Source organism: Myxocyprinus asiaticus, chromosome 20, assembly GCF_019703515.2.
Source record: "Myxocyprinus asiaticus isolate MX2 ecotype Aquarium Trade chromosome 20, UBuf_Myxa_2, whole genome shotgun sequence".
In the NCBI taxonomy this organism is placed as follows: Eukaryota; Metazoa; Chordata; class Actinopteri; order Cypriniformes; family Catostomidae; genus Myxocyprinus; species Myxocyprinus asiaticus.
This window is the reverse complement of record NC_059363.1, coordinates 13654582-13798760: the sequence shown is the minus strand read 5'-3', so window position 1 is coordinate 13798760 and position 144179 is coordinate 13654582. Positions and strand designations below refer to the sequence as shown.

The window sequence follows — 144179 nt, the reverse complement described above, 5'->3', positions numbered from 1 at the left end:
AAAATGACTCGTGTCATGCACAAAGTAGATGTACTAAACGGCTTGCCAAAGTTATAGTTTGCTAATATTAAATCCGTGGAGTGGTTAAAAAATGAGTTTTAATGACTAAGTGTATGTAAACTTCTGACTTCAACTGTATGTATATATATATATATATATATATATATATATATATATATATATATATATATATATATATATACACAGAGTTGGGGAGTAACTGAATACATGTAACGGGATTACGTATTTAAAATACAAAACATAAGTAACTGTATTCCACTACAGATACAATTTAAATCATTGTTAATTAGAATACAGTTACATTCAAAAAGTATTTTGATCACTGAAGAGATTACTTTGCATTTTATTGTAATTTGTTTAATTTAATATTTAGTCCTTTCAGATGGAAAACATTTATACATATAAATGATGCGATCCAAAGTGCATTTAAACAGCGGTGAAACACTTTCTTATGATGTGTTACATTCATACGAGCAGACAGAGAAGTAAGTTTGAAGTAAGTTTGGAGCAGAAGAAACTTGTGTAAATTGTCAGCTTTATGCTAAGCTAAAATGCTATTTCTAGCCATTTTACATGCACGTTACCAGGCACGATCATACTTTTTTATCAAGAAAATTCACGTTGGATCATAATTTCTTTTTTTCTAGTAAGACCTTTGATATTAGGGCAGAAATCATATTCTTTTGTGTATTTTGTCTTTCTGTACTGGCAGAGTTTTTATAGTCAAAACAAGTGAAAAAAAAATCTACCAGTGCTGAAGAAGTAATCCAAAGTATTTAAAATACCTTACTGACCTTGAGTAATCTAACGGAATATGTTACAAATTACATTTTACAGCATGTATTCCAGGGGTGTCAAACTCAGTTCCTGGAGGGCCACAGTCCTGCAGAGTTTAGTTCCAGCCTTGCTCCAAAATGCCTCCTTGTAATCTTCAAGCACTCCTGTTGACCTTGATTAGCTGCTTCAGGTGTGTTTAATTAGGGTTGGAGCTAAACTCTGCTGGACTGTGGCCCTCCAGGAACCGAGTTTGACACCCCTGATCTGTAATCTGTAGTGGAATACATTTCAAAAGTAACCCTCCCAACCCTATATATACACATATATATATACACTGGCTGCCAAAAGTTTGGAATAATGTACAGATTTTGCTCTTATGGAAAGAAATTGGCACTTTTATTCACCAAAGTGGCATTCAAATGATCACAATGTATAGTCAGGACATTAATAACGTGAAAAATTACTATTACAATAAAAAACAAAAAATAAAAAAAAAATGTTCAGAACTTCGTAAACTACTTCAAAGAGTTCTCATCAAAAAATCCTCCACGTGCAGCAATGACAGCTTTGCAGATCCTTGGCATTCTAGCTGTCAGTTTGTCCAGATACTCAGGTGACATTTCACCCCACACTTCCTGTAGCACTTGCCATAGATGTGGCTGTCTTGTAGGGCACTTCTCACGCACCTTACAGTCTAGCTGATCCCACAAAAGCTCAATGGGGTTAAGATCCATAAGACTCTTTTCCAATTATCTGTTGTCCAATGTCTGTGTTTCTTTGCCCACTCTAACCTTTTCTTTTTGTTTTTCTGTTTCAAAAGTGTCTTTTTCTTTGCAATTCTTCCCATAAGGCCTGCACCCCTGAGTCTTCTCTTTACTGTTGTACATGAAACTGGTGTTGAGTGGGTAGAATTCAATGCTGTCAGCTGAGGACATGTGAGGCATCTATTTCTCAAACTAGAGACTCTGATGTACTTATCCTCTTGTTTAGCTGTACATCTGGCCTTCCGTATCTCTTTCTGTCCTTGTTAGAGCCAGTTGCCCTTTGTCTTTGAAGACTGTAGTGTACACCTTTGTATGAAATCTTCAGTTTTTTGGCAATTTCAAGCATTGTGTAGCCTTATTTCCTCAAATCAATGATTGACTGATGAGTTTCTAGAGAAAGCTGTTTCTTTTTCGCCATTTTTGACCTAATATTGACCTTAAGACATGCCAGTCTATTGCATACTGTGGCAACTCAAAAACAAACACATTGTTAAGCTTCATTTAAAGAACCAAATAGCTTTCAACTGTGTTTGATATAATGCAAGTGATTTTCTAGTACCAAATTAGCAGTTTAGCATGATTGCTCAAGGATAAGGTGTTGAAGTGATGGCTGCTGGAAATGGGGCCTGTCTAGATTTGATCAAAAATGACTTTTTTGAAATAGTGATGGTGCTGTTTTTTAACATCAGTAATGTCCTGACTATACTTTGTGATCAGCTGAATGCCACTTTGGTGAATTAAAGTACCAATTTCCTTCCGAAACAGCAAAATCTGTACATTATTCCAAATTTTTGGCCACCAGTGTATGTATATATATATATTTATATAAATGTTCAACAATTTTTTATCTCAACAACTGTTTAACAGATGTATAGACATATATATATATATATATATATATATATATATATATATATATATATATATATATATATATTTTTTTTTTTTTTTTTTTTTTAAAGGTGCTATATGTAATATTTTTACTGTAATAAATCATAAAATGACCATAATATGTCATTAGAGAATTAGAGGAAACACGCTAACTTGAAATACTGGCTTCTCCGATAACAATGCTACAGCCAGTATATTCTACTTTGAAGTTTCCATTCCAGGCCGGAATTTATGTTTATGTTTTGGCCTGTGTGATCCTGCCCACTGCCCACTCACCAATAGTATTTCTACACTGCCGGGTTGCCAGATTTGAACAAGTTTGAAGTCTGCGTGCTGCAGCCATGGAAGCTAGCAAACGAACTGCATCAGAGATTCCACAGACAGTCTGGGGCGGGGCAGACAACTCTCCAATATTTTGAATTTGGTCTGCAGTACCCCTTTCAAATGCTTGTTGTCAATCTTACATATAGCACCTTTAATACTTCTCGACTACAAATTATTATAAAACATTTTTTGCAGACATGCAGTTAAAAAGAGGTAGTTTGATTATTCATTTCCACTGGTAAATGTCCTTTGCCCACATCATTATGAAATAAGGTTCTTGATGAAACTTGCTGTTAGGTGAAGGATCCAATTTACCGATTAAGTTCATCTTTTCTTCAAAACACATTAATGAAACATTATAATAATTATACCTTTTTGTGTTTTCACAGTGTTGACACAGTTGTTTAAAATTACATTTGAGCTGTTTCCATCGCTTTGCGATTGTCCATGAGAGAGATGGATTACATCGACGTTCGTTTGCTCTTCCTTGCATCTCAAATTTTGCCACCTGAATTTCTCAACCCGTATTCAACAACCTGAATATTGAGACCTGAATTTCACATACTGAAATCCACCACTTGAATAATAAAAACTTGAATTTCACATCCTGAATTTTTTTTTAGGTGAATTCACACAAAATATTTTCAAATATTTAAAATTAACGGCAAAAATTTTCAATAACATCAAATTACACCCCGTCTTTTTTTCAAGATCATGAATTCAGAGGCTTTTTCAAATTCAAGTTCTGGTGATATAAAAATGACGCCATACAGTTTACGGTGACTTCCTCTTCAAGCTTCAAAAGCACACAAAAATATAATTCAGAAGTCTAATAAATTATTCCATGAGACTCTTGATTGTTATAAAAGATATAATGAGGTTTGGTGAGAAAAAACAAAACAAAATCTAATGTATTATTTAGTGAAATGGTTGACTTTGATCTCCTCTGCGCGTTCATGAGACTGCACGAGAGCAGTATATATCGCAAGACAGGGCGTTCAAGCGAAACTCATATTGTTTATCTAAAAACAGGTCCGCCACAGTGATATTAACAACAGTACACAACACTGTGTGCAGCTGTGTTGTGTTCTGTTGTTTCTATCGCTGTGGTGGACTTGTTTTTAGATAAACAATACGTGTTGTTGCTTGAACGTCCCATTTCAAGAGTGGGGGCTGCTTGAACTTGCTTTCGTACAGTCTCATGAATGCGCAGAGAAGATCAGCGGTCGTTCAACAGTTTCACTAAATAATACATTCGATTTCGGTTTGTTTCTCACCAAACCTCATCGAATGCTTTCATAACAATCATGAGTCTCATGGAATAATTTATTAGACTGCTGAATTATACTTTTGCATCCTTTTGAAGCTTGAAGATGTGGCCACCATAAACTGCCATTGTATGACATCACTGAGCACAAAACGTTTTCACAATGTATCCCTTTTAGTTAAGAAAAAGAAAGTCATATGGGGTTATAACAACAAAGGGGTGAGAAAACAATGACTTTATGTTAATGGTTATGTTTATGCAACCGACCCCTGATTACAAGAATTTGAAATGTAATGTGCTACACTAGTTTTTGTATTAAAAAGTCATTATATATTTACACTCTAAACATGTTACAAATAAAATGCATTATAATATAGTCATATTTTTTATACAATATATAATAATACTGTACATAAAACCTGTATTTTTATATTTAAAATCTGAAACATTATGTGTCATACAATGTATTAAATGTAATTTGTTGAAATTTAAAAAGAATGTTTTTTCTCTGTTACATTGAAATTCATGCATGATTTAACCCGGGACCTTTAACTTCATTTATTATATTTCATATATAACATTGTAAAAGCTGACATCAAATATTAAATTATGATAAATAGTGGCTTTGATTATAGATCTGTGGTAGTTTTTAATGCAGAACATATTCGGAATGTTCTGGAGAACGAGGAGTTCAAAAGGGATTTTTTAAATCCCTTGTGTGGTCTAAGTGTGTGTGCGCATGTGGTCGCATGTCATGTCAGATAAGTGTCAGGCAGCACTTGAGCATTTTGTCATTTAAATGTGTGTAATTATATATGATGTGACTCAAGTGTCTCTGTGTATGGACTGCATGTTCTATCGTGTATTTGTGTGTGTGTAATTATGTATGATGTGACTCGTATGCCCCCTAAAAGCTTCTATACATCAATAATTCCTCTAAGAGACCCAAAACACACATTCACTCACTCCCTAACACATACATGTGAACTACACTGTCCAACAAAGGTGAAATGCAGTAACTGTGCTAACACTGAAACTGAGAAAATTGAGTTAAAATTTACTTGATTTTCATGTTGATTTTGTAGTTACTGCAATTTTCTCTGAATCTGAGCATAGTTGATTCATCCAGTAACTGCATTTTGCCTTTGCACAGCAGTACAGTTCAACTTGATACTCTACATGACAAAATGTCTGTTTTCACAGGCATATTAAATTCTGACCTGGCAATAGCCCTGCAGAACATGACACTTGGGGGTCACAGTAAACATAACAACAACATCAGCTGAAATAGAATCATAGTCCATGTAAAATAAATGACCCCACAGCACCCAAATAAAACACTCTAATTCACTTGTTACTGTATCAGTCTCATATTCACATTAGTGAGAGGAAAAACACACAAAATTAAAGAGGAGAATGAAAGAGAACTCTTTCATGCACAAGATAGTCTCTCATATAGCTGCTGTAATATTTCTTACATCCTCGAGCAGCAACATATCAATCTTCTTTCGCTGAGGGAGAGAGAGAGAGAGTGAAGGAAAGAGGAGGAGGTGTATGTGTAAAGAGAGAGAGCAGCATAGGATGTTTTGGGAATTTAGAAGAGAGAACATTACAGCACTCTGCTCCATCTGTTATTCATGTTACTGTCTAATGTTGTCTATCCGAGAATGCTATTACACATGACCTAAACTAACGCTGCATCTTGCCAGCAGTCAGCTTGTATAACACTGATTGTCCGCAGCAGAGAAGTTAAGAAGATCTGGCTGGGCTAAGGGACTGGGACATGGCCATTTGCAGCAAGGTGTTTTTTGCAGGATGTAATGTAGCAGTGCTACCACTTAGGCACACCTGCAGCACTGCAAAGAGCAACTTGCAAGAATTTCAGTCTCTTGGTTAAACTCTAGAACCCTAATCCAACGGGTGGTGGTAATATCATGGTTTGGGATCTGGGGCTACTTGCACCAAGAGTACTTAATGTTACATCCGTTGGACATGTTCTTGAATCAACATCCTTTGATCTTTATTGAACATTCATATCAACAAATCATTGTCCTTGATGGGCGTGTTGTTCCAGAAACAAAACATTGTAGCCTACCACAACCAGTGCAGGTCCCAAGAGGCATTGACCCTGTAAGGAAGGAGGGACTGCTGTCATGGTCAGGTTCAATCGACCTTGTCCTTGATTCTTACTTTTCAGGAATAAACATTTGGAATTAAGAAATGCAATTTGTATTGCATAAACTGTCCTCTGCAGTCTAGCCAGATTTTAACAGATAAGATGAAAAATCAGAGATATATTTAATACAATTCTTGAAAAAGGCGTGTTTATACAGACTTTTTAGAGGCATAAATGTAATCCAGTAACTGGTTCTACTCTAATTATATATTAAAATTTCTCGGAAGAGTCATTTGTTCTGCATTGTGTTTCGTGCTGTAGATTCAAATGCACCATGTCATAAGAGTTATCCATTCGGGAATTGGACTACACTGGTCACACTGTGTGTTTCGCACTACAGATTTAGGAGAGGGGCAGTGCTGTCGCTGAACTACACTGCAGGAAACATTGTCAGAGTATTTTCCTGCAGTGCTCTGTCCACAACAGAAAGGCATTTTCAAGAACAGCTAACGGAACCCAAGTCATGAAAATCATCCGGTTCCTTTTATTTTTTTGAACATGAAACCGATCCGAATTACAAAAAATGAACGAAGTTATAGGGTCCTAACCCTAACTGTAAGCATTGTTTTGATTACAGTAAATTGTTTTGGTTGAAATGTTTGTTACATGGAACTTTTGATCCATAGTGAGCAAACAGAGAAAGAAATTGCTTAACAAAAAAACTTTTTAATAGTGAATGATGGCAATTGAATGTGTGAAAAAAAGATGAGGAATAAGTATAAATAAAAAAATAAAAAATCAAGGACTTCCTGTTTATACTAAGCCTGTCCATTAAAAACAGCAATCTAGAGCTCTACAGTGTGTAGCCTGTGTAGATCTCACACATCATAACCTCACCTCTGCACAATACGCTAGCACTCTAATGGACCAGATGGCCGAGTTTTAGAATTAATTAGGTTGGCTTGAAAAAGCCAACCTACAGATATATTATTTAAGCTATTATTAAGTTGGCTTGAGAGAGCCAACATACTGATCTACTATTTAAGCTTATTATTATTATTATTATTATTATTATTAGGTTGGCTTGAAAAAGACAATCTACTGATATACACTTTAAACCTATTATTATTAGGTTGGCTTGAAAAAGACAATCTACTGATATACACTTTAAACTTATTATTAGGTTATTAGCAACCAAGTAACAAAACATATATTTCTGCACCAAAACATAGTAGAGACTTCCGGTTTCATTCATTTGACTCAGGGTAGCAAGGAGCCTTTAGAGTATTACGTTGGTAACTGCCAAGCAACCAAATGGGGTTACCCTAGCAACCAAGTAACAAATCACATATCTCTGCACAAAAACATTGTAGGGACTTCCGGATTTGTTTATTTGACTCAGGGTAGCAAGGAGCCTTTTGAGTATCACCTTGATAACTGCCTAGCAACCATATGGGGTTACCCTAGCAACCAAGTAACAAATCACATATCTCTGCACCAAAACATAGTAGAGACTTCCGGTTTTGTTCATTTGACTCAGGGTGGCAAGGAGCCTTTAGAGTATTACCTTGGTAACTGCCTAGCAACCATATGGGGTTACCCTAGCAATCAAGTATCAAATCACATATCTCTGCACAAAAACATTGTAGGGACTTCTGGATTTGTTCATTTGACTCAGGGTAACAAGGAGCCTTTTGAGTATAACTTTGGTAACTGCCTAGCAATCAGATGGGGTTACACTAGCAACCAAGTAACAAATCCCATATCTCTGCACCTGATTATTGTAGAGACTTCCGGTTTCATTCATTTGACTCAGGGTAGCAAGGAGCCTTTTGAGTATCACTGTGGTAACTGCCTACAACCAGATGGGGATAACCTAGCAACCAAGTCACAAAACATATATCTCTGCACCAGAACATCATAGAGACTTCCAGTTTTGTTCATTTAACTCAGGATAGCAAGTAGCCTTTTAAGTATCACCTTGGTAACTGCCTAGCAACCAAATGGGGTTACCCTTGCAACAAATTATCAAAATACATATCTCTGAACCAGAACATCGTAGAGACTTCCGGGTTGGGTCATTTGAATCAGGCTAGCAAGGAGCCTTTTGAGTATCACCCTGGTAACTGCCTAGCAACCAGATGGGGTTACCCTAGTAACTGGTTTGCAAAACACATATCTCTGCACCAGAACATTGTAGAGACTACCGGGGTTGGGTCATTTGACTCAGGCTAGCAAGGAGCCTTTTGTGTCTCACCCTGGTAACTGCCTAGAAACCAGATGGGGTTACCCTAGCACCCAATTATCAAAATGCATATCTCTGCACCAGAACATCATAGAGACTTCCGGACTGGGTCATTTGACACAGGCTAGCAAGAAATCTTTTGAGTATCACCCTGGTAAATGTCTAGTAAGCAGATGGGGTTGCCCTAGCGACAGAATAGAAAAACATATATCTCTGCATCAATATATCGTAGAGACTTCCGGGTTGGGTAATTTACTCAGGCTAGCAAGGAGCCTTTTGAGTATCACCCTGGTAACTACCTAGCAACCAAATTAGCTAACCTTAGCAACCAAGTTGAAAAGCACATCTATCTATCTATCTGTCTGTCTGTCTGTCTGTCTATAAACTGTCAGACTAGGCTTTTTCAAGCCAACCTAAAGTTTGTCACAAACTTTTCAATCTAGTTTCTTTGCTGTGATTTACAGAGAATATCCATATATGATTTTAAGTTTTATAGCTCACCTGTCTGTGACACCTCTTTTTAGACTAGCAGTAAAATTGTTTTGGACTCAAAAGCAGAACAAGTAGGCAAACTCATAATGGGAAATACTGGCAAAAGAAAGTACTGAAGCGCCACAAGAGAAGTTTCTGTCTATGACAACAGAGTCCACTTCCATGCAACTTCATTTTGTATGACCTGTCATAGCTATGACTGGAGTCTTTGATGTATCTGCTCTAAAAACTCTTCAACTCATTCTGGTTTTAAATGTGGATTACACTTATTATAACTCTGGATTACACTGATTAAAGACTGATGCCATGCAGAAGGGTCTGTCTTTTTATCAGTGTGTTCTTACTAGCCACTTGGGCCCTGTGAACTCAAAAGACTCTCTTCTATTTGTTTTGCACTCTGATATCTTCAGAGTGGAAAACAGGGAGAGCAAAAGACTGACATTTGTTCTGTCCTATCTCTCTCCCTCCATGCACTGGTTTAAACTGATCTGGACTCTAGGGCCTCAATCTATCGATTTGTTTTCTTCTTTTTACCAGGGCAGGTAGAGAGAGGACTTTTACCAGGACACATTACATTATGTAGCAAAGAGCTCTTCCAAAAGAACTGGTCTGGGAAAGTTTCTCTTGCAGTTATTCGCAGAGGCATATATAGGGGCTAAAACATCCAAACATTTTCACTGCTGCTTTGTGATCTTATCTTACCACTGAGCTGTTGGCAAATTATACATGCCTGCTTTTGAGTCTTTTACATAGATTAAAGAGATACCACTGAGGGATTACAGTGACAAGACAACTCATCACCAGAGCTTTCTGATCTGTCTGTTCAATGGGTTTCGAAGGATGGATTTATTTGTACATATACTGTACAGGTGAGAAATTGGTGCAAAATATGTGTGAGCACAGCAGAGCACCTGATAGAAAGATGACTTTTAACAGGACACATTACATCGCCAGGGGCTGTTTTAAAGAATTGGTCATGGTAGGGCTGGATTATCAACCAGTACCCCAAGATATATAACTGTCAGGGGCCTCCAAAACCTTAGGTTGCCTGGCCCGAGACTGTCAAAGGAAGCTGAAAACCAGGACCCTTGCCTCATTTAGTGCAAACTGATCACTAAGGCTTCCAGCTACCATTTTTAGCTGTCTAATATTTCCTACAAAAACACTCATTTTATAATGTTTTTTTTTTTTTTTCTTTGTTGCTCAAAGTAGGATGTTATCTGCAGTTTTCACTATTGATGTGTGAGCTTATCCATAAAGATATTGGCAAATTATACAGACATAGATTAAAGAGATACCACTGAGGGATTTCAGTGACAGGAAATCTCATCGGAGTCAGAACTTTCTTATTGGTCTGTTCAAATGAATTTTATTGGATTTATTAGATATATTTGCTGATCTACAGTGGAAGGACACCCCACAAAGGGACAAAATATGTGTGAGTTGGGGACCATGTGGGTGTTTAGGTCATGAGGACACAAAAGAGCACCTGGTCATGTACCTGGATGCATTATACCTGAATAAGTTGTTTTTGTAAAATTTTTGCTCTTTCGAGGGGTTTAGAGAGAGTTTTCAGTGTGAAAACAATGGAAAACAAGGGTTCAGGTGGCAGCTTTACTATGTTTGTGCACTTTATTTTTGTAGATAATATATAATGTTCCTTGTAGCTGTGCCCCCACTGATTTTACCACTTGAAGTGTTTGTTTAAATGTAATTATTTGAATGGATGATGATTGTGTGAATATTGTGCCATATTGTTTGTCTGTCAATAAAAGAGGTTCTCTTTATCTCTCTCTCTCTCTCTCTCTCTCTCTCTTTCTCTCTCTCTCTCAATCTATAGCACATCTCATAGTCTCTTCTTTTGATTAATGTCTATTAAAGTACTCATATATAAAACAACTTATTTATTGATTTGTTTTCCCAGACAGCCAAAGTCAATATGATAGTATTGATTCATGCTGGGCCTTGAAAAAAAACATTAGATGATACAAACTGATTCACTTTATTCCAGGTACTGTATCTAACGGATAGTATTCTTTTCTGTCCCAAAAGTCACACATATTCTATATCTCTGACTTTCTTGAGTGTGTAAGAGAGGGAGAGAGAGAGTGAATGAAACTAAGTGGGTCAGAGAGTTTGTCATTAACAGATGGTGTTTGCTTTCCAGGCGCAATAAACAAATGCACTCAGCAGAGCCATAAAGACCTGTGAATATTTTGAATGGCGTAAGCAGCTGTGGTAATTGGAGAGATAGTAAAGGAGTGAGCGAGAGAAGTAAACATTGAAACACAAGAGAGAATTATATCTAAACCCCATTAAAGACAAAACACATCTTCAGTGGTCTTCATTATTTATTAATAGTTAATTTGCCAGTGTAATTGTAACTGATAGTTTGATCTCAGACAGATTGTGCAGATTGCCCTCAAAATTTGTGAGACTGTTTTCATATTTGGTGAGTTTAACAGTGGGTTTATGTTATGAGGTAGCAATACATTACTCTAAATACCTATTCTGTTCATTCTAATTCTATAACATCATAAAATATATATAGAGGTAAAAATAGATAGAAATATTTCATATTTTGGTAAAAATCAGGATTCAAGTGTTTATGATGATAATGCCATGATGATAGGTTGATTTGGCAGATGCAGTCAGTGTCAGAAGATTGTGTAAATGGGAGCAACTTTAAATATCCAGAGACCTGATCTCTAACCATTAGGGAAACATCAGATTCAATTTGATCACATCATCAGAGTAATTTGTGCTGGGCTGGAATGTCTTTCATCTTACGCACTTCAGCTATAACACTAAATTGTGGCTTTGAATTTGTTGAGCATATGATCCTATCAGAGCTTTGGGAAGAACACAATCATACAAACAACCTCTAACGTTACTCTTTCCTACTATTTCACTGGCATTCTTCCTAGAACACAAATTTTCTCTATTCTCCATTTATGTCCAGGCAAAGAGCATAATAGTTTCACGTAGCCAGACTATTGACTCTCAGCATAAAGTCTGGTCCATTTTGCATCTGAAGATAATCTGACTGGCATGTAAATAGACCAACCACAGTGTGTTCTCTTTTGATATTTAGGGGACATTATAAAAGACTGGTCTGAGCCAGAGGATGAAATATCTGTGAAAGGCCTAGCCAGGTATAACTACATACAGTGACTATGTTTAAACGCACTTAAGAAAATGGTTTGTTCCAGGGTTTTTGCAGAAGCGGCGTTCTGATACGTCAGGTAAACAAGAACGCTGATTTCCTTATGCTGTTTAAGGGATTAAGAGAAAGCTGTTTAACACAACTAGGTTTCTCCAGAAGAACATGGCTTATGTGGTATTGTAAATGCAGATGCATTTTTCTAACCGGTTTTTGAGGAGTGCGCATCTGCATGAACAGGCCGGATATCAAACGACATACTGTAGCATGGAGCCCAACAACAAGTCAACATGGTGGAAAAAATTGAACATTTCTGGAAGTACAGTGGGAAAAGCACATACACTATAAACTATATCCATTTATAAACATCAATAGGGCTGGGCAATAGGACGATGTAATCGGATATCGATGATATCCTACAAAGATTCAGATACTGATTGCAACACTCAATTGATCGACGATGATCAACAATATCATGAAATGGCAAAACCATGGATGTGGGAAGTCAGCAAATATATTAAACTGTAGCCCAGGGTGTGAAACTAGCACCCGCCAACCACCAAATGCGACAAGGATTCAGTTCACGAGCTCCTTGTCCAAATGCAGGTGTTTCATGCACAGGTAATTTTGCTTATCAACCCGCAACAACGTGAACTTGAACATGTTGACACTGTAGGGCTTTACTGGTTGTTTAGATCAGTGTTACTATCAGAAATAGTAATTGATAATTATTTCTTTAGTTATTAATTAATATTTAAATTAATTAATTGAATCTAACTCATTAAAACCTCATATGGGGCTCCAGTAAATGTAGTGCGCTACGTTTAGGAGTTTGCTTTTTTAATCCTTTAAATCAACAATTATCAAAGATAATCGTTAATTGTTAACATCAGTGAAACATAAATTAAAATTACCACTAGCTTATTGATCATTCAAATTCAACAGTCATCAAATATAATTATCAATTATCAAAAATCAACAGAATATTAATAAGGATTAATACTGACGGGGCACCACCCTGGAATCAGGGACTAATAACCAGACAGTATAACAGTCTCAATATTAGATTGTTTTCTTAGGAAAATCGACATCCGAAGAATATCGATTTTTGGGAAAAAAACAATGAATGAAGGCTTGAATCCGAGAACAGACATCCTGTCAGCATGACACAGGTGTATGCAAAACAAACTAAAACACTTCTCTTTGTAATATAACAAAGTTTATTTATGCAGTAATATCAATTAATAATTAATACAATGCAGTCAATAAACTTCCGACATACAACTACAAACTAAACAGTGATATGATCAGATATGGAAACTAAAATAATCCTATAACACATAAGGTGTGTGTGAGAGTGTGTGTGTGTGTGTGTGTGTAAGGAGGGACACGCACAAAATGGCGGACGTGACTCTCATGGGGAGTATGTCACGCGAGACATCCGGCCAGGGAATATGGCCGCAAATGTGGGCGGAGAGAAACCAGTCAATGGTAGCTTAGGGACAAAGCTGAGCTTTATCACGAAGCTATCTACTAGCCAAAAATATGTGCCAGAATGTTTGTGAGGGGTAACGTGTGTGTGTGTGTGTGTGTGTGTGTGTGTGGTTAGTACGGGAGAGAGAGAGAATTAAGTGACGGCCCCCAAAGCCGATTTCGCGATCGTGGGAGAGAAAGCAGCTGTTAGTTTATCACTCAGAGATGAGGTGGACGGCTCGTAAACTGTCCTGCGGTCTTTGATTCTTTAATGGATAAACTCAGTTTGCCGGTCTCACCCGCGATGGCAGAAAAGCGCAACAGCCCAATGTGATTGGACTACAAACAGAAAATCAAATTTGTGATAATTAATACCCTGAGTATTAATAATGAACGGACATGGTGGTCCGTAAACTGTACAAGCAATAACCTTGATACACAAGAATAACACACTATAATATTCTATCTCTGCCCAGACGTAAACCTCTTACTTGAATCGCATGAGGATGCAGAATGTGTGTTCATCCGTCCTTTAACTCAGACTCGGTTCCTCGCTCTGTCGGCGGGCGGTACGGCTGCTGATTCTCGGCGGGCAAATCCCGGAAGCATTTCAGAGGTATTTCTACTCCTGATGATGTCATGGTTGAGGTGCGTTCAGTCATGTGCCTCATCCAATAGGAGTTGAGAGTTCGATCCTTTAGTGAGCAAGGCTTCATGGGATTTGTAGTCTGTTTTGGACTCCCTTTGTTTGATTTTGGCACGATTTTTATCAGTATAATTTATGACCTGGTATGTGGGGGCCTGAGTTAGGTTTTACGTGTTAGGCATGCCTTTGTCTTCTATCTGAATACATGAGGCCCAGCAACACAAAACTAAAATCTAGCCTATCAGATAGCGTGACTGAAGGAAGGGGCTTCTGAATGGCTTACTCATTTTGGTAAGCATACTTACCTTGGCCATTTGTAGTAGCCTGCATGATTAAATTTGAATGAATGTACCATGTTGAATGAAAGGGCGGTAAACAATGGAATCAGAGAAAGCATAACATAAACTGCTTATACCTGAGGGTGGTGCCAAAGTAAATAAATGAATAACTGTCTGTGCTGCTCAGCTGAGATGAAAGATGACGAATTTGAATGAAAACAGTACTTTATATTAACAATTATATTTAAATATTTCATAGTGTCATTTTTCTTTTCACCCTTCTGTTAGGTAAGCACTGTTTACCTTGCTTATATGGACGGCACGTTCCTGGTATAGCACGATATATTTTAAGGCGATTATCGATAAAATATTTTTTACATATCACCCAGCCCTATATATATATATATATATATATATATATATATATATATATATATATATATATATATATATATATATAATATATATATATATATAGTGTGTGTGTGTGTGTGTGTGTGTGTGTTTGTGTATAATATATATATAAGCAATATCACATGAGCAAGAGTGCGATATGGCTCTACATCAGTACTGCTGTGATTCAGCAGGCCGAGTGCCGTAGGAAATTACAGCAGTGCTGATTTAGGGCCCTATAGCACAATTGCGAGTGTGATATTGCTTATATACAACAGTTCAATGAACAAGTAAATAAAAAAATAAAAAATTAGGAAAAACCGAGTACGGTCATAAAAAACGCATTTGTGCATGGAACTACTTCTTATGCACCAGATCAGAATCTGCCGTTGCTGGTTCAAAACAAATGATGTGTCCAAGCCTCCGTTAGTAATTAAAAAATGTCACTTTAGAACTAGTATCACGGCTTGGGCTGTTTCTAACAAGTTATTGGAGAAACAAGGATGTATGTGTGTGTGTCTGTGTGTGTGTGTGTGTGTGTGTGTGTGTGTAGAGAGAGAGAGAGAGAGAGAGAGAGAGAGAGAGAGACAGAGAGAGAGAGAGAGCGTGTGCGATCACCTGTTGATGATGCTGTAGTCTGTTAGTCAGCTTTCTGAAGATAATGTAATTTTGGTGAAATTCATCTTATTTTCTCAGTGGAAAAATAGCCGTCCAAGTGGGTGTATTCCTCCCTATTGAACGGTATTTTCTCTCCAATGTGGAAACTCCGGTAAGAGGTAAGTGCCTTGAGTTTGTGTAATGAATCAGTCTGTTGTGTCTCTCAGCAGTGATGAGTCTTAATGCTGAAGCTATTATTTTAAAGCCGTTTAAAGCTATTTCCTAGCTTTAGTAGTGTAGTAGTAATACCAGCGATCACAGTGTGCTGTTGTATGTAAACGCTGACTGATGTTGACTCACTTCATGTCACCAACTGGCTCATATTAAACACAAAAATGGTCTTTTGCCTCCACCTGATGGCTAAAATATGTAATGACACAGTATTAAATATAAAGAGACAGATGGCTCTTAACACATCTGCACTGCTCTTACACTTTAGATTAGAATGGCACAAACACAAGCGGAGTGATACACACAGTGAAGCGTCTGAGTGCTGACGGTGTGAGACCATCAGGACTCATGGAACGTCTCTCGCCCAATTAGATTCAAGGACCGGAACTAACTGTTGTATATATACAGGTGCATCTCAATAAATTAGAATGTTGTGGAAAAGTTCATTTATTTCAGTAATTGAACTCAAATTGTGAAACTTGTGTATTAAATAAATTCAATGCACACAGACTGAAGTAGTTTAAGTCTTTGGTTCTTTTAATTGTGATGATTTTGGCTCACATTTAACAAAAACCCACCAATTCACTATCTCAAAAAATTAGAATATGGTGACATGTCAATCAGCTAATCAACTCAAAACACCTGCAAAGTTTTCCTGAGCCTTCAAAATGGTCTCTCAATTTGGTTCACTAGGCTACACAATCATGGGGAAGACTGCTGATCTGACAGTTGTCCAGAAGACAATCATTGACACCCTTCACAAGGAGGGTAAGCCACAAACATTCATTGCCAAAGAAGCTGGTTGTTCACAGAGTGCTGTATCCAAGCATGTTAACAGAAAGTTGAGTGGAAGGAAAAAGTGTGGAAGAAAAAGATGCACAACCAACCGAGAGAACCGCAGCCTTATGATTGTCAAGCAAAATCGATTCAAGAATTTGGGTGAACTTCACAAGGAATGGACTGAGGCTGGGGTCAAGGCATCAAGAGCCACCACACACAGACATGTCAAGGAATTTGGCTACAGTTGTCGTATTCCTCTTGTTAAGCCACTCCTGAACCACAGACAACGTCAGAGGCGTTTTACCTGGGCTAAGGAGAAGAAGAACTGGACTGTTGCCCAGTGGTCCAAAGTCCTCTTTTCAGATGAGAGCAAGTTTTGTATTTCATTTGGAAACCAAGGTCCTAGAGTCTGGAGGAAGGGTGGAGAAGCTCATAGCCCAAGTTGCTTGAAGTCCAGTGTTAAGTTTCCACAGTCTGTGATGATTTGGGGTGCAATGTCATCTGCTGGTGTTGGTCCATTGTGTTTTTTGAAAACCAAAGTCACTGCACCCGTTTACCAAGAAATGTTGGAGCACTTCATGCTTCCTTCTGCTGACCAGCTTTTTAAAGATGCTGATTTCATTTTCCAGCAGGATTTGGCACTTGCCCACACTGCCAAAAGCACCAAAAGTTGGTTAAATGACCATGGTGTTGGTGTGCTTGACTGGCCAGCAAACTCACCAGACCTGAACCCCATAGAGAATCTATGGGGTATTGTCAAGAGGAAAATGAGAAACAAGAGACTAAAAAATGCAGATGAGCTGAAGGCCACTGTCAAAGAAACCTGGGCTTCCATACCACCTTGGCAGTGCCACAAACTGATCACCTCCATGCCACGCCAAATTGAGGCAGTAATTAAAGCAAAAGGAGCCCCTATCAAGTATTGAGTACATATACAGTAAATGAACATACTTTCCAGAAGGCCAACAATTCACTAAAAATGTTTTTTTTTTGTTGGTCTTATGATGTATTCTAATTTTTTGAGATAGTGAATTGGTGGGTTTTTGTTAAATGTGAGCCAAAATCATCACAATTAAAAGAACCAAAGACTTAAACTACTTCAGTCTGTGTGCATTGAATTTATTTAATACACGAGTTTCACAATTTGAGTTGAATTACTGAAATAAATGAACTTTTCCACGACATTCTAATTTATTGAGATGCACCTGTATATATACACTGTATATTACTTTTCATATATATATATATCAATAAATATATTGATTTCATGCAATATAGTATGCAAGATTGTACATTTTATTTTCATATTTCGCTTTTGATCTTTTTAATCACATTTTAACTTGTGTACAAATATACAAATTTCACATTTTATCAATTTATATTATGTCATGAATTAGCATTTTTTTAAATGATACTGTCTGAAATTTCATACAAATTGAAAGGTTGGAAAAAAGTTGTAAACTAATGAAAATAGAATTAATAATTATATTATAAAAAATAATAATTTAAGTGCTACTATATCAAAACTACTAATGGAAAAAAACAAAAACAACAACAAAAAAAAAAAACGTTTTTACCAAACCCTTGCATAGATTTGTTAAAGATTTGTATTTGTGAAATTCTTTCATATTTACAGTGTTTTCTGAAGTTAAAATATTTCATATTGTATGACTGGACCTTTAAATATTCATGTATTTACACATTTATTACACTTACTACATTACTATATTTCGCTGAATGTTTTTATATGCACTTGTGCGATTTACATTGAGTTTACAGTATGTATAAAATTATTATTAAATTATTATTATATATATAAAAAATTATTTACACTTAGTGTAAATGGCATCTATCGCTATTTGCACTTAGTGCAAATAACTGCTGCCATATTATAATTAATATTTATGTATATTATTACATATTAAAATTGACCAATTCACATGGTAAAGGAAATACCTGTATTGGTAAGATGGATTCCAGAGAGATGGAGATGAGAGATGTAACAGATGTTTAAGTGTTTCATTTCACCATGCGGCTGAGTAATTCTGGTAGCATTACACAAAGCATTTTTGCTATTTCTGCCCTTCTTGTCAAATGTGCTGTTTTATGACTTATGAGGGAGTGCCACGATATGAAAGGTTTCAAAACTAGATTGCTCCAATGTTGTGTGCTTGCAACGTTGACAGCTCTGTTGATTATAAACAGGAGCAATAGTTTTAACACATCGCTCGCTTACAGAGATGTGGTAGAACGCCATTCCCACATTGAATTAACAGGTTTATACAGAAGATCTGTAACATCTTAAGTTCATTATATATGCTACAAAATGTGCTTCCTCACTGTGCATGCTCACACTAAATTCAACAAGCGTCCAATGAGCTCCTGAAAGCTGCATGAGAGAGAGAGAGAGAGAGAGAGAGAGAGAGAGAGAGAGATGTGGAAGAGCTGATTTACAGTATTTGTGCAGATTCTGGAAATACAGTTTTATACAAAGTCAGTTGAAATGATTTGTTCATCTGTTTGGATTGGTTTACTGATTCTCAGCTAAATGTTTAAGTTAATAAAAGTGTGTGGGAATTCCACACATTATGAACGCAGAACATGCGGGAACGATTAAAATTGTGCACATTACTCGCAATCCTGTGCCGAAGGCCCTGAAGATTATTTTTAACAGCAGAATAACAATTTACTTTGTAATAAGTGACACAGGCCTAGGCTATATTACAAATACAGCTGGTTATTTTTTAGTTATTAACATTTTAAAGTTTTTTTAACGTTCAAGGCATAGTTTACCCAAAATTTTTAATTCTCTCATCATTTACTCACCCTCATTCCTTCTACTCAGCTGTAAACAGCACTGCTCTTCCAGGTGTGTCGCACGTGCGTCAGTTCTCACGTGAACATGACAACACAATTATGTCACACACATACTGCTGCTGACCAAAAGCGATGCTATATTGTTAAAAAGTACTTGTACTTGTAATTGTACTTAAATATGGATCTTTTTCACACCAAAAGTGACCGTATCGCTTTAGAAGACATTTATTTAACCGCTGGAGTCGTATGGATGACGTTTATGCTGACTGTCTGTGATTTTTGGAACTTCAAAGATCTGATCACTATCCACTTGCATTTTAAGGACCTACTGAGCTAAGATATTTTTCTATTTTTCTTCAAATGTGTTCTGCTGAAGAAAGAAAGTCATATAATGTATGTCTGGGATGGCATGAGAGTAAATGGTGAGATAATATTTATTTTTGGGTGAACTAACTTTTTAAGGCTACTTGTCCTTTCAGGCAATTGACCCTTCGCTAAGCCCCGCCTTAATAGCGCTTCTGACCAATCCTGCCTTAGCAACTGTTGCCCTGCCGCCATTACTCTGACACGAGTTTGCTATTTTCCAATGAGAGCCTATGGAAGTAATGTGTGTTTGAGTACTTTTAAGTGGGATTTTATCCACAAAAAAAATAAAATAATTAAAACATGAGGATACACGCAGTGTTTTTCTTTCTTTCTTTCTTTCTTTTAAATAATCTTTAAATAAACCCGGAGAAGAGCATGTTATGGATTAAACTGTGTCAGCTCTCATTCCCAAATGAGCATGTAACATCTGCAATGACACCTTAATTTGCTCCAAGGTAAATTAAAGCTAAAAAACTGAATGTTAATTCATTTATGTATTGATTCAAGTCATAGTAAAAGAGATAGTAAATAAACAGTTCACAGCATCAAAATGAGTGTGTTATGAGATGTTATCAACAGCTCTGTTCACTTAGGCTAATGCTATTAGATGTGTAATCACTATTTAATGAAGTTTTTCTCTTTTTAAGTTACTTTAATTATCGTTTGCCTTGATTCTGATTCATAGTCTTCACAGTTTTTAATCAAATTACTGTGTAATTTAACAATTTATTTGACAAAAAACTTCACATAATATGCATTGCAATGTCACTCTTCATACCAGTCCATGTTAAAATATTATCCATTCCATTTATGAGAATATTTTGCCAAAAACCACGTTGTTCACGGCAGTCTCCCATTCATTCCAATGGGGAGTTCTGCAGAGCTTGTCAGAGCGAGCAATAGTAACTAAGGGGGGGGGGGGCGAGCTTAGCGAAGGGTCAATTAAATTCTCTTTCACTTGCCCCTTCAAATATCTCTCTTTGTGCACAACGACACCCTAAGTTGCATAAGAGCAGCCAATCAGATTGGAGCTGTTGATTTAAATCAGCTATTGCCATTTTTGTATGCATCAGACAGTCAGTGAACAAACTGTGGGTGTGCCATGAGCATGCCATTTGAGGCTGAGACTAGGAACTTGAATTTTCAGAACCTGTTTTCACCTGGTATTAAAGTATATTTTTCAATATCATAGTATATATATTTTTAGAACATAAGAAAAGTACTTATATAGAATAGCCTGGACTTTGTGTGACCCAGGAGAGAGCATATGAGGTTATTAAAAGTGTTTATGCTGCAAGAAACACACAGTGCACTCAGCTGTAGCAAAGACAATGGTACCATGACATGAGAAAGCACTGGGAAACACAGCTAAGTTAAAGATTAACACAGCCAATGGTCAAAGTGACCATATTATGCTCAGACTGTTATATTTTATTTACTCAAAATGTATACTTTTATAATAAAAGTTTTTTTTTTTAGGTTTCCAGCATTAAAAAGAAGTTAGAGGCTCTGTGAAATAATGGTGGCGGAAGGTATCCATTGACTACAAAAAATAATAAAGGGGCGTATACATGAGGTAATGTCAGATAACAAACTGTATAAAAGATGAGGGTCTGGACCAAGAGATTCAGATCTCAGCTGACATCTCAGCATTTGTTGGTCTGCTCAATAAATTATAACCTTTGACACCTGGAACTCCTGACTTCGAGAGTTTTCTTACTGAGAAGGAAGAAAAGTTTTCGATACTCCACGACAGTATCAAGATGCATTTTGGATGATCCGATTACATGTGGCCAGCACTAAATACATGTTGCATTCATGCTTAGATTCTTAGAGAAAGAGTGTGCCGGTTTTGTTCATGCTTTCCTTGTCTTTTCTGACTTTTTCGCTCTTTATTATGCAGTAACACAATGACATTGTGATTGATGTATGTCGTCATGAAATCAGAGACCCTCCCTTCAAAATCCAAACACAAGTGGTCATGCATTTGAGATGCATGATAATACTAGGTGTAAACGGCGATGTGTCTCGCTTGACCACATGTGATTGGATCTCCCAAGACGCATCTTAATATCGGGTGTAAACGGGGTCTCAGACTCTCATCTGAGCCCCCTCTTACAGACAGCAATTCAAACCTGTCTACCCATTGCTAAATTGTTCTTGTATGTTATATGAAAATGTGAAGTTGTGAAGTGCTCTTTAAGGTTTGATCTACTGTTGCCATTGACAGTTATCAGTTCTACAACAACAAAGGCTTTTGATGATCAGGGCAGACCTTTGCTGACCTCGATGGAGAGTCTCTCCATATTTACACATAAAAAGCCAAGCTCTGGGGTTTAAAGTGCATTATGTCAGTAGTTAGGCTGTCTTTGAATTGCTTTTGAAATCCAAGGATTTGTTCTGGCTGTGAACATTGCACAGATAATGAGCCGTAATGAACAGAAAAAACATTGTGCACATAATGAGCGATAATGGTCAAAAGAACAGTGTCTTCATAATAACAGTTAATCTGATATGGATTATTTCGTTGTAGGACAGTCAGGAATGTCATCACTCTTCTCTCCTTTTTCTTTGTTCTTTATTTTAATATATCCAACCAGTGTGAGTGTGGCTGCTTCATTATGTCTCTCTCTTTCTCTCAGTTTGACTGGCTCTGTACTATAGAAAAGCCCATCCACTAGGACCAATGAAAGTGCGCTTGTGTGTGAGTGCGTGTGCGTGTGTTTTCTTCTACACACAATGGCAACTGTAGTGATAAAAGCTCTACAGCGCTCTCTTTCACATGTCTGCATAAGTGTGTGTGTGTGTGTGTGTGTGTGTGTGTGTGTGTGTGTGTGTGTGTGTGTGTGTGTGTGTGTGTGTGTGTGCGTGCGCAAGAGGAAGCCATTTCAGTGTCTGTCAGATCTCATTCCAGAGTGTCAGAGCTAAAAAGCTCCTGCATGGACTGAGAACACTACAAAAGGGACACTGCCTTGAGGCTGTGAATCTTTGAACACATGTGTGTTTTAATGTGCATCAGTCTGAAGATTGTGACATTAAAATATTGTAGAGCAGTGTATCATAAAATGCAGAAAAGAATGTTTGTGTCTGTTGCTTTTTGTATACAATAGATAGCCTACATGAAAAAACATAGTGTGTTTGTGTGAGTGAGTGTGTGTGTGGGGGGGATGAGCCACATCCTGTATATATTTGTTTTTAAAAGTCATATCATTGCTGCAGGAGGACCTGTGGAGTATTCAAGTCTGCAGTCATAGGAAAATCCCTGACAGAGTCTACCCTATAGTAAAAATGTCACACAAGAAGTAGATATTGATTTATTTTCCTTGAAACTGTCAGAAAATCTGGCAAAGCACTGACACAACAATAAGTGATTAGTGAAATGTCAATTACCCAATACATGCAAAACATTCCTGTCAGTCACCTTTACACTGCAACTATACCAGGCATTCCGCCAAGAAAAAGGGCTTCCTTTCAAAACACAAACAAATGATTTATGAAGACACAGAAGGAAAAGGAACCCCATTAAAAAAGCTGAAGCTGCAATTATTCATGTAAAATGACACACATCTTGAGTTGGCCTCACATTTAAAAGTTGTGTTCTGTTGTAGACAGATGATTGTCTGTGTTGCGAGGTACACAGCCATAACAATTGCAATGAAATGGTAAAACAGGGTGGTAAACATTGTAGTGCAGTGTTTCCCAACCTTTTTTGCCTTAAGTACCCCCACAGCACCATCAGTAAGGCTCAAGTACCCTCAGTCTACACAAAACTAAAGATGTGTACCAAAGACTAAATATAATTTAATGTTATCATTAATACTGTAATATACCTAATGTACAAAATGAAAAGACGACGTTACCAGTTATGATGTTTATTCATCAAAAACAACAAAAACAAAACCAGGCCATATGAGCCATGAATATTGGTATGTTTTGGGTATCTTTCAGCTATAATGTCCATTTTTCTTACATATGAAAGAAATTCTCTGTCAGCTAATGCTGTTAATTATACAGGGACCTTCTAACTTGGTACGTTCCGAAGTATTAAAAGTGTTTCAGTTAAGCACATATTAATGCTTCTTTACCGCATCTGTGCTATGTGTAATTTGAATGCAATTGTATTTTTTGTTGTTTCTTTTTTTGAACAACTGAATGTAAAGAACGGAAAGGATATTAAAAAAAGACATTCATTGACAAATGGACTCCTTGTATCTCATCTTTGGACACACATTTCAAGGAACGAGTCTAACCAAACTTTTACTCTCAACACACAGTGAAAGAATCTCAGTGCTGAACTTTACATAGAGTAAAAATCAATCTTGGGATTGTAATAATCAAAATCAAGATTGTTAAAATGAAGATCGCAATTAAACTAATTTTTTTTTTTTTTTTTTTACCCAGCCCTATATCCCAATAATTGATTTTTATTATTAAATGTTTTTAATAGGTTCAACAAAGCAAAGTTCATTTTGCGGTATACGCAAGTTCCTACGTTGGAAATCACTGCCCTAGGGCACCAGAATCACCACTGGATCTTACGGTTACCCAAATTGTCAAACGGAACCCCTGTTTTACCACTGCAGTAATATGTATTGTCTAAAAACAACCCTGAAACTAACATCACACACAAACACACACACACACACGCACGCACACACACACACACACACACACACACACAGTACTCTGTCAGTCCTTTGCATGGAGTGTATTCAGCTTTGATGAGTTAAAAATTTTAAATTAAGTCAACAGAACTGGAAGGTTGGTCAGCTGATGAGTTAGGACAGTGACTGCAAAACAGTTCAATAAATCAATCTAACCATAAGTAAGGGTGAGAGTCCAGCTGAGGGTGCTGAAGAAAGAGGTTAGCTACATTGGTTCAATAGATCTTCTGGGTTTTTTGTGATGGACACAGTCAGGGTAACTTCCAGATCACCTTACTTGTGGAGGGGAAAAAAGACCAGATATTTCTATCCTTCTTAACAGATATACTGTGCCATGTCTGAGAACATGTGTTTGTGTCTCTGTGTGCAAATTTTCACACAGATACCTTGTTGTAATTGTGCATATATTAACTCACCTGCATAAGGAGCTTGCCTTACCCCCTCCTGCTTCAAACACCCGCCACTTCCTTCCCAAAGGAAAGAAAAGACATATTTCACTCTCTCTCCTTCCCTTGTGTGTTTCTCTCTCTAATCATGCTATCGACAGGTTGTTTTAAATTAATCATGAATGCAAATCTTCCTCAGGCTTTCTTTTTTTTTTTTTTTTATTCTTCCTCCATTTGCACTTCACCACAGACAAGTTTAGGTGTAGTGCAGATTAAGTATACAAAGCATCCATTTGATTTACATATATTGGCTGGCTACTGTGCATTGTGTGTCATGACAGTTCGATACTAATGCTGCATGGCGCCACACATGCAGACACATGCAGTCAACTCGATTTTGGCTGAGGGTGTCACATTTGCAGACCGTTTTACAGAGATCTTGCACTTTTAATTCTGAGATATGTCACACTCTCTCTGATTCCTGTCACGTGGAGCTCGCTGAAAGAACAACAGATGTACTACATGAGCACAAACAATTGCAATAGAGTGATTTAGGCCGTTTTTAGACATGTAGCTTGCTTGATTTGTGCCGAAATAGGCTAAAATTGTTACATTGTTGCATTTTCTTTATAGGTTTGGTTGGCTTTCACAAGGTTATATTTTAAAATGGACTAAAACTGGAAAGTTTACGTTGTGGTTATTTTTATCCATCATTAGTTGCATTTGCATTATTTCTGCATTGAAAAGTACCTGTTCTCACAGTCATGGAGCTCTCTCTCTCTCTCTCTCTCTCTCTCTCTCTCTCCCTTTGTCTGTTCTGCCGCTATACAAAAGAGAGAAGCGATCGTAAAGATGGAGTAACTTAACATTGTGAAAGTGCATGATTGTTTATTTATCCAATCAATGCTTGTCATAGAATGCATGTCAATATGCAGCTTTCAGTGAGTAAAGAATTACATCCAATAAAAACAGACTGTTGTGGCTTTTATGCAGGAAAGAAAGGCAGGAGAAAAGCTTGGTGACAGAATCTGAGTGCGATGAAAACATTCACATCAGCTTGACGTCTTGTCCGTTCTTCAGTAAAAGAAGGAGCTCACTGGTCACTTGAGGAGAACACAAGACCCCACCTCAGTGACAGAATGATTTTTTTCAAATAAGCTGGATGTGTTTTTTTAGTCTTTGAAGCCATAAACTCAGCAGGGTGTTCTGACATTCAAGTGATTAACACCTCCCGCTGAGAGACGCTAATGCACGCTGTCTCCCTCTGCCTGGCTGGTGATTATGTTTATGAAGCTAACACCTGAAAATCATTTGAAAAATCAGCTAGTGAGACAATGGCTTAAGCCATTATTTTAAGGAGTACTGAGTACTCAACCTCAGTATCCCTTTTGCCCTATGTTCTTCTTGGAGATATCTGAGTTACAGATTCCACCTCAAACGCCCCATTCCCGCAAGGGCAGTGAGAGTCCCCGCAGATGGCCTACCCTTACCGAGATCTGAGGGCAAGATGCATTTATCAGTATCTTTAACAATTGTAAAGATTGCTATATTCCTGAACTGGAGAGGAAGAGCAAACTTTTCCAGAACAGTCAAATAATTAAGTTCAAGAAATAAATCTAAAACATTCATCCAGGTTCAATACAAGTTAAGCTCAATCGACAGCATTTGTGGCATAATGTTTATTACCATAAAAATAAATTTTGACATGTCCCTCCATTTCTTACAAAAAAGCAAAAATCTAGGTTACAGTGAGTCACTTACAATGGAAGTGAATAGGGCCAGAAGATGTAAACAATATGCATGTTAACATAATTTTAGCATGATACAATCACTAAGGTTTTCTGTGCCATAAACCCCCTAAACCCGCAAAAACTTTGATTTAAACAATTTTACAGCTCAAATAATATGCAAGTTATTAGAATTAATGTAAGTGCTTTTATAAAATTAAGCTTAACATTTCTGCCTCAAAATCCTCAAAAAATTGGCCCCATTCCATTGTAAGTGCCTCACTTATTTTATTTTTTAAGAAAAGGAGGGATGAGTCAAAATACATCTTTGTGGTAATTAACATTATGCCACAAAAGCTGTTGATTAAACTTAACTTGTACTGAACCCTGGATATTCCTGAGCTAAATTTTTATGACTGTTGATTGAAAAAGACTTGTTACTTGTTACTGTATGCTACATCCTATATCCTACTGTTACATTATATATTATTTTTGTTTATAATGTATTAATAGATTTGATGTGAAGTCCTTGTATTGTTTTCTGTTCTAGTAGGCTACAGTCTTATGTCTTTTACGCCTTGAACTGTAATGTACTGTTTATCTTGAAAAATAAAAAAGACGTTTTTTTCTGTGTAAAGGTTCACTGTAAAACAAATAAAAAACTTTACAATTGATGTGTATTAGTGGTTATCATTTTGTAGATTCTATTTATAAACTGTGCCTCTCGTTAATGTGATGCAGACGGGATTATCAGTTTTCCTGCTTACATATTAATATGAAAACATGCAGGCACGACTCCTCCAGATGTCTCTGCTCGCGGATACCCTCGGGGCCATCGCTATACCCCGCGCGAGTGTGTCGCGCACCTGTCACACGTTCTGCTCTCGCGCTCGATCCAAGCAGGAGCGCGTGAGTGAGCGTGTGCCACTCAGCAGCTCCACCCCTCTGGTTCCTACTCCCCGAGTCGAACCGACAGAATCCGCACATCAGACACAGTCGCGGTTACACAGGTGAGAAAGTTGTTTTACGTCTATTTATGTTGTGATTTTGAGAGAACTTACGTGGACTTGGTATGGTGTGTAAGCTGAAGATGAGGAGGAGGATGATGAAGATGGAGGACGTCTGGGGGTTTAAGTCAAACCGGACTTACTGGACGTTGTTTTTTCTGTGCGCTCTCGTGCCGTTCCCCGCGCACGCAGATCTCACTTGCTCTTCGTGCTTCGCGCCAATTACAATGCCGCTGAAACGCGAGCCACAGGCGCACGCAAAGGAACAAGTGAAGCCAAAGGCTTTTATCAACCACCAATTTGCAAGTGTAACGGTCGACAGTAACGTGAAAAGCAGGATATGGGGGCTGGATGGAGCCCAACTTTCCCCTGAAGCGCACAGAGACTCTCCTTCGCCGTTCTGGAGACAGAAACTGGAGAAAGCGACCACATCCCAAGCGGAGAGGACCGGTCCAACTAAAGGAAAAGACGGAAAGGTTTATTCAACATCGTTTCCAGAGGAAACCAAAGTTAAGAGAAAGGAAAAGCGCAGTCTGTTTCCCTATGACCGCGAGAAAAGTGTTAACGGTTTCCAGGATGCGGCCTCTCCTCGGTTCGAGCTCAGGCGCACCGGAGTTGCTGACGGCACCGGCAGAGGTCCGAGGCAGGACGAGCCACACCTGGTCACGTCCACCTTCGCGCTGTCTGGAGATGCTGCTCATAATCAGGCCATGGTGCTATGGTCCGGATACAACAGCAGTGTGAGTGGAAACTTGCTCTCTAATGCGCATGACTTTAAGAGAGCAATACTTTGCCCATTATTGTAAAAACTTGTGGGGTTCAAATGGCACAAGTATACTGTGGTATTTTATATACTGTAGTGATCTTAAATGGTTTTGATAGTCTTTAAGTATTTTACAGAGAGCACAGCAGCTGCAAGCCCAGCGTGCTCGCGTAAGTGTGTGTGAGGCTCATCTTTCTCTTTTCTTATTTGCGAATACATTTTCTGTGTTGTGTATTTCTAGTCAGACGGTCGACAACTAATTCACATGGACTTCAAAATGTCAGGAAAAAAGCGCATTTGACAGCACATTAATGTATAGTCAGTTTCATGACGCAATAACACGATCCAAAAAAAAAAAAATATAAAAAATAAAAAATTCAACAACAGAAAAGACAAAAAAATAAAAAAATAAATAAAATAAAAAATCCCCCCCCCCCCCACACACACACATAAAGACAATTATAGTGATTATTGGAAGCAACCGTTCCTCATCTTACAGATATATTCATTCATATTTCTGATCCAAACATTCAAAGCTCTGACTGTTATGAGGATTTGTGTTTCTGTTTTCAATGGTGTTGCATCCTTGGTATTTTAAGATATAGTATATCTCTACTGTGCTGCATTTTAAATAGGCTATTTATTTATTTACTTATAAGCAGTAAGAAGAATTCCATACAAGATTCTTGCTTTGAGTCGTGCGAACCTCAAACCAGACATTTTGTCTGAAAAAATGTACTTATTTGTTTGATACCTACTGTATTAGGGCTTCAGTTCTGGGATGCAAAAGGAACCTGCTAGAAAGAAATGCAGGTTTAAAGGAATATTCCGGGTTCGATACAAGCTCAATCGACAGCATTTGTGACATAATGTTGATTACCACAAAAATGTTTTTAATTCATCCCTCCTTCTAAAAAAAAAAGAAAAAAGAAAAAAAAATCGAGGTAACAGCAAGGCACTATACAATGGAAGTGAATGGGGCCAACTTTTGGAGGGTTTAAAGGCACAAATGTGAAGCTTATAATTTAATAAAAGCACTTCCATTAATTAAGACTTGCTTATTACTTGAGCTCTAAAGTTGTTTTAATTGTTGTTTTTACAGTTGTTTTAGTGTTTATGCCATTACGTTATAATGGCAATGACTTGTAAAATTGGATATACCTTTAAACAGAAAAGTTTAGTAAGCAATTTTATCACACTAAAATTATGTTAACATCCTGTGGCTATATTTTGAAACAGTGAGTATTTTAAAGGAATAGTTCACCAAAAAATGAAAATTCTCTCATTATTTGCTTACCCTGATGCCATCCCAGATGTGTAAGATCTGTTTTTCTTCAGCAGAACACAAATTAAGATAAAAAAAAAAAAAAAATGATTAAAATTTTTTATTTTCTTCAACAAATTAAATAAACATAACAGAAAATACGGAATCAAATTATATAAAGTGAAACCCTTCCCCCAGAACATTCCCCCCACCCGACACAAACACGCACCCCAGTGGTCATAATTATTTAGAAACATAAAAAAACATAAATAGTATACTTTCAAAAAACAATAAGAATGCACACACACATTTAAAACTCAAATCCCTCTCCACTGCCCCTCCCCGTGAACAAATCTAAGTTTCCCAGCCTTCTACATGTCACCTCCTTGAATGCCGCCACCCCGCCCATCTCTGTGCACCACTCCTGAAATGAGGGTGATCCAGCCGACTTCCATCCCCTAAGAATAATCCGTCTGCCAATCATAACTCCGGCTAGAACCCAACTTTATATGTATCTATCCCCTATATTAATGACCGCCCAATTGCCTAAAATACAGAGTCTGGGCAAAATGAAATTTTAGTGTCCAATACGTCACACATAAAACTTTGAACCCTCAACCAAAATTCTTGGATCTTAACACACCACCAAAAAACATGGCTTGTGTCCCCATCTTCTGATTGGCATCACCAGCAGGTGGATGTGTCTTTAAGACCAAGCCTATACAATCTAGAGGGGGTCCAATAGAATCTATGTAAAATCTTATATTGCATAAGGCACACCCTTGCATCTCTAGATGTAGACTTGATGTTTTTTAGAATCCTAGCCCACACTCCCTCCTCCAATACCAAGTTTAAATCTTTCTCCCATAATCTCTTGAGAGAAGTTGAAGCTCCGTCCTCCAGACTCTGAATTAACACTGAGTAATACACTGATGCCTCATGACCTTTTCCAAAAGAAGTAATCACCACTCCCAGAGTATCTGCCACTTTAGGGGGGTGTATGCTACTTCCAAAAATAGTACAGAGCAGGTGGTGCAGCTGTAAATACCTAAAGAATTGAGACCTGGGAATCCCAAAATGTTGAACCATATTTTCAAAGGATCTCAGCACTCCACTCTCATATAGGTCACAGAGCGTATTAACCTCCCTCACAATCCACTCTGACCAGCAGAAAGGGGACTTATTAATACATAATTTTGGGTTCAGCCATATGCTCGAGGCAACATTTAAATAAACATCTGAATTAAACACTCTGGACACTTTTGTCCATACCGAGTGCAAATGCAAGAAAACGGGGTGTAACTTAACTTCTCCGGTTAGTTTGATAGAAAGGCTTTGCAAAGGCAAAATAGAGGCAAGAACATCCTGTTCAATACAAAACCAGGGAGGGGCTCTCTCAGGTGGAAGCAACCAATGAGCCAAATGTCTGAGACCGAATGCATAATAAAACTAAATCTTGGGTAGGCCTTGCCCACCTTTGTCAATCGGCCTGTGAAACTTACTGAAATGTAATCTGTGACGTTTACCGTTCCAAACAAAGGATTTCGCCATGCTATCAAATTGCTTGAAATACGAGAGGGGGACATCTATAGGGAGAGATTGTAGCAGGTAGTTGAATTTTAGAATACAATTCATTTTAATAACATTAACCTTCCCAGTCATAGATAAATGTAATGAAGCCCATCTACCCACATCGCACGAAAACCTTTTTATTAAAGGGTCAAAATTAACTCTAACTAAATCACACAAATTTGCTGGGAATAAAATACCCAAATACTTAATGCCCTGTTGGGGCCACTGGAAGGCGCCCAGCTGAAAAGCAGTTACTGAGCAGTACGCTGTCAGAGCCAAAGATTCGGATTTAGACCAATTCATTCTGTATCCTGAGAACTTAGAAAAGGAATTAATAATTCTGTGGAGGCAAGGAATAGATCTAGTAGGGTCGGAGACAAATAATAAAATATCATCTGTGTAAATCAAAAGCTTATGCGCCACGCCTCCCACCACCACCCCTGGAAAATCATCCTCTTTTCTTATCACGGCTGCTAATGGTTCCAGGGCAAGACAGACCAATAAGGGGGAAAGAGGGCAACCCTGCCGGGTGCCCCTATCCAGAGTAAAATAATCTGAAATTAATCCATTCGTTTGAACTGCCGCTACCGGGTGTCTATAAAGTAACTTAATCCACCCAATAAATGTATTCCCGAACCTGTACATTTCCAACATCTTAAAAAGGTAATCCCATTCTACCATATCAAAGCCTTTTTGGCGTCAAGTGAGATGGCAGCGACTGGAGCCTGATCGTTTGCCACTGCCCACATGACATTAAAGAAACACCTAATGTTATCAGATGAGTTATGGCCCTGAATAAACCCCACCTGATCTATATGTATAAGAGATGTCATAACTTTACTTAATCGGTTAGCCAAAATTTTTGACAATAAATTGGATGGTAATACTTACACTCACTTGGATCTTTGTCCTTTTTAAGAATCAGACTGATCTAGGCTTGCGTCATGGTTGGCGGAAGCTTTCCATTCTTTAATGATTCCGTGTAAACTTCTAGCAAAAGTGGAGTCAGTTCTGTAGCATAAGATCTAAAAAACTCAGCGGCAAAGCCATCTGGCCCCAGAGCCTTGCCTGTAGGCAAGGCCTTATTTACCTCGCCAAGCTCCTCCAAGTTTATCTCAGAATCAAGATAATTCCTTTGCTCAGTCGTCAGTTTAGGAAGTTCTAATGGTTTCACAAAGTTTCTAATATCTTCATCAGTAGACGAAGATGTGGAACTATAGAGATCAAGATAGAATTCTTTAAAAGCATTATTAATATCAATGGCTGAGTAAATATTTCACCATAAGCAGATTTCACTGAGGAAATGGTAGAAAAAGACTCTCTCTGTTTTATATATCTAGCCAGCAGCTTCCCTGCTTTGTCCCCCGACTCAAAGTATGACTGTCTTGCCCTAAATAGCCTAAACTCCACCTTCCGCGACAAAATAGAATTATATCTGTATTTCAATCGGGTCAATTCCCTGAGGCCATTAGATGACATTCAGCACTTCAGCTCTGCACTTTTAATATTCCCTTCCAATTCCACGAGTTCTTGTTCTTTGTATTTTTTGGTGAATAAGGCATACTGTATGATCCGACCCCTAAGACAAGTCTCCATATAGACATTGATTTCAGTCTTTAGCATTTGTTGGAATTCAGGATTTTGCAAAAGGGATACATTAAAGCGGCAACTATATGATTTCTTTTTCTCCGTATGTGACAACATCTCTAAACACACAAGGGCGTGATCTGAGACTAAAATGTTTCCAATTGAGCAATCAACAACAAATGAGGGACTTAGATGTATATATAAAAAAAATCTATTCTAGAGTAAATCTTATGGACCTTCCAGATGGGTTAAAAAGTCTCCAAATACCTGTAAGACGAAGATTTTTACACATAGAGTGTTGCTCTAGGGGGCTTGCACACTTTTGCTTCACTATGATCAAGGACTGAGTCCATCAAAAGATTAAAGTCTCCTCCCAATATTATATCATGAGGGGTGCCAGCGGCTTGCAACATCCCTTCAAGATCTATAAAAAAGCCCTGTTCATCAATGTTAGGTGCATAAATATTAGCCAGAATAAGACTTTCTCCCTGAATTTCAGCTAAAACTATAATGACTCTTCCTAATTTATCATTACTCTGTTTGAGACATTTGAATTGTAGATGTTTACTTATCAGCATAATGACTCCCCTGCTCTTACTCGAGCCAGCACTATAAAAAAATGCCCACCCCATATCTTTCCAAATTTTTCAGCTTCCTGCAGAGAAAGGTGCGTTTCTTGAAGAAACACTATATCATATTTCTTACACTTAAGAAGAGAAATAACCTTCCTTCTTTTTATGGGGTGCCCCAACCCATTCACATTCCACGTGGAGAGAGACAATCCACTCATATTAACATTTGACATTTTGACATATAAGAAAAAATAGATCATGTGTCAAAAACAAGATTATAAAGACAACTTTCCAACACTGGTGCAACCATCAAAACCCGAACTTCCCCTAGAACAAAACAAACAGAAAAAAGAAAAACATGTGCATTAACCCTGTGCATGACATTGCCAACTGGCGTCCATCCCTCCAAACTCAAAGTCCATGCATGCCTACGAGAGCCCCGCAACAACTTTGCCACCGGATTACTCAAGTACGGTGTTTCTTTACGAAATTTGTGAGACAGAATTACACAGCAAAAGATAATCTATAAAACAAACTCCAGCCAATAGGCAGAATAAACACAAAGAGTGTGTAGATTCATCCATAAAACTGTCCTGAAGGTGTGACACACTACAAAATAAGCTCCAGCCACTATGTGGAACCAGCACAAAAAAAAAAAAAAAAACGCACAGATTCTTCAAACTGTTAAGCAAATGTTCAGTGAGCCGGTCCACTCGGCTGCAATATGAGTGCAAGCAAATCACTCTAATGTCTTTTCAAGAAATACTCTGCAAAACAAACTCCAGCCAATAGTAGGAATAAGTGCAAAGAGCGTGTATAAAACTGTCCTGAAGGTGTGTTACTCTACAAAATAAACTCTAGCCGCTAGGCGGAACCAGCACAAAAAAAAGTGCTCAGTTTCCTCAAACAGAATGTTCAGTGAGCTCCACTCCACTCCACTCAGCTGCAAAGTGAGTACCACAAGATGACTTACTCCATTGACTTTATGAAGGACATCGCCTGCTGTGGGCATGTGAATGTTTTATGGTCCTACTTAGCATCTATTCTCAATTTGACCGGGAATATCAGTGCAAAAGCGAACTTCTGTTGATGTAAAAGTTTCTTGCATTCCTTGAATCGATCACGTTTCTCTCTTGTCAAATTCGCAAAGTCTGGGAACAAGAAAATGCTGTGATTTTTCCAAGAAAGCCTTCCTTTACTCCTCGCCTAGCGTAAAAAAAAAAATCTTTATCAGATGATCTCAGAAATTTGGCCAGAATTGATCGGGGCCTGCCTCTCTCCACGGCTCGCCAAGCAGGAACCCTGTGAGCTCGCTTGATTTCCAGCTTATGGCCTGCTATGTCGAGCAGATTCGAAGGAGCCCATCTAGGAATTTCACCATATTATGTTCTTCTTTGCCCTCAGGAATTCCTACGAAACAGAAGTTATTCCACTGGCTACGGTTCTCCATGTCCTTCAACTTCTCCCAGACACACTCCAAATCCACCTTGGTCGCTAGCGGTTTAGCAGATAATTCCCTCTCTGATGACTCCAGATAATTGATCCGTTTCTCGACATCCCACACTCTTGTAACCACCTCAGTGAACTTCGCCTCCATGGCAGTGATCGATCGACGTATCACAGCAAGATCCTCCAATTCAGCAACGACCTTCGTCAGCATTGCCGACATGTTCAGCATCTCTTGTCGCATTTCCTGCACTTCTCCGGCTAAATCGACTCCCAGGATCGCAGGCTGCTCAGGGTCGTCAACTTGAGCATGTAAGTGTCTTTTAATGTCTCCAGAACCAGAGGATTTTAAATTCTTTGACATATTGTCCTCCAACAGTTATGGAACAGAGTGTATTGAATCTCACCGGTTTATATCATTAAAAGTGTTAAAACTAGCAAAGTGCGCAGAGCTCGCCGTTCACACGTCCGATCCTCGCATGGCGTCGCATGACTCCCCATGTTATAGCTTTATTAAAGTTCAAATAATATGGAAGCAGATCATGTAAATAACTACAAACTCTGAAAGTGGCATTTCTCTGTGTAGTCAGCGCCTCTTCAATGAGTTGCATGAATGTCACAAATTAAGATTTTTTGAAAAATGTTGAAGCTCTGTAGAACCTTATAATGTAAGTAAACGGATGCCATCAGGCTGCTGGCTATTTAATGGTCCAAAAGGCATATTTAGGCATCATAAAAGTAATCAACATGACTCTAGTCAATCAATTAAGTCTTCCGAAGCAAATCGATAGGTTGGTGTAAGAAACAAATTGAGAATTAAAACGTTTTTAACTTTAAATCATTGCTTCCACCCAGCACTGTATTTCTGTTTGAAATGAACTAACTCTCACGTGACGTTCGGTCCTCTGTTGTATACAAAGCGCGCACTTCCGGCTTCTCGCGTGAACGCGCCATAGCGCTTATGTCACTAATGCATCAACTGCTGGCAGGAAGCGATTTAAGTTAATAAAGTTTTAATTATCGATTTGTTTCTTACACCAGCCTATCGATTTGCTTCAGAAGACATTAATTGATCGATTGGAGTCATGTGGATTACTTTAATGCTGCCTAAATATGCATTTGGACCTTCAAACAGCCATCAACCTGATGGCACCCGTTTACTTACACTATAAGGAACTACAGAGTTTCAACATTTTTCTAAAAATCTTAATTTGTGTTCTGCTGAAGAAAGACAGTCATACACATCTGGGATGGCATCAGGGTAAGTGAATAATGAGAGAATTTTCATTTTTGGGTGAACTATTCCTTTAATGTTTATATATTGTCCCCATTCACCTCAACTGTAAGTGCCTCATTGTAACCCAGATCTTTGCTTTTTTTTTTTTTTTTTTTTTAAGAAAAGAAGGGACAAGTCGAAATAAATGTTTGTGGTAATCAACATTATGCCACAACTGCTGTCGACTGAGCTTAAAGATGCTGTAAGCGATTTTAGCTTTCTGGAACTTTCACCAGACTTGTCGTGGAATTAGCCACACCCCCTCTTTCCAAAGCCCTGCACTCCAAAGTCATGCACACACACTAACAAATTAGAGACTGTTGTGTTGGAGCAGATGTAGGGTGGAGCATTTTTGCCATCCAACCATGAGAGTTTCACTGGAGCAGAGCACTGTACCAGCACTTATACGAGCATATATGGGCTGCCCTGTGAACGAGCACAATGATTGACAGGCAGAAAGTCTTCTGATTGGCTAAACAAACGATCTGACATCTTTTCCCCCACTATTTAACCAGCCAAGGGTTGTTATAGATCATTTATGGCACCAAGTTCAGTGACATATGACTGGGAATAGAGGTGTTTTCTGCATGTTATTTAATAAATAAATAACTTACAACACCTTTAAATTGTATCAAACCCAGAATAATCCTTTAGTGAAGTGAACACATTTATAACTACACAAGTTGATATGAAAGTTCTAATGAATCCATTAATATTACTTTAATTGTCAATTTTCTGCCTGCATCCATTTACTTTATCAATTATAATATTCCTTCATCAATGATCTACTTGCTACATCTTTTAGATACCTACTTCTCTAGTATGGAGCCGCCCTGGGTGTTCTGTCTGCTTGTATTTCTCCATATGCTGTTTTTCATTAATAAGTTCTTTTTTCTTAGCCCAAACTTCTTTTTTCTTCACAATCTCTGTGCTTCATCTGAAATATAAATGACTATACAGTATAGATTCAGACTGGCAGTGTAATACCTGCAGAATTTATGTGTGCGTGTGTCTGCAGTGCTGCTGATGCCATTGGTGTATCTTTTACCGAGCTGCATGAGTGAGGTTTTGAAATGGCACAGATGCAATCTGAACGTCACAGAACAGTTAAGATCCACACAAACCCTCTCTCTCTCTCTCTCTCTTTCTCTCTCTCTCTCTCTCTCTCTCTCTCAATGTCTCCCTGACATGCACACATTTACACAAGCATTGTACACAGAAATTCACTATATTGTTGTCACCGTCTGGCAACATGACACTGCTATGCCTACATAATGAACTACAAACCTGCTCAAACAAGGGATTTAGATAACACTATAAAAATATCATACACAATCAGGTTGTGGAATGACAAATGAGGCACATATGGTATTTTTTTACAGATCAGTTTAGGCAATTATGTTAGCACGAGAAGAGATGACACCGGTAGCCTCTCAGCAGCAAGCAGCAAATTAAGTCTTTTGTCATCCCTGCTTTCATCAAATGACTAACCTTTCCTGTCACTTTTTGTCTATGCTTTGTCTTATTACCAGATAAGCAATAAAGTTAATCTCTGGTCTTCTTTTTGGAGAGAGCACCTTTGTTGTACCTCACTTAATAATACACCAGCACTATTTACATGCAACAACAATGATACTACTCTTTCTGTTTCAACACACCCTACCTTAAATAATCCTACATACACACACACACACACACACACACACACATACACACACTCAAAGGTGTCATTGAAATTGTGTTGCAAGTGTGCATGTGTGTGTGATGACTTCACAGAAGAAAAGGAGACTATCTCCAGTTTATGATGATATTTGTTCGGCACCTATGTTTGGCTCATGCTGTGCCTTCAAGTGGAGTTGGAAATATAATAATTATGAGTTCTGGGCACATGAATGATCAATCAGTGTCAAATTGGGGAAAACATCGAATTCTAAATGAAACCCGATTTGCCAAGTTGTGATGTTGGAAGGGGCGTATTGACATGAAATATAATGAAAAGCAATGATTTTGCAAAGTTATTTCTATTTCAGTGCTAAATCATTTAGGTCATTTGTACAGGTGTACTCACTTATGCTTTATCCAGCGGTGCAACAGACAAAAGAGTTTTTGCCATCATTCATTGTGCATTTGTTTAAGTCTGACTTTTTCCTTATTTTGTTTCTGACTTGAATGTGTGACATGTCGTAATAACAAATGCCTAACTAAGCTTTCATGGTGCACTTCAAGGCAGTATAAGCCTTTCAGATGGAGTTCCGTTTGCATGTTTGAAGCATTTGCAACATTTAATTTTGATAGTGGCTTTCCAACTAGATTGTTCCATAGGGTTCAGCAGTTTTTCTAAAGCTGCTCTGAAGTGGAGAGAGAGAGAGAGAGAGAGAGAGAGACTGTGTGTTCTGCTGAAAGCATAGTCTTAGGCCTAATGTCACTGAAAGCTGAAAGCTTTCACTTTTGATTCACGGCAATGGAGAGGCTGTTAGACCGCTTTCTCAATTGTAAAAACAATCAATGAAAATCCATAAAGATGATGGAAATGCAAGAGAATCATTTTGTGGCCCCTGCTACGCCTGTTTTTGGGTCCTGATCCATAGTTTACCCTCCAAAGTCCATGTTGACGTTTTCTCTGAGAGGAGCCCCTGCAGAGTCAGAAATCATTGCAAAGATGGGGTTTGTGTATTTTGTTGTCTAGACAAAACAGATGCGAATGTGACTAAGGAAGCACATCTCCAGAGGAAGTCTCTCCATGGGAGTTTGATTGTGATCAAGCAGTGATTTTAGTGCTCTGAAAATCTCTCCAAACTGCTGTGAGAGAATCGCAGATTATGGCTGTACAATCATAGGTTGTGCAAAATAAATCAGGGCTTATTTTTTTGGACTATCTATTTGTGCTTGAGTTTGTGTTGATGCTCTGTTGAAGCCCTACAGGAAGATGACAGTCAACTACTGTATGTCTTTTTGCAATTCTGCTTTGTGAATTACACATTTCAGCTTTATACGTAACAATAACACAGATGACAAAATATTTGCAAGGCTTCAACAGACTATTCTCCCATGCTTTCATAAAAAAATAAACTGAGTTTTATCAGAAAAGTCAGGAGAAAGAGTTCCTATCAATCATTTCACAAAATTATACTGCAAAGGCCCAGGTATACTTTGTTTTTGTGTGTTCCGGATCGCCTTGCACCTGGTCGACCACGTTGCCTTTGTGAGTATACTTTTCTGACCGCAAACGAATAGGAACGTGTTCCACTCATGCGTACTACAACTGCTTTGTGACACTCTTTTAGTACAGTCAATGGCCAACGCATGCACAGATGACATGCAAAGCCGAGGACCGTGTGCGTGAGTCAAGAAAATCTAGGCTTGACTGTGCGGCTGTGTTGATGACGCAATTTGCATCACACATACTGTGTGCGGACCATTCCGCAACGTGCACACCCGAAGTATACTTTGGCCTTAAGTGTCTGCGTGCCTTACTCCTGTGACAGTTCTTCAGGCATTTCTCTACCATGACAACTCCTAATATATTTATCATGTATGAAATAACTTCCATTAATTAAGTAGTCCGGGAGGGGGTCTTGACTTAGAAGTCAAAATCTTGTGCTCGAGCCTATCCATTCAGGACAGCAAGCCAAATCCATTTTCTTGTATCACTCTAAAGGACTGTGTGAACAAGGGAACTTGTGAATCTATACTGTATATTCACATGCTGCTCGTTTAATTTGTTACCTATGAGCAGAGATGGTCAAAAAAGATCAGGATTTATTCTCTATAACCCTAAAATATCACACCACAATTTATATAAATAATTAGACTCCTATCATTGCAATTTTAATATATTTTGTTCAACAGCATAATGTTTTTAGATACATGAACAGTACGACTAAATAAAGCAAAAGTGTGATTTATGAATCACATCCATTTTATAAGAATATTTGGTACTTGTAGCCTATATGTTTAAAGCTGAAATCATTTGTAATGTGTTCAGCACAAAAATGTACAAAGCAAAGAGAAGGTGAAACAAAGAGTCTCATCATTTCCACAGCAGAAGATTGTAAATATCTTCAACAAAACATCTTGCTCTTTACATTGTAAAAGCTGTTCTTGCAAAGCCTAACAGTGATTCAGAATGTCAAGAATACATATGCAAATCTAGTAGAGATTCTTTAAAATTATCCTTAAACCTAAATCCTTTGACATTTTGTGATGCCCCTGACTTTCTTTCAGGTTATCTCGCCACATTTGCACTATTTTCATGATAATATGAATAGATGATATCACTCAAATATTTTTAAAACCCACATACTGTATGTGGTAGAGATGGTAAATTCTCTGGAGAGATAAAAAAAAATTCCGACTGTCACTTTTTTGCTACAATGCAAAACAGCACTTTTTTTTTTAACCTCTTAACATCCGGCCCCTTTTTGTGCATGAGCTTGAAAACAACATAAATTACGTGTTTACCTGTCCTTTTGTTCTCTCTTATTTACTTATTTATGTATTCTCTTTTTTTCTTTTCCCTCAATATGTTTGTAATTTTCTTCACTGTAGCAAATTTCTTGTTTGTATATCTGTATGTATAAATGCAATAAAAAAAATTAAAATTAAAATAAAAAAACAGGACATACCCAAAGTAAAACTCCTCTAGTTCTTGAACCATTTGGTCTACAAACACAGACTTGGGCTCGTTTGAAAGTAGACACTTAGACATTTGTTATTCATGAGTAAAAATTTATCATTGTAGTATAAAAAAATTTGTTAGAGCTATTCAAATAATTTGAATAGTGACCGCAAATATTATTTATAAAATATATATATATATATATATATATATATATATATATTTTTGTATGCAAGACTATGCACAGTGCCCCAAAAATCTGATACAAAGCCACATGTCTGATGAAGGTCTGACACAATTTTGAAGTCAATATGACCAAAACTCCTTGTTCCATAATGATTTTTGTAAATGCACTTGGAGGCACCAATAGACCACATGTAGTAACTCCGTAAACCAATTATCAAAGTGGTTCAAAACACACAATTTGTTTATATTTTAATGTAAAAAAATACCACACAAACCAAAATATACATGAAGATATCATTTTTTTTATTATTATTATTTGGGACTATATTATAATGCATTTCATATATATTTATGTATTTTATAAACAACGTGAAAAGAACATTGCAATTTGAAATGTTGCAATGGAAATAAACTTTTACTAAAAATAAAGATGCTTCTGTTCATTTTTCCCCATACAAATGCCAACTGACTTTTGAGAACTTTTGCTCTGCCGTTCACCCAGGGTCTTTTGCCACTGCCTCAAGCCGGGGATCCTCACTTTCCCACCTTCAGTAAAGCCTGGAGCACACCTGCTCCCAATGCAGACTGAACGAAAAGCAGTGGAAAAAAATCAATGCATTGGGAACATGTGTGTCTAACTCACGGTGAGCGAAGCCGGGGAGAGTGGCTCATCTCGGCTTGAATGACATGCAAGAGCTCCTGGATGTGCAGTTGAACAGGGGGTTTGATGAAAAAACGCAGTCAGGAGGAGTGGTTCCTCCAGGCCCTCGGTGATGGTGACTGAAGCCAAGGAGGGTGCCTCCCTTTGGGTTGAATGGCATGTATGAGCCCCCTGGATGTGCAGTTGAACAGGGGGTTTGAGTGAAAATGCAGTTGGGAGGAGCGGTTCTTCCAGGCCCTCAGTGATGGTGACTGAAGCCGAGGAGGGTGGCGCCACTCAGCTTGAGGCAGAGGCTAAAGGCTATGGGTGAACGGCACAGCAAAAGCAGTGAAAAAAATGTCAAAGCACTGGGAGCGCGTGTGCTCCGAGACCAAACTCACGGTGAGTGAACCTGGGGAGGGTGGCTCATCTCGGCTTGAATGACATGTCCAAGCCCCCTGGAAGTGCAGTTGAACATGGGGTTTAATGAAAAAATGCAGTTGGGAGCGTGTGTCCTCCAAACCATCAGTGATGGTGACTGAAGCCGAGGAGGGTGGATCAGATCGCGGGTCCAAAAGCCGAGTTCATTGTCGACAGTACGGCAGTAGCATGCTATAACAGCACATTGTGCATAAAAGCACAAACACAAACACAGTCCACGGTTTTCCACTCCGAACCTTCGCAAATCGGCATCAGGGATATATACAACCCTCATATCGTTGTTTCCATCTTTTCATTAGCTACACGACCCATCAGTCAAAAATGATATCGCTTTTCATTGGCCGGCTTTATCCAGAGACAAACACGGATGATGCAAATCTTTACTTCACTCGTGTTGACTGTCCTGTCATTTTGTTCATATGACCCTCCCAAATATCATGTTTGGGAGTTTTACTACTGAAACACTACACAGATGGCAAGATTTCACAAAGAATGGACATGAATTATAACATGTTGAATATGTAAAACCAGAACAAAGAGAGATTGATCAATATTTCTTTATATTTGTACATTTTTGGACTAAAATCTTTATTTATTGGACTCTTGCAATGAAAAGCATACTGAAGTTTGGAGGATTGTGCTCATTTGTGTTTGGCAGGAAGACAATAAATGTCAGAACTTCCGGTTTCATTTTCTGTGTTTTGATTTTCACTCTTGACACGTTTAATAAAATCTTATTGTTGTAGCTTTGCGATCATCAAAATCTCTTCAGAATATCAAATCTTGAGACCCGGATCTTTCAAATGATATATTGGATGTCAATATTAGTTTACTATTTCACAGTTTAAACATGCATTAAACATAAATTAAATTTAAATACAGTAAATACGCTTTTTGACATGGTGTCATCAACATAGTGTTCAGAATCACATCCCGCCCTCCGCCCTGCCACATTCCTCCCTTGTTCTTCCCCACCTTCCTAGATCTGGGAGGGGACAAGGGGAGGGAAATAACAACAACAACAAAAAACGCGGTACTTGTACACCGTAATGGTGATGATACCAATCTAAAACACAATACTAAATATTTAAAAAGAGAGGGAAAGGCCAATGCGGAGTGACAGTGGGAGAGAGAGAGGAGAGTGAGAGAAAAAAAAATGATTTACTCGCCGATTCTCCGATACGCCGTAGCCTGGTCCTCGGCCACTCTTCCACCCTCTAGTGGACGACATCCGCATCTCCCCGGGCGGATCGGAGGCAGTCCTATGGTCCCTGGCGGACGGAACGCCCCATCGTGTTTTCGGTGGACGGAAGGGGTCTCCCCCACCCTTGGCAGTGGTTCTCCCGCTCCAGGCGGTCGGCGGTCCTCTGACCCTGCCGCGTTTTAGCGGCTGGTAGGGGTCTCCTCCGCCCCTGGCAGCGGCCCTGACCGCTCTAGGCGGTCGGCTAGGAGCCCCTCCTCCCCTCGCGGTCGGCAGCCGTTCCTCCGCTCTCAGGCTGCCTGGCTCCTCCATCCCCCAGCGGATAGCCTAGTGGTGAGGACTCTACTAGGGTGCATCCCTCCTCCTTCCTGGGTTGTGGCACCAGTGTAGGACAGTTCAATGGAAAGGAGGAGGTGAGAACTGGCTTGACAATATAAATAATAGTTTAATGATTAACTTAAACAAAAAGACAAACACAAACACATGCCGGGCAGCTGCCCGTAACTCTCTCTCTATCGAACTGCCACCTCCGGTCGCCTTTATCCCTCTTAGGTTTGATCAGCCTGATTAGGAACCGGGTGTGCAGAATCACGGCCCGGCCCCACCCTCCGCCCTGCCACACACATACTATACTTTTCAGTGTCACACAATAGGACTTTTCAGTCATAACATTCAACACACAGACAGGTCCGGTTTGCTTTTTTGCGGTCCCCGACAGACACAAACACATCGACACGCACACACAGCTCTGTGCATCTCTGTCTCTCGTCTGCCGCTGTCTCCTCTCCTCAAATACGGCCCTCACTGGAATGCGAGATCGGTGTGGCACACAGGTGGAGCTAATTCACCACTTATCTTCCCGGCCTCGCTCTGCCCAGACGCCGCTCGGCCCCACCCTGCTCACCACAGTGTGTAATTAAAGTCTCACGTGGATTGTCAAGCCAGTCCCAGCTTTCTCCTTTGCCATCACTGAATCATGTTTTGAAACATGTAAGTAGCCTAATGTTAGCCACTTACATTTATTCATTTGGCAGGCACTTTTATCCAAAGTATTACTGTTACAAAACCATGGTTAATTGTATCAAAACCATGATTTTTGCTCAGAAAACCATGGTGACAGCAGTCGTGGTTACTACAATATTACTATAGTAAAACCATGGTTAATTTTCGTCGGGGTCCTTAAAAAAAATGTAAAAAAAATGTTTTCTCTAATTATTAAATCAACATTTTAACTAAATACCTGCACTATTCCGTTACATGCATCAACATAAAGTGCATTTCAAACTCATCTCAACATATATTCAATGTTCAGAAGCTGTACATCACTATAAAAGGAATAACCTTGCTATTAAAATGCATACAAGAAGGGATGTTGGGATAATGCTGCTTGAGTATTTTAATCATACGTGGAAATCCCACACGAACACCCCAAGCACATTAGTTATTGTTTCATTTCTGTCCGAATTAGCAGACAGGCAGAGTGCCTGATTAAAAATTGAAGGGAGTGTGTGCAGTTTCGGCTCACCTGAGGCTGTTTCCCTGGGTGATATTGGTGTAAATGATTAATCGTGTATCAATGTATTAAAATAACGGCATTTTAATACCATTCATCAAAGCGCATTATTGACGCTCGCAATAGATTACAGCCACGTGAGGAAACAGGAAGAACTTGCATGCGTGTTTAAAACCCTTGCGTGCATTATTGACATATGTTACCAGCACTCACGGTGAGCGATGTCTGCAAACAGTGCCTTTTTTGTTAAAATTTTTTGACCATCACTGTTGTAACTGACTGCAAAAAGAAAATGTTCCCAGAAAGGAGAAATGCAGGGGGCTTTTTTATCAGCGGCCATTTCTATTTTCAATTACACACAACGCGAGCAGAACTGTGATGTCATCAAGTTGACCCACGTGAAACACAGGCGGAGCGTCCATCTTCAGAGCAGTACAGGTGCATTAGCGGAGGTTGTAACTGTGCCTGTCTGTTTAACACTTTGTTTTCTTCACCAGACCTTGTGTGTAGTCGGGGCCATACGCACGTATACACGTATGCTTACTTTTTCCCAGGTCTGTTTGCGTATAATGACTTCTAAGCATCAATATTTGCCTATACCCTTGGTATACCCACTTGTTTTGCTGCTTCAGAAGTCCATAATCTACTGTCGTTAGTTTCCCTTTAACTGTATTGGATGCTGTTTTGTGAAACTGGAGATTCTTTGTTGTAATTGATGCATTATCACTTGAATTCTGCCATTCCCCACCCCTGACAACCGTTGTCATCACCATCATTGACTGAGGGAATTTATAACATTAAGTGGAGAGAGAGTCACACTCACGCTGAAGCAGTATCAGGTCAAATAAATTAACAAAATATGCCAAACGTCATGTAAAACAAGGAATCATCCAATAATTAAGGGAAAAAATTGCGTTCCGTATGAAATCCATACACGATGCCGCTTGTTCCATATTTTAGCATCAACCCAAACTGCTGAGAATGTTTCACAAATTGAGAGAAATTGACCTGAAACACACACACCTTTCACGTGAGCTGTGTGAGATATTGGCTGTTGCTTTACACGAACGATCAGTGACAATCAGCGTGTGTTTTCTGTCAGAAGCAAGATAATTCTGGCAAAATCATATAGCATTTGAGTGAATGTTAACTGTTTCCCACCTTTGGGATTTTAAAACACCAGTAAACACACCTATTCATGACAAGCCATTACATTTTATTGCATATGTCAGAGCTCATTCTGGTAGAGAGAGAGAGAGAGAGAGAGGTAAGAAAAACTGCATTACTTCATTAATTCAAAATAAAAATATAGTAGTAAAGGTGTAGTTAAAACACTTAATGTGATTTTCTTACATTTCCCTTTTGATAAACACTATTTACTGCCAAAACAATGACACTAATCCAAGGAGGAATACATCATGGTTACTTGTGTAACCTCCGTTCCCTGATGGAGGGAACGAGATGTTGTGTCGATGTAGTGACACTAGGGGTCACTCTTGGGAGCCCGAGACACCTCTGGTCTTTGATAAATGGCCAATGAAAATTGGTGAGTGGTATTTGAATGCCACTCCCCTGGACATACGGGTATAAAAGGAGCTGGTATGCAACCACTCATTCAGGTTTTATGCTGAGGAGCCGATATGAGGTCCGGCCATTTCAGCGGGTAATTCAGCGCTGTGGCAGGAGGGACACAACGTCTCATTCCCTCCATCAGGGAATGGAGGTTACACAAGTAACCATGACGTTCCCTATCTGTCATTCACTCGACGTTGTGTCGATGTAGTGACACTAGGGGTCCCTATACGAAACGCCACAACTGGCTGAACTGTGTTACATGAACTGGTGGTGTGTGGTGGGCAGACTGCTGTGTGCCTCATAGTCAGCACACCAGGTCGACACGTAACCTCCCCCAACATAGTTATGAGTGTCGAACAGCCCTTTTTGGGGACAAGTCGACTACCCAAAAGATAGAGACAGGCTTAACCCAGTCGTGGCCTCTTTTCTCCTTCTTTTTTTTCCACTCCCTAAAAAAGAAGGGGGATTATCCGACCGGGCCACCAGGTCTGGTCGGGGGGTGTCCCTCCCAAGGGGAAGACACAGCGGAGACCACACCTCGCCCAAAGAGAGGGGGGGATATTTAAGTGGAAGAATACGTCACATGGTCTTTCCAACCATGTGGAGAGTCTTCAAGGTAGATCCTGCCCAATGGGGGAGGAGTTACTGCAAACATGAAGACTGGGGCAGAGGGGCTCTGCCCAAGGAAGACGCAGTTTGCCAACAGGGAAACGAATTAGCGGAAGATATATAATCGCATGGGGTTAGCCTTACAGGGAACCGCCACATGCGGAGCACCTACCCCAGAATAGGACTCTTAATTAGCACGTGTACTGGGCCGGCAGCGAGTCTCTCCGAAAACTCGACTGCCACAGGGCTCGGAGGAAGTCAAGCAGGGAACAAAGTTTGTGAACACTACTGGGAATTAATGGCACACGTCTTCAGCTCCAAGGGAGGTGGAAGGCGCTATGTGCAAGCGATACACCCGGCCAGCTATCCCGGGCTTATCCGCTTGTGTTGTGTGCCACTACCTGGGACGAAACTGGTTCCACCCGGAGGTTGTAGAACCTTGCAAAGGTGTTGGGTGTTGCCCAGCCCGCTACTCTGCAAATGTCTGTTAGAGAGGCACCTCTGGCCAGGGCCCAGGAAGCCGCTACACCTCTGGTAGACTGGGCTTGTAGCCCTACCGGGGGCGGCATGTTCTGGGCGAGATATGCCATAGTTATGGCATCAATGAGCCAGTGGGTGATCCTCTGCTTGGAGAGACAGCGCTTCCTTTCCGCTGTGCACCAAAGCAGACAAAGAGCTGCTCAGAGATTCTAAAGCTCTGCGTGCAATCCAAATAGATGCGTAAAGCGCACACCGGACACAGCAACGACAGGGCTGGATCTGTCTCCTCCTGGGGCAGCGCTTGCAGGTTCACCACCTGGTCCCTAAAAGGGGTGGTGGGAACCTTGGGCACATAGCCCGGTCAGGGTCTCAGGATCACGTGAGAGTAACCCGGACCGAACTCCAGGCACGTTTTGCTGACAGAGAACGCTTGCAGGTCACCTACCCTCTTGATGGAAGTGAGCGCTGTCAGGAGGGCAGTCTTCAAGGAGAGTGCCTTAAACTCGGCTGACTGCAAAGGCTCAAAGGGGGCTCTCTGTAGACCCTGAAGAACTACGAAGAGATCCCATGAGGGAACGAGGCACGGTCTGTAGGGATTCAGCCTCCTGGTGCCTCTTAGGAACCTGATGATCAGGTCGTGCTTCCCTAAGGACTTACCGTCGACTGCATCGTGGTGTGCTGCTATGGCGGCAATGTACAACTTCAAGGTGGAAGGGGACAGCCTCCCTTCCAGCCTCTCCTGAAGGAAGGAAAGCACTGATCCGACCGCGCATCTCTGGGTGTCTTCGCGTCGGGAAGAACACCACTTAGCGAACAGACGCCACTTAAAGGCATACAGACGCCACGTAGAAGGGGCCCTAGCCTGAGTGATCGTGTCTACCACTGCGGGTGGTAGACCACTTAGGTCTTCTGCGTCCCATCCAGGGGCCAGACATGGAGATTCCAGAGGTTTGGGCGCTGGTGCCAGAGGGTGCCCCGTCCCTGAGAAAGAAGGTCCTTCCTCAGGGGAATTCACCAGGGGGGAGCTGTCGCGAGGAGCGTGAGGTCCGAGAACCACGTCTGGGTGGGTCAGTAGGGTGCTAGCAGGATGACCTGCTCCTCGTCCTCCCTGACCTTGCACAGGGTCTGTGCAAGCAGGCTCACTGGGGGAAACGCATATTTGCATAGGCCAGGGGGCCAGCTGTGTGCCAGCACATCTATGCTGAGGGGAGCCTCGGTGAGGGCGTACCAGAGCGGGCAGTGGTAGGATTCTTGGGAGGTGAACAGGTCCACCTGTGCCCGTCCGAATCGACTCCAAATCAGCTGGACCACCTGAGGGTGGAGTCTCCATTCTCCCCTGTCACCTGCCGTGACAGCGCGTCCGCTGTAGTGTTGAGGTTTGGCTAGGATGTGAGTGGCTCGCAGCGACTTGAAGTGCTGCTGACTCCAGAGGAGAGCGAGGTCGGTCGCCGATCGCAGTTCCTGCATCAAATCTGGGGCGGAACTACCCTCGTGTAGGTCTTTCAGTGCCTTGGCTTGGTGGACCTGCAGGAGAGTCATGGCGTGCAGGGCAGAGGCGGCTTGTCCAGCAGCACTGTAGGCTTTAGCCGTCAGGGACGACGTGAGCCCACAGGGCTTGGATGGGAGCTTAGGGTGTCCATGCCAGGTGGCGGTGCTCTGCGGGCATAGGTGCACTGCGAGTGCCTTATCCACCGGGGGAATCACCGTATAGCCCTTGGCCGCCCCGCCATCAAGGGTAGTGGGAGCAGGGGAACTGCGGAGTCTGGGCCGTGCAGTAAAAGGTGCCTCCCACGACTTCGTCAGCTCCTCATGCACTTCCGGGAAGAATGGCACTGGAGCGGGGCGCGGCTGCTTTGAGCGGCGCCGCGAGCCCAGAAACCAATCATCAAGCCTCGAGGGTTCAGGGGAGAGCGGAGGGTTCCACTCTAACCTGACGCTCGCGGCCGGCCGGGAAAGCATGTCCGTCATTTCGGCATCGGCCTATGACTGGGCGATCGTCCCCGAAGGGGGAAGCCCAGCTGAGGCTTCTGCGTCCGACTGGACAACCCCGCTTTCCGATGCCACGCTCGAGAGCTCAACATCTTCGCGGGCTCCGAACAAGAAGCCAGACTCGCTGTGAGACGAGCCGGTGAACTCATCCGGAAGCCCGATTGGGGCAGACAAGCGTGCTGGGGAATGGGAGATCCGCGGGGGATACCCGGTGGAGACGATCCCATTGGGGTCCCCAAATCGCCCCCAGTGCTAGCCGCGCTGGCCTCATACCCATAGGTAGAAGGACCGAGGCGGGGAGCCGCTGGGGTGGCTTGCTTTCTTATGAAAGCAAGCCGCGACCGTAACGTTGCCATGGTCATGTTCTCGCAGTGAGAGCATGAACCATTTACAAACGCTGCCTCCGTGTGGGTCGCGCCCAGACACAAAAGACAGCGATCATGACCGTCAGAAGTTGAGAGATAACGACCGCAACCAGGAATAACACACAATTGGAAAGGCATCTTTGAAAAGACGCGTCTTTAAAAAGACGTTCCGTGTGTGCGCTCTTTTAGAGAAATATATACTCTTTTAGAGGGGAAAAGGGCTCTTTCAGAAAATATACTCTCTAGTTTTTCTGCCGAAGCACCCAGGGGCGTTCTCTGCAGTGCACCAGTGCAGAGGAGGGAGAAGCCGCTGAAATGCACTGTCAGATCCAGCAGAGGTGAATGTACAGTAATTCAGCTCAATGAGCATGACCGTTCAGCTCCGAAGAGAAAATCTGAATGAGTGGTTGCATACCAGCTCCTTTTATACCCGTATGTCCAGGGGAGTGGCATGCAAATACCACTCGCCGATTTTCATTGGCCTTTTATCAAAGACCAGAGATGTCTCGGGCTCCCAAGAGTGACCCCTAGTTTCACTACATCGACACAATGTCGAGTGAGTGACAGATAGGGAACACTATTTTCATGTAAAGCCTATTTTCTCCCTTTCTCTCTTCTTCCTGGTCATTGTATTAAAGCTTTTTTCATTTTAAGTTTAGTAGGGGACGTTCGCACTGAACACGTTTTTGTGTCTGTTCAAGCTGTTTTTCAATGTAAAGCGGCGTCTCGCACAGGAACGCCTGTAAATATGGGTCATTCCTACAATTCTGTGTCATTTAAGTCCCCATTACAAGTGTGTGTGGTATTTATATTGTTTAATTTCACCCGATTACAATTTTGATAGCCTTGTTAAAAAGAATAAAGATTTTTTATAATGTTACACACTTCTGTGGGCTTAAAAGTTAAATTTTAAATAACTGAAATCCTTTTCTATTGCACTTTGTCATTTTCTCATGGCCCAAAAACTGCACGTCAAACATCTTTGACTAAAAAAAAATGAAAAAATTCATTGAATTTCTATTTCTCCCCTACATACAGATAAAGGGGCAATATGTAACACTGACATCAAGCATTTAAAATGGGCACTGCAGTACAAATTCAAAATATTGGAGAGAGTTGTCTCCCCCGCTCCCTCCTTCGCAGACTCGAAGCTCATGCATGTTGCCAGTTTGAGGACATGCAACAGGAACGAGCAAACTGACAATGGCAAGAGATGAGCCTTTCACTGTAAGTTGATCAGCTAATGTGTACGTTTACAATGTTTTTATTGTTTGCAAATTATAAACCAGCTCATATGGATTTTTTATAACTCTGTCAATGTTAGCTGATGTATTGCTGGCTTCCATGGCTGAAGCACGCTGTGTTTGCCCACTAACTAGTTTCAAATCTGGCAACCCGGGTTGTCGAAATACTATTAGGAAATGGGCAGTGGGCGGGATCACACAGGCCAAAACACATACAGAAATTCTGGCCTGGAACGGATATTTCAAAGTAGAATAAACTGGCATTGTATTCGGAGAAGCCAGTATTTCAACTATGTGGTCAAGCCTAACATGTCCACACTGTTATGGGAAGATATATGGGAAATTAATATAATTTAAAATTTCAGTATACATATTTATGTTAACAGAAATAAAATCGTAAATATTAGTTTACAAATATGTTTCCTAGATATCAATCAAAGACTATGTAGTAGCTAATTTATCCACTGAATGTCCACCCTGTTATTGTCCACCCTGATGCTACCTGATTAACCGGCGATCTGATTTTTTTTTTAGTAATTTAGCTTGACCAGCATGACTAAAACCAGTATGACTAAAACAATCTTTAATATGTCCCTGTAATGTTGAAACATGAAGAAACTTGTAAAATTATTTTTCAGAGGTTTCAAAGCCGGAATGTCACAGTATTGTAGGAATGACCTATTTACGATATGTAAAGAGTTGCAGTTCCACCGCTCTCTATACGCAGATTACGCAGTCTACGGTAACAGTAAAGTACAATCAATAGTAACAGACCCCCCCCAGTCAGACGAACAGGGACTGAGCAATAGTAAACCACTTTTTTTCGTAGGACTACACCACTGCTCTTGATGCATCATTAAACTTGAGGTGAACTGCAGTACCAGTGCTTACCGAATCGTGGGTGGTGAACCATTTTTTTACTGAGAACTGTTACACCCCTACTATTAACTGAATCGCGCTGTGCATACAGACTGTAAATTTACCTTTTAAACATCCTTTTGCGATTCACAAAACTATTGTTTGGCTTCAAGAGACTTTAAATATAATGCATGAGTCATATGGACTACTTTAATGGTGCTTTTATGCTTTTTTAAAGTCATATTGGAGCTCGACGGTAACGACCATGACACAACACACAATACCGCAGCACTGGAAAATGCGCTAATATGCTTATGACTTATGAAGTGATGGCTTCACTTCTAGGAATGTGAACTTTAAAGTTCAACATAAATGTTTTTTCCTGGATCTTGGAACTCTGGATTTTAACCTTTCCATGTTGTGGGTGACATCAAAGGAGTTCTGTTCTGTCTCTGCGGTAAAGCATAATAACTGCACCATCTAATGGACTGTTTTTGAAGTTATAGATCAATTAGGTAATAGAATGTTTTTTCCCCATGACCATAAAATGAATGCTGAAAATTTTAAATAATATAGATTTTTGGTGCGCCAATATCGATATTGTGAGGAAAAATACTGCAATACTTTAACAAATAGATTTTTTTACCCCACCTCGAAGTGATAGCTTACTTCAAGTCTGACATTTTGATACAAATCAGCTTTTTTGTCCCACAGTTTACACTTACTTGACATAACTACAGTACCTGTGTTTACATTAATACCTCACCAAGATTTTGTGAATTGTATTTGACTGTTAAGGCATGTATCCATTCGCACATGCATTAAGCGCACACACATTAGGAGCCTGTCAGTCAAACAGCGTGTGCCTTTTATCATTTCTATCTCTGTTCTCTTTCCCTTTTGGCCTGTTATAAAGCTTGACCAATGGTAGTCTTGCAGTCGATGTAATGAGCACATCTGGCTTAAAATAAAATGCAGTCAGCACAAGTAAACAAAGAAAACGAAACCAAACCCGGAGCACAGCTGTTACTCTGAGCACGAGATGAAGTTGTGAAGCACAGAACCACTATGAAAACACTGTAATAATAATTCACTAACATAATACAGACAGGACAGCTCATCACATATAAACGTTAAAGCGAGCAGTGCAAGCAGACTATTTATTTATTAATTAAATCACAGCCCTTTAATAATTGCACAAGGTCATATCACGATTTAGATTTTATTTCGATTAACCATGCAGCCCTAGTAGAAGTCATACTTTTTGTATGCGCCAACTCGTATGATTTCTTATGATTTCTCCATTTGGTCCTGTTATTACAACTTGTCATGAGATTGGGTTGGTTAAACCACAATAATTGGCTTTTGATCAGTTTTGATCAGTATTGTAAATTTTGGTCACTTCCTAGACAGCACATTGGTTTCTATATGGCAAGAGCTTTTTAATCCAGTGAGAGAGAGGGAGAGAGAGTGAGCGAGTGAGCGAGTTATTGCATGTGAATATGTCTTTGAGACCTGTGTGTGTCAGTGTGCGTGTGTCTAATTATTGGTCTGTAGACAGTCAGCTTGTCTCATTGTCTTTTTAATTAAAGGCAGAGGCAGAGGAGGTCAAGTGGGCATCTAGACTCTAGAGAGCATTGGTAAAAGACAGAGAGAGGAGCAGTGTAAGCCAGGGAAAAGGAAACAAAGGAAGTCAGAACAAAATAAAAAAGCATAACGTAGAGGTCAAGCAAAATTAGAGAGCAAACTATCATAACCCAGTTCTGCCACAGAAAGAAAGGGACATCACACAAGAGGGAGCAGGTTCATTGAAGTCTAAGTTAAAACCCTTGAGTGTCTTTAATGTTAATGATGCAACCTCTTTGTTTTAGTCTGACTCTCTTTGTTTTGACATTGTTCAGGTGAGAGCTCAGTACAGTCTATTTTTACTTGAATGGCACAACTTCAGCTGTTATTTCTAGCCCTTTAACCCCAGTGACAGTTTGTGCTAATGCTCTGTGACATGTTTGAAAGATAAAGCTCCTCTAAAAGGCTACATCCTTTTAAAGAAAAAAATTACTGACTGACTAACACCTCTGTTTAACATTGGAACATTGTTCCTCATTGGTCTGTCTTTCTAACTCTTTAGTCTTGTTTTTGTTTCAGATTAAGAAGCTAAAGTGTTGTAGACAGACATTACATTTAGGCTCTATTAGGTTTCTCAAGGTGGCGCCACAGATGGCTGTCTCAGTGTGGAGCTCTCCAATTCTTTTGTTGTTTTTGTTTGTTTGTCCTGTGTTTAGTAATTTTTCTCCAGTCAGTTTTACCAGGGACGAACTGCTGAACATTTGGCAGCACATACCAGACAATCTTTTCCTGGTTTCAGGGTACGTTTACACGACAACGATGTACTAAAAACGGAAACGTTTTCCTTTGCGTTTTTGAAAAGTTTCGCGTACAGACAACAAAGCTGTCAAAACGATCCCCGTTCACACGGATCCGCGAAAACGACTAAAAACACTGTATTATGCATGCCAGGCCAGTAGTTGGCAATGTCACTTTGTAAAGAAACACTACACGCCTGCACACATAAGCATTCTTCCACAGAGCGGTGAATACAAACAATGAAGATGGCGAAAGCATCGAGCAATTTTGTCTGGACGGATGGTGAGTTTGCTTTATTACTACAATTATTTTGCTGGAGAAGTGTCAATAAACTCAAAATCTTGAGCAGCACAAACACAGTCCTGTAGTCCGCCACTGTAGTTTTGAATGTCTCGCACGTTGTTTTGAAGTACTCATGCGCATGCCTATAGACTGATCTCTCAAGATTATTCAATAAATGCTCATTTTTACCATCACTTCGTCTCCTGCCTTCTTCTGTATTCCCCCTGCTGACTCTTGGGCTGGTAGGAGAGTAAGTTAACATAACAAGCTGTTGATGTTGACTGGTTTTGGATATCAGACAGAACTCTGATATATGGATATCTTCTGATGGAGAGAGAGGTCTTGTGTACACTGGACCTAACATGCATTTTCACTGCCTCATGTTTTCATATTCTAAGCATATCATTGAATACTGTACATGGCATCACATTTCTGTCTATAGGCTATATACATAAGCGGTGGGTGAATTAATTGCAGGGTAAAGGTACATCAGATAAAATTAAGTAAATAAATAACATTTAAAATACAAATACATTTTTCCCATCTGAATCCATACAGTAATTTCAAGATTTTCAAATTGCAGGTTCTGCCTACTGTACAATGTTCACACTCCATACAAAACACTCCAAATGAATAAATTGTTGATTATTGTTATTTGCACAAACACCAGTATTCATATTGATAATTATACATCTCAGATTGATGCCTGTCAATCCATCATTCTTTATATAACATGTAATACGCGTGCGCATGATGTCATCGTTTTCACAAATTCGTGTTTTTGTATGTTTACACGGAGATGATAACGGCATCGTTTTCAAAAACTTGCACTTTGAAACCCGTTTTCAAAAGTTTGCGTTTTCATGCCTCAAAATGCCGTTGTCATGTAAACGAACAGTCAAAACGGATAAAAAGTTTTTAGTTGAAAACTTTGTCGTTTAAACGGCCCATTAGACTACTCAGTGATTCAATGTACTCCAACGTGATTCAAATTGTATGGCAACCTGGTTAGAGAATTCCAAGTTATTTTCATTATTGGAAACAAAGGTTTGAAAGAAAAATATACAAATGCACCACAGGGGGAAGTTGTCAGCAGAGTGTAAATGTAAAATAAATTAAAATCGAATAAACTGAGATGTTCAGAAATAATAGAATAAGAAAACTGCAAAATAATTATTAGCCAGTGTAAGTATTAATTTTATCTAAACCAAGTCTATCTAGAAAGTTATCTAAAAATCAATATCTATAAATTATCAAGTTTATCTAGAAAGTACTCATTGTATATCAAACAATTTGTGTATATTCATAAACCCCTGTAGATAGAGACGCACCCTCTAGCTGTTCACGCTGAGCAGCGCAGCAATATGAAATAATTTATCATTACAATTCAACTAGCAAAGTTTGTCAAAATTGATCGCTTGTCAAATGTTGTCTATAGATGCAGTACACTTGAAACACATCACAGAACAAAGCAATAATTAGCAATCTATCTGAATCATCATGGCAAAAGGAGCGGCAGATGTTTGATTCTCCCATATAGAGCCTCTCCATGATTTGAAATGAAGCACCCATAACTGTCATGTAACTAACACTTTTTTATGGGTAAAAAGAAAAGAAAGGAGACCGTTCATCAACATGCGCACGCTGAGGCCAGTTATGATCATTAGCTGGTGTATACCTTCATGATGGATGAAGGTGAACTACAATCACACTGTGTACAATCGTACTGGGAATATTTCCGGTGTCTTTTATATCAGTCTCCATGTTGTTAACCTGTCAAGTTCATTTGGAGTGCGCAACACACGTGCAGCTGATCAGATAGGTAGCAGCATTAAGACTGGTGCAGTGAATTCTTTTTCTCTTCCTTATTCAACCTTTGGTGGATTTACAATATATCTAATTATAGAGTTTGTAATATTGTATTACAAATAAAAATTGTGTCAAAACGCAAATTCGAATTAGTCAGAAAAACCGCCCAGCCCTCTGTTGAGTATAATATTTAATATTTAAATATCTAAAAATCTTTAAAACAAGATATATTTGCCTCAGAAGCAACAAATAAGATATTTATACAAAATATACTTATATTCAAGATATATTCTCTGAAAGCAAGTCTAAATATCTTAGATATTGCTTATCTTATTTTAAAGATATTTAGATATTTTTAAATGGAAAACAAGACAAAACACTTGACAAAAATATGATTTTTTATTTTATTTTTATTTATTTTTTGCAGTGAATTCTTTACTGAATTAAATTTAATAAAAAAGTTTTTTTTTTTCCTGTAATTCAGTGAAGGTCATTTAAAGGTATTTTTAAAAGATGATTTTGTCCTTTTTATTGTTATTAAGCATGTTTAATACAACCTTTTAAATCGAGACACAAGCTAAACTGTCAGTTAAGTGCTAATGAATAATTATTGCAATAATCGCCCAAGTAGTCGTATAATTGTTCTAGTAATCATTAGATTAGTCAATTATCAAAATAAATGTTAGTTGCAGCCCTAGTTAGCAGCAGAGCTGCTCACCATAATTCAGTTACAGTCATGTATCTTTACTGGTGTCTAAAAAGCGCAGACATTTTTATTGAAAACAGCACCACCTACTTGTGTGGAGAACAACATTTACTTTCTTGGGAGAATAGTTGAGATCTACATCTCAAGGTTCTTCAGTAGTTTTATTGTCTTTGAGGCGACCTGGGCTCACAGAAATGGCAATCTTATTCTTATGGACAAAGAAACACTGAAAGCACATTGATTTTCTAAAGGAGAAAAGGCTTCTTTCTTTCTCTAAAGGCAGATTCAATTTACTGCCTTTTTTGATAAAGATGCAAACCCATACGTCACACAAACACACTCCCCTGGTGCCTTAGGGCTGTGGTTTGGGGATGTTTATTCTCTATTTTGTGAAACACCTAAAAAAAAAAAAAAAAAAAAAAAAAAAAAGCCTTGTGCAAATAAAACGTTGCAGGAATATTTAACACAACATCCAGCACAAAATCTGTGGCATTTTGTATTTTACCACAAAAATAATGTTTACTGATACCTCAGTTTATAAAAATAAAACACATTTAACATTATGCAGTTAGACTGGAAGTCTATGGGGTGATGGTAACTTTGCACAGTCAAGGCTGGTAATAGATTATATTACACCAGTGTCACGTTGATGAAATTATGGCTGTAATTTCAAAACTGTGAATGAATTGCATAATTTTGAGATTTATGGTGGATTCTTTTAAATTGTATTTAATCTGTAAACAGAAAGGGAGATGTTTTAACAACCTCCACTCAGAGTTGAAGTCATCAAGTACTGTAGAGTAGTGATCGACCAAAATGTGTTTTTTAATGGCTGATGCCAGTATCCAGAGAGCAGGGTGACCAATAGGCTGATACAATGCCGATATATCACACAATTTAATATAGTAAATAACATAAATATAAAATTGCAAAAAAATTAATAAACTCTGATTTAGCATTATATTTACTCAATTTCACACTTAACTTTAACTTTGTAAAAAATAATCTAAAAAAATAATATTGTATTTTAAATGGTAGACAACAGTTTCTTCTGATTTCTCATTAGTCATCAAATTTTAGTAATTTATTTGCACATGAAGAAATTGTAAATATACTAGGAAGAAGGAAATAACAGTACACACAGTAGTCCAGCAACCATGGATGGCATGTCCACGTTAGCAATCGCATTTTCTCCAAAAATACCAAATCAAACCAATTGTACATACATTGCATATTGAATAAGACATATACTCATAACACACGTGAAGTGCTTTTACTTTGAAGTTGCACTCACACGCTCGTGCGGATCCAGCGTAAGCAGCAATCTCCTGACAGTTTAAACAGCCTGGATTGCCTGCTTGGATTGTCATGGACTGATCGTCATGATTTGTGAATCAGAGGAACTTTTGATCCTGATCCTGAAGTTTTTTAATATGGCTGATGGAATACATGCTTCAGAGGAAGATATTAGATGAGCGCTTGATGGGAATAAATCTCTGGATTTTTGTGAGGTTCGTGAATTACATCTTTTAAACAAGATATCTTTATATTTGCAGGTGGTATATAATGGAAGTTTTATTGATATTTGCCTTTTATTATTAAAAAAGTTACAGGGAACTGTTGAGGACAGACTGTTAGAATACGTGCTTCAGAGGAAGATTTATGAGTGTTCCACAGGATGCTGAAGTTGTGTGCAGTTGGCTACATTTGTTTAAATGAGATATGCGTGTATTTGCAGACGGTATATGATATTAGTTTTATTGATATTTGCCTTTTTATCATTAGACAAGTCAGTTAAAAGGGAACTGTTGAGGAGAGAGAGGGAGAATGAAACAGGTGAGCACTTTAACATTATGAGCTCAAACACGTCTACCGCGGCTCTAAATAACACTGTGTTGCACACCGGTCTATTATTGTAGTAACACGATGGCACGTAACAACAAAACAAACCATAACTGGTCGTTTACATGTCTCAGTCGCTTCACATGCAACCAGGCAATTCTCAGCGCCCTCAAGAAACAAATCGGCCAAAGGGGATAATTAAAAACGTCCGAATATCGGCCGACTTATTGGCCTCTGCGATATATCGGTCGACCACTACTGTAGATATTCTGTCTTTTTATCGTTAAGCAAACTTGTTTTTGTGTGAAGATCTGTCACTGGCCTCTATTGTTCTTAAGCTAACTGTTATTACGACACCCTGACCTTATGGCTTTTTCAGATTCTAATGAAGAATCTGTTTGGCCAATTTATGTGATGGTTTTAAGTAGGGCTGTGCCAATACCTCACAATATCCTCACAATATTGTATCGATACTTTAGATCCCTGCATGAATATTTTTATTAAACTGTTTCTGTATTCACGTCATGTCCAATAGTTCAATAAAGACTATCGTTTAAATAAGTGCAAACTCAGTGCAATCAGAAACGCTTCTGTGAGGTATGAGAGAGACTGAAACTGAGCCCATTTTTTCTCACGGACACACTGGCCCTCTCTCACGTTTAACACCAGGGACGTGCAAAAATATTGGGGATCCAAACTCCTCACCTTTCGGAGAAATTCGCCGTTTTGAAACCATAATCGGTCACTTTTGTGATTGTGAAGAGCAATGATTAATGTGCAAAAGTGACTGATATTTATACGTGTTAAGGGTCTTTCATATGACTCACGTCAGCGCTGCAGAATACATTGAAGTCTATGAAGTGACGCCACTTTACACCAAAGTGTTTTTCACACACACGTTTTTGCTTCACCAATAATGTCTTTGAGAGTACTAAGCAACAAGAAATATTTAAAAACTGTCCAAATTTGTGAAGAGACATTGAATGTCTCATAATTTATTTTAATTAAATATTACCTTATCGTTTACGAATATCAGAGACCCCAGTTATTGAACTAATTTAAATTCACCAAGAAAACGCTTAGACCTAAACATAAAGGAGTCCTTTTATTACTTTCTGCTATCAAAGCAATTGCAAGCTTTTTTTTTCTCTGCCAAATACAATGTTTACTGTGCACACCTCCCGCTTTTTTATGTGGCAAACTCGTAAATTTGCTCCTCTGCAGTGCTGGAATTTTTGCAGGAGTGTTTCGGGGCTGCTTAATGTCTATGTTGTTACTATAGTGGCTGAACATGCAAGTGTGCATGGCATCCTCATGAGCTTTGGCTTGAGGTGCATCCTTGGAGAACATTTGTATGGCGGAAGGGTGGTCCTCTCCGCATACATTTGTTATATTTTATTTGGATGAGGGATTGACTCCTGCTTCCCAGGTTCTCTCTGTTGGAACAGGAGTAAATTCATAATTCCTTTTTATTCAGACACTTTAGCTCACTTGTGCACCGCTGTGTGCTTGCCATACGGGCTTAGACAGCTGGCAGCTACTGTTCGCATGGCATGAATGTGTTAGTTCCTACAGCAATCATATGCGGCTCGAGTTCCCTGAAAGGGAACGTCACGGTTACTTACGTAACCTTGGTTCCCTGAGGGGAACGAGATGCTGCATAGCTGGCCATATTCAACAAGTGTTCCTTGAGAATCTCTAGCAGCTGCATAGACTTGTGCCTTTTGCAGAAAATCTTACTTGATGGAGCCCGTGATGTAGCTCCCTAGGTGGGCGACGCTTAAGCGCCATCAGTCAATAAATTGGCGTGATTGTATAAGGGCTTCAGACCAAGTGACACTTGGACTGTGTCCCAAAGCGATCATATGCAGTGTCTCATTCCCCTCAGTGAACCAAGATTACGTACGTAACCGAGATGTTTTCCAGTGTTTCCCAAGGATTTTTTCAGCAGCAGTGCTGTTGTGCGTTCGTCAGTGGAGTATCATAAAATTACTTTAGAATCATTATAGCAGGGTTATTCATGTTCTCCTTGTCATGTGTGTGTTTATTTACTGGGGGGTGGGCGGAAGTGCAGTTAAATAAAATGTATTAAAACATCTGAATATATATCACATAATATCACAAAGTGCCTCATATATAGAAAGAAACTATATACATCCAGGGAATTGTTCGTTATGTCCGTATAGGTGTATAAATATAATTACAATCATACAACTTGTATTTGAAAAGGTAAATTATGTTTTATCCCAATTTTGCGTAGTTACCTTAGTTATCATACAGTCTGTCCCTACTTATTCATTAACAAAAACAATGTAACCCATTTTTCCCATTTTCCCATGAAGACATCTTTTTGCAAATTGACACAAAATAATTTTTTACATCAGATATATCTCTGCTGTTACATCAGTCCAGTCATTTCAAGTCGGTCATTCTTGTTGTAGCCATTTCCGTGTAATTGCTTTTTTACTAGATGCTAACAGTATGCCCATCAGATATTTGTCTACGGATATTAAATCGGGACCCAAAAAGCCGAAATAAAGTGTTTTGCTTTGTTTGGGGATGTCTGTTCTAAAAATATTCTCAAGGGCTATCTGTATGTCCTCCCAATATTTTTGAACATTTGGGCATTGCCAGAAAATATGGTAGTGGTGAGCCTCTAAACATCCACAGTTTCTCCAACATCTTGAGAGGGTTTTATTATATTTGGCGGTTTGTTGTGGTGTTGTAAAGAAACGTATTATGTATTTCCAACAAAATTCTCTCCATATTAGTGATTTAGTAGAGCTCCACTGAAATTTCCAAATGGTAGTCCATTCCTCATCTGTGATTTCCATTGCACTTTTATCCATCTTTTCAATAGATATGTTGTTGAATTTGTCTTAATATTCATGAGGCTTTTATATATTTGTGTAATGATCTTATATTTTACTCTAGATATATATGCTTTTATTAATAATTCTATCAATGGGTTTAGCGTGCTCTTCATTATATCTTTCAATTCCTGGACATAAAAATTTCTTATCTGGGGTACCTATAAAAGTCTTGTTTTTCAAGGGAAAATTTTTCATTTATTGATTGAAAGCATAAAATTTAACCCTGTTCTATTATAGCGCAATATGCAGTGAACCTGCTTCTTGCCCAAACTTTAAATCAATTATCCATTTTATTTGGGGGGAAATCCGAGTCATATGCTATCCACTTAAGTGTTTTAATCTGCCTTGATAGCTCATTTTCTTTTATCATCGTTTTCCATACTCGTAAGGTAGTTTTCATCCAGGGGGCAGATACTTTTAACAAATACATTAAAGGGCAGTTCACCCAAAAAATGAAATTTCTGTCATTACTCACCATCAAGCCTTTATACTCTCTACTGTGGAACAAAAAAGATGATTTTAGGCAGAATGTTAGTTCCAGTCACCATTCACTGTCACTTCATAATTATTTATTTTCTATACAATGAAAGTGAATGGTGACTGAAACTTACACCCTCCCTAACATCTCCTTTTGTGTTCCATGGAAGAAAGTCATAAAGGTTTTATTAGGAACTATCACTATCAAGTTACATTAAATGGCCTTTTAATGTTGACAAAATGCACTGAAAAAGTTATGATGAAATTCTGAGAGAGAACTTGCTTATAAAATATAATTATATATATCAGGGGTTGGCAAACTTTTTTGACATGGAGAGCCATTTTTTTATTTTCCTGGTCAATGGCTGTGCGAATTTTTCTGATTTTAATTGTTTATTTTTCATTACAAATGATATTATCAGCATAACAGTTTGAGTGTAATTAAGATATAATCATGATTCTGCATGTGAATTTTCACAGAGAATCTTGTGAAAGTTTTTAATGAAAGAAAACCTGTCCTTTTGTACAAAACGAGTTAACAGTTAATATCATAAATTTGCTTGTTGATTTCTGATCATGAATTTGTGTGGAATCTTAAATATTTCTTATATTCTGTCATACATTTTTCAAAACCACGCACAGGGGTAATCACTATTAAGCAAGCAACAGTGAGAGAGGAGTAGATTGTTTTATTTATATGAAGTTTTTCGCACCTGCATTCCAATCTACATCTTGATGTAATCCTTCCTCATGATCACACAGCATGTTTTCATGAGCTGAATGGGAGGCTAAACACTATTAAAATGTGACGAGACTCATGCTGCATGTGCAAGCTATTCGCACATCACAAGCCGATCAACTATTTAGCCCTTTTTGGTGAATCACACCTGCAAAATCCTAAAACTTTATTTACCAGTTTAATTTATATTTTGAGTCAGATTTCTGAACCCCACTATGTGGGTTTATGTTTTCTCTTTTAATATTTTAATGTAATTTTGAATGTGACCATGGTATATATAATATATAGGCCTATATATATTAAAGATAGATAACAATATATTTTCATATTATGTATATTATTAATATTATAGTATTTACATCACTATATTATTTATGCATAATTTTACATAATTAAAACATTTAAAATATTAATATTTACCAAACAGAGAAAATACCTGTACAGTTCAGATGGGGCTTCAGAGACATGGAGATGACAGATATAACAGGTTTTGTGTGTAAGTAAGTAAGTGTTTCTCTTCTCCCTGCAGTAGGTTCTCTTAACCCAGAGTAGCTCTAGTAGCATTTTACACAAAGCATTTTTGCTGTTTCTGCCTTTCTTGTCAAAGGTGCTATAATCTGTGGGAGCGATATGAAAATGCAGTGATATGAAAGGTGGAAAAACTAGATATAAGCACGCCACATCAGAGCTATGTTAACAGCTTTGCTTTGTTGATTATAAACAGTTGCAGTTATTACATTGCTTGCCGAGATGTGGTACAGCGCCATTTGCATGTCGAATCTTAAGTTCAGTAAATATGCAACAAACTTACTTGTGCCTTTCTCTCTGCAGGTTTACACTAAACTCAACAAGTGTTCATTGAGGTGTACAAGAGAGGGAGAGTTGGATGCAGTAGAGCTGATTGACTTGCGCAAATTCTGGAATTACAATTTGATACAAAAACAAGACTATTGAATTAATTTGTTCATCTGTATGGATTGGTTTACCAATTCTCAGCTAAATATTAAAGTAAATAAAGTGTGCGGGAATTCCCCTCATTATGAATGTGGAACATGCAGGGATAATTATATTTACTCACAATCCTGCACCGAATTTGTAGGTTATCCTGCTTCTCTGTTGTGCACAAACAGCCTTTGTTGGATTGCTAAACAGTAACGTCACTATGAGTATGTGCATGTATTTGTGTGTTTCCTTTCCTTTCATATCACCATTCAACAGCGTGCAGAGTAGAAAGCACGCAGCTGACTGGGCCTAGCCAGTGTTACATTGTGTAAAGAATATTAATGAACTATCTGAAATTTCAACAGCAGTGCTGATGATTTAGCTGAATGCATATAGGGGAAACACTGTTTTCCCAAGAGGTCTCCCATCCAAGTACAGACCAGGCTCAACCCTGCTTAGCTTCAAGTGTAACCAGGCAGGAGCTGCAGGGTGAAATGACTGCAGGCCCTTTCTGGGAATGTTTCTGAGAACATTTTCTGTTGCCCTATAAAAAATACAGTTTACAGTGTTAGTTTGATAGCAATATGATTGGTTACTGATTTGTTTGAAATTTGGCAGAATTTTACTTGCCAGTGATCTGGATCTGAAATTAGCATGTAACATGACTAAAGATTCAATGATTTCTGTAAGCAGAACATAAAAATATTTGCCAGTCATCTTGGCTGTAGAAAATATAGTGAACAACACAAAATAAACAAAATTAAAAGAAAAAAAAGATGCATAGGATAAGAAAACAACATAAAGCGGTTTAATAAAAAGAACAGCTCAACATGTGCAGAAAAAATCTAATCTTGGTAACACATTGGGATACACAGTATATGGCTGTGTTTACACTGTCACAAAAAAATCGGATTATTTTACTCATATCTGACACAGATCAGATTGTTGCACACGTGTAAACACAAAAATCCACACAAGATCAGATTTTTTCACATCCGATCTCAGCCACATACAAATGTGGTTTTAAATCAGATACATATACAATATCTGGACATGTGACCTATGTCTAAACACGCATATCCAATTCCCCTTGGCTTTTCTTAACTGCGTGTCCTTGAAGCAGAATTGCCTGTAGGCGCTTGCACAAAAAATTGTTGAGGCGTACGTTTTGTACCCACTCCCTGTAGCCAAACGTATGGACTTGGTCCCAGCACTACTGACTTCTAGCCCTATTCAGATGGAATTATTTTTACATGGGGAAGTGGGGTAATGTTATAATTACCAGAGCTTCTCAGTCATTTTAATCCCGTGCGAATTGGTCATGTAAATAATTTTCCCAGACTTTTCCGGACTGTGCGTTCCCGCGCCGGTAAAAATTACAGCGTGATTACCTACTATAAATCGATCTGTAAAAATAACCCCTGGTAATATTAATCCAGTGCAAATTAATAAAAAGCTTGTAAATCTGCACTTCCCAGCACTTGAGCCCTTTAAATAGTAAATATTTACCCATGTAAAAGAGAAACAAGCAGATTTTGATTATGATTTGAGCAGTGTGAGTGTGGGAAATTATGTTGAGCCCTGCGTTGTGGAACATAAAATTACATAATGTGAAGGGATTCTCCATATTTTTAATTCAAGAGTGAAATACAAGATTACAGGCATGATAATTTCACCAGTTCTGTTGTATTTAGCCAGATAGTCCTATCAATTTCTTCTTATAATCATAGATACATTGTATGATCATGTATAATATGTCCTGCATAATTAATAAGCACATTTTCTAAGTAGGTCAGTTACGCATGACAGCAGTGTGGAAATGCTGTAGACACACCCATCTATGTGATTTTTAAAGACACTACTTATCCCGTGCATGCAAATTGACAGTAAATATTACAGCTGTCCACAGTAATAATGACTTTACGAACATACGTATGTCAGGAAAACTAATCCCATCCGAACAGGGCTTTAGCCACACTCGTCTAACCGATGTTGAAATCATTAAAGTCATGCTTACCATGGCATCAGTGAAAAGTTGCTTTCGCCTTTTTTGCCTAATTAATTGCATGCAATTTTGCCTACTTTTGAAAATATTAAATAGCACAAGACCATTTAAAACCTGAGGGTGAACCGTGGCGCTCATAAGTGAAAGTTTTTGTGGGAGATTAATGTAAACACAGATATCAGATATGAGTTGTGTCTTCAGTGAATGTAAACAGACGGGACAAAAAATCGGATACGGTCAAAAGATCGGATCTGTTTATAAAGCCTTGCAGTGCAACACAGCCTATGTGTGTATGTTTGTGTTTTGTTTATGTGTTTGCTTACATGAAGGTTTCTTTTATATCATGCAGTAAAATAAACCTTCCAGCTGTTGCCAATGGTCGTGAAGGCTGCTGCCCTCAGCAAAAACTGTATGCTGTGTGTGTTTGTGAGTGTTGTGTATGAGTGTGTGTGCATATGTGCACTTGCTTGAGCTCTAAATGAGTATATCTTGTAGTAGTCAGCTCAAAACACACGGATCATCACAGAGTGATGCGTCTGAAGGTCATTTATATTCATAAATATATAGTATATGCATATGCAGATGTTTACTTGGGGATTGGCTTTAAGGCGCTGGATAATATATGTTTTTATTATGGCCCAGTGTGGCCTCCAGTCCTGTTGTTGAATAAACACAATATAAGATCCAAAAGCGCATAAAAATGATTGAAATTTCCAGCAAGGCAGAATCAAGCAATGCAATGATTTGTGGATTTTCCTAAGGCAAAGCAATGTGCATTAATAAAACATAAATATGAATAAGGATTCTGTTTTCTAGGTGCATGTTGGCGTTTGTATGTGTGCGAGACTGCACATCTTTGCTTATTTGACTGATGAGAATATGCCTCTCGCCCCAAAGCACAAACTCATTCTTGAAATTCATCTATTGTTTGTATTATCCACATAAACTCAATTTCATGCCATGAGTGTCAGAATTTCAAATGGTGCTGTGAGAACTCTGATACCCTCACCACACAAAAACGAGAGTCCTTTATTTACCTGGTTGGTTTATCATTAGAGTACACAGTAACATACCCTTCAGCTCCAAATAAAGCAAGTTCTGACACACACACACACACACACACACACACACACACACACACGTAGATGCGACTATCCTCATGAGGACTCTCCATAGACATAATGATTTTTATACTGTACGAACTATAGACTGTATCCCCTAACCCTAACCCTACCCCTAAACCTAACCCTCACAAAAAACTTCGTTTAGTATGTTTTTTTTAAGTGATTTTAATTATTTAGACACTAGAAATGTCCTCATAAACCACATTTATAGCATAACACCCTTGTAATTACCAGTGCTCGTAAACCACATAAACCCACCCACCCACCCACACACACACACACACACACACACACACACACACACACACACACACACACATACACACATAGACATAAAAGTACAGAGGTTTTACTTTTGATTACTTCTGCTGAAATGATAATACTGTCAGTGCTACTGTACCATTCCAGTCAACATCCTGAATTTCCAATGCTCCACTTCACATGTCTGTTAATAATATGACACAGAGGGGTAAAGAATGCACTAATACAGTCTTTTATTAAAATAAACCATTTTGAAAAATCTATTCTAGTTTTTTCTATGCTGTTCCTTCTTTTTAGTGCAGTATATTTTAAAGCCTGGACATTTATTGATTTTTACAGCATCGTCTAAATGTGATACTCATAAGAGAGTGCTAAAAGACAGATTGAGGAGGAAACACTATGAAAGGGAGTGGAAAATATGTAGTAAAGAATGTTGGGTTAATATTCTGCACACACCAAGCACACATTGAAACTGATTGTTTCAATTCCAATAAACTTAAACTGATAAATTACACCTAGTCTGTCCATCATCACGGATTTATGAGAGAATAAAGATTCCTTAGTCCTTTGTGTTTTATTCAAATTGTAAAGCATAAATTTCAGTTTGGTGCTAACTCGTTGGCTGTATTTCGGTACACAGAAACAAATTAGTGCCAAAAACACTGAGAAATGAGCTGTGAAGTCCACCAGAGAGACACAAAAGTCACAGAGTTTTACATGTCTTCTTTGAGAGCAGAATTGCAATTGTTTCTTTGCATTGCAAAGTAGAGGCGACCAATAGTGGATTTTATCGATACTGATAACTAAGTTGGGCAGTACCTGCCGATAACCAATTAATCAACCGATAGTTTTTATAATTGATACTGAATGAAAAAATAACACTCAAAATAAAATAGTGCTGAACTTTATTACAAAAATAAACAGTACTTACTGTGAATATATATGAACTAATATTCAAATGTTAAAGTCAGCTGATTTTTAAATTGACGTTGTTTCCTTAGTCCACAAGAGGACGCAATAAATATATAAAAAAATTCAGCACCATCATATTATTGCATAGAACATTCCTATCCTGGCTGTTAAAAAAGAGCATTTCATTTTCAACTAATGTGCATAAAATAAATAAATAAAAATTTTAGTTGGTCTATATTCTCAAATGTTAAGTCAAAAAATCGCTTCAATATACAGTTCACATGATGTTACACTTGCACTGATTCCTACTACGCTAGACTCAAGCTTCATAATAACAGCGAAATACCACATTGTTTTTTATTCAGTACAGTTGTATGTTGAGTAGCAATATTCATAGATAGCAGTGGTATTTGGCTGAACTCAGTGGAAAAGCGGCTCAGACTATGAGCCCAGGCCAGGGGCTGTTCAAACAGATGGAACACAACGGACTGGAACCAAACTTCGAGGATCTTGAGACACATTTTTCCAAGTTGAACATCTTTTCTGACATGTAAACAAGTCATTGCTTAATCTGAGAAATGCTTATAAGAGAGCAAGATGCAACGGCCAAATACCTCCCCCAACTGTAAGGGGCTGTTCACACCGAACGCTTTTGCAACCATCCATTTGTTTATCTATGTAAACACGCGCTAGACCAATGTCTTTGTTTCCCTTTGTTTTTGTTTATTCAGTGTCTCGTGCCGGAGCGCTGTTTTTTAGATGATGTGTCTAATTAAAAAGAACTTTAAAAGCATATTGAGACACCTGCTTTCTGTTAAACTATATTTGTTGTGCTGTGTCTAGCCTTTTTTTAGTGCAAGAATGTGATCGATCTGAAGTTATAGTATTACAGTGAGGATAATTTTTTTTTATTGAAATCAGATGCGTTTCTGATTTGTTTATATGTTTATCTCGGCTGCATGAAGATATTAATTTGCTTTCTCACATCACTAGCTTTAAATATGCAACTTATCTGGTTAATGAATGCATAAACGTGAGCAGCTGGATATAAACTAATGCAAATACAGTACTGTGCAAAATTATTGGGGACTTGTGAAAAACTTTCAAAGTGAAGATTTCTTAAAAAAAATAATGACATAACGGGGGTCTGGGTAGCTCAGTGGTAAAATACGCTGGCTACCACCCCTGGAGTTCGCTAGTTTGAATCCCAGGGCGTGCTGGGTGACTCCAGCCAGGTCTCCTAAGCAACCAAATTGGCCCAGTAGCTAGGGAGGTTAGAGTCACATGGGGTAACCTCCTCGTGATCGCTATAATGTGGTTCGTTCTCTGTGGGGTGCGTGGTGAGTTGAGCATAGATGTCGCAGTGGATGGCGTGAAGCCTCCACACGCGCTATGTCTCCGTGGCAATGCGCTCAACAAGCCACGTGATAAGATGCGTGGGTTGATGATCTCAGATGCGGAGGCAGCTGGGATTCGTCCTCCGCCACCTGGACTGAGGCAAAGCACTAAGCGACAACAAGGACTTAAAAAAGCACACTGGGAATTGGGCATTCCAAACTTGGAGAAAAAGGGGAGAAAATCCACACAAATTTTTTTTTAATAATAATAATAATGACATAAATTGTTTTCATTAATCAATTAACATCATATAAAGTCCAGTAAACAGAAAAAGAGCTAAATCAATATTTGGTGTGAACACTTTTGCCTTCAAAACAGCACCAATTCTCCTACTTACACCTGGACACAGTTTTTCTTAGTTGTTGGCAGACAGGATGTTTCAAGCTTCTTGGAGAATTCACCACAGTTCTTCTATCTATTTTGGCTGTCTCAGTTGCTTCTGTCTCTTCATGTAATCCCAGACTGACCCGATGTTCAGTTGGGGGCTCTGTGAGGGCCATGCCATATTCTACATTCTATTCTATCCCACATTCTATTCTATTCTATTTGCAAAAGGAATGTTTGGGAGTATAACATGTATATTTCCTATTGACATACTAAAGTAGAAGATATAAATAACCAGCTTAAGACAAAAGTTTTTGTGAAACATCTTATGTGCCTAAGACTTTTGCACAGTAATGTAGATGGTAATAGATGGTAACAATTGTGACATTTAAACATTTGGGTAGGACTTGCGTGTATTTTTGTCACATTGTTCTAACTGCTTGTGGTTAGCTTTAATGTTAGCGTTGTCTCAGCCTTGTCGGCAAACATACTGCTGTTCTCTACTAATGCAGCATCTAGTCAACAAATTAATTACTTTATAATGATATGACAACATGTACTGTAATGTACTGTATACATACCTTTTCGTTGTTGATGTTTTAAATCTGCATCTGAAGTGTTCTGCTCCATGCAGAATGTAGTCTCACGTGTCAAAACAAACACCACAAGGCATCAGTGAAGTTTTTATTTCACCTCTAGAGGCCGCTCTCATACTGTATATCGACAGCGGACCCATGCCAGCAGCTCCAGCACCAGACGCAATGGGGAAAAACTATCAGTGTGGATTTTTGCCGATAACCGATAGTTTCAGAAATCTGTTATCGGTGCCAATTAATTTGCAAAACCGATATATTGGTCGACCTCTACTGCAAAGTACAGTTATTGCTATGATTGTTTTTTTTTTTTTTTTGAGGGATCTGTTGAAGGCTGAGTACTTTATTCTGACAGCATTGTGCTGTAGGAATGCCGCTGAAACAATGAGCAGGTAGTTCCATTTCATTTCACCATTTTAATTGAATTCATCTGAGTGTTGGAAAACAAAGTGTCTCTGACCAAAAACTGACACTTCTCGATCACCTACCCATGTTAATGTGATTTTCTTGTTTAGGGTTTTGTAAACAGAGTTTTAATTATGGGTTTTGTCATTTGCAGTGGAAGTTCTGCTTAAAATGGCATTTTGTGTTTTCTTTATTGTTTATGTTCAGTCCCAGACTGCCGTTGTTTGCTATCAGGTTCGGGTTTGGTATTACTGGATAATTTTGGCCTCAAACAACCTGCTGGAGAATCATGAGCCTATAGTTTTTTACTCCACAGTCCACAGTTCAGGTCTGACAACATTACACTTGGTTAATCTTCATGTTCTGAAGGCAGTTCAGATGGTGTGGAACCATGGGAGCCAAGTTATGGGTAATGCTTTAGAATACTATTTCATACTTAATAGGTAACTATGCAGGAATTAATGCAGGACAAATTAATAGTACTACATTAACACTTCAGTCACTACTATTAACTAATAAAGAAACACAATTAACAAATCAGTAAGTAATACCGATCTGATGACTGTGGTATTTCAGTGTTAGCTCATCAGTATTTACTGAATTTTATTTGCCTCATTGAGAACTATTAACTAACTATGGTTAAATTAAAAGAACTACTAATTAATTACTCATCACAACATTAACTCCTCAAAATCCAGTGTCTAAAATGTGAACAATTATACTGTTATTGTCAACATGAAATTGCATCATCAGAGATGCATATATGCGTCATGTGTTCTTTAACCAGAAATCAGTTATGAACTTAACACCTCTCTGAATCACCTAGTCTCCAGTGCCTGGTGCATTATCATGACTAGTTGGCTTACCTTAAATAAAGGGATGTTGTACTGTATGTGTCCAAGCTCTGTATTATTTGGGGTATCTTTTGTAATCATTAATGAATAAGTTGTGCATGTTACATAGTAAATAATGAGTTCTTCTCAATAATTACTTAGAATAGAAAAGTGAAAATCTTGTTTAACCCTTAGTAATAAGTCAAGTGTTACCACATCCATATGAAGAAATTATTAATGATCTGGAACAGTATTCTAAAGTGAAAATCATGGTAATGCATTACTAATTAATGAGTGAGATCTTATTGTGTCCTTCCTTATGAGTTAATGGTTATCTTGAACAGTATTCTAAAGTGAAAATCATGGTAACTCACTGTTAATTAATGAGCTCTTATTGTGTCCTTCCTTATGAGCTAATGCTTATCTTGAACAGTATTATAAAGTGAAAACACATCATAAACTATTAATAGTAACTGAGGTGGTGCTGGTCAACTAATAGTGCATACTTAAGTATTTGGCTCTACATTTTATTAATGTAATCGAATACATACTGTACATACAAATCAATTATGTCTCACACATTTTCAAAACATTTTTGTGACATTAAAGTAATTGACCATATACTGCATAATAAACACTTGATGTCCAATATCTTTTATCAAACCTAGAGCAGGATATAATGCTTTTAAAGGCTCGTGCTCACAGTTGCAGTCGTGAACAAGTGCCGGTGGCCTTCCATAAGTTTAATACACAGCGGTTTGAATGAATATAATTTCCACAATCGACTTTAAAAGTGTAACATTACAAAGTAAAATAAAACAACCAATTAAGATAAATATGAAAATAAAGTGTCAGCAAACAAGTGCGCTGATCTCCAAAAGACTTAACCGGAAAACTGCGCTGCTCCAAGGCCAATTCCACCTGTCTGTGTACTTCTGCCCTGAACAGTTAGTTCACTCAATAATGTTTCAGAAATACTTTCGAATAGGCCTACTCATAAAATGTGTGTGCTCATCAAGAGGCTCAGCGGAGCAGCGCGAGCAGCCCAGCCCACCCCCTGAGCTCGAGCATCAAATATCACAAAGCCTGATTGGATTAGAGGCTTGATGGAAGTGTAGTTTTACAGTTTAGATTATTCAGTTTGATTACATTCATTAAGTTATTGAAATACATAAAAATGCAATTCATATGAAAACTTAAATACAGCTCTCCTGTGATGAACATATTTATGATTTTAAAAATAATTGTATATAAATACTAAATGGTGTATACTAAAAAAACTTTCCTAGCACCATGAAAAGTTGAATCATTATTCTCAAAAAAGGTTTCAAACATATTTTTCAAGGTAATTATATATATATATATATAATGTTTGAAACATAAATATGTTTATCATAGGAGAGGTGTATTCAAGTCATTTTTATACAAATTGCATTTTTCTGTATTTCAACAACTTAATTATTTTAATCAAAACCTCTAATCCAATCAGGCTTCTTGATATTCGATGTTCACGCTGAGGAGGTGGGCGGGGCTAAAACTTGACCGTTCTGCTCGTGCCACTCCATCTGAGCATCTCAAGGAGCACATAAACATGTCAGCATTTAATACATAATTTTATGAGTATTCAAAATTATTTCTAAAAAACCACTGAGTGCACTAACTGTTCAGGGAGGAAGTACACAGACAGGTGGAATCAGCCTTGGAGCAGCACAGTTTTCCGATTAAGTCTTTTGGAGATCAGCGCACCTGTTTGCTGACACTATTTATTTTTAAGAAATCGATTATGGAAATAATGTTTACACTAATCACTGTGTATTAAACTTATGGAAGGCCACCGGAACTCGTTCACGACTGCAACTGTGATCACCAGCATTTAAAAGCATTATATCCTGCTCTAGGTTTGATAAAAATATATTGTACACCAGTAAAGTGTGTATTATGCAGTATACGGTCAAATTAATTTAATGTCACAAGAATATGTTTTGAATATGTGCGAATGTTTTAGTGGCTGATTTGTATGTTTGTATCTGATTACATTCATAAAATGTAGAACCAAATACTTGAGTGTTTACCATTCACTGACCAGTAACACCTCTGTTACTATAAATGGTTTGTAATGTGTTTTCACTTTTTAATACTGTTCAAAATAACCATTAACTCTCATTAATTAATAGTAAGTACATATGGTGCCAAATTTCAATAAATAAAATAAAAACGCAACAAAAGGCCAATCTGCAGGGTGAGTTGGCAGGGCACTTGCTGGCTGTAAATTATCAGGGTCTGAACTGGTGCTGATGGTCTTACTGATGAACTTGAGAATTGTCTCAGAAGGCAGACAAAAACAACAACAACAATTTGATTCTTTATTTATAATGGCCTTACACAGTAACAGTACAAAGTAATGGCATCAGCTAAGTTTATAGTAATGCCAAAGTTTTTGCAAACAATAAAACAAAACAATGAACAACAGTAAATGAATGAAGATTGAAAGACAGATTAAAAATATTAAAATGACATTAAGACAAATTTACAATGAAATAAATGAAGTCAAATTTTGACCGACAGCAAAATACTGCTCTAGTGCCATCTAGCGTTCTGAAAAATTATCACCGTTAAATGCTTTTCCGATCACAAAATTTACCAGAAAATATGAAATTTAATTTTTCTCAAGTAATCTGAAATAAACATATGAGCATATTTCTCTAAATGTGAATACTTTGGACAAACATTTCTAATGGATATTGAGTATCGAAGCATTGCCATGACGTAGCTTATTCAGTAGAGCTTGCACGATTGAACAGGTAACTATAGGTACATTTCTTTATTACATTCTGAAACACATATGTCACCTTATGATTTTGCATGCTGTGATGTGTACTCCTGACACAAATTAAGAAATTACTTACGGTGTGGCATATCTGTCCTTTCTGACCGCCCCCCCCCTCCCCAAAAAATGCTGTCTAATATTGAAGCTGTAGATCGAAATTTTAAGCTTTCGAATGATAATTGAAAGATTAAATAAGAATTTTAAATATGATAAAAGTACATTACTTTTTCTTGCTAGATCGTTTCACTTTCCTGGTGCATTTTTTTCAAATTTTTTCTTCTATAAGTTACGCATCTCATTGCCTAGGGCATGTATGAAATGGAAACAAAACAATTAATTATGATAATTATAATATCCCCCCCAACCCCCTCCTCCTCCTCCTCCTCCTCCTCTTCAGATGACATTACATTTATATTTGCATGTTATATAAATTTTTTACCATTATGGTTATGTTTGCATCAAGGAGCTCTGCTGTTTGCATGGCAACATACCAGTGCTCGTCTGTTTTTAACTTCTTTGCAGTGTGGGGGCCACCTGGCGGATTGAGGGCCCTACACAACTTGTGTATATTGCGTATAGGGAGGACCGGCACTGTTTTTCAGGCTGGTCCATCTAATGTGCATGCACATTTTTTAGTTAACTGCCAGGTGATGTCTGTATCTAAAAGATGATTGGATATTTTACCTGTAAGGTGGGACTCTACATCTGCCATATTGGGCATTCCAATTTCTCGCATTTATTTTAATAGAAGTACTCTGTCTCTGGGTTATATAGTCTCTGCATACTTGCTCTCAATCTCACTTGAAAGTCATTATCACAGCACTAATCATACCCGTTTGAATAGCTCCATAGTGATATAGGCTATGCTCGTCACGAAAACAGTAATCATACCTGCAAACTAGTCACCTTTCGGCCTTTCGTCATTTACGTGATTCACACAGATCCGATAACTTTTTTTTCTTTTTTTTAAAAAGTGCACTCAGTAAGATTTTAGCTGGCTAATACTCATCCTATCGGTCCTAGTAGTACTTGTGGTTTTGTACTCTATACTGATACCCATCGTCATGGAGACTGGAAGTTTGTTTACCAAGTGCTGGCACTTTACACCAATTATGTTTGTTTATCTTCGGTTTTGTTACTTTTAGTCTGTTTTTTCCTCCATCTTATACTACATTCATCCCTATTATAGACATTCTTGGATAGTCCAAATGAATTTTTGCGCATTGTTGCGGGTTGGACTGTGACTGGGCAGCCATTACTCGCGAGCTCTCTGCCGGCTGAACAACGTCTTGTGTTTGCACTTGGTGTTTGATGACGTGCAGTTTATCCATGATCTGCGCTGTGAAAGCTGCAGATATTGGCGGTTTGTTTCAACACTCCAACAGGGACCTCTCGTTTGGGCATTTTATCTTTCCACTTGCACTCATTGTTTGGACTGTCTAGACTCTAGTGGATCACACTCCTGGTGATCAATACCACACCATCACTTTGGATTATACTGTTGACTTGGGCTCCATTGTTGTTTGTAGTAAGTATATTGTGTTTGTTGTTGGTTTTTGGTTTGCTTGCTTTGTTTACATTTATTTTTATGCTTGAGTATTGACTGAAAGCACTATATAAAGTAAACATGTTATTATTATTAGTGGTAGTAACTCAGTCAATTGTATGGCACAGTGTCATATGCTGTCAACATGGCAGTGCCCATGAGAGGGCGATTTTAATTAGCAAATACTAATTAAAATCTAGGGGTTGTTGATTAGCCTATACATCCATGAAAGCGATTTGGTAAACTTTAGCGATATGTGAACAAGCATTTTCCACGGCTGGTTGCGTCTGTAATTAGAGCAGCACAAGTGCAGGGACTCTGCGCATGCTTGTTTGACACACATGCCGTGTTTCTCTGAAGGACTACAAACAACAAGCTCTACTAGCACTTTGATATCCAAAAAGACAAAGAGATAACCATCATTCCATTTTAAAAGGCAGCATATGGGTGTTGCGAGCGCAGCACACAGACATGTGGAAGCCTGCACCTTTTTTTCCATAACAGTTGAAATCCACGGTGTGGGAATACTTTTGATTTGTCAAAGTCCCACAAGGTGGGGGGCCTGGGTAGCTCAGCGAGTATTGACGCTGACTACCAAACCTGGAGTCGCGAGTTCGAATCCAGGGCGTGCTGAGTGACTCCAGCCAGGTCTCCTAAGCAACCAAATTGGCTCGGTTGCTAGGGAGGGTAGAGTCACATGGGGTAACCTCCTCGTGGTCGCTATAATGTGTGGTTCTCACTCTCGGTGGGGCGCATGGTGAGTTGTGCATGGATGCCGCGGAGAATAGCGTGAAGCCTCCACACGCGCTACGTCTCTGCGGTAACGCGCTCAACAAGCCACATGATAAGATGCACGGATCGACGGCCTCAGAAGTGGAGGCAACTGAGATTTGTCCTCCGCCACTCGGATTGAGGCGAGTCACTACGTTACCACGAGGACTTAGAGTTCATTGGGAATTGGGCATTCCAAATTGAGGAGAAAAGGGGAGAAAAAATTAAAAGTCCCACAAGGCACTATCAATATTTCTCAGTTACCCAGTTTCTAAGGTTTGCCTCAAAAAAGTGTTAGCTTAAGCAGGAAACACTTTAAAGCTAAAGCACGATCTCCACTGAATCATACCAAAGAATTAAGCAAACAGATTTAAGCACTTAGATGCAGTGTTACAGTTAGCTGTAAGCTCGTTGTCACGGAGAGTAAAAGATGGACTTTATTTACTTTCTACCATTGTGTCTCACCAACTAGGCAACAGCAAAGCTTGAAATCAGTACTCACCAGACACAATCCACCACCGCACCATTGTCTGCTGAGCTGCCAAAAGATGTTCTGATGTTTACCTTTCAATCTGCCACATTACTGACTGCACTGACAAACTATAGCTGGCTAACATAGCAAACAGATGTGATAAACATGAGTGACATGGTTGTCAGGGACAGGGTTAACGTTATATTAGTTATATAAAATGATGGGGTAATTTTGTATTAACTTTCCAGTATGTATTTCACAAACTAGTTAGCAATTTAATAAGAAGAGATCACTCAAATCCACACTGTTTAACTCCGCCCTGTCTGCAGAGCCACCATCAACGCAGAGTCAGCTCTGTAAACAATGGAGTCGGAGCGCGCTCTGCTGGACAAACTACACTATGACACCAATTCTAAAGCATTGTTTTCTGCATTATATGTTCTGAAAAAACGTTTTCATAACGGCGTATATTTTACCGATATATCGGCGAAAGGCTAATATAATATCGGCCGATCGATATATCAGTCGGGCACTAGAAAATAGACAGTACTGGAAAAGCACCAAAAAATAAACTGCAAATAAATAGTAATATATTTTTCAGTAGATTCTTTTTATTTGAGTCAACTTTTATGACAGCTTTACATGCTATCATTTAGATTTTTAGATGATCACAGCATTTACGTTTATCTTAGCTAACGGCGCTCGCTTTTTTACGATAGAGTAACGCCTGTTTCCCAGACCAGCACATAAACTGCTTGTTAAAAACTAGAATTTAGGTGCTTCATTATGGGAGCTGTCCAGTCCAAAAGTGCTGATTGTTTTGGCCAATATGTCCAGGAGTTTGTCTTCTCAGCATAAAAATAATGCAGAAACACTGGCAAAAATGGAAATTGTTTGTAACCTTGTTGAGGCGCCTAAATTATTTACTACTATTGAATTTAATTAATGAAAATATGATGGTTTTGGCAAGACAGGTCTTCAGATGTATTGACTTCATAGAGATTAATGAAAGTGATGTAAGAAATTAATGTAATGTGAATGCACATGATGTGAATCATAAGGGGCTCTCACATAGCCTAAAGCTTTGTTTCTTTGGCTGGAAACTGAACAAATGCATACAGAACAGGATTAAAATATCAGGCATCAGTACTGAAGTATTCATAGACCTATCTAAATACTAATCATCTGGTTAAAGTTCTAGGCACTGTGTACTTGTAGCCTAACTGCCATTATTAAACATGCAATTTGTGACTGCCATGTAAACATTATGGCTACTGGAGCCGATTTTAACCAGCCATTGGAGGAAGGAGAGAGAGAGAGAGAGAGAGAGAGAGAGAGAGAGAGAGAGAGAGAGAGAGAGAGAGAGAGAGAGAGAGAGAGAGAGAGAGAGAGAGAGAGAGAGAGAGAGAGAGAGAGAGAGAGAGAGAGAGAGAGAGAGAAATGCTCATTGCGCACTCCCACTCTAATCTACTTTGTAAACCATATTTTAATTACTTTAGTTTTAAACTGTAGGGTCACTTTACTCACATATGTATTGTAAAGTGAGCAGTTTAATAAGAACATATCATATATTAACATAATAGGTATGCTTGTAAAAGAGCATAACTTTATACTGTCATGTAAATTTAGACCTTTCATTCGCATTGCATGAACAGAGTGCAGAGACTGCCAGGTGATTTCAAGGCAATTTTTTCGACACTTTTTATTCTCTGAAATAGTGTACAATGGCTTTACAATGACGAAAACATATTAATGCAATATATTAAATGCACCTTTGTCTCTGATAAACTGAAAGATGCAAGAAAGATACATTTAAGTTGCACTTGATGGACTAACAAGTGGTTCAAAGCTTTCGTTTATTTGTTAACGTTTTTACGTACTTCTTAAATAACAATGCTTTTGGGAAAGACGACGCAGATTTAAGTACTACCTATTGTAAGTGCTACTTACAGTATGTTCTACTAATGCTTCGGGAAACCCAGCCCTGAACTGTTAACCTGGCAGTAATCTTTACAATTTCTTCTTATGACTATTTTTTGTTAAATTAATTTTAGTAGATACATGTTAGATACACATTAAAAAGCACTAATATTACATTATAGTTCTGTTAAGTGCCACTTTCGCACTTATTGTTCAGAAATTTATTTAAAATGTCAACTTCTACACAATTGGTGGCTTTGTTTTTATAAACTTTCCACTTTAGAAATAGCCTTTAGTCTTCTTCAAAATGTCATGGTCTACAAGAACATAAATAAAACAAAATAACTCTATCTGGTCAGTCATTTGGAATCTCCAAATAATAATGATGGTCGGTTGTGCAGATGTTATTGTATTTAAAAAGCTCAAATAAATAGTAGTGCGATCAGTCGTTTTAAATATTTAATCACAATTAAGGATTTTCATAGTTAATCACGATTAATTCCAGGTTTTAAAAGGGCTAAATGTGACTCTATAAATACTTAATTTCCTGTCAAAATGCGTTTACATGTAGTTCATTCTTAGAAAACAAAAAGAAAACAGTATGTAACAAATGTTTTATTAAAATTTTCCAAACAAATCCTCCCACTGCATAAACAAAGTGATGCACTAAAATAGCACCAGTTCTTGGTGGACTAATTGCAAGACCTAATAACCAGTGCAAATTGGCTTTAAATCTCCCACAATATTAATCGGCACTGATAAATAAGGCTGAATGATCTGGGGGGGGAAAATGTCATTGTGAATTGTTTTTAAAATATTGCGCTTGTGATTTGAACTGTGAAATGATTGTTAACATTTAAAAAAAGGATTTCCTTCTGACATTGACATTTTATATATGAAAATAAGTATACACAAATAGAGTAGACACTTACACACTCCTACTACACATGTCTTTGAAAGACAAGAGTACCTAAAGTGATATCTTGCCATTTCATTTTTTACAATAGCAAGTGCTATACAAAGCATTGCCATCCTCCTTGAAAAAGAATCTATTATGTCAGATCTGTTCTTACTCTGGTTATTGTTATTGATTCCACTGTTACTTGTTGTCACTTTCAAGTGAGCAGCCTTCAGTAGATACTGATTGGTCTTAGCAAAAGTTGTTTCCATAATATCACATGGAGCACAACAAAACGAAGGCCATACACAGCACTGTTAGCTGCAGTTGCATATTTCATGAGTAAATATAATAAAGTAATGAAATAGATAGGGGAATTATGGAAATGGACATTTTCAGTTGTAAGGTTTAATGGTTAATTAGAATTTCATGACATATCAGCACAGCTAGGAAAGACATTCAGGAACGTTGAATCTTTAACAATGTTGACCTGTTTCACATGTATTAAACATTTATTTCAGAGAGTACAAAACATAAAGGAACAAAAAGATTTATGTAACGGTAAAGTTGTTTCATGTATTTGAGGTTGGAAGAATAAAGACTTTGAAGGGACCTCAGTGAATTTACTGTAATATGACAGTATGCCATTCGTGTTTAAACTGAATCTGATCTAAGCCTGAACATGAATTGATCAAACCTACCATTCATATGCAAATGTAATTAAATCTGCATAACATCCCTGTGCATATTATTGACCTTATAGATACAGACAATGAATACCTCAACTTTGATATTAACATTCATTTTCAGCCCTGGACACTGGTCTTTCTCGCTCTCCCTCCCTTTGCCTTTCAAGAGTGAGTTTGACTGGGGTCCTGCCCTTTCAGGTATGCTATATTTGGATATGCTAATAGCTTGTCCTTTTTTGATTGGTTAATTAACCTGAAATGAAGTTGTCCCGTCACAGATGGGGTGGTGAAAAGAGTGAATATTGCAAAAACACAGGTCCCTGTATACTGGTGCGAGTTAAGACATAGTTAACTGGTTACTAATAGGTTTTTCCATTACAGCTGTATTTGCGGCTTCTTTTATCTTGTGAATTATTGCTTGATTTTCTTTTAGGTTAATGACAATACTGCTGTTGACTGAACTCTCATTAGAGAATAATCATGAAGTGTGAAATGAAATATTGGACCTTTTCGACTAATATTCATTAGTGTGTGGACGTGATAGAGAAGACTGTGTTCTCTCACAAACATGGACGCTGTCTGATTTTGATTCAAAGTGTTCATCTTCCTTATTTGCCTAGTCTCTCTCTCTCTCTCTCTCTCTCTCTCTCACTCTCTCTCTCTCTCTCTCTCTCTCTCTCTCTCTCTCTCTCTCTCTATCCCTTTCTCTTTTTCTGATTTTCCTTTTTTTCCTGCCAGTAAAAACTCACAGTGGAAAGGCAGATGCTCATTTGTTCACTGTTGTTTATGAGTGTGTGCTCTGAATGTTTTGTCAGGTGGGAAGAGTGGAGCATTTTACCTGCCACGTTTCAGCGTGACATTTGACAGCTTGAGCATGTTCGTGTTTTTGCAAATGTGTGTACAGCATTGTTTTCCCTCAGATCATCATTACCTCTATCAGGCTGTCCTGGCTCTGAGTGCATTGCCTCTTATTCTGCTGTCATCTCCAGATAATAAAATTCACACCTGATATTTACTCTCATCCATCACTGTGAGGCTGCATGACAGACATTTGATCATTTAGTGTAGCACATTAAGAGCATTGTAGCTGGGGAAATGTGTAAATTAAGATTGCTTGGTGATGTTTTAAATGCCTTTATGTTTTCCTTTCAGGTGATCCTGATTCTGACTAAATTATTTGACTTTAACCTCGGAACTGTGACAGAGAGTTCGCTCTGGAGGTAAACCCACTTATGTGCACAGGAACACATTATTCACTTTGGGCATCCATGCCCTGGTGCTCCTCTGGTGGCATATTACAAAAAACTTCCTGTCTTAAGTCTTAAGTTAAAATCTGATCTGATAAGTTAGGATTTTTCATAAATTCATATTACAGAAGCAAATCCTAACCTTGATTTAGGATTCTTATCTTATCTTACAAAATCGTATCTTATCTCTAGTTAGGAAATCCTAAACCACTCCATCAAGTTTGATAAATAACTCTCATGTCTGTTACCAAGCAACAAATGACATGCAAACGGCTGCTGTGATTAAACATTAGATAAATGAAAATGGAGAAACAAAATCAACACACTTTTAATTTCAAGGCTGCAGAAATAAAAGTTTTTCATATTTTGTGGGAGTATAATTTTTTGTGGGAGTCTGTAATTATTTATCAGTGTTTAGTCATCAAAGTGCAGCACGTCATCTGGGTCTTCCAAAAGTTTTTCCACCATCAAACATCACTGTTCTTCATTTTGTAACACTAATAAATGTAGTGCCGTCCTCAGACAGTGCTGTAGTTAAGATACATGATATTGTAATGTGACTGTAACTGTTGGCTTTTAAATAAGATTTCAGGTAGGATGTCAGTGATTTTTGGCAAGTTAGGATGCTTCTGTAATACTCTTTTCCTATCTGTAGTTAAATTAGATCCTAACTGATATTGCCATGGTAACCAAGCAGATAAAAGTGGATTCTGAAGTTAGGATCTTTCTGTAAAATGCCCCCTGATAAACATCTTCATAAATGTACAAAAGTACAGAATCCCCTGGCCTACACCAAGGTAAAGTTTGGTGTACCTTTTTTCTCAATAGTTTGTAATGAAAGCACAGAGACATTTTTATGTCATACAAAACAACAGGGATATAAAAGAATCCCTGTTACCAGTTCTTAACTATTTCTGCACTGCTGGCCCAGAACAAAAATTAAATTAATCTGATAAGATGGCAGTGTTAGTATTAAGCTTCTAACCTGTTACAAATCAGATAAGTAAACACACAATCTTACATTTGCTAGTGGCAACAACACCGGTCTATGAATAGCTAAACCAGGTATGAAATTCTGCTCTGAAGCACTTTCACTGACCATGGCTGAAGCCTGGGTGAAGTACTTAATCTCTGTCTGCTCCTGGGACACTCTGTACCTTGACCTGACTCTCACTCTCTCTCTCTCTCTCTCTCTCTCTCTCTCTCTCTCTCTCACTCACCCCCCCCCCCCCCCCCCTCACTCCCCCCCTAATAGAGCTTTGCAAGCCAGGCTTATACCAAGAGAAAGAAAACACTGACTGTACATTCTGTCACCTTGTTTTTTATAAAAAAAAAAAAAAAATCCCCATTAATTTTGAGCTCACATCACAGAACAATCATTTTCTCATTTATAAACCTTCAGTATTCACAACACACTTTTTTTTCTAGCTTTTTACAAGTTGCTGTGAACCTCCTCCTTACTTTGTTATTCTTTTTTAACTTCTGATTTAGACTGCTGCAGTGCAGTTCTCTCTGGCAGTTTGAGAGGGACTGTTAGAAAATTCTGTGCTCAACTGGGGTGTCTCCCAATTGAGCATTTCCAAACTATTTTATCTATTACACTGGCTCCCAGTCAAATCAACAACTCACTCTGATTAAAATACCTTTAATTAAATTTAAAGACCCCAGTACTTTTTTAAATGACTAACTGGTTCCCACTGAACTAGTGTGCTCCTGCTTTTATGGTTCTATACAGTACCTTTAAGTCCTGTGAAGTTAAGACCTCAGTTTCCAACTTGGGGTTTCATAGATATGGAATTAGAATACTTTTTTAAATGGAACTAAAGTGATTAGGGTTTCATTTAAGTTTAATCAATCAATGTTATTTCATTACAAATATAATTCTGATGTCTCCTTTTAAAAGAACCACCTTCTTAATAATTTTGTGTTGATTTATTCAACCTTATGTCATTCCAAACCCCTATCTTTCGGTAATGCAACACAATAGAAGGAATTTTGAAGAATGTTCAAACTGCTTCCATATAAAGCATAAGGTGACCATGGGCTGTCAAAGTTGGAATATATGCATTTGTGAATCAGATTTGAGATCTACGGCAAAGGGAAGATTATTTGTGAATCACTGCTTAAATTTCGGTCTGTTTCTCACACAAAACTGTAAAATGGTTTCAGAAGACGTGGAATATATGCTGCAGGAGTCATGGGGAGTACTTTTATGGTGCTTTTTCACTTTGCTGTATGTCACTGGATGCTTTATTGTGTGCAGAGTGAACATTTAGCAGAACATGTGTTGTGTTCCACAGAAGAAAGAAACTCATACAGGTCTGATATGTACAGAGCCTCTTCGAGGACAGGGAGGGAATTTATTTTCTGAAATGGTTTTGCGTTCCCTCATAATAGCTTGTGTTCCCTCACAATATGTTTAGTTTCCCCACTCAAAAAGAATGATTATGATTTTTTTGACAATAGTTTTGGTTTTCCTTTATTATAACAATGGTTTCACTATGAATATCATGGTTTGTAGGAGTGGTTAATGGAAAGTAGAGTTACTGTTGTAAAACCATGGTAAATTTAGTGGTTACTGGGATTTTACTGCAAATACCATAGTTCAGCTATGGTTACTGTAGTAAAACCGTGGTTAACCAAGCTGTTGTGAGGGAATGGAAAACTTTGTGAATGAAAGCAAACTGTTACAACAGAACGCAAAACTATTTAAAAAATAATAATAATACAATCACTCCCTGTCTTTTTTTTTTTTTCCTACTTTGAAATAAATAAGGCTGTTTAAATATAGTGACAGATTTGCAAAAAAGAAAAAAACAGTGTTCCTATTTTTTTTTTTTCAACAGTTAAAACAAACAACACTAAACCCTCTGTATATAACAAATACTAGAATGTGAATTCAATTAAATAAGAGTCATTTTACCACAAACATGCAAGCAAAAATACTATTGTCATCATCAATATAATTGGTGAATAAAATTTTTTAGATGGGCATTTGTCCATTTTAATGAAAAGAATAATGAGGACAAAACATGTGATATGTTTTGGGGAGATATGAATTGTTCAGTCTAGAGCAATGTTAAAAGACATCATCCTTTATCAACATGCCATCACTGCAAACATGAAGGCACACAAACACTCTCACACACGCCCACACACACACACACACACTGCAATCACCTTGAAGGAAGGCTTTGTTTAATTTCTTTTTGGCTGCAAGCCCTGATGAGATTTCCTCTCCTGGTGTGTGTCACTCAGAGGGGGGGTGAGGTGGGGAGGGGGGTTACAGAGAAAGCCATTATCAAACTTCCTCAAACAGAAATGGCATAAACAGGAAATGAGGAAGAGGAAAGTGGTTGAATGGGAGAGTTGATGAGAGTGAGTGAGGGAGAGAGATTGATATGGGAGAGCAAGAGGAGAGAGGGAGATAGAAAGACAAGCAGAGAGATAGTGACAATCAGAGAGATAGTGAGTGTTATTAAAAGAGGTGAATGTTAAAGCTCCGCTTGCAGGCTGTAGTAAATGATGTCGGTAATAACAGTATGAATGATTAATGAATGTTGCTGTTGGCGGCATAAAGGGTGGGAAATATAAAGACAAATCACGGCTCATTCATAAGAGCTAGTTAATCACACTCTCCTGTGTTTTAAAATAACGATACATGCTCTAGAAAGGATCCAGCCTGACCATGCAATTGTTAAATTTCACATATACTCTGGTGTATTTGTCCTGAGAGCAGGAGTAATATCCTCTCAAGTGCAGTGCTGGAGGAGAGAGGGGCTGACCACACCAAAAACGTCATAGGAGCTTTTTAGGGCACTCATCATCGTACGAGGGTGCTCAGAGAGCCATATTTCTCTTCACCTGTGCTGCTACGGCTTACACAATCCAAATAACCTCAACCGTTTAGAATGACAGAGGCATGGTTTAGAGACATATAATTGTATGCCATGCTTCTAGATGGTAAAAGTGTCAAGAGTATGAGCACTCTCAATGTACACAAAGATGAGCACTCGACACACATGTGTGCATCTCTAGCACCACAGCACATGCTGTAACTCTATGCCATAAAATCATTAGGGTTATTATACTTGTAAGAGTTCGGCAGACACCTCTGTCTATGGTCGTACCTGCCTGAGAAGAGATTGTTAATGAGTTCTGATGCAATAGAGACACACACAGGCAGAGAGAGATTTCAGCTACAGGTAATTACAACTTCTGAAAATCTCAGCTGTTGTCAGGGCCATGGTGTAGTAGTTAGAGTATGTGTGGTACCGTGTGAGTAATTCTGGTTTGAGTGTGGCCTGTGACAATTCCTGATCCCATTTCCCCTATCCAAAACATTTCTGTCATTCTCTACTGCACCTGTCTAATAAAGAGGCAAAAGCAAAAGAATAACACTGCCTTAACCAGGCATGACGGGACAAGACTCATGTTAACATATATAATGTTTACATCTTGTTGATATACTTTTGACAATGTGTATTTAAATGTTTATGGACTAGCCCCATTCACTTCCATTGTAAGTGCCTTTTTTGGAACCACAAGATGTTATTTTTTTTATTTTCTTTAGTAACTAGGTAGAGTCTAAATACATTTTTGTTGTAATCATCATTATTTCACAAATGCTGTTGATTTAGTTTAACTTGTATTGAACCTGGACCATTCCTTTAAACTCTTGGTTTGTGCCTTTACACTTTCTGACAGTATCTGTTTTGGCTTAAACTTTAATCAAATGTATGTCTGTGTACTGTTATTTAGGTCTGTAGATTTTGGGACGACTTACGAGAAGCTAACTGACAAAGTGATGGGCCGAACGATGCTGAGCTATTTGTATGTCTGTCCGACCAATAAGAGGAAGGTGGGTGTGTCCAAATATATCAAAAGTATTAAACTGTAAGAAAGAAAATATAAAGCTAATATAAATCTTGTTGTCTCTCTTTCTTAGATTCTGATTTTATCTGATCCGGAGGTGGAGAGTAGTTTACTTATCAGTTCTGATGAAGGAGCGACTTTTCAAAAGTTTAATATTAACTTCTATATCATGAGTCTTCTGTTTCACCCTACGCAGGAGAATTGGATACTAGCCTATAGCCACGATCAGAGGGTACACACACACACAAGCACACACATTTCCACAGCCTCAAGAGGCTCTAATTCAAAGAAACAATTAAAAGCAGATAATGTGGATAATTAAGTGAGTGCAAGATAATTACCTTTGTTGGCTGTAGTTAGGGATCTTACAGTGAATGTGTTTATTTTTCATCTGGCTGTAGCTGTACAGCTCGGTGGACTTCGGAAAAAAGTGGATTCTTGTTCATGAGAGAGTAACTCCGGGGCGATTCTACTGGTATGACTCACACACGTGCCACTGATTTTTAAAAAAAAAAAATTTTTACTGATAATAAATCTCATATAACATGCCTCCAGCGCAGTTTCACACTGAAATTTAATCTGACCGCAAGAATATACCTGCACACACACACAAACACACACTGAAAATTAATCCAGTATTAAACCTACTCTTAACCTCTACATCTGACACTATTACACTTACATACACATACACATAAACATACTTGTACACTATCACTCTCTATGTCTCTCTCCCTCCCTCTCTCTATCTCTCTATCTAACTCTATCCATCTCACTGTCATGTCACCAGCGCTTCTCTCTCCCCTGTGCTTCATATCATCATGTGTGTGGAATTTAGATCAGGTTTTATATTTTAATCCTATCTGTGTGTGTGTGTGTGTGTGTGTGTGTGTGTGTGTGTGTGTGTGTGTGTGTGTGTGTGGGCAGGTTTAAGTGGTTTACGAGGACTTTTTTTTAGGTTACAAACTGGTAATTACAAGGGTATTATGCTATAAATGTGGTTTATGAGGACATTTCTAGTGTCCCCATAATTCAAATTGCTTAAAAAACATACTAAACAATGTGTTATTGAAAATGTAAAAATGCAGAATGTTTTTTGTGAGGGTTAGGTTTAGGGGTAGGGTCAGGGGATAGAATCTATAGTTCGTACAGTATAAAAATCATTATGTCTATGGAGAGTCCTCATAATGATAGCTAAACCAACGTGTGTGTGTGTGTGTGTGTGTGTGTGTGAGAGAGAGAGAGAGAGTGTGTGAGAGAGTGTGTGAATGTGTGTATGTGGGTAGTCAAAGTCACTGGTTGCATGTCGCTGTAGAGACAGCCAACAACATGACTTCACACCTGGGTTTACCATCCCTGTGCACACTCACACACGCAGCACCTTTTCTGCATTCCTCAAAAATACATTATATCTTTCTTTTGCTGCTTCTCTCTGCAGCACAAAAAAACACACACTATTCTGCTTGTGTTTGTGTCAGTAAAGCTTTGCTGTGTCATGTTTGGTTGCTGCAGAATGACTGGAAACTGGAAAAGTTTAACTTCAGACCAAGACTAAAAGGAACTTTAATGTCATAGTTGAACTGAGTGAGATGTTTAAATTTAGGCTGATTCTATGAGAGAGGGTTTAATCTGAGACTGAGGAAGATGTCTAAACTTGGAAATGAAAATTTTAGAGGGGGTTAATAACAGATGGGGTCTGGGAGATATGTTTAAACTCAGACTGTTATCATGAGACAAGGTTTAATCTTCGACTGGGTCTAAGAGAGATGTTTGAACTCAGACTGGGATAATGACCATGTTTACATACACTTATGAAATTTTAGAGGGGGTTAATAACAGATGGGGTCTGGGAGATATGTTTAAACTCAGACTGTGATCATGAGACAAGGTTTAATCTTCGACTGGGTCTAAGAGAGATGTTTGAACTCAGACTGGGATAATGACCATGTTTACATGCACTTATGAAAGTTCTGAAACGTCATATAAACAAGAATGCTAATTTCCGTACACTGTTTAAGGGATTAAGAGAAAGCAGGTTAACACACCTAGGTTTCTCTCGGAGAATGCAGCTTAATGTGGTCATGTAAACACATAAGCGCCGTTTTGATGGGTATTTGAAGAGTTCTCATGCGTGGAACAGACTGTGATAAAAAACATCATAGGATAGAGTCCAACAACATGTCAACACAGCAGAAAAAAATGCAACATTTCTGGGAGTACAATGTGAAAATCATATACACAATAAACTATACCCATTTATACACACCAATGTGAAATATCAATGGCCCTTCACATTTGCGTGTGCGCTGGTACATTGGGGGAATTCCCCCAGTTTTATATTAGAAATAAAGCGAAGCAACGGAGATTAAAATAACAAAGTCTTCCTCGGATCCCGTTTGTTATTGTTTGTTATTTACACGCTCGTCGCGGGAAAATTATGTTGCTGTGGAGAAAGCTGCTTACTGACCATCCGCATGTATACGGGAGTAAAGAGTATGGTGCTTATGCAGTGCATGTAGACAGAAACGTTGTTTTCTCGCAATAGCCCACTTTCTCGCAATAAGCTGCTTTCTGGTGTCCGTGTAAACGCAGTCATTATATGTGGAGTTACTATAATATCAGACTGGGATTGAAAGATACAGTACTGAGCAAAAGTTTTAGGCACTTGTGAAAAACTTTCAAAGTAAGGATTTCTTAAAAAAAATAATGACATAAATAGTTTTCATTAATCAATTAACGTCATATAAATCCAGTAAACAGAAAAAGAGCTAAATCAATATTTGGTGTGAACACTTTTGCCTTCAAAACAGCACCAATTCTCCTACTTACACCTGGACACAGTTTTTCTTGGTTGTTGGCAGACAGGATGTTTCAAGCTTCTTGGAGAATTCGCCACAGTTCTTTTATTTATTTAGGCTGTCTCAATTACTTCTGTCTCTTCATGTAATCCCAAACTGACCCAATGTTCAGTGGGAGGCTCTGTGAGGGCCATGCCATCTGTTGCAGGGCTTCCTGTGCTTCTATTATATTCTATTTTGTTTGCAAAAGGAATGTTTGTGAGTATAAAATGTATATTTCCTATTGACACACTAAAGTAGCAGATATAAATAACCATCTTAAGACAAATGTTTTTGTGAAACATCTTATGTGCCTAAGACTTTTGCACAGTACTGTATGTTTGAACTCAAACTGAGAATTTGAGAAAGGGTTTAATCTTAAACTTGCTGTGAAATAGACTTGCTCAGAAATCTAGGGGTAACCATCGATAACCAACTCAATTTCACAGACCACATCTCAAAGACAGCATGATCATATAGATTTACACTCTACAGTATCAGGAAAATAAGACCCTTTCTCTCTGAAAATGCCACAAAACTTCTTGTCCAGTCACTTGTCATAACTAGACTGGACTACTGTAACACTCTCATTGCAAGCCTCTCTGCATGCGCAGTTAGGCCCCTGCAAATGGTCCAGAATGCAGCAGCACATCTGGTCTTTAATGAACCAAAGAGAGTGCATGTTACACCACTCCTTGTCTCTCTTCACTGGCTGCTGGTTGATGCACGTATCAAATTCAAGGCTCTGATGCTGGCATACGGTCACTGGGTCTACTCCATCATACCTAAAATCATTTCTTCAGAGCTACGTTCCCACCAGAAGCCTGCGGTCGGCTAATGAGCGGTACCAACACAAAGAGGCACCAAAACACTTTCCAGGACTTTCGATTTCCCTGTACCACGTTGGTGGAATGACCTTCCCAACTCCATCCGTGAAGCAGACTCACTCTCTGTCTTCAAAAAATGGCTAAATACACATCTTTTCCATGATCACTTAACCGTTCACTCATAAAAAAATAAAAACAATTTATATATCTATCTATCTATATATATATATATATATATATATATATATATATATATATATATATATATATATATATACACCGATCAGCCACAACATTAAAACCACCTGCATAATATTGTGTAGGTCCCCCTCATGCCGCCAAAACATGCTATTCTTCTCACCACAATTGTACAGAGCAGTTATCTGAGTTACCGTAGACTTTGTCAGTTCGAACCAGTCTGGCCATTCTCTGTTGAACTCTCTCATTTCCATCTGCAGAATTGCCGCTCACTGGATGTTTTTTTATTTTGGCACCATTCGGAGTCAATTCTAGAGACTGTTGTGCGTGAAAATCCCAGGAGATCAGTTACAGAAATACTCAAACCAGCCCATCAAGCACCAACAATCATACCACGGTCCAAATCATTGAGATCACATTTTTTCCCCATTCTAATGGTTGATGTGAACATTAACTGAAGCTCCTGACCCATATCTGCATGATTTTATGCACTGCACTGATGCCACATGATTGGCTGATTAGATAATCGCATGGATGATTGTTGGTGACAGACGGGCTGGTTTGAGTATTTTTGTAACTGCTGATCTCCTGGGATTTTCACGCACAACAGTCTCTAGAATTTACCCTGAATGGAGCCAAAAACAAAAAGCATCCAGTGAGCGGCTGTTCTGCGGATGGAATATATATATATATATATATATATATATATATATATATTTTTTTTTTTTTTGTCGCACTCTAATCTGTCTTGGAGACTACTATTCGGATGCTAGTGAAACTTTGTAACGCAGCACTTTTCATACCACCGTCTCCTCAAGATGAATGTATTTATTCCTTTTCCTCTTTATCCTTGCTTTGGATAAAAGCATCTGCCAAATGAATAAATGTAAATATGTTTAAACTCACAGATTTCAGACTGTGTGAGAGAGATTTTAATATAGATCTTAATGTCGGATTGGGACTCGGACAGAGATTTTTAAAGGGGTTTAATGTCTGATTGTGACTGTGAATGGGGCTTAATATCAAATGAGCACTATACAGGAGTGTTATATCAGCTTGCTACTGAAAGTGAAGAGGTTTCATTTCGGATACTAAGAAGATTCAGTATGAGATTGTGACCGTGCTCAAATTGACTGAGAAGAAAATTTGGATGACAAAAGACAGGACGCTGTGATGATTAAAAACCTCAGACAGATGACATGATGGTGTGTGTGCGTTATTGGTGAAAATAGGTAAGAAATGAAGGTGTATTGAGAATGTGGTTTGTGGGCAAGCATTTGTAAGATATGTTGTGTATGTGTTGTATGTGTGATTAATTGCCATCGGAGCAACAGTAAGGATTCACTGGAGATGGGACTGTCTCCTACTGGAGCAGCAGAATTATGCTGTCCATCACTACCCCCCACATCCTTCCACCCTACATCTTCCATCACTCCATCACTCTCATTTTATTACCGTACTCATCCGTCCGTCCCCTGCTAGCACCTCCTTTTCTTTCCTTCCTTCTTTGTCTCTTCTCCACTGGAGCCCTTCCTGATTGTTTTCCTCTCTTTTGTTATTTTTGTTTTCTTTGATTTTCAGGGCACTGAGTGGTCTGGATAAAGAGGCAGACCTGGTGCACATTGAGGCCCGAACTGACAATGGACGTTAGTCTCTTTTTTCTTTTCCTCTATTTCTTTGCCTCTTAAATTTTGTCTGTGTTACTCTCCCCTGCTGAAAAGTCCATGATTGCTGGTCACTATGTTGCATTGTGGATGCTGGTGTGGAATGTGTGCTATGGTTTATAGTTAAGAAATTAACTCTTTCTGAACTGCTGGCTAAACAATCTTTAACTTGGTTCAGTAGTCTATATTGTCTCGTAACAGGCTGATGAATGCATATACTCAGATGTTTCACACACTTCAAAAGTCTAAGAAATGTGGCTTATAAAAATGAAAATGACTATGAGACATGCAGTATGCATTTTTAACTGCTTAAACTATTAGTCCACCTACAGTAAATGTCCTATTAAGTTCAGTTAGGAAACTATACATGGCACAGGCCAATATGTTCAGTTCCTGACACACCTCTACGTAAACCAATCAGGCAATAATACCCTTCTCTCAAAACATAATAATGGTACTCACCTCAACGGCGTCGACTCAAGTTTAGCAGTGCAGCCTTGCATAGCATTCACCCTCCTCCTCCCCAGCTTCACTTTTCTAGATCTGCGTTTTAAGAGGGGGTTAAGTTATTTTGTCCAGTAGAAGCATTGTGTCTCTCTTCTCAGATGCAGCACGATTCCAACAGCAGCAGCGTATTGACTTATGGCAAGCAGCAGCTGCAGTATCTCTCTCTTCAAACAGCAACAGCATATTGACTAATGTCAAGCAGCAGCAGCATGCATAAAGCAGATCTAGTCCACCAAGACTAAACCTACTCCAATGTCATTTGCACTCATAAAATAGTTTATAAAGTACTCCTAGAGTTGTCCTAACTAATAGTAATAATATTTGATTTCAGTAATATCATATTCAATATTCTTGCTGTTATAGAATTTAATAACAGATGGTTTTGATTGAACAAGTTACTAATTATGCAAAGACATAATTTTAGAAGAATTCTTACTGGCCTCACTGTGGCTAGTGGTATTACATAGTCACTAGCCACTCAGCATTTACACTTGCCAAAATCCCCCGCCCCACAAAAAGTAATAAAAGTAACTGTACACTGTAAATGCATGCATTTGTTTGGACATTTTAAATGAACAAGAATGATATTAGTTCAACAGGACACAGGTATAATGATTTAGGTGATCTCTTAGAATATCTGAAGGCAAACATGAAGAGTCAGAACAGGAGTAGGATAGAACAGGAGGAAAAATTTGTCAATAATTTGTCCATGGAAGTCCAGATTTTACCCCCTTTAACCATTCTAAATTGTATGTATTTGCATTCATGAAAGTTTGCTATTGTTCTTCCATTTTTTAAAAGTGGCATTTGTAATAATAAGGCCACAACAAAGGTTAGACCATGGATTGCTCCAAATTACTGTGGTTAGGCTAATGTAGATACGTAGTCTTTCTAAAAAATACACTATAGTATAGTATAGCGCTATAAAATAGAATAATATACAAATAAAATAGTCTCAATATCGAGTGAAGCCCGACTGAATCACACAATTTTCGCTCTGCACTGTCCTAAAGTCTGGCAATCTATCTCTGGAATACGCAGATGTGCGCAGCGGCAGTTCATGCGAAAGCACGCATTATTCGCCCAGCAAAGATGTTTGTGTCAGATATGAGAAGAACATTTACTGCTTATAAAGTTCTGAATGCGAGATTAATGCTATTAAATTTGCTTCGGCTGTGGCTACCTGCTAAATTGGCTAGTAAGAGTGATGGAGTTACCCGCCACTGCCGATTTCTACCTGAATTTGGCAGGTGGGCGGGTGTTATTGTCAAGCCCTGGTTTCAACCCCACTTTTTGGGCAATTTCAGCTCAAGTTGAGTGAAACGCCCATTGTCAGCAGTTATTTTCTTTGTTGCCAAAAGAACCTGGAAGTGCCAGCACCAAACGTTTGTTTGTAAACCATTATGTTATCTACGCTGGTCCAGCAAAAACCAGCCTGAACCAGCTTAGAAATTCATGCTGGTCTAAGCTGGTCTTTTCAAAAGTCTAAAAAACCTATTTTTCCTCCTGCTTTTCCCTTGTTAGTCTTTTTTTATCTCATCTCTCTATTTCTCTCCCTCTTCCTCCCTCCCTATTTCTCTCATCCTGTCTTTCTGACTTTATCCCCAGCTTCAAAAGATTTTTTTTTCTCTCTTTTTTTTTTTTTTTTTTTTTTTTTTTTTGCAGTGAAAAATTAACAAATGATTTCTGGACAACAGTAAACTCTCAGTAGTAAATGGGTCTGGCTTTGTTCTTGCAGGCTGTTGTGCTTATAGTTTATTCTTGTGGGACAGTATAGTGCATTAAGCACTATTGATATAAGTCTGACACAGCACAACAAGCCCCAACCAACAGACAATCTAACAATGAACTCTCTACATGTGTATGAGTGTAACTATTTGCAAAGCAATGTTTACATGGAGCATACTCCACCAACAGAAATTATGTCAGTAACACCAGGGGTTAAATTGGGCCATGACAATCTGGAACAGTGTTCAAGCTCCTTCTATTATATATTCATATATATATATATATATATATATATATATATATATATATATATATATATATATATATACACACACTACCGGTCAAAAGTTTTGAAACACTTGACTGAAATGTTTCTCATGATCTTAAAAATCATGAATCTGAAGGCATATGCTTAAATGTTTGAAATTAGTTTTGTAGACAAAAATATCATTGTGCCACCATATTAATTTATCTCATTACAAAACTAAAATAAAAAAAAAATAAAAAAAATGTTTTTGAAATTGATGACTTGGACCAAATAATAAAGAAAAGCAGCCAATAAGTGCCCAACATAGATGGGAACTCCTTCAATACTGTTTAAAAAGCATCCCAGGGTGATACCTTAAGAAGTTGGTTGAGAAAATGTCAAGAGTACATGACTGCAAATTCTAGGCAAAGGGTGACTATTATTCTAAAATGTGAAAAAACAAAAAAAAACACAAAAAAAAAAAACAATTACAATAAAGAATGAGTAAGTGTTTCAAAACTTTTGACCGGTAGTGTACATGTATATAGAACTTTAAAAAATGAAATAAATTATATTAAATTATATTTAAATTTGTGTGTATTTTATTTTTGATTAATTGTTTAATTATCATAGCACTATCACTATCAAGTGTTTTAACATAGGTAGTTAGATCAAAGGGTTCCTCCACATCTAAAATACCAGTTTATCTCCTGACTAACACATAATTAAAATGTCATCTGAAGAATTCATATTTGATCCCTCCAGAATGCCTTGCCCCATATTGTAAATACATTAATTTAAATGCAATTTTTGTTTGTTAAGGGACCAGTTGAAATGAGTTTATGTGGTAATACATTCTTTATTTGTATCGAACACTGAACTTTTCTTTAAATTAAAAGTTGGATTAAAAACTTTCCAATGTTAAAATAATTACAGCTTGTGTTTTGTCTCTCTGAATTCTTAAGAAAAACATTTCCATTTTGTTCTGTGAAACTTGAAGCAGATAAGTGATAAACACAATTTTTTGTATCTATTCATGCTGTTCTTGACTTATCTCTCTCTTTTTTGCTCTCTTTCACTTACTCTTTCTCTCTTCTTGTACTTCCACCACCTCTTTCTCTCCCTTTTGAGTAAGGATGGATAGCTAGTAAAGAAACTGATAATGGAGAGTACTTATTAATTTGGCTAGACATAGAATTATGTGGGGTGTTTGTGTATGTTCTTGATAGTGTTTGTTGTGTGGGTGTGTGTGCTGAAGAGTGTGAAAGAGAGATTGATCATCTGTTTTGTTTGGTGTAGATCAAAGCGTTCTTGTGCACAAGTGTATCCTGTGTTGATAAATCTGTTTGTGTGTTTGTGGGTGTGTGTGTGTCTCACAGAAATGCAGTATATTACCTGCCGAGCACAGAAGTGTTCAGAGGAGGGAAGGCAGTATCCATTCAGTGGCCGAATCGACACCAACTCCCTGGTTGTGCAAGACCAATACATCTTCCTACAGGTATAGAAAAATGTGTGTGTGTGTTTATAGCAGAACTATGTCTTCATAAAGTACATGTGTATATGATTTAGACAGGTGTGGGACATATAACAAATGTGTGTGTTTGTCACCGAAATCTCTGTCTGACTCTTTTTATAGCATTTCTTTTATCTCTGTCAGTGCCTGTGTAAGTGAGTGATAACTATTGCAACCAGCCTCTCCATCTTTAACAGAAGTCCAGGGGAGGACAGGACAGGGTTTTAAGTGAGAATTCCAAACCTGGACCCTCCTCTGTCAGTACAATCAACTTTCTTTTGACTTTCGTTGCTTTAAGCTGTTGGATTTGAGTTGACAGAGAATAATGAGGTTATTGATTAAAAAGCGCAGAACAAGAGACTGTCTGACACCGAACACCTCTCACAGGAAAAACGCTGTGCAACCCAACACAATCCCCACCTTGCCAAAGTGGGCACACACACGGACACACACACAGTCTTATTCTGTGAACATCTGAGGTCTATTGAAACTGGATCAATTGGAGCATTAGCGCCCTAATGCACTTTTGCAGCCTAATAGCAACAATCCACTTGATAGCAGTTTGCACAACGTGTGTGTGTGTGTGTGTCTGTGTATGTGAGTAGTTTGTGACTCACAGGTAAATTTGAGTTCTGACTGGCAGGTGCTTTTCTGATTTGCTCCATGTCAGTGGCTCTAACTGATTTTGATTTAGCACCCACATTTTACATTGGACATCACATTTTGTTTGTGGTTTTCGATGGCATCTTCTACCAAGTCACAAATGAATTCACACCAAAACACCACAGAATTTGATTGGACATTCTGCCTTTAACATCAACAACAGAAGATATTGAATGAGTTTTCTCCTACCTATTAAAAGTTGATAACCAATTTATTTTGATCCTAACTTTGCACAGTTATATAGTTTTTTTTTCTATGCTGTACACAGCCCTATCAGAATAGACTTGTGACCCAGCAGTTGAAAAACACTGCTATATGTAGCAGTATTGTAAGTCCTTGTTAGTGTGCATTTTCTGACTTTTGTGTATGTGTGTGTATCAGCTAACCACTGCAGGTAGAACCACATACTTTGTGTCCTATCATCGAGGGCCCTTCAGGACCATACAGCTCCCTAAATACTGTCTACCCAAAGTAAGATACATGACACAGCACTAACTGTCACAGCTGTCAGGTGAAATGTGTGTGTGTGTGTATGGCTCTAACAGCTGTTCTCTGTGCAGGACATGCATATTATCAGTACAGATGAGGGGCAGGTGCTGGCAGCTGTACAGGAGTGGAATGAAAATGACACCTACAGTCTCTACATCTCTGACACACCAGGAGTCTTCTTCACCCGCTCACTCCCAAACCTCCGCACCTCCCGCGGGCTCGCAGGAAACCTCTTTGTAGATGTGTATAAGGTCTGCGATAGCTAATCAGTGCTTTTTGATCATATATGAGTGTGTGGTCTGTTAGAGTTTCGGGGTGCTTGCCAATTAAATGTAAGAAGTAGATGACCTTGAATGTTCACAAATATACATTTTTGTAAAATGGGGAAAACTTTTGTAATTAACATGAATTTTTCCAAGAATTAGGAAAGTAGAACAGTGAAGAGTGCAATGAAGTACAATGCAAAGTACAGATTGTTTGAAGTTATAATAATAAACAATATGAATGCAAAGATATGAAGAACATCTATTAATTAGAGTAAGTGAAAACATTCAAAAACTGAGGTATAAGCAAAACTGTGAAGGGAAATCATGGTTATCCATAATAACAGAGAACTTGAAATCCTCTAATTTTCCTCTTTTCCATCACTACATGCAGAGGATCCCACATTAATATCTGTCATTTAAAATGTGTTATTTAAAAATATTAAATATATGTAACTTAAAGGGTTAGTTCACCCCAAACTCAAAATTCTTTCATGATTTACTTACTTTTAAGCCATCCCAGATGTGTGTGACTTTCCTTCTTTAGCTGAACCGAAATTAAGATATTTATAAGCCCTTTTCAGCTCTGTTTGTCCATATAATGCAAGTAAACAGGTGCCACCAGGTTGCTGGCTACTAGACGGTCCAAAAGGCATATTTAGGCAGCATAAAAGTAAACCACATGACTCCTGTCGATAAATTAATGTCTTCTGAACCGAATCAGTGTATTTCTGTAAAAAATTAATAGATAATTAAAACTTTATTAACTTTTAAAAATCGCTTCCTGCCAGCTGTCGACGCATCACATTACCGTCGCGTGACGTAAGCGCAATGGCGCGTTCACATGAGAAGTCAGAAGCACACGCTTTGTTTACAACAGAGAAGCGAGCGTCACGTGAGAGTTTGGTCATTTCAAACAGCAATCCAGCGCTGGCCAGAAGCACAAAACTATTGATTTGCTTCAGAAGACATTAACTGATCAACTGGTGTCATGTGGATTACTCGTATGCTAAATATGCCTAAATATGCCTTTTGGAGCATCAAACAGCCATCAGCCTGATGGCACCCATTTACTTGTATTGTATGGATAAACAGAGCTGAAATGGGCTTATAAAATTTTTCATTTCAGCTCTGCTGAAGAAGGAAAGTCATACACAACTGGAATGACATAAAGGTAAGTAAATCATGAGAACATTTTCATTTTTGAGTGAACTAACCCTTTAAGTATTTGATTTCAGATTCATTATTTTCTGTCTTGCTTTGTGAAGGTGTTGGGTGTTAGTGGGCTGATCATAGCCAATAAGAAAGAAGACACGCAAATGAAAACTTACATCACCTACAACAAAGGCCAGACATGGAGCTTACTGCAGCCTCCAGCAAAAGACGTAACAGGACATGACATCAGTTGCAACCTGGTGAGACCCACTAGACTAAGCCTATTCAGATACACTGGTGGCCAAAAGTTTGGAATAATGTCCAAGGATGGTAGTGTATACATTCCCTACTAAATTCTTATATATCCATAGTCTTAAAAAAAATAGCATATAAAAGAAATTTAAAAAAAAAACACCAAAAATAAAGCATTTGAAATACCTGAACATCACTGAACTCCAGTAAAATGTCATGGTTACTTGTGTAACCTCCGTTCCCTGATGGAGGGAACAAGTCGATGTAGTGACACTAGGGGTCACTCTTGGGAGCTCAAGACACCTCTGGTCTTTGATAAAAGGCCAATGAAAATTGGCGAGTGGTATTTGCATGCCGCTCCCCCGGACATACGGGTATAAAAGGAGCTGGTATGCAACCACTCATTCAGGTTTTATGCTGAGGAGCCGATATAAGGTTCGGCCATTTTAGCGGGTAGTTCAGCGTTGTGGCAGGAGGGACACAAAGTCTCGTTCCCTCCATCAGGGAACGGAGGTTACACAAGTAACCATGACGTTCCCTATCTGTCGCTCACTCGACGTTGTGTCGATGTAGTGACACTAGGGGTCCCTATACGAAATGCCACAATTGGCTGAACTGTGTTACGTGAACTGGCGGTGTGTGGTGGGCAGACTACTGTGTGCCTCATAGCCAGCACACCAGGTCGACACGTAACCTCCCCCAACATAGTTATGAGTGTCGAACGGCCCTTTGGGGACAAGTCGACTACCCAAAAGATAGAGAAAGGCTAACCCAGTCGTGGCCTCTTTTCCGCGTGCCTGGGAGGGGGAACAGGACAAAAGAGAGGAGAAAGAGAAGAGGGGGGACTGGAATAACAAAAGGGAGAGAGAAAGCAGAGAGGGGGGAGAGAGAGGAGCTCGCCGGAACCAGATACGCTGTCGAGTTGTCCTCGGCCCACTGTCCTGCTTCTGTCCGCAACGCCAGGTGATGGCATTGGACCCCTTAGCCATTCCTTCCGGTTGCCAGTTGACACGGGGCTCCAGCGCCACCGGATCGAACACTCCCTTGGCATTGCGACCCCCAGTCAGAGGCAAGGACTTCTTGGATGGCACATCCTTCCTGGGTTTCAGCACCAGTGTAACAATTATGGAAAGGAGGAAGCTGGGGCTGGCTTGACAAAACACATAGACATTTATTGTTGCACTTTTCAGTCACACACAATAAGGCCTTCACGCATCTCTCTCTCCCGTCTGCCGCTATCTCTTCTCCTTAAGTACTTCCGCCGCCCTTTGCTGGAACGCGTGCCCGGTGTCGCACACAGGCGAAAGTAATTCACCACTTATCTTCCCGGCCTCGCTCTGCCCAGATGCTGCCCTGCTCACCACAATATTTTGTATTTTCTTTTGTCAATTTATGTCCTCATATGGGGACAGCGGGACTAAGTTGTGAAATTGTAAATAATACCAAACTGTAGAAATTAAGATTATAATTTGTTTTTTTTTATCAAATTCTTTATTATGTTTCTACAGTGTTAGACTGTAACGGAATTCATGTAACAGCGTTATGTATTCAGAATACAAAAATGAAGTAACTGTATTCAGCCCCTGTTACGTTTTCAAGCAACTGTATTCAGAATACAGTTACTTTATACAGTTTTTAAGAATACTTTTAGAATACTTCATAATGAACTCAAAATAGGGCAGATGTGAAAGAAAAAACTTATTTTCAATCAAGTAAGAAATTGTTTTTCTAAACAGTGCACAAGTGCACGCTACACACTCACTCTCTCTTCCTTTAGAGCAGCAGAAGCGTGTGAGAAGTGTTGCCTGGTTCGCGATTTCACTACAAATTGGCTAATTTTAAAACACAATCATGGGTTAAAATCATAGAATCGTGGGTTGCAGTTTTGGGATACTTTAAAAATGGACCACGTCATCAAAAGGCTTGATTGTAGACCCTAAAGAATGAAAATACAACATCTTATCCATGTTTAATGATCCCCGAATTGAATATCTGGCAACTGCAAGGCTCACCATTGTCTTAACAATCAGCGTGCTGTCAGCTGTGCACCAGTATCAATACTGTCAGCAGCGTTTTTTCAACAAATATAACATTTGAGCACATGATTCATTGTTCTCTACGATTGTTGCTGTGTAATTAAATTTATGCAGCTGCAGATGTGGCTTCTATTTAAAGATGGAGTAAAGATGGACAGCTCCCAAAGCATTCGGTGAGTCACGTCCACATCAGAAACTTGCAGAATTAAGAACTGTTTAGAAATAGCAGTTATTAATGAAAATAATATGAATAGGTAAAATATGGGAGAAAGTACTGCAAAGACTGAAAGAGGGAAAAGGACTTGAAGTAGATCAGAGTCCAAACTACAACAGAAAACCCTGTGTAAATAACTCCTGTAAAATTTGTGGCTTATAGATGTATGGGTGGCTAGTTCAGGGTGACACATATTGTAACATACAGGCATATTCATATTTATATCTCACTAAAAACATATCATACGAAGTGATTCACAAAAAAACAACAACAACAACAGCAATAAAAAAAATATGATGAGTAAGATGAGTAAAAGAATCAAAAGAATCCAAAAAATAAACTGTCTGTAACAAAAGTAATACAAATTTATAAACTTAATAAATAGGCCTAAATATGGAAACATGCCTAGTTAAAATCATTAATATACTAAATTTGTGTCACATGACCTTACTATTTTGTTTATTTCTGCAGGTGGCATCCAGTTAGCATTTTGAAAATAAATATGGTTTATTTGCATTCCTTATAAATTTTTGTGGCAAAATGTATTCTTTATCAGTTCTATCAAATAATGGGTTAAGAAGATTACAATGTAGTTAAAATATTAAAATATTGTAGTTGACCACTAACTGCCTTCTGCCTTCAATAAAGAAAAACATTTGTGTCCAACTCCTCATCTAATTTAAAAAACTAGCTAGCTTCAGATAAGATAATAATGACATATCACACGTAATTCTTCCAACTATGCCTTGCCTTTTTAAATATGTATTCTAAAAGTATTGTAAAAGTATTCTGAATATGTTACTTTTTGTGTAATGTATTCGGAATACATTACTGACTACATTTAATAAAGAGTATTTCGTATTCAGCACAGAATAATTTCTTAGAGTATTCTTCCCAACCCTGTGTTTCCAGGAGTGTTGGTTATTCATGTTTTTGAAACATTACAGATATTACAGCTGATTTTCTGTAAAGCTGCTTTGGATCAATGTGCATTGGGAAAGGCACAAATAAAAAACTATACAAATAAAAATTACTTGATTTGACTTTGATGTTACAATGTATTTTTCTACTTTGGCAACAAAATCTCAAAGTTTTCTCTTTGCACAGTCAAACAAACAAGTGGTAGCCAGTGCTGAAGCATTTTACCAATTAGAAATTAGCATAATTAATTCTGATTCAAAGGAATGGCCAGCATCATCCAATCACCGCCAATCATGTTAAAATAAAGTTTAGCATCACAAATTCGAAATCCATGTACTGATTACACCATTGTCCCATGTCTGCCAACCATGTTGAGTGGTCCAAACATCATCTGCAGCGTGAAACTGAACTTTTGGCCGGATGTTTGGAGTGAATGCACTTAGCTGCATAGGAAAGCTATAGGATGCTCCCTTGCTCCCTTCAGTGAATGACTTAACCTCCAGTGTGCTGTCTGCTGTCTCTCTGTATACAGCCTCTGAAAGCAACATTTTCCAGCTTTTGGATGCACCCATTGATTCGTTATGTGATAATGCACAGTGAATATAGGATTTCTAAGGGAAAAATAGTCCTATAGTCCTCTTCCGTGGTCATTTTATTTAACAGCGTGCCGTTTTCCAGATAATTCGATGACATTTTCAAAATGGCATATTAGATGAAACGTCATGGTTACTGGTATAACCTCCGTTCCCTGATGGAGGGAACGAGATGTTGTGTCAATGTAGTGACACTAGGGGTCACTCTTGGGAGCCCGAGACACCTCTGGTCTTTGATAAAAGGCCAATGAAAATTGCCGAGTGGTATTTGCATGCCACTCCCCCGGACATACGGGTATAAAAGGAGCTGGTATGCAACCACTCATTCAGGTTTTATGCTGAGGAGCCGATATAAGGTCCGGCCATTTCAGCGGGTAGTTCAGCGTTGTGGCAGGAGGGACACAACGTCTCATTCCCTCCATCAGGGAACGGAGGTTACACCAGTAACCATGACGTTCCCTATCTGTCACTCACTCGACGTTGTGTCGATGTAGTGACACTAGGGGTCCCTATACGAAACGCCACAACTGGCTGAACTGTGTTACATGAACTGGTGGTGTGTGGTGGGCAGACTGCTGTGTGCCTCATAGCCAGCACACCAGGTCGACACGTAACCTCCCCCAACATAGTTATGAGTGTCGAATGGCCCTTTTTGGGGACAAGTCGACTACCCAAAAGATAGAGACAGGCTTAACCCAGTCGTGGCCTCTTTTCTCCTTCTTTTTTTTCCACTCCCTAAAAAAGAAGGGGGATTATCCGACCGGGCCACCAGGTCTGGTCGGGGGGTGTCCCTCCCAAGGGGAAGACACAGCGGAGACCACACCTCGCCCAAAGAGAAGGGGGGATATTTAAGTGGAAGAATACATCACATGGTCTTTCCAACCATGTGGAGAGCCTTCAAGGTAGATCCTGCCCAATGGGGGAGAAGTTACTACAAACATGGAGACTGGCGCAGAGGGGTTCTGCCCAAGGAAGACGCAGTTTGCCAGCAGGGAAACGAACTAGCAGAAGATATATATCGCATGGGGTTAGCCTTACAGGGAACCGCCACATGCGGAGCACCTATCCCAGAACAGTGCTCTTAGTTAGCGCGTGTACTGGGCCAGCAGCGAGTCTCTCCGAAAACTCGACTGTCACAGGGCTCGGAGGAAGTCAACCAGGGAACAAAGTTTGTGAACACTACTGGGAATTAACGGCGCACGTCTTCAGCTCCAAGGGAGGTGGAAGGTGCTATGTGCAAGCGATACACCCAGCCGGCTATCCCGGGCTTATCCGCTTGTGTTGCGTGCCACTACCTGGGACGAAACCAGTTCCACCCGGAGGTTGTAGAACCTTGCAAAGGTGTTGGGTGTTGCCCAGCCCGCTGCTCTGCAAATGTCTGTTAGAGAGGCACCTCTGGCCAGGGCCCAGGAAGCCGCTACACCTCAGGTAGAATGGGCTCGTAGCCCTACATGTTCTGGGGCGAAATATGCCATAGTTATGGCATCAACGAGCCAGTGGGCGATCCTCTGCTTGGAGACAGCGCTTCCTTTCCGCTGTGCACCAAAGCAGACAAAGAGCTGCTCAGAGATTCTAAAGCTCTGTGTGCGATCCAAATAGATGCGTAAAGTGCGCACCGGACACAGCAACGACAGGGCTGGGTCTGCCTCTTCCTGGGGCAGCACTTGCAGGTTCACCACCTGGTCCCTAAAAGGGGTGGTGGGAACCTTGGGCACATAGCCCGGTCGGGGTCTCAGGATCACGTGAGAGTAACCCGGACCGAACTCCAGGCACGTTTCGCTGACAAAGAACGCTTGCAGGTCACCTACCCTCTTGATGGAAGTGAGCGCAGTCAGGAGGGCAGTCTTCAAGGAGAGTGCCTTAAGCTCGGCTGACTGCAAAGGCTCAAAGGGGGCTCTCTGTAGACCCTGAAGAACTACGGAGAGATCCCATGAGGGAACGAGGCGCAGTCTGGAGAAATTCAGCCTCCTGGCACCTCTTAGGAACCTGATGATCAGGTTGTGCTTCCCTAAGGACTTACCGTTGACTGCGTCGTGGTGTGCTGCTATGGCAGCAACGTACACCTTCAAGGTTGAAGGGGACAGCCTCCCTTCCAACCTCTCCTGCAGGAAGGAAAGCACTGATCCGACTGCGCATCTCTCAGGGTCTTCACATCAGGAAGAACACCACTTAGTGAATAGACGCCACTTAAAGGCACACAGGCGCCTCGTAGAGGGGGCCCTAGCCTGAGTGATTGTGTCTACCACTGCAGGTGGTATACCGCTTAGGTCTTCCACGTCCCATCCAGGGACCAGACATGGAGATTCCAGAGGTCTGGGCGCCCTGAGAAAGAAGGTCCATCCTCAGGGGAATTCGCCAGGGGGGAGCTGTCGCGAGGAGCATGAGGTCCGAGAACCACATCTGGGTGGGCCAGTAGGGTGCTACCAGGACAACCTGCTCCTCGTCCTCCCTGACCTTGCACAGGGTCTGTGCAAGCAGGCTCACTGGGGGAAACGCATATTTGCATAGGCCAGGGGGCCAGCTGTGTGCCAGCGCATCTATGCCGAGGGGAGCCTCGGTGAGGGCGTACCAGAGCGGGCAGTGGGAGGATTCTTGGGAGGCGAACAGGTCCACCTGTGCCCGTCCGAATCGACTCCAAATCGGCTGGACCACCTGAGGGTGGAGTCTCCACTCTCCCCTGAGGGAAATCTGCCGTGACAGCGCGTCCGCTATAGTGGCTCGCAGCGACTTGAAGTGCTGCTGACTCCGGAGGAGGAGACGGCGGGCGAGTTGTGACATACAACGAGAGCGCAGACCGCCTTGGCGGTTGACAAATGCTACCGCTGCCGTGCTGTCCGTCCGAACTAACACGTGCTTGCCCTGGATCAACGGCCGGAACCTCCGCAGGGCGAGCAGAATTGCCAATAACTCGAGGCAGTTGATGTGCCAATGCAGTCGCGGGCCCGTCCAGAGGTCAGCGGCTGCGTGCCCATTGCAAACAGCACCCCGGTCCGTTTTGGAGGTGTCTGTCATGACCACGATGCGCCTGGAGACCAGTTCTAGAGGAACACCTGCTCGTAGAAACGAGAGGTCGGTCCAAGGGCTGAAAAGACAGTGACAGACTGACGTAATGGCCACGCGGTGTGTCCCGAGGCGCCATGCCTGTCTCGGGACTCGAGTCTGGAGCCAGTGCTGAAGCGGCCTCATATGCATCAACCTGAGCGGGGTGGCCACCGCCGAGGACGCCATATGCCCCAGGAGCTTCTGAAAAAGTTTCAGTGGAACTGCTGTTCCCTGTTTGAACACCTTCAAACAGGCCAGCACCGACTGGGCGCGCTCGTTCGTAAGGCACGCTGTCAAGGAGACTGAGTCCAATTCCAAACTGAGAAAAGTGATGCTCTGAACCGGGAGGAGCTTGCTCTTTTCCCAGTTGACCCGAAGCCCTAGTCGGCTGAGGTGTGAGAGCACCAGGTCCCTGTGTGCGCACAACACGTCTCGAGAGTGAGCTAGGATTAGCCAGTCTTCGAGATAGTTGAGAATGCAAATGCCCACCTCCCTTAGCGGGGCAAGGGCAGCCTCTGCGATCTTCGTAAAGATGCGAGGAGACAGGGACGGGCTGAAAGGGAGGACTTTGTACTGATACGCCTGACCCTCGAACGCGAACCGCAGGAAGGGTCTGTGTCGAGGAAGGATCGAGACGTGGAAGTACACATCCTTCAGGTCTACCGCCACGAACCAATCTTGATGCCGGACGCTTGCCAGAATGCGTCTTTGCGTCAGCATCTTGAACAGGAGTCTGTGTAAAGCCCGGTTCAGTACTCGCAGGTACAAGATTGGCCACAACCCACCGCCTTTTTTCGGTACAATGAAGTAGGGGCTGTAAAACCCTTTCTTCATCTCGGCTGGAGGGACAGGTTCTATCGCGTCCTTCCGTAGGAGGGTAGCAATCTCCGCGCGCAGGGTGGCGGCGTTTTCGCCCTTGACCAAGGTGAAGTGAATATCGCTGAACCTGGGCGGGCGCCTGGTTAACTGAATCACGTAGCCGAGTCAGACGGTCCGGATCAGCCTCCGCGATGGATTGGAAAGCGCGAGCCACATGTCCAAATTCCGCGTAAGGGGGACCAAGGGGACAACGTTGTCTGACGTACCGGAAGGTGGGGCCTCGTGGCGGGGCGGAGCGCGAGGTGCCACAGCACATCGTGGCCGTGCTGAGTCTAGGGACATCGAAGCACTTACCTGGCTCCTTGTGACCAGCCCCGGAACAGTCTGGGATGGGGGAGGAAGAGGCCTATCCCCATAACCCGTGGAGGCTGCCACATCGGGGGCAGCTGTGTGCCACAGCTGGGCACTCAGGCACGGAAAGGGCACCGCTGGAGCGCCAATCCTGCAAGAAAAAGCCCGTGGACGGTAGTCGTGGTGACGACTGTACGCACCGGGTATGTGACCCAGGGAGGAAGGAAGCCGCTCTTTTGCTGAAATGTTGGGTACCACAGCCACTTGGGCGTGCAGCGAAATCAAACAAAAAGGCAACAAAAGATTTTCCACCCGGCCCTCCACCGGGGGATGGAGTGGTCTTCCTACTAGCTCCAAGTGAGTGGGTTCCCTCGTCCCTGGGTTGCCCGTCTCAGGGGCGCTTCGAGGACCTCCATGGGTTCTTCGGCACCGGCTGTGAGACGGGTGGCGTCGGCTTCCTGCGGTGGGCTCCACGCCGGGGCCAGGCCGAAGGGGCGGGCTGCGGCAGAGCCGGTGCAGTCACCGCAGGGGGATGCCCTTGGCAACGAACAGATGGGGTGCGGGATCTTGAGCCACGCCAGGGCAGGATGTGCCGGATTGCCTCCGTCTGCTGCTTCACCGTCGAGAACTGCTGGGCAAAGTCCTCGACGGTGTCGTCGAATAAGCCCACCTGGGAATTGGGGGCAGCAGGGAACCGTGTCTTGTCGGCCTCGCCCATCTCGACCAGGTTGAGCCAAAGGTGGCTCTCCTGGGCCACTAGTATGGCCATCGTCCACCCGAGAGACCGCACCGTGACCTTCGTCGCCCGGAAGTTGAGGTCGGTCACCGAGCGCAGTTCCTGCATCAAATCTGGGGCGGAACTACCCTCGTGCAGTTCTTTCAGCACCTTGGCTTGGTGGACCTGCAGGGGAGCCATGGCGTGCAGGGCAGAGGCGGCTTGTCCAGCAGCACTGTAGGCTTTAGCCGTCAGGGACGACGTGAGCCTACAGGGCTTGGACGGGAGCTTAGGGCGTCCACGCCAGGTGGCGGCGCTCTGCGGGCATAGGTGCACCGCGAGCGCCTTATCCACCGGGGGAATTGCTGTATAGCCCTTGGCCACCCCACCATCGAGGGTAGTGAGAGCAGGGGAACTGCGGAGTCGGGACCGGGCAGTGAAAGGTGCCTCCCACGACTTCGTCAGCTCCTCATGCACTTCCTGCTTGGGGCATGGCTGCTTTGAGCGGTGCCGTGAACCCAGAAACCAATCATCAAGCCGCGAGGGTTCAGGGAAGAGCGGTGAATCCACTCTAACCGACGCTTGCAGCTGCCCGGGAAAGCATGTCGTCATCTCCGCGTCAGCCTGTGACTGGGCGATCGACCCCAAAGGGAGGAGCCCAGCTGAGGCTTCCAACTGGATGAGCCCGCTCTCCGATGCTGCGCTCGAGAGCTCATCACTTTCGTGGGCTCCGAATAAGAGGTCGAACTCGCCGTGAGACGAGCCGGCGGACTCACCCGGAAGCCCAATCGGGGCAGACGGGCGTGCTGGAGAATGGGAGGTCCGCGGGGGGATACCCGGCGGAGGCGGTCCCATTGGGGTCCCCAAATCGCCCCCAGTGCTAGCCGCGCTGGCCTCAAACCCGTGGGTAAAAGGACCGAGGCGGGAGCCTCTGGGGTGGCTCGCTTTCTTACAAAGGCGACCCGCGACCGCAACGTTGCCATGGACATATTCTCGCAATGAGAACATGACCATCCACGAACGCTGTCTCCGTGTGAGCAGTGCCCAGACACGAAAGACAGTGATCGTGACCGTTAGAAGGCAAGAGATAACGAGCACAACCAGGAATAACACACAATCGAAAAAGCATCTTTAAAAAGACGCGTCTTTAAAAAGACGTTCCGTGTGTGCGGTCTTTTAGAGAAATATATACACTTTTAGAGGGGAAAAATGCTCTTTCAGAAAATATACTCTCTAGTTTTTCTGCCGAAGCACCCAGGGGCATTCTCTGCAGTGCACCAGTGCAGAGGAGGGAGAAGCCGCTGAAATGCGCCGTCAGATCCAGCAGAGGTGAATGAACAGTAGTATTCAGCTCAGTGAGCATGACCGTTCGGCTCCGAAGAGAAAATCTGAATGAGTGGTTGCATACCAGCTCCTTTTATACTCGTATGTTCGGGGGAGTGGCATGCAAATACCACTCGCCAATTTTCATTGGCCTTTTATCAAAGACCAGAGGTGTCTCGGGCTCCCAAGAGTGACCCCTAGTGTCACTACATCGACACCAACGTTGAGTGAGTGACAGATAGGGAACTGTTTAGGTTTGCAGACATCAATTTGCATATTTATTTTCTTTCCTGTGACATTAAAATGCTCTCCTTCTCCATCTTTGATAACAGGGGTCTTTAAGTGTGTCTGAGTGTATGTCAAGTCATTTTTATTTGTATAGCGCCTTTCACAACACACATCGTTTCAAAGCAGCTTTACAGAAGATCATACGTTAACAGAAAATGAAACTGTAATATCTATAATGTCTTAGAGTCATCACTGTGTAATTTGATAAAATACGATTGTGAATTGTGTTTAAAAATAAGTAATTAAATTATAATTTAATTTAAAACCCCAGTGAGCAAGCCGAAGGCGACTGTGGCAAGGAACACAAAACTCCATAAGATGTTGGTTAATATGGTTATGTGCGTGTCTTTTTTGGAAAGACATGCTAAGTCTGGTGGAAGTTTACAGCACCTTTAAAACACAATGTTCATTGCTGAGAAAAATGCTGAGAAAACATTGTAACACAATAATGATTTTGATCCTGTTACAGTTGCACACCCTCTAGAACCTCTACTACAGCTTGACACTCCTACTGACACACCCACTTTTAAACACCCACACACACCCACCCACTTAAACACACTCACTGTATCAGACACCCATCATAAACAGTCACACCCATTACACTGCAGCCACATCTTCTGCATCAGACATGCCCATTAGACCCAGTAACACCACTATACTGCAGCCACACCTACTTAGATTCGCACCCACTCCATCAAACACTCCTAACAGAGCTAGTGATGATCTTTTTACTGCACCACGGCCACTTTAATTATGAAAACATTACAGCATTGACACACATTTCTTGTTTGAAGCGCTTTCACAGTGGTACCTTGCAGAGAGGAACCGCTTTTGTTTCACAGTGAGATGAGGGTGAACCACCAAACAATAGCTCTGAATTCAGTGCTCTCTGATGGTTTGATTAAGACACACTACCTTCTCTGAATCCTTATAATGACATTCACTGATGTTTTACACTGTTCTGGAAGATTTCAATTAAGACATAAAGTGAACAACTGAAGTTCATTTATCAGTAGATCTCTGTAAATCTGAATTGCTTTTTTTCTGCTGCACAGACAAACAGTGGGCTCAGATTTTTTCACATGTGTTGTCATCCATTAGAAAGAGTAGGTGAAACAACATTTTTTTTCCAATCCTCATGCTTTGGGTATTTGGGATTGGGACCTATTTCCAAACTTTAAACAACAGCTGGTACAAGAATTTAGAGGCATGTACGCACAGCCACCTAGTGAGAACAATGGTTTGTTTATTTTGAAGCTGCTAGATGTTGCATAACAATTAGTCGTGAATGTGGTTGATTTGTAGTTTTGACTGTACTGATTTATGATGGACATTGTGGGTAGGAAAATTCATCTTTAGCCCTTACTCTAAATTACAATACCCTTAAATCACATAAATGGACTCTAAAATCAAGATTTGATTTTGCGAGTTTCCAAAAGAACTGGGTCACGCTAATTATAAATAGTACTAAAATACGGACAGAAGCTGCAGAGAATCCGAAACAGATTAATTTGCACTGCTTTTGAAGGCTGATGCTACAGTCTGTCAAATCAGGTGAGATTATGTAGATAAATGTAAATGTATTGTCACAAAATTTAATACAATTTAATGTTCCGATTTTCAGCCATCATGCTCCTTGCACCTTCACCTGCAGATGTCTGAAAACCCCTACATACCTGACACTATCTCCACCAAACAGTCCGCTCCAGGGATTATAGTGGCCACAGGTGTGTGTGTAACTGTGCCAGTTCCTTTATTGTTTTTTATGCTTGTGCCTTCACAAGTATGGTCCCTCAGGAGTTTTTGATGAATTAGGGTGAAGAATGGGTTTAAATGTGCATTCTTTAAATGCATACAAATTTTGAGTGGTCACATCATGGCTTGTTGCATCCCTCTTTTTTTGGCTGCACAGTTCTGGTTGGCATGGTTAGAACAAAAACTCATTTCACTCTGTTCTTTTGCTTGTCAGACTCATTACAAAGTTTTCTTCAGAACTCAAACACAAATGGCTTCCTGCATGAGCTTAGATAGATGCATGCTCAGAAAGTTAGCCATGCAGAGCACAAAGAAAATATGACCGGTGCCTTCCAGATTCATAATTGCCTGTCATGTCCGACAGCTGTTCCGCAACCACTTTCACATGCTCAGAGTGTATAAATACGAAATTTGAAAAACATGTTTTTTGTTACTGAGAGTGGCTTTACCACATGTTCCTCATCAGTCGTTATGGTGGGCAAGGGTTATGTGAGAACTCAGGCCCATCTCACATCAACACTACCAGACAATGCGCACCTGAATGATCAATTATAGATCACAGATAATAGACTCAAGTTAATGGATGTGTGTTTGTGTGTGTGTGTCTGCTTGTATGTGCAAACACCCAAATGCCCATAATTCCAAGGACCTTTTTCTGTTTTCTGTTTAAATTGTGTGCTGCCTGTATGTGTAGCTGTTCTGTTCTATTCACTTTAAATCTACTGCAATTGAATGAAATCTCCTCCTGCATATAGTTAATAATAATTCATTTGTTTTTGTTTTTTTCCTCTCAGGTAACATTGGGCCTGAGCTCTCTTTTTCTAATACAGGAATGTTCATTTCCTCTGATGCTGGCAACACCTGGAGACAGGTAAACCATTCACCTGCTCAGAGATTATTTGTAATGTAGCCTTAAACCTGAAGTGTGTGATTTGATTCGATGTCAAAATACTTTCACATATCACAGCTTAATATACAGAGAAAACTGTAAATAAGCTATTTGTCGGTTGATTTCCATAAAAAGTGTAAACACTGTAGCTGTGACATTGGCTCAACCAATGGCTGGACAGAAGGAGTGTTTGTTAAAAACATTAATTATTTTTGTAATTCCATGTGGTGATGCTAATAGCATAGAATGACATTTCAGAAATTATTACAGTATATAGGGAAATGAATACAAAATCTTATTTGCCTTAATCATAACTCTAATTGAAGATAACAGTAATGTGAGAAACACAAATAGACTGCTTGCTGAAGTGTCTTGGAGATATATGACTCTGTAAACACTCTCTTTAGATTTTTGAAGAAGAGCACAGTGTGTGGTTTTTGGACCACGGAGGGGCTTTATTAGCTGTTACACAATCAGCAGTACCGACTCGCCATTTATGGTAAGAGACACAAAATCACAAGCATAAACACACTCTCTCACTGTCACACAAATAAATTTGTACTGTCAGTAGATTACAATTTTTCCTCACGATTAATCTCATGATTTTTTCATAGTTAATCACGATTAATCTCAGATTTTAAAAGTGCTGGAATTTGACTCTATATATACTTATTTCCTAGCAAAATGCATTTATTTCCTTCTTTGGAAAGAACAACACAATAGAACAAAACAATATGTAACAATAATACTTTATTAACATTTTACAAACTCCACAGTATAAAGACAGAAACTCACTAAAATAGCACCAATTCAAGTGACATTAAACATTTACCAAAGTCTAAGTGGGAAGTTGACTGATTGATAGAACTACTATTCATTGCAATGTGCATTAAATCTCTTAAACCCTCATCCTCCTCAGAATTTAATGTCTTTTCACTATGGATATGGAAGGCACATGATTTATTTCAGGGCAGCAAGCACCACATTGAACTCCATATGAAAAGCACGTCTTGTTCTAATTTTAATGCTGGCACTGCCGATGGAAATATAATTCATCTGAATTGTCTGGTAATCATTAGCTGATGCTTCAGAAGCTCTGCTGCAATGGGTACAAAGGTGAAATTATGTTAAATTTGAGCAGAGCGTCAACAGACCCTCCACGGGAGAACAAGCTGTGGAGCAGGCTTGTAAGAATTGACATGTTTATGTGGTAAAATGCTGACTTACAAAGACCCAAAGAACTTAACTTTTGTCACAAGTCCCATCAGCATTTGTTTTATAAGAGGTCCTTTCTCCGGCATGGACTCACTGTTGTGTGATTGTTTGTAGTGTGTATACGAGTGTTATGTCCCCGCTGGACACATCTTCCACCCTCTAACCAGTGTTCAGAACTGACACAAAGCTAAATAAAATGTCAGGATCTAATGTCAAATCTGTACATGCCTTAATCACAATAAAGAAAAAAAAATTACGTGTTATACATTTTCAATTAATCACATGCATTAACACTCTTTTTTTTTTTTAAGTTTATCGTGGTTCATTTCTAACTTTTTAGATATTTTACATTGAAACAATGTCGTTTTCATACATTTAAACTTTTTGAGATGGTAACTGGCAGATATAAACAGCAGGCAGTAGGTCTTATCGTATCAAACATTTGGAATCCTTTCAGCGGAAATTGTCTGTCATGGCTTTGTAGTTCAGGTGGTAGTTTTTTTCCAGGGCTTTTAAGCTCATGTTAGGGGGTTAAGGTTTGAAGCAGAGGTGCGATCTGTGGGTTTCCATCCACATATTTTTCCAGCCACGTCACATACGGGGCTTTGATGTGTTAAGCGCTGAAACATTGTCAGGATCAATTAGACTGCAGAAGATAATTCATATCCTCCTGTGGGTTGTTGATGTTGGAACAGGAGTCAGATCTGTGTGAGTGTGTTCAACCATCAACCCTGGTGATTTTGACCCATATCTGCACCAACTAAACCAGAAAACAAAGATGACTTTCCTTTCTGAAGATAAAAATTCTGAGGAGAGACTGTTACTTCTGTGAGAAAAACAATAAGTTGCATCACTGCCTTGCATCCCCTTTAAAAAAAACTCTATGATCTTACGTGGATTGTCTTCATAATGTATTCAACATATTTTGCATTTTCATTTAATCTAACATGAGTTCTCTTATATCTCTAATATAACATATATTGCGGTATGTTTTCCTTTGTATCACCTTTTTTAATAAACAACTTTACAGATCTTAAGTGTTTTTCTTTGGCAAATATTAGTAACAATGCTGTGACTTGCAATGCACTTTGTATCAAAATGCCTTTGTATACCAAAAACTTGGTCTTGTCTCCACAAAATTTTTATTTCTGTGCAATTGTTAATAGTCATTAACATCTTAAAGTATCTAATAATGGGTCAGACTGAAGATGGGTTTTGTCGGATGAGATCTTATTTGTGTTGCTTGCATTATATTCATAGACTCTTTGAGAGTTTAAATGCCATCATGTTTAATTAGTAACATGTTTTGAGCAAATGTAGATATACATGCAATAAGATACATTCAGTATAGTTCCAACTGACAACATCTGTTACAACAGTCACTATACTGTATGTGTGCATTACGCAGTGATTTTAACAGCCGCGGGCCTTGCATTTTAAGTCTAGGCCTTCAGTGCGATTCATGCCATTAAGAATACACAGTTTCACAATGAATAAGACACTATGCCTATCATACATTACGTGGCATTCAACTAATAATAACAACTGACATTTTAAAAACACGTCCACGCACAAAAGCCAGAACTTAAAATGACACTTAATGCTCAAGCAAGCCTAATTTTAACTGCAGCATGACTGTTTTGTGAAATGAACGTCAAAAATCATAATGTTTCATATGAATCTACCAAGGAGGTCTATAATACCTGGAAAAATCTATCTAATAATATTTGCGATTTAAATGTTGCTTGCAATAAATTTCGTTTCGTCAGGGTACACGGTTATGCTGCATTCCATCAAGTTGAATGTGGGATATTCCTACTTGATATCTCCGACCATAAATGCATTCCATTCCCCGATATTCCCCGATATTCGGAACTGCAACACTCCCGTTAGCTTAGCAGGGGTTTGACTCTCATTAGAGATGTCTCCTAGCAACCCAACTGATAAACAATGCTGCAGCGCTAGCATTTGTGCTTCAAGTGTACGATTATCAAAAGAGATTATAATGTTTTATACACCTGTTTCTGCAGGCATTTGTTAAACAAGCTTTAATATCATGTAATGTGGAAACGAACTCATTTATTAATATTACTTAAAAAAGTGAATGTTTATCACTTACTTTGTATATCTCCCTGAGTGTCCACATGTTTGTGTGACATCATGCACCTGCATCTCGGCAAAATCAGAGTTGAGAATTTCTGCACAAGCCTACAAGTTGTAATTCTGACTTAAAGATGCATTCCACTGCACTTTTCCTAGTAGGATGTTGTAAAATCCGACTTTCCGAGTTTAATGGAACGCAGCACTACTTTTCAAAACTTGATCCGACATTGAATCCCCAAGCAGCCTAATTTACACTTAGAAAACTCCTGATGTTGCTATAACAATGCAAAAAGCACTTACCAATTTACTTGAAGTGAAAATCAGCCCTCCTTTCTTGTTTAATAAATTAAGCAATCACACGGTCATGCAGAATATCTCGGGTTTTTAAATCCATAAAGATCTCTTTCTCAATGGCGATAACAGCAGTGATGATGATCTCATGCTCTTCGCTTTCAAATTACACCACTTAAAGCATGATTGCATCACTCAAGGCCAGCTAGAAGGCCTTGACCGAGACATATCCTAAAGATCACACCCACCAAGAACAAATAAATAAATCTAATTGGCTGATGAATCTGACAATCTGACTACAGTTGCCCATTCATTTGCACTGCTGAGGGATTCTGAAGAAATTTTGAAGGCCTGAGGGGGTGGAGCTCATACTCACGCACTGCTTCAGGCATGTGATTTGTGAAACAGTTGTCACACTTTGCTTGTAAGCATCGAGGAATAAATTCTGACTGGAAAACGTTTTACTTTTCTCTATTTGTTTGTAGATTAATTAAGAGTGGAAAGTGATTAAAAATATATAGGCAAAAAGGTGATTGAGAATGAAAGGATGAAAAATATTTATTTATTTGGCATGTTAGGCCAGCAGAGAAGGCTTTGCTGGCCCTGAGATATCGCCACTGGATTTTAAACAAATGTACTTACAAGTAAATTGAGAATGGCTGTCAGTGGCATGTAATAAGCATTGTTCCAAATGATAACACATTTTAACAGTTAATATTTTTACAATCGATTCTTTATAATCACCCCTCAGACTGTGTAAACATGATAATACTGCCAGTCAACTTGTCCAGCAGGTGAACCTAAATAGTTTGTGAAAGTGTCTCAAATGTTTTCTTTCTCGTTGAGCAAAACAACAACACACTCTTCATCACTGCTGCTGTTTTCGTTTTTCAGTCTGCTTGTCAAGTACCTCTTCTCATCCGTCATAGGCGGAGGGCAGACCAGCTGAAAGGTGTTTTTGTGCCACCTACCGTACTGGGGTCAAATTGCTTGTTGATTAGCACCACCTATTGTAAAGGTGTGAATGTGCGAACGGCGGCCATTCACGTCGCTTTCTATGTGCAAGGGTCATTCGTCTGGGATTCGCCTCTTATAATTGTGTCGCCTTCGGTCTGCAAAGGCCTAAACTACCCAAAAAGGTCAGGGTAAACTTGTAATGTTTGTGAAAGAACAGGGCAAACATGAGAGCTATAAATATATGAGAATAAATGAATAAACACAAGAGTTACCTGGACATAATCAGGGCAGGGTTAAAGAACAAAGACAAAAGATTAACAAGAACGAAGGAAAAAACGAGACCTGAAAGCAAACACAATGAACCATGAAAGAACATACAATAAAGAGATGCAAAATGGACTGAATGTTCAATGACACAATAACATGCCATTTACATGACTGATAATGACTAGTGGGTAATGTAAGCAGAAGTGGTGTATGGTGTATAATTTTGTCTTGATATTTTTCAATGAACATATATTAGATTTGATTTAATTTAATTATGCAGATGTAGCCCACATTAAATGTTAATGCAGTGACTTCGAAATTACTTGTGTTGCTTGTAGAGCCACAGAGTATTCTCAGATGACTGAATAGCTGCATCTTTTATGTTTGTGCATGTCTTTGTCAAATGTGCATTGTAAATGAATAAGAATATAAACCTATTGTACTTCACCAATAAAATTATGTTTTTTCACCAATAATATTATTTGTGTGCGTGTGTGCGTGTGTGCGTGTGTGTGTGTGTGTGTGTGTGTATAGGATAAGTTTGGATGAAGGACTAAAGTGGGATAGACTCAGCTTTTCATCTACTCCCCTATTTGTTGACGGGGTTTTGATGACTCCAGAGACTGAAAATTACATCATTACGTAAGAAAGCTCACACACACACACACACACACACACACACACCACACACACACACACACACACACACACACACACACACTCTCACTCCTTAGGTCTTCACCTGATCTACTCAGCCACACTAATCTGATTGGTTCAGGAGGTGTCAGTAATGAACCTTCACTCACTGACATCGTTATTATCTGTTCAGATCACTGCATAACTCAAAATAACTTACTCTATGCTCTGCATGTCTGTTTATGATTCTGCATACCTGGTAGCTTAACGGGATAGTTCACCCAAAAATGAATTTTATTCGTTATTCAATGTCTTGTTGTTCTAGATCTATATGACTTTCTTTTCTTTTGCAGAACAAAAAAGGAATAAAGAATGTTGCAATCTGCATTAACTACTTTTGGGTGCTTTTTAAGCTTTAAAGTGAGTCACTATCAACTGCTTTTGTGTGGAAATCAACAACTAATAATGACTAGTGGGTTATGTAAGCAGAAGTGGTGTATGGTGTATCATTTTGTCTTGATATTTTTCAATGAGCATAAGTTAGATTTGATTTTAATTTAATTATGCAGATGATTACAACATTCTTTAAAATGTAGTCTTTTTTATTCCACTTAAGAAGTGTGAGGTTCAATAAATTATGACAATTTTCATATTTGGTGGAACCATCCCTTTGTTACTTCCCTTCTACTGATAGCACCCACACAGTTATACTGACACTTCTTTCTTATTAGTTCTTAACACATTTGTCTAAGTACTCTCCTTTGCAAATCACTTTGGTCAATTAACAACTGCAGAGAATTTAAAAGTAATAGATCCTGTTTTACTCTAAGCATATCTGTCCTTATAGATTCTTTGGGCACTTTAGTTACCACTCCGACTGGCAGCTGATAAAGATTGACTACAGATCCTTGTTTGGGCGGAAATGCACTGACGGAGACTTTCAGACATGGCACCTGCATAACAAGGTTGTCACCTTACATTTATCAGCATGCCTTACTTTTCAGTTTCAACGGTAAAGAACGAATTCACTTACTCAACATTTAACATTATTTTCACCTCTGTGGAAATGTGTCCAGGCAGGATGAAAATTAATGGACTCGTAATGGATTTTTGAAACAGTCCTAAGCACATTGTATTGATGACATGTTGTCCATCAGCCTTGACTCTCACTTGTTGTTTTTACTAAGTGACAAAGTCAGCATCTTTTGTGAATCTTTTTGCAAAAAAGAGCTTTCCTAGGAAGCAAAATGTGCTTTTCAAAATTCTTACAAACTATTGTTGCTGTTCTTACTGTATGTAAAGAAATAGTTCACACAAAAATGTAAATTATTCCTTTATGTAAAAGGAGTTTAACGGTCAGTGTAACAGGGCTATTACCTGCATTTAATTCAGACCATTTAAAAGGGATTGGCAAACTATGAGCTCTTCGGGGGGAAATCATGTGCATATGTGTGTGGTTGTGTGCATTTGTGAATGTGCGAATATTTTTGTTTTGTGTTTCAGGGTGAGGTGTGTGTGATGGGAGAAAGACAGGTGTATATGAAGAGGAAGCCTGGCACACACTGTACTCTAGGTCGGAAGTATTCTCGAGTCATTTCAGCTGAGCCCTGCATCTGCACCCTCTATGACTTTGAGTGGTGAGTCACACACACATACATGCATATGTGCACACACACAAACACACAGAAACAAGGAGCGACTGCTTTTCCAATAGAGAAAATGAGTGACAGTGACTCTTGTGGATCAAATGACTTGCATGCAGAGCATCAAGTGTTGCATGCAGAGAACAAAAGCCGCAGGGATCCTAGCAATTATACAGATTAATTAAGTAGCATTTAAATGTAAAAATCACGATTCTTCCTATCATAAAATGATTTCTCAGAAACTCCTGCGCAATAGTGTTTGAGTGCACTACAAGATATTATTGCAGTCGATACATTAAATTTGCCTGCTCCTGAGATGCCAAGGTATAAGATACATTTTTACACTAGTTTGTCATAAACATATCGCTATACTGATGAAGACATCTTTATGAGCCCACCCTGATGCACACAGACAGAGACACACTCTTGCGCTGATCATAACAATGACATAAATCTCCCTTGTACCACACACAGGCTCCATTAGAGTCGACTGCTCTAAGGCAAATTACACGTATGAATGAGAGGCACGCAACATTAGCATAATGTCAAATGATAAATTTTCTCCAAATGAATAAGTAATGAATATTTAAATGGATGATAAATGTGGCAGTGATCTGATTTGCCTTAAAGAGCTGGTGTTACTGAGTGTAGCCCTGATCCCCTGCAGCAGGAGTTAACAGAGCATCGCCAAAAGTTTATACATCACAAGACGGAAGACATCGGAAGACGTCCTCCCATCCTCCACCGCCGCCACGCAATGCATCCCAGCAAACAAACAGAATAATTTTTGTTTCTATGACTTTGCAGTGATTATGGATTTGAGAGACAGACCAGTGGCAAATGTGCACCTGCATTCTGGTATGATGTAAATTTACCCGCACACACCTGCAGCCATGGTCAGCGCTACCGCAACAGCACAGGGTAATACACACTGTCAGTTGCACAAAGATACACACAAGTACATGTAAACCAATATACACATGTATTTCTGGATTAAACAAAATATTCATTGAGAAATAATGTGTACTTGGCCATATATTTTTGATCAAAATATTTTTACTGTAACACCTAAAGTGAAGTAAGAGTTGGCTAATTTTTGCAAAACTATTTGAGTGTCAGACAGTGGTAAGTGACAACATGAGAGTGTGTGGTCTTTAATATGTTTGTGTGTGTGTGTGTGTCTCGGTGTGAATATGTCTATGCAGGTACAGGAGGGTGTTATTGAATAACTGTAGAGAGGGTCTGAAGGATACACTGAGTCCCAGAATGCAACAGTGCAAGCCCATTGCTCCCACTGGCTTACAACTGTTCACCAGCAACTCACAACTCACCGCTGTACTGGGAACCAACATAACATTCAAAGTAACACTACAAAATGTGAGTTAACAAATACAAAAACATTTGAATTTTCCTGTAATGGTGGGGACATTCGATTTATATTTTCTTATTATATTTTCAATCCCCGAACACTACCCTACCCCTGAACCTAACTCTCACACAAACTTTTTGCATGTTTACGTTTTCATTAAGACATTTTATTATTTTTTATTTACATTTTTATTATGTTTTCCTCATGGAGACTGTTGGTTGGTCCCCACAATGTAGGTGATTTCAGGTTTTACTATCCTTGTACAACCTTTATTTCTCTTACACACGTTCTCTCTCTCACTCTCTCTGCAAAATTAGTATATCTGCCTGTGTTTCTTTGTTGCTGTTTTTTTTATAGGGTGACTCCTTGCCTACAAGTCTCCATGTGGACTTTGGAGACGGGATCTCTGTGTCATACTCCAACATCAGTCGCCTTGGTGATACCATCACCCACACGTACAGGGTCGCTGGGATATTTAGGGTCACTGCACGTGCTCAGAATAGCCAGGGGTTTGACAGCAGCTCAGTCTATCTTCACATCACTAGTATGTACACAGACATGTATATTTATATTTCTAAGATTTTCTCTTCTCTATAAAAAGGCACTGCTGCCACTGTAAAAATACATTGCATACAGTACAAGGTAGTTTTTTTTCCCTGTCATACAAAATTATGTCTGTCCCACTGACTGCACATCCAGACACTCTATTTTAGAACTAGTTATCGATGAAGTATGTGTAGAAGAGGAAATTGCTGTTGTGTACAGTGCTAAATTTGATCATTATTGACTTTATATCGTGTCTGATATCACATCTGATGTGTTGTTTTAGGTCCCGTGGAGCGTATTTTTCTCTCAGCACCAGTGGTCGTTATCAGAGGAAGAGAGGCCAACCTGACAGCAGTGCTGTGGCCCAGTCAGTCCAGGACTGCTACCTTCTACTGGTGGTTCAATAACAACACAGAGGTTCAAACACTCAGTATTTATACACATGAGGCCCAGAGGCCAATATTGGTTAGGCAGCATTTTGAGTATTGTTTTTCACCTCCAACAAACAAGGGCTCTGGCAAGTATATTGTGCTTGCCAGGGTCATCTAGGAAAACCTGTTATTAGGATGGATTGGGGTCAAATAAGTTGAAAGCAAAGCCATGTTTCATGGTGAGGGTGGCACAAGACAGGTTTCTTACTGGGTGTTTTAGATTTTATCATTTGCATTACTAAAATGACAGTGCAAAAAAATAAAATAATAATAATAATTGGCTTTTATTGTTTTAATAATTTGTATAATAATTATACATATATATGTTCAATAGCATATGTTATTTGTATAACATTATACATACTACTGGAGCCACAATCATCTCAAGATCATTAGTGACATTGTATTACATCCATTCTGACATCATTATACTGGCTTCTTATCTCATGCAGAATTATGGTAGATTTAAACACAGTTATTGGCATATCAATCATCATTTTATGCTGCCTCAATATCGCTGAATTATGCTTCTGAATGCCATTATGAGATCATTCAGCTTAACATGTCTGAGGTGAAACACATAAAAAGTGGCAGAGTAGCTTTTAAAGATAATGCATCTAACTATTACTTATTTTTCTGCTGGAAACTTTCCAGGGACTTAATATGAGCCGTTGTTAAGCATTTAAAAACTCACTCCTTTAGAATCTTTGTTTTGTAATTGAAAGCCCTGTTTGAATTATTTCAGTAAAATATGTCATTGTACTATTGTAATTTGCTCATTTTCCCTTTAATTCATTTTACCCAGTGTGCTCTCATAATAAAAAAGCTTTCAGAATATTTTGAGGGTGTTTTCATGGGTAATACAAACAGAACATAATCCCACTGAAAGGGAGCAAAAATGTTGCCCAGTTAAGAGTGCTAGGGTTTCTTTTTTTTAAAGCCAGTTGTATTTGTTGGAAGTACTTAGTAGGTCTTGTATTGGTTGGTGATAGTAATTCATGTTCATTAGAGCTTTCAGTGTTTAATAAAGTAATAATATACAGGTGCATCTCAATAAATTACAATGTCGTGGAAAAGTTCATTTATTTCAGTAATTCAACTCAAATTGTGAAACTCGTGTATTAAATAAATCCAATGCACACAGACTGAAGTAGTTTAAGTCTTTGGTTCTTTTAATTGTGATGATTTTGGCTCACATTTAACAAAAACCCACCAATTCACTATCTCAAAAAATTAGAATACATCATAAGACCAATAAAAAAAAACATTTTTAGTGAATTGTTGGCCTTCTGGAAAGTATGTTCATTTACTGTATTTGTACTCAATACTTGGTAGGGGCTCCTTTTGCTTTAATTACTGCCTCAATTCGGCATGGCATGGAGGTGATCAGTTTGTGGCACTGCTGAGGTGGTATGGATGCCCAGGTTTCTTTGACAGTGGCCTTCAGCTCATCTGCATTTTTTGGTCTCTTGTTTCTCATTTTCCTCTTGACAATACCCCATAGATTCTCTATGGGGTTCAGGTCTGGTGAGTTTGCTGGCCAGTCAAGCACACCAACACCATGGTCATTTAACCAACTTTTGGCAGTGTGGGCAGGTGCCAAATCCTGCTGGAAAATGAAATCAGCATCTTTAAAAAGCTGGTCAGCAGAAGGAAGCATGAAATGCTCCAAAATGTCTTGGTAAACGGGTGCAGTGACTTTGGTTTTCAAAAAACACAATGGACCAACACCAGCAGATGACACTGCACCCCAAATCATCACAGACTGTGGAAACTTAACTCTGGACTTCAAGCAACTTGGGCTATGAGCTTCTCCACCCTTCCTCCAGACTCTAGGACCTTGGTTTCCAAATGAAATACAAAACTTGCTCTCATCTGAAAAGAGGACTTTGGACCACTGGACTACAGTCCAGTTCTTCTTCTCCTTAGCCCAGGTAAGACGCCTCTGACGTTGTCTGTGGTTCAGGAGTGGCTTAACAAGAGGAATACGACAACTGTAGCCAAATTCCTTGACACGTCTGTGTGTGGTGGCTCTTGATGCCTTGACCCCAGCCTCAGTCCATTCCTTGTGAAGTTCACCCAAATTCTTGAATCGATTTTGCTTGACAATCATAAGGCTGCGGTTCTCTCAGTTGGTTGTGCATCTTTTTCTTCCACACTTCAACTTCTTCACTCAACTTTCTGTTAACATGCTTGGATACAGCACTCTGTGAACAGCCAGCCTCTTTGGCAATGAATGTTTGTGGCTTACCCTCCTTGTGAAGGGTGTCAATGATTGTCTTCTGGACAACTGTCAGATCAGCAGTCTTCCCCATGTTTGTGTAGCCTAGTGAACCAAACTGAGAGACCATTTTGAAGGCTCAGGAAACCTTTGCAGGTGTTTTGAGTTGATTAGCTGATTGGCATGTCACCATATTCTAATTTGTTGAGATAGTGAATTGGTGGGTTTTTGTTAAATGTGAGCCAAAATCATCACAATTAAAAGAACCAAAGACTTAAACTACTTCAGTCTGTGTGCATTGAATTTATTTAATACATGAGTTTCACAATTTGAGTTGAATTACTGAAATAAATGAACTTTTCCACGACATTCTAATTTATTGAGATGCACCTGTATATATAAAATAAATGTGCAGTCAATCAAAAGGCAGAAACACACCCTCCTGTGTTATCACTATATAAAATATGTTTGTTAGTGAAGTGAATGCCTTAATTTAAGCCATTATACTAACATTAACATGTTTTCAAGTGTTTTCATCTGCACTACCTCTGTTACCATGGAAAACAGAGCAGCATTAAAATGTAACTGCATTGTTTTGATTCTATGGAAATGGTAAAATGTCATTTACCCAACATGGATGGGCTCTAAGCTAAGACAATAGGACCACATGCATGGAGTTAGATCTGTAAATAAAAGTAAATCCCATGCACATAGCTGCTTTAAAAAAAAAATAATAATAATAATAATAAAACTGGAAAAAGCATAAACGGTTGCTGTAACTGGACTCTGCTATAAATTAATCTGCTACTCACACATCAGTCAGCAGTGCTTCCCTGTTTCTCTGGGCAGCTAATTTCAGATTGAACTTCTTGTTGTGTGTGTGTTTTCAGCCACTGATCACGCTGGAAGGGAATGTCTCACACACATTCACGCGGGAGGGAACTAACTCTGTCACCGTACAGGTGTCTGCAGGAGGTACAGTACTACAGGATGTTAAAACCATCACTGTCAAAGGTGAATACCTCCTGTGGTTTTAAAGATGCCTCTATATTCCCTATATTATTTTTAGTTTCACAGAATATGCGAAAGTAGATTCAGGATTAAGAGGAATTTTTCTTGCTGTGATTTTTATCTGCCGGTACGATAGGTGCGTCTTTGCAACTGACAAGTTAGACAGTTTCTCTGCGAAAGAATAATCTGTCTGTTCCCATCCATCCATCTTTCTCATTCTCATTTTCAGAGTTCTTCCGTTCTTTATTGCTGTCGTTCTCATCTAACCTAGAAGAGCACAACCCGTCAGTCACCGAGTGGAGACAGGATGTGGGGCGTGTTGTCAGGGCAACGCTCTCTCAGGTATACTGACTTTTAAGTCCATCATCAGTTCCTGTTGGAGTGCTCTGTTCATGACAATGAGCTGCTAAAAAGTGCTCATGAAAATTCTTGAAAGGCTGCTGATAGCTCACCATGCTTCCTCTCTTCTAAGATATTCTCTTTCCTCTCTCTCATGCTGCTGTTTAAAACCTGATGGCTCTTTCTGGGCTCTCCGGCGAGCTTCGTGTTTGGCTGAGAGGCTTTACGTGCTCTCACACATTCGTCTGATTTTCCCTCAGTCTGAAAGTGTGAGAGAGAGCATAATGTTATACTGCTGGGGAGAGTGAATCACAGGAGTTCAGAGTGAATATTGACGCTGCAACAAAGAGACTCTAAAGCCAGTCAGCCAATTAAAGAACAGAGCCAAAGAACTGCTCCACATAACTCCATTACAATAAATTGCTCAAGCACAAATATAATGGTCTCCCAATACCTCTGGATTTCCAGTTTGAACAGAGTACTTTCGATCCTGTTACACAACTCACAACGTATAACCATTTTGAGATTCACAAAAATTACTTATTATTATTTGCAAAAATTAAATAAGATAGTTTAATTAATGTGCAAATGGCCATGAAATTATGTTTACTAGCTTTTATGCATGGACTAGATGCTGTCATGAATGTTGCATTGTGATAAAAAATTGTGTTTAATTTTAGGCTTGGTAGTGTATGAGATGTAAAACTTGTAAAATGTAAAAATGCCAAAAGGTTTCTATGATGGTTAGGTTTAGGGTAGGGGTAGGTATAGGGTTAGGAGATAGAATATATAGTTTTACAGTATAACAATCATTATGTCTATGGAGAGTTCTCATAATGATAGGAGCACCAACATATGTGTGTGTGTGTGTGTGTGTGTGTGTGTGTGTGTGTGTGTGTGTGTGTTGTCATTTTCTCCAGGTTTGTGGCTTCCCTGAGGACCAGTTGTTGGTCTCTGTGTTTCCTGGATCTCCAACAGCCGCTGAGCTCTTTATTCTATCAGAGACGAACCAGTCGGCATTCAGATCACACACAGAGGAACAGCTTGATAAGGTAAAAACCATGCACACACACACACACACACACACACACACACACCCACACATTGAAATGCACTATGATCTGCTGAACTGTGTCTGATGATTGATACAATCTGTTAAAATGAGCTATTATGATTCTCTGATGGCTAAATAAATTATAGTGGCAATAAAAAATAGACTTACTTTAAACTATCAGGGGTTGAATTTGTAATGTCCAACAACCACAAAAAGAAATAAAAACTGCAGTGAAATTTATACTTGAAGATTTTTCAAATTTATGCTAAAACCAGCATTATATTTGGGTTGCTTTTTCAATTTATGTAAGGTTATGACCCACACTCTTTGTAATTGAGCATTGCAAATAAAAAATGTTATATGATAAATATGATCATTATTATGATAATCTAGACATTTTAAACCGCTTACAAAAGTCATTGATTTATATGCCCAGTTGTTATGCATGTAAGGAAACCAGAACATTATGTTTGGAGGCCTTTAAGATTATTTTTGTGGGCTTTTGGCTTTAATGACAGGACTGTGGATAGGTGACAGGAAACAGAGTGAAGGGAGGGGGTTAAAATGGGAAACCTGAGACTGATTTGAACTCAGGTCTCAACCCAAGATGTTAGAGTGTGTGCATTACCCGACAGGCCACATAACCAACACATTTGGGGCCTTTTGATATACATTGTTTTAAAACATAGGCTGAAATATAAAAATCACTAAGAATGCACAAATTAGCAGATACACATTTGAAAATAAGAGTATAGCAACAGTGTGTGTTCAATATTTTAAGACAGTATCATGGTGGAGCAAAACAACTAAGGCTGTTCACTACAGATCATTTTATAGTTAAAGCTGAAGTGTGCTGTTTCACACATACTGTGTCTGCAGGGCGTGAGCGGTGCTTGTTTATTTCGGCACCCATATTAACTAGTTACAGCCTTCACACTGAGACCACGAGTCGCATGTGCTGCGTCCCAGACGCGGCAGTGATAGGAGAGTTTAGAGGTTAGTTCAGCCTATTCTTGCTGCATTACATAATTGAAAAAAATGTCAAACACATATGTGTGTAAAACACATTGAAAATGTACTATAAACCTATGTATCAAAATAATCTTATGAAGAAACAAAAAGACTGCAGTCTTACCCATTGATTGAAAAAAGAAATGTCTTAGGCTTAGTTCAGTACACAGTGACAGGCACACAAACAATTTTTGTTCAGTAAATCTGATCCAGATAAGTTAAGCAGGTAATACTCTGCAATTTGGGGATTAGGCATCAATTCTCTCTAAATTCATTATCATGTGGATGCAAATTTCATCCTTATCCTCTTGTTAATTAGATTTCATGATGATTATTTAGTATACAGTAATTCTCAATTAACTTAATGAGTTCTCAAAACTCAGTGTAGTAACCCAGAAATCACTTTATTTTCTGTATAGAGCTGCAGCTGTGTCATACAGTAAACACTCAGTCAGTGTGAAGGCTTAAAATGTGGCTGCCGTTAAAGTCACAGAGGAGCACTGCTGACGCCCTGCACATATAATGTAAAACAGGCATACATTTTTAGACTGGCTTCCAAGATACCATAACATCACTTTTAATGATGTAGAATAAATTCAAGTGAGCTTTAGCGATAACCAAATGAATGATGAATACAATGCTTATTGCTCAGTGTAAATTAATCATATGTTGAAAAAAAATCTATAAAACATTTATAAATTTAAATGCACGTTCAGATATCATTTAATTCTTTACTCTTTCAACTCTCCTCTTACTCACCATCTTTGTCATCAACATCTTCTTCATCTTGTTTCAGATGTCCGAGGTGCTCATGAACGCTTTAAATCAGAACCTGATCCAGTTTGATCTGAAGCCTGACACACGAGTCATTGTGTCTGTGTCTCAGCTCAGTCTGGGTAAGACCTGTACACATGCTTCTGTTCTTAAGGCTGTTAGAACAAACCCTCTGATCACCTCACTCTGGAGGAACACCAGATGCATTACTCTCTGAGACATATGGCACTAGTGTCTGCGGTTTTGTTAGGTGCATTACACTGCTGTCTGTGTTAATAAGTGTTGCATTAAACTGTCAACTTCATTGTGTACTGCATTAAATTTGCGGTCTGTCTTGCATTTGTGAGTTGTGAGGTGACCTCCTACCTCTGTGGTCATGTAATGTTAATATATACACTACCGGTCAAAAGTTTTGAAACACACTCATTCTTTATTATAATTTTTCTTCACATTTTAGAATAATAGTAAAGTCATCAAAACTATGGAATAACATAAATGGAACTATGGGAATTATGTTGTGACTAAACAAAATCCAAAATAAATCAAAACTGTGTTATATTTTAGCATCTTCAAAGTAGTCACCCTTTGCCTAGAATTTGCAGTCATGTACTCTTGACATTTTCTCAACCAACTTCTTGAGGTATCACCCTGGGATGCTTTTTAAACAGTATTGAAGGAGTTCCCATCTATGTTGGGCACTTATTGGCTGCTTTTCTTTATTATTTGGTCCAAGTCATCAATTTCAAAAACGTTTTTTTTTTTTTTTTTTTTTTTTAGTTTTGTAATGAAATAAATTAATATGGTGGCACAATTATATTTTTGTCTACAAAAATAATTTCAAACATTTAATCTTTCTCCTTCAGATCAAAAGATTTTTAAGATCATGAGAAACATTTCAGTCAAGTGTTTAAAAAGTTTTGACCAGTAGTGTGTGTGTGTGTGTGTGTGTGTCTATACTGTATATATACAGTACTGTGCAAAAGTTTTAGGCACTTGTGAAAAATGTTGCATAGTGAGAATGTCTTCAAAAATAATGCCATAAATAGTTTTCATTTATCAATTTTCAACAGCCCCAATTCTCCTACTTACACCTGGACACAGTTTTTCTTGGTTGTTGGTAGATAGGATGTTTCAAGCTTCTTGGAGAATTCACCACAGTTCTTCTATCTATTTAGGCTGTCTCGATTGCTTCTGTCTCTTCATGTAATCCCAGTGTGACTTGATGTTCAGTGGGGGGCTCTGTGGGGGCAATGCCATCTCTTGGAGAGCAACCTGTTCTTCTATTCTAATCTTTTCTATTTGCAAAAGTAATGTTTGTGAGTCTAAAATGTATTTTTCCTATTGACACACTAAAGCTGAAGATATAAATAACCATCTTAAGACAAATGTTTTTGTGAAACATCTTAAGTGCCTAAAACTTTTTCACAGTACTGTATGTATATATATATATATATATATATATATATATATATATATATATATATATATTTATAGACACACACAGGGTTGGGAAGTAACAGAATACATGTAATGGGATTACATATTTAAAATACAAAATATAAGTAACTGTATTCCACTACAGTTACAATTTAAATCATTGGTAATTAGAATACAGTTACATTCAAAAAGTATTTTGATTACTGAAGAGATTACTTTGCATATTCTTGTCATTTGTTTCATTTAATATTTAGTCCTTTCAGATGGAAAAATGTATACATATAAATTATGTAATCCAAAGTGCATTTGAACAGCGGTGAAACACTTTCTTATGATGTGTTACATTCATACGAGCAGACAGAGAAGTAAGTTTGGAACACAAGAAATAGAAATAAACCTTGTGTAAATTGTCAGCTTTATGCTAAGCTAAAATGCTATTTCTAGCCATTTTACATGCGCATGTTACCAGGCACGATCATATTTTTTTATCAAGAAAATTCACATTGGATCATAATTTTTTTCTTTCTAGTAAGACCTTTGATATTAGGGCAAACATTTTATTCTTTATTATAATTTTTTTATTGTTTTCCTGTAAAAATATCTAAAAATCCTTAAAACAAGATATTTAGGTTTTTCAGAGAATGTATTTTTAACATGTGTATTTTGTCTTTCTGTACTGGAAGAGTTTTTATAGTCAAAACAAATGAAAAAATCTACCAGTGCTGAAGAAGTAATCCAAAGTATTTAGAATACGTTACTGACCTTGAGTAATCTAACGGAATATGTTACAAATTAAATTTTACAGCATATATTCAGTAATCTGTAGTGGAATACATTTCAAAAGTATCCCTCCCAACCCTGTATATATATATATATATATATATATATATATATATATATATATATATATATATATATATATATATATATAGACTGGTTTGTTGAGGATCTATAGAGTCAAATCCTTCAATTGTCTTTTGGTTAAAGAAAACCAAGAACAGATACTCCACCCTGGATTTTATATTAATATTAATAATGTGGAGCCTGTCTGAGCATGGCCAATATACTGACTTCAAAATGACATTACAAGATCATAAAGAGTGGCTCTCTGCCGCATAACTCTACCCTTTTGAGACACGGCCATTTGTCTTCATTGCTCCGAACAGGAAAAGGTCCAGATTGCCTCCTGCATTCTGCCGAAAGGTCACAATCATCATGCGTCAACCCTCAAAGGGCTGAAGGATTGGACTGCAGTGTGTGTGTGTGTGTCTCCGGTGAATGAGTGGGACAGTTTTTAGAATTACTGAAACGGATATGCCTCTCACCCTTTCAGACAGCCTCTGAGAGACAGCAGAGATTTGTGGTCAACAGTTTCTTTTCTTTTTTCAGTTGTGGTTTTAGCAGTAACACTTTCACAGAGTTACAATAGTGTTTATTTATATTAGTTTATTAACAAACATACTGAGAAAAGAGCAGATAATTATAAGACTTAAAAGTAACACTTTCTGTGAAGCCTGCATTTAAAATGCATTATACATGTATTAATAAAGATGTATGATACACATTGTAATGTTATCTTTTTATAAATAAGTGTAACCACAGTTATAATAGATTTTAATACATAAATGGTTATACCTTTGAAAAGTTTAAGTAAGGGATAATCTACAGTCAGCTGGTCATAAACACAAAATAAACTGACAGGGTGGTCTTGTATCATCTTAAAGGGGTTTATTTTGCTACAGTATTATGACCGGCTGATTGTAGATTATCCAACTTACTACAGTACATGGCTACTTACCAATAAATAATTATATGCACATGAAATAATTATTTGAGTTGAAACTATGTTATTTTGTGAGAAGAAACAAAACAAGCTAAATCCAACCATCTGACTGCTCATTATCCTGCTTATAAAATGACTCCTTGTCAGAACAATACATAAGGGACATGAAACATTGATTTTAGTTGAAAATATCTTATTTGCTTATGTGAAGAGATTGCAGAGTGATATGAGAAGCAGGAAAGATGATGAATTGCATTATAATGTATTATAAGGAAAAAATAAATAATATTAATATATTATAATAATATGTCATATACAGTCGAAGTCAGAAGTTTACATACACCTTCACAATTCACAATTCCTCGCATTTAATCGTAGAAAACATTCCCTGTCTTAGGTCAGTTAGGAGCAGTACTTTATTTTAAGAATGTGAAATGTCAGAATAATAGTAGAGAGAATGATTTATTTCAGCTTTTCTTTCTTTCATCACATTCCCATTGGGTCAGAAGTTTTCATACAGTTTGTTAGTATTTGGTAGCATTGCCTTTAAATTGTTTAACTTTGGTCAAACGTTTTTGGTAGCCTTCCACAAGCTTCTCGCAATAAGTTGCTGGAATTTTGGCCCATTCCTCCAGACAGAACTGGTGTAACAGAGTAAGGTTTGTAGGCCTCCTTGCTCACACAAGCTTTTCAGTTCTGTCCACAAATTTTCTATCAGATTGAGGTCAGGGCTTTGTGATGGCCACTCCTGTACCTTGACTTTGTTGTCCTTAAGCCATTTTGCTACAACTTTGGAGGTATTCTTGGGGTCATTGTCCATTTGGAAGACCCATTTGCGACCGAGCTTTAACTTCATGGCTGATGTCTTGAGATGTTGCTTCAATATATCCAGATAATTTTCCTGCTTCATGATGCCATCTATTTTGTGAAGTGCACCAGTCCCTCCTGCAGCAAAGCATGCCCACAACATGATGCTGCCACCCCCACGCTTCACGGTTGGGATGGTGTCCTTTGGCTTGCAAGCCTCACCCTTTTTCCTCCAAACATAACGATGGTCATTATTGCCAAAAATTTATATTTTTGTTTCATCAGACCAGAGGTAAGTACAAAGTAAGATCTTGTATATCTGTTTGTGTAATATAGGACTTGCACTTGCAAACTGTAGTCTGGCTTTTTTATGGCTGTTTTGGAGCATTGGCCTCTTCCTTGATGAGCAGCTTTTCAGGTTACGTCAATATAGGACTTGTTTTACTGTGGATATAGATACTTGTCTACCTGTTTCCTTCAGCATCTTAACAAGGCCCTTTGCTGTTGTTCTGGGATTGATTTACACTTTTTGCACCAAACTACGTTCATCTCTAGGAAACAGAATGTGTCTCCTTCCTGTGTGGTCCCATGGTTTATACTTGCGTATTATTGTTTGTACAGATGAACGTGGTACCTCCAGGTGTTTGGAAATTGCTCCCAAGGATGAACCAGACTTGTGGAGGTCCACAATTATTTTTCTGAGGTCTTGACTGATTTCTTTTGATTTTCCCATGTCAAGCAAAGAGGCACTGAGTTTGAAGGGAGGCCTTAAGATACATCCACAGGTACACCTCCAATTCAGTACACCTCCTATCAGAAGCTAATTGGCTAATTGTCTAAAGGCTTGACATCATTTTCTGGAATTTTCCAAGTAGCTTAAAGGCACAGTTAACTTAGTGAATGTAAACTTCTGACCCACTGGAATTGTGATATAGTCAATTAAAAGTAAAACAATCTGTCTGTAAACGATTGTTGGAAAAATTACTCGCATCATGCATAAAGTAGATGTCCTAAACGACTTGCCAAAACTATAGTTTGCTAATATGTAATCTGTGGAGTGGTTAAAAAATTAGTTTTAATGACTTCAACCTAAGTGTATGTAAATTTCTGACTTCAGCGGTATATTAATAATATATAATGTATAATAATTATATAATTTAGTATAAGTAATATATTAATAATACATTTTCTGTGGAAAATTTTAGTGTTGCTTGTCTGTGTAAAAGTTGCTGCCACAATGCAAGGGTGATGTGGGTTGTATTGCATTGTGGTTGCTAAGGTGTTCTGAGTTGTTTTAGCACATTGCCATGTGGTTGTTGTTAGATGTTTTGGGTGATTGCTTAGTGTTTGCTAACTAGCCCAAATCAATGGAGCCCACCACCAAGTCTCTATGATAACATCCCTGGATATGGCTCAGGTCCCCCCTTCAATGTAAGTCTATGAGATATGTATGCCTGTTTTATTGACTGCGGGATGAAAAGTCAAGTGTAAGTCTGGTTGCTTAGAAAAGTAATATCACACCTCTCCTCAACATGATTCATATAATGCATTACATATACAGGCTTCAAGTAAAGTGTTATCTACAGTCAAGTTCTGAATAACAGTATTGTTAAGTATCAGTTCCTCAAGCACAATAGAATATTAGGAGAATTGAGTAAATTAATACAATGGGACAATATTCTCTAATACTGCCTGCAGCACCTCTGGTGGACTCCAGTGCTCTGTCCAGTGGTTCTGCCATGCTGTTACTGGTTTCTCTGGGCCTGGTGGGGTTAGCCATTCTTTTCATCTACAAGTTCAAACGGTAAGACTCACCTCTTCCAAATTTCTCAGTTCAGCTCACCTAATCTGGGCTAATTGTGCACTGTTCAATTTTAATGTGCCCTGGAAATACCCAAAAATGAAGAAAAATTATTCTTGCATACTTTATTGGCATCAGTTATTGTTTTACTTGAAAAAAATGCTTTTTCTCCTGATCTCCACATTAAGTAATATCTTTGTTCTGTTGGTTCTCTTAAATTAGTAAAATTCCATGGATCCATGTGGAAACAGAGGACACTCATGAGAAGGAGCCAGAGATGATCAGTACCGTCGGACAGGAGAAAAACGGCACACATACGCCACCCACCTCATTCCCGCCATGCAGCACACACGTCAAACACACGCAGTTTCCCTCAAATACCACAACACACAACAGCTTTAGCCATCTGCCACCTCCCAGAGAACTGATGGAAAAAGAACTGGAGGCTCACAACACAGGTGAAAGAAGTCAATATTTCATGTCATTATTTGCTTAAAAAAAAAGTTTTGAATTAAGATGTTTAATTACACTATTGAAGCAGACTAGTAAAGTGTTGAATAGACATAACAAAAAGTGGCTTTAAAAGTTTGTTTTATTTCCATGCATTAGCCCATTAGCCTATCACTTGCCTACAGTCCACAGCTATTAATTTTGCAATCAAGTTTGTTAGTGGCACTTAGTGGCACTTACACAGGACACACGTCCTGAGTTCCATCTGTGCTATTATTAATTGTTGGTCTATGTACACATGCGGCAGACTGACATCTTATGCCACTGTCTCACATCTAGTTGTTTTCCAGGGTTTCCTGCCATGGGCACCGTGTTTTTAAGATGTGTTGTACCAAGTTAAAAATAGTTCAAAAAAAGTTATTTTTTGTAATAAATACATGTTAAATTGACAGCCCAAACTAGGGATGTGCGAAACGACCAATTTCACTGACGTTTAAACAAAAAATTTGGAGCCAGCTAGTCTAAACAGAAAGAAACCCTCAGAAAACACAGTGTGTTTATGTGACCCATTTAAAATACTTCAACCTAATGTATTTCAACAGCCAAATCCGGTGATAAATTCCATGAAAGGGGGTAAAAAAAAAAGGCTTGTGAGAAATGTACAATAAACCTATTGTTCTAAACATGACGTGCACACAGAATAACTGATAGTTTAACCCGTTAAGCAGTCGGCACCTCGTTGAAAATTTATAAGCAGGGTAAAAATAATTTGATAAAAATAGTCAAAAAGTCTACTTAATCAGGAGCATACATTTTTAATGAGCAAAATTAACATGTCAACATGGTCCAGTGAAAGACGGGACCTGAGTCACTTGAGGCAATTATCCTGATTCCTGCACTTGAAAAGACCTGCTCGGAGGGAAAATAACTTTTAAGCATACACAGATTTAAAGAAGACTCAAATGTGAAAACATCCACAGTGATTTGCAAACCAACATTTCGGAAATTCACTTCCTGCACCACCACCGAAGTTATAGCTGCCCATCTTGCGAGAGGACATTTTCCTGCGTGCACCACGAGTGAGAGAGGGAAGAAGCATGTGCAGCCTGAGGTGAAATGAAACTTTGTATACAACTGCTCCAGATATCATCTTTAATAATTGTATTATTAATTGTATTTGAAATGCAACATTAACATGAAAGTAATTTAAGTGCATCTTTTGTAAAAATATAAAGCCAAATGTAAATGTGTAAAAATGTTGAACAGTTTGATGGGGAACAATATTAACCGACTAGTAATTCCAGTGTCGACTAGAAGCATCAAAACCTTTTAGTTGACTAGTCTCGCACATCCCTAGCCCAATCCTTATAAACAATGTTAGCCATTCAAGCATTTGATATGGTTGCATTAGGTTTTGTTAAATTGCTGTCTACCTACTCTATTAGATTCTTAACAAGTCCATCTTCTTCTGTTGGGTTTAATGTTTATAAAGATGGATTTGGGTTCAAGGGGCACAGAGAAGTGTGCTTGTTTGTGTCTGTGAGTAGATGTGTATGTTGTTCAGTAAGCGTGAGGTCAGTGGATGAACCCCAATTCATTCATTTTACTTTTATTACTCTCCTGTCACGGAAGGTGATTGTCTTCTGTTTGTCCCAGGACTTTTTGATTCGCAGTAATTAAGGACTGATCCCATGACACTGAAGTGGAAAGCACTGATCACGGAGTTGCCCTTGTCTGTTGGTTGCAATTACAGTGATTTTTTTGCTTTGTGTGTGTGTGTGTGTTTAAGGAAGCCTTGGGGTTGGAGAGAGGCTACGGACCAGACACATTCCAAACTGCACCAATGTCTGAAATTATGAAGAAAGGTTTGATGATGAAATATCATAATTTCATAGAGGCTTCAAGGAGCTGTCAGTTGTGTTAGATGTAATTACTGTACTCTTTCCTTAAAGGAATTATTCACCCAAAAATGAAAATCCTGTTAATGTTTAATATCCCTAATGTTGTAGGGGGCCTGGGTAGCTCAGTGGTAAAGACCCTGGCTACCACCCCTGGAGTTCACTAGTTTGAATCCCAGGGCATGCTGGGTGACTCCAACCAGGTCTCCTAAGCAACCAAATTGGCCCGGTTGTTAGGGAGGGTAGAGTCACATGGGGTAACCTCCTCGTGATCGCTATAATGTGATTCGTTCTTGGTGAGGCGCGGTGGGTGGCGTGAAGCTTCCACACACGCTATGTCTCTGTGGCAACGCGCTCAACAAGCCATGTGATAAGATGCGTGGGCTGACAATCTCAGACGCAGAGACAACTGGGTTTCCTCCGCCATCCGGACTGAGGCGAATCACTACGTGACCACAAGGACTTAAAAGCACATTGGGAACTGGCCATTCCAAATTGGGAGAAAAAGAAAAAAATAAATAAATAAATATATATATATATATATATATATATATATATATATATATATATATCCCTAATGTTGTTTCCATATGCAGTTGTTTTTCTGTGGAATACAAAAGGAGAATTTCATTCTCCATTCTGCATATTTAAACTGGTGTGCTATGTTCTGTAACAATACTTTTGAGAGTCAATGGTGTTTGACATCATTGATGCATCTAAAGGCAAGTGTGAATTAAAGTTCATCAATGAATATTTTACATTTTGGTCTGTTGATAAGCTTCAGAACACTTAGAACATAGCATACAAGTTGTATTTACTACTTTTCTATTTATGGATGGATGAATGATTTATTTTGTTTCGGGGTTTTTTTTTTCTTATTTTTGGAGCTTGACAGCCGTGGTCAATGGACTATCATTGTATTGAAAGGCCATGTAAATTCTTCAGAATTTCTCCTCTTGTGTTCTACTGAAAAAAGAACAGCATTCAGATTTGGAAACTCATAAGAGTGCATAAATAATGCAAAATTTTCAAGTTTGGGTGAATTCTTCTTCAGACTTTTCCTGTTGTTGTAATGCTTTATCTTTTTATTATCGTGGTGTTTTACATTTGAGCTTGATAAATAAATAAATCCTTAAGTGTTGCTTGAGAATATTATTAATTACAAGTGTACATAAAATAAAAATCTCTATCAAAAATAGCAGAAAGATATATTGCATCAGCACTTAATTGTTTCTATCACCTAATAAAAATGTTTAAGGTGTTGCTTTGATCAGTAAAACTGATCTATTCATCCTAGAATGGTGCACCAAACTCCTTTAGTAAAATAAAGATAAATCATTCTCTGCATGCTTGTAGAGACCTTTTAAGCTTAAAGGAATAGTTCACCATTTAAAAAAAAAAAAAAATTATTCTCTTTTCATTAACTGATTTGCATGACTTTCTTTCTTCTGTACAACACAAATAAAGATTTTTTAGAAGAATATCTCAGCTCTGTAGTTCATTTCAATGCAAGTGAAAGGTGGCCAGAACTTTGAAGCTCCAAAAATCAGATAAAGGCAACATTAAAGTAATCTATTTGACTCCAGTAGTTTAATCAATGTCTTCTGAAGTGATCCAGTCAGTTTTGGGTGAGAACTGACCAAAATGAAACTCCTTTTTCACTGTACATCTTGCCATTGCAGTCTCTCAGCACAATTATGATTTCAAGCTCGATTACTCAATTAGGAAGTGTAATCAAGCTTGAAATCATGATCACTGGCCACCATTCACTTGCATTGAAATGACCTACAGAGCTGAGATATTCTTCTAAAATTCTTCATGTGTTCTGCAGAAGAAAGAAAATCATGCACATCTGGAATGGCCTGAAAGTGAGTAAATGAGAGAATTAAAATTTTTGGGTGAACTAACCCTTTAAGATCTGCCTCGCACTAATGTGAAAAGCTCACTTTAAGAGATCAGAATGTAAAATCATATACAAGTGACATGCTTTCATACAGGAAAATGTATATTTAATCATTTGAAATGTGCTTATTTAAATGTCTTAACTAGCTTTATGTATGTTTATAATGATGCTTGCCTCATCTGAATTTGTTCGTTATTCTAAGATATGTAGATAGAAAATTAGTTAATGGGCCATAAGAAACGGTTTTAGCATCAAGTAGATGTATATGGTGCAAATAGTGGGTTATACCTTCATCTGCAGAGACTCCATTGTTTAAAAGACTCATCTGCTGAACTTGGCCATTTGTGCCTTGGCAATATTGTGAAATGGCTACATGTTTTTTATTTAGTATTCACAACCCTATATTCCTAGGAATATACTCATTTGGAGCGCATGTTTCATTGCTACTAATAGCTGACAGACAGTTTTATACCAGACTGTGAACTGAAAGTCACTTTAATCTGAATAAATGTATTTTTACATTATTGACTGCCCACTGGTTCTTTACAGTGGATTTTCCTGAAATGTCTATGACATGCATTTCTCAAGACAATTTTCAAACACTCATCTTTTCATTCCACCAGTAAATAGCCTACATCAGATGTCCTGTGACACAGAAAAAATCTTTAACAGGACAAGTCGAATAAAGGATACAAAGAGCAGAGCTTCTCTGCTGAAATAAGTAAACAGTGATTCAACATAATCGTCATTTTGCACAGTATAAAATTTAAGCACAGATATTTTTCCTTTTAGCAGGAGTAACTGGATACGTTAACATGTACACTAATACTCTGATTATTGCAATAATCGGAGTATAAGGAACAATCAGATTAAGATGTTTACATGATTTAGCAAACCTCTTCAATCCCGTTTACTTGCCATTACTCTGATTATTCACTGAGAAATATGTCTTGATTTTTTTTATATATATATAAAAAGATAACCTATTAATATTTTTTATGAATTAAAACAACTTGTTGCAAAAATGTATCTTTAACTACAACTCGGCATATGGAAAATTTGGCAGTCAGTTTGAGAGTCTTTTTGAATGATTGATTAAGGGTGTGTTCACACTTGGCAGGTTTGGTTCGATTAAAGCGAACTCTGGTGCGATTGCTCTGTTTGTGCGGTTCATTTGAACAAGTGTGAATGCTGTCACCCAAACCTTGGTGTGCACCAAACAAGCAAACCGAGACCACCTGAATAGTGGGTCTCGGTCCGCTTCCAAACAAACTCTGGTGCAGTTCGATTGATATATGAACGCAACCTGGACCAAAGACTTCTAAACGGACCAAAAACAGGAAGTAATTTGCCTAATACTGACTTCAAGCATACCTGGTTCTTCTCATCATAGGAGCTATGTTGCCCATTACAGTTCAGTACAGGCGTCGGAGCTGCCGTCAGCCGTCCGTGCAGCATATCTTCGTTTGTGTGTGCAACGGAGGAATTCCTGGCGCTGTTTTGACTCTTTTACACATTTTATTTGTTCTCAGCTGGTAAAAATACCACCATATATACATATATAAATATAACGAGCGCATTTTGCCCAGCAGCCAGCATTGTTTTGGATGATCATTAAGTTCCGTCAAAAAAATATACGTCATAAAAGCTGTCCAATCAGGTTGTGACTTTTTCCTGATGCCTTTGGTTTTGTATCGTTAGGTTTGGTGTTAAAAAAGCCAGTGTGAACGCTAAGCGAACCAGGACTAAATGTATCAATTTCTTTTTTGGTCTGGACCAAGAGAACCGAACTGCATATGTGAACACACACTAAAAGAATTGGTTCGTAAGAGTAATTTTGACTACACTGTTTTAATTCACTAAAAAGAACCGGTTCATAAGTGTAATTTGTGAATTGGAATACCCGCACTGGCTGTTGTTGTGTTTCGCCCGTGTGGACAAACTCATTAGAAAGACATGTTTCCTTAACATTGTGCTAATATATATATATATATATTCTTTTTGTCTCACCATCATTCAATTCAGACTGCAAATGGACATTCTCTTTTGCCGTGGGGGAGCACCACTGCTGGAAAACTGTGTGAGGAAATGGTGTTTTGCATGAATCCAAGAAGTCAGTGCAGCTTCTTCTGTTTTGCAATGTTTTCTAACCTGTGCTTGAGTGCAATGTTATCCAGCTGCAACACTGGTGCAGGTGCACTGGTCAGACTGGAAGAAATGCAAGTGTTTACATGCCTTGTTACTTCCCCAGTTAAATCTAGGGAAGAAACAAGTAAATGTTGAGTGATGGCCTGTCCCCTGTCCCAGCACCACAGACAACAACTTTACGGTTTAGGAGACTTATTTACAATATAATACACTTCAAAACAATTCAAAGATGGAAGCAATAGACGTCAGAAGGGGGAAAAGGCCAAAACAAAACATAAAACCCTCTACCTAGTTGGGGAATAAGTCTTTATATAAAAAAAATAAAACAAATTTAAAAAAAAAAAAACCATGTACATAAAAATGTACACAAATTCCCTGACTGGACCAAAAAGAGGAGAAAACAGTGGAAATGTTACAATGGCACCCACCTTCCTACAGCTACACTTTAACATAACTAACTTAGAGTAAGCTTCACCAACTGCAAGAACTGAAGATCTCAGGCAATAAAACACCAAGGCTACAACAAAGTCACACTCAGGCATAACGCAGTAGCTCAGCAAGCACTGGGACAGAAGAAAGACACCACTCTGGATGTCAAGCTTCAACTTCTCTGTTTTCCAGTTCTTTTAAGCAGGCAGCCTCCTGATGACAATGAGGTTCAGCTGGTGACAATCAGCTACCTGATAAGCAGAGTAGGAGGAGCCACAGAGGGAATAGAAAACAAAACATGCACGGAGACATCACAAAGCAACTAAAAATAAACACATCGACATTTAATAATAAATACATCCCCAGGAATGTAACACCCCCACCCATAAGTTTCAAACACCACTCATGTTTGAAAACACAATAAATCTACACAATTTATAATACTTATAGATAACATTACTCATCAGCACTATATACTCTAGACAGGGCATCCGCCACAATATTCTCAGCACCTTTACAATGTCAGATGTCAAGATTGTACTCTTGAATAATAAGGGACCATCGCATAAGACGTTGGTTTGAATTACACATTCTTGACAAGAATACCAGGGGATTATGGTCTTTGTATACTACCACAGGGGTATGGCTACCTTCTAGGTAAACCTCAAAGTGCTGCAAAGCCAAAAGCAGAGCTGAGGTCTGTTTTTCAATAGTGCTGTATCGTTGTTGGCACTTTTAGAATTATTTTGAAAAATAACATACAGGATGTTCTACCCCACACACATCCTCCTGGATTAGCACAGCTCCAGCACCCATAGAACTTGCGTCTACCTGCAACTTGAATGGCAGAGTAAAATTAGGAGTGGAGAGGATAGGAGCATTGCACAACAAATCTTTAGCAGCATTAAATGCACAAACACACCCAGGAGTCCACAGGAACTTCTTGGTAGTGCTGAGAAGATCTGTTAATGGAGCATAATGCTCCATTGTATAAAGCGATTAAAATAGGAGTACTCCACATATTATACTGTGATTATCATTCGTCTGATTATTAGTATAATCTCAATAAAATAATTGCAGTATACTGTTTACAGTTTAATTGCAGTATTGACTTAATCGCATTATAATCACATTATGAGGGTGTATGTAAATGTAGCCACTGAAAAACAAAAAACAAAGAAAAACTTTTGTTTTCATTTGAAAAATGTTACTGCTAATCTATCACACCTCTTGAACACAAATGTTCTGGCCATACCATCGTTATGTATCCCAGGTGATCTTTCCCTAATGAAACACCCAGTCTAACACACAAAATGCTTTCCTTCTGTTGCCAAAAATAAAATCTTGAATAACTGGAAAAAAGGATCAAATATCCACTGCACAATGGCTGAAATAATCATATAACTACAGAGAAAGATATACCCTCAACTGAAAAACAAATGCACAAATTCACAAAACTCTTCTCTCCTCTTTCAGTTTTAAATATTGATAATGATAAGACCAGTGAACTGACACCTCATTTCATGTTGATACATTTGTGAGATTGCACAGAATATGTACATACGTGGGATCAATGTTTTCTCTCTCTCTCTCTCTCTCTCTCTCTCTCTCTCTCTCTCTCTCTCTCTCTCTCTCTCTCTCTTTTATTTGGCTTAAATATTATCATTTGTTTATTTAAATGTGTGTGTATAGGTGTGTGTATATATACGTATATGTACTATATATACACATTGATACATTTCTTCTTTTCCCCCTAATTATTATTTTTTTTTCCCCTCTACAATTCACTGACTCTTTCGGAGAGTATGCTATCATGGGTTTGCATACCTTTTGCAGAGTCCATAAAAATATTAAAGATGATGATGATGATTATTATTATTATTATTATTATTATATTATATAATTATTTATGTGTTGTTATTATTAGTATTATTATTTTGCCCTTCAGAGACTGTGTGACGGGGGACCCGCATGTTATGCACGGGGCAGGATAGTGACGGTTTGCATTGGTCAGACTTTTTGGGGGTCGCATACCCTTGGTTCATGGTATGTTGCACTCTTGGGCATCGATGAGTGATGGTAGCCCTCTAGAATGGTTTTGAATGGGTCCTCATTTGTCCTAAGTGTTAAAGAAGGTTCTCAGCATCATATAACCATTGTTGGTAAGCATTCAAATGTGTGAAGGATGCTTGAAAACCAAAGCTCTGGCAGGACCAGTGGAGTTTCATCTTTAGAAAAGTGGGCAGCATTACTGTTCAGAGAATGCAGAGATTTACGCAAGGTTGTCACGGACGATGCAGACAGTCATTGATCTTCAGGGGGGCTACACGTTGTACTGGGGGCCGGGAGTGTGTGGATTTCTGGGCCGGAACACTTGTGTAGATCCAGCTGCTGTCTTGTCTTGTGGGGGTGCGAGTGGATATCTGTTTTGTCAGATAGCTTCACCGGGGCATCACTGGATAGAATTTTTTTTTATTTTATTTTTTTATAATACATATCTTGCAGAGACTATGGGAGGTGTGTAGACTTATGACCTCAAAAATAGATGTCCAGTTGTTTTAAAATATCTTTGGTTTTCTCTTCATTTATAGTATGTTTCAAGTATGTTGCATTTGGTAAATAGCCTGGATCACAAAAAAAGTTTTAATTAAAGGTGCATTTTTGTTTATGCTGCTATGGCTGATATGACAGTCGTCTTGTACTTAAACTGAGCGGCTTGACTGCAGAATCGCTGAAAAAGTATTTCAGTCAGATTCCATAGAAGAAATGCACTATTCACAGTCAGCCATGATTGATGTAGCCTATTATGTTAAAACAGCTGTGTAAAACTTTTCAATAAGACAAAAAAAAAAGTGCACCTTTAAGCAAATTCATTCATCAACTAATCACTGATTTAGTCCTTTAAGAGAATGCAGAGAATGCATTTGTTGAGCAAAACAGGAAATATATAAAAGTCTGCAGTATGTTACAGTTTTACGATTCTCAAGTCTGCTGAAGCAGTTCAAAGACTCAGCACACAAAAGAAATGCTAACAGACCTATTATTCAATACCCCCAATAAATGTCCTGGTGGCTAGTCTGGACAAAGACTGTCTAAACATCCAGCAACACAGTAGCCTTTAGAATCTCATATTTGTCATCATTGTATCTCTGTCTTACACAAGTAAAAACCGCATACATCTTACACATATTGTCTGATCCACTTGTATAACTCCAAGCCTTTTTCAAGGTCTGTACAGTAACATTTAAAGTTTAGTCACTTGGACAAAAGAACACTCCGCATGACACAAACTTAAATATCAGCTGTATCCCTACCAGGGAGCACTATTGGCGGTCATGTTTATGTGATAATGGAAGAATGAGTGAGTAGCTTGAGTGATTTTATGATGGAGTACATTGCTGGGCATTTTCTCTGAGGACTATGCCTCTAGCATACCTCTAGATTTGAATCTCATTTACTTCAATAATTAAATATATAGGAGTGGAAATACTTGAATGTTTCAGCACCAACTGAACTCTTTGTGTTTTCCATTTTGTGGTGATGGGTCTACTATAATGCAGCCGACATTCACATGTGACTAACATAATTGCAAGTTAATGAGAACA

The 144179-nt window shown here is 38.9% G+C and overlaps 1 protein-coding gene across 1 annotated transcript; it reads left to right on the top strand.

Annotated features, from left to right (window-relative positions):
- The first annotated feature begins 27442 nt into the window (after positions 1-27442).
- Positions 27443-136591, top strand: LOC127411409 (VPS10 domain-containing receptor SorCS3-like). The gene is made up of 27 exons (XM_051646946.1): positions 27443-28165; positions 81789-81856; positions 86645-86744; positions 86832-86990; positions 87160-87233; positions 92202-92266; positions 96146-96264; positions 97324-97413; positions 97503-97682; positions 98963-99109; positions 111031-111133; positions 111956-112032; positions 112458-112549; positions 117418-117525; positions 118367-118484; positions 119023-119156; positions 119970-120083; positions 120368-120539; positions 120889-121075; positions 121361-121494; positions 124620-124743; positions 124970-125082; positions 126000-126131; positions 127941-128040; positions 133644-133749; positions 133969-134204; positions 135986-136591. Exons 1-27 carry the CDS (start codon positions 27491-27493, stop codon positions 136045-136047), a joined length of 3789 nt encoding a protein of 1262 aa, XP_051502906.1. The 5' UTR covers positions 27443-27490; the 3' UTR covers positions 136048-136591.
- Positions 136592-144179: the final 7588 nt, after the last annotated feature.

Excerpts from the sequence above, each read along its gene's own strand:
- LOC127411409 (XM_051646946.1), top strand. The coding sequence starts at position 27,491 with ATGGTGTGTAAGCTGAAGATGAGGAGGAGGATGATGAAGATGGAGGAC. Across the intron at positions 81,857-86,644 it reads ACAGAGAGTTCGCTCTGGAG|GTCTGTAGATTTTGGGACGA; the intron begins GTAAACCCACTT and ends ACTGTTATTTAG. Across the intron at positions 111,134-111,955 it reads AGGGATTATAGTGGCCACAG|GTAACATTGGGCCTGAGCTC; the intron begins GTGTGTGTGTAA and ends TTTTCCTCTCAG.